The sequence below is a fragment of the Leguminivora glycinivorella genome, chromosome 2 (genome assembly GCF_023078275.1).
Source record: "Leguminivora glycinivorella isolate SPB_JAAS2020 chromosome 2, LegGlyc_1.1, whole genome shotgun sequence".
NCBI lineage: Eukaryota > Metazoa > Arthropoda > Insecta > Lepidoptera > Tortricidae > Leguminivora > Leguminivora glycinivorella.
In genome coordinates, this window is record NC_062972.1 from 7019606 (window position 1) to 7142170 (window position 122565).

Below are 122565 nucleotides of genomic sequence, written 5' to 3' on the forward strand. Positions count from 1 at the left end.
AATTTATGTCTGCTTGAATTTTATTGTGTTTTCATGGTTTCATTTTATACGTACAATTTTATTTCAGCACGGTAACGAAATGTATTCGTGATTCTAACGATATTTTATCACAACGTAGAGGGTTATACATTTTAATCTAGACGATCACAAATATATAGGCCAATATTGGATAAAGTATTTCTTAAAAGCCGTAGGTTTATTGCTTTTACAGTGGTGCCGTGACCAGGATTCAAGTCATTCAAAATTAAATTAATTCTGTTAATTTAATTACTTGAAAACGGATCAGAGTTATTGTTTACTTAAATTGCTACACATATCGTATGTTCTTTATTTAAATCCAAATATCAGGATTCTTCAAATCGTGAGGGCGTATGTTAGATTCATGTAAGTAGTAGAGTGTAACGTTTGTTTATTGTTATTAATGTATTTCGTTTAAACATCGGTCAAAGGATATTGAGGGCGTAAAAGTACGGTTTAAAGGGTTCTTATGACTCTTGCTTAAAATCAAAATTTAATTCATAATTTCTTAAATATGTTCCTATTTCCTATTTAGATATCCTCACAATTTTAAACTCTTCGATTCTAAAATTGTATCGTCTATCTGAGGGCGCTCTGTAACATCAGTGTTACAGGGTTAGGTATTAATTCCTTATAACTGGCCAGTATTTTAATGCGGATCCCTAAAAATATATTCACAAGTCGCAAGCTCTTGAAATCGACCTAATCTAAACACACGGTCATAATTTTTGCTTTTTATTACCTTTTTTCGGCGAGTCGCTCTTATGGTACTTGACACTATCGAATACTCGATAGCTAAACACAAGAGTTCTATTTCAGATGCGTGTAAAAAGGGCGTAGGTTAATTTAAATAAGGTGACACATACGTCATCTTGTTAAAAATTATAATAATTTAAATTATGAAATGACGTATGTTAATGCAAAACGTATGTACAAAAGTCTTTTTATTTTGAAGATCTATTCGTGTGAATGTTATGGTTTTAAAATATAAACCTACAGGAGTTAGTCAAGATTTGGAGCCCGAAACGACTGGCTGGATACGCGTCGTGACATTTAGCCAGAAATCAGTTAATTGTGTCTTTATCTCTTAGGTCAAATCTATATAGGTAGATTAGCCTTGAAAGTGAATTATAGCAATAGTGTGATTTAAAATGACAATAGACTGTGTAGAGATTTTAAGTGTTTAAAGTGTTTGTTTTCTAATAATGTGTAATTATGTTCAAGTAGAATCAGTGAAATCAGGAAGTGTTTAAACTTATTTATAATTTAGTTTTAAGTAATATAAAGTTAATCATTTTATCCCCTTAGGTCATCACGTCGGGTGTTTTATATTTTTTTTAGCTTAGTCCAGCGTGATTCGCGAAGGGTTAGGGAAATCGTCAGTGGACGATTCGTACGTAGGACAAAAATAGATCTCTTCTGCAAAGTTCCCGAGTCGAGCCAGCGAGCGAGAGTACGAGTGAACGAGAAGAAGATTATAGGGAGCCCTTCTGGCTACTTTCGTATGTCATGATTTAGCTCGTTATTATTAAATTAGCTATGAAAGTGGATAAAACACTCTTAAAATCACTTTTACTTTGATCTGTTTGCATGAATTGAATGTTGACATTGCAGTGAAGTTGTTTTGATGGAGGAGCCGAATACCATACATCATACACTCAATCAAATTTTGGCTCTTTCCGACAGAATGACAAAATTGTAGTGTCACGCATTTAATTGCTTCTTTGATCCTATTATTTGTGAGTAGATAGTGAACCACAATAAAAAACTATACACACACACACCCATGTATTTTGTCCCACAAACATAATACATGGACACACACACTCGATACACACCACACTACACTTACACACACAGCTGACACACCACACGTTTAGTCCATTTGCATACACACACTTAGGTACACTCGGAAGAAGGTCGGTGGCCGAGAGTAGCTCCTGCCGCACCGGGCGCCGAATCTGGCTTTGGCCTGAAGTATCTGACGTGTCAGTGCTTCAGAAGTCCGAAGCCTTTACACCACACGTTAGGTACACACCCAAGGCCTGAGTTGTTTGTATTTCTGCAACATTTCGCTCTGTAGTCCTGGGATTCAACCACTCGATATGTGCCGACCCCTGACGTCTGATGTCGTGTGTGAAGGTAGAGTGCTCTCTTTCCAATTTAAGGGGCTGCAGTACAGTGGATGTTGTAGAGTATAAATGATATTCAGAGCACCTTTGGACAAATTCACACACTCACTAACTTTGTCACAAATACGCGGCTGCATGTCGAGTTAGGGAAAAGCGTAAATATCGCAGCGCGTAGATAGCATGGCGTAGTTTATAAATGCATTGTGCGTAAATATATTTTTGAGAATGTCAGGAAAGTGCAGTATGCTGAAGAATGAATACCTAGGTGCGATGGTTTGAATGTTTTTCATGGTTAGATAGGTATTGCGCCACGAAGGATTGTCGGACGCGTAGACGGGCATGTTCCATTCTCAACGTCACGCGAGGCAGGGGTGTAGGCGTGCAGGGAGCCCCTTTTCATTCCAAAACAAAGTAATAACTTAGGTTCCCCTTTCTAGACCTATGGTCTTATATCACAAGGTCCCTTGTGGTCGGGTTTTATTTTAGGTTGTTGTTTGTTTCCTGTGCGACGGAGCCTATGAATATTTATTTAAGTTAGAAAAGTACTTAGTTGTTTAATTGTAATATAATTATATAATGTATTTGTAAAATCAGGTAATTAAGTCGATTCATTAATATTATTCTTAGTTTTAAGCCCCATGCTGTTTTCGGGTGAGTTGCATGTTCATTTATGTAGTTAGTTTTTTTTATTTTCCATAATTTATGTCTGCTTGAATTTTATTGTGTTTTCATGGTTTCATTTTATACGTACAATTTTATTTCAGCACGGTAACGAAATGTATTCGTGATTCTAACGATATTTTATCACAACGTAGAGGGTTATACATTTTAATCTAGACGATCACAAATATATAGGCCAATAGTTGAATAAAGTATTTCTTAAAAGCCGTAGGTTTATTGCTTTTACACTACTACGGTTCGCTTATTAACATAAGCCCATATCGTAATGTCGCCCACTTGCTTGAAACGCACCATCACGTCAAATTATAATTATTTATATGCAGTTTTATAACGGTTGCACTAAACATTGAATATTTTTTCAATTTAGGTTAATTTCTCCTTATGTGAAATACATTTCTATGTCTTACGATGAACTAATAAAGAAGTATTTATAACTACTATAATAGGTAGCAGGAAATTAATGCTTCGGAAGGTTCAACGGGGCTCCCACGCACAGCTAAGACCGGCAAAATCCGAAAGGATGCCGTAGAGCAATGAACAAAAAAAATAGGAAGCTATGTTAACCTGAGTAACAGAAGCCTGTCTAACCGCTCTAGTCTTTCAGCGCTTCAAGGTCGTTTGAGCTTCCAAACGTCACAATTCGGAAGCAACCAAGGGTTGGGGCGACGGGGTCGCACTTTCACGAGGCTTCCACGCGAGCCGAGCGCGCCACTCGCTCAGTGCTCTGACCGCCGCACCGCACGAAGCACGAAACGCGAACTATTGACCATTTGTTTTGTGAACGAGTGATCTATGCCAGATACGATAGTGTTGTGCTTGTAATGTGGCAAGTGTGGGATACGAGAATGATAAGGTATTATTATAGTTTGATTTATTGGAGTTTTATTGTATTTTTTTAATTGAACTTTTATATTTGTATGTTATTTATTTCTTTAACAGATTATTTCTGTCAATTACAATTTGTATTTTATTTAAAAATAATTTCAATAATTAAACTGAAAACTTTGTCTTTTTAGAAGTGGCAAAATACTATAAATAACATAAATATATTACTACCTATATATAACTGAAAGATAATGTTGTAAATGAAAAATCTCACTCTCTCGTTGAAGTCTATCGTACGTAGAATGGAGATGTTCGTGCGCACAGGGTCTACGCGCCGCTACGGAGCGTAGCGCGTAGCCTTACTTATTTACACGAAAATATTACACTTTTTAATTAATATTAAATAATAATGAAGACATTTATTTTAAACTTCATGTATAAATACACGTATACACTATGTACTTCTATTGCCTTGTTTTTTCTGCCTAAACATGGAGTGACTAATTACTGTGATATCGGTCAATAACTGTAGCAATTTCCCTTTTATATGTAAACCTAGCTTTTGCCCGCGGCTTCGCTCGCGTTAGAAAGAGACAAAAAGTAGCATATGTCACTCTCCATCCCTTCAACTATCTCCACTTAAAAAATCACGTCAATAAGTCGCTCCGTTTTGCCGTGAAAGACGGACAAACAGACACACACACTCTCCCATTTATAATTAGTATATGGATTAATGGTCCTTAAATTAATACAAATTAGTAATCCTTATAATTAATTTCTCTGCGCGGTGTATGATAATTATGTTTCGGACTATGAATACACTAATGCAGTGTTATGATCATTTTGTGTGGGTGAAAGTAATCTAGCAAAAGTTATTTTTAGAATCGGCAAGAGTCAACGCTCGAGTCTGTCTTGTCTAAATTTGGCAATATGCTAATTTTATTGTTTTTATGTGCATAGTCGAAATAATAAACATATTATGGTGATTTAGCTATATGTTACTAATGGTTTGGCGACTTTAATTGCCAAGATATATATATAAACTAAGAATGCACTCATTTTATTATATTTTTAAAATTTTAAAATTAAATATGTTATAAAAAGTACTGTAATGTTTGGGTTCAAAATTTTGAGCTAAACAATTAATATACCTTTTACAACAATGAACTCTTCCAAAGACGACTGAGGATATAACGTCTTAGGGCTACTTGTAATCGTTATCAGATGACGATAGATTTCTAACAATAACAATAATATATTGAACATGAAAATGTTATTGCTCAAGGTGTGTATTATTTTATTAATACAATGTTGAAATTGTTTAAGCAAGAGATCTTGTAATAATATATATACTTCACAAATGTAATTGCAATAGTTGCAAGTTTCTTGCAGCGTTCGAAGGATGCAATCCGCAATCGCTCTAGCGAGCATTAATTATTAGGACTAACTAATCCGAAGATTTACGACGTGAAAGGAAACCTCTAGACGAACTTATAAATCTGGCCGTGTATTACTTGACAACGAATGTTGAGCAAGAAATAGGTTCTATAAACGTTAAATAAATCAAGTAAACATTAAATAAATGCATGTCATATACAGAGTGGGGCCTGTAACAAAGGCGAAGAATTGAACTGTAGGCTATTCTCCTTATACTGATCAACATTTGTTCAGTGACTTTTAAAGTCTTTAAATTTTTAATTTTTCATACAAAATAAATATTAGCTTCAATGTACGCCATTATTGTTGTCATTGACGTTGTCTGTCACACTTTAGATTTAACAGAATTCGCAATACATTACCTCTTAGAAAAAACTTTCAAGGGTGATAAAAATCAAAATACAAGTTATTTTTAAAAGTCGCCGAACAAAAGTTGATCAGTATAAGGAGAATAGCCTAGAGTTCAATACTTCGCCTTTGTTACAGGCCCCACTCTGTATAAAGAAAAAGACGGATAAACGACGACAGACGTGGAAAAACGGAGCACTCGATTCCAGCTCGGAACACTTGGAGGCCTTGGTCACTTTTTCTTTGCATATGATATTTATTTAATGTTTATAACATAATAGTAGTGGGACTACTTAAAAAAAATACAAGTTAAAATATTTTTTTATGAAAATAATTTACATACATACATACAGTCACGCCTGTTTCCCAGAGGGGTAGGCAGAGATCACGGATTTCCATTTACTACGATCCTGACAAATCACTTGAAAATAATTTAATTTGTTCTTAGTGCGTTTTCACATTATCCGATCCGATATCGGATGTAGGATCGATATCCTATACATTATACGCGCCATATTCGATTTTTTCCTTTGAAATTCTTCCTACATCCGATATCGGATCGAAAACGGACTTAGGGTTGATCAAGTAGTCTATGACATGATAGATGCTTGTAATGAAGTTTCCCGTACAGAAAAAAATAAAATTGCGTAGCGTAGGGTCATTGCGCTGATTTTCGTCCCTGCTCTAGTTTTCGTTCACTTGACGAAATATTTTTGACGGAATAATATGCTACTTGCAAATCACCATTTTTTTATCCATAGTAGTGTGGTTAAAATAACCCATATTCAACTTTCTTCTAATAGACGTTTACCAAAGCTATGCAAAATCTTCATTCCATATCTATTCGGCACTAAATGACTTATTAAAATCCTAACTTGTATGACTTACTGTGCGCTAATTAAGTTGTTAGCGCATCTGATTATAGAGTTACTCAGAATATACATCAGGTCCAATCCTCAATGCAAGAGAATTCAAGAGTATCCAATTATAAAGCTACTAGCTTCTGCCGGCGGCTTCGCTCGCGTTAGAAAGAGACAAAAAGTAGCCTATGTCACTCTCCATTCCTTCAACTAATTATCTCCAATTTAAAAATCACGACAATTCGTCGCTCCGCTTTGCCGTGAAAGATGGACAAACAAACAGACACACACTTTCTCATTTATAATATTAGTATGGATTGCTCCAAAGTCCAAAGACGTTTTCAGAACAGTCTGTGCTATGAACTTAATGCTAGTGCATTACTTTTCTCTACATTTGATCTATACGCACATATAAATATAATTCTGAAACTGCACTGAAACGTTAACATTTAATGTAATTTAAACATAAAATTCTCATGTCATTATCCTTGCGAAAAATCAACATACCGTTGCTGCATCAACAAAACAATTAGGAAACTGTTTACACCCAAAAAAAATATTTTGTAGGAATTAATATTAAAGAAGGCGCCACGAGTTACCAAACTCAAGGTTACTAGTTTAAGGTTATAGTTACGAAATATTCTGTTTGTTAAAATAAGAAGCAACCAACCGTTCGGGTACATTCTACAGATTAATAATTAATACTTAAATAAATTAAAACCAATGATAAAACATTTCGCATTGACTGATTAAAATTATACAGTCACACATTGGGTGACACAAATATCGTATATTGTATATGTAAATTGTATGGAGATCTTGTACCAACCAATCAAAAAATAATTAAATCCTATAATAAGATTTACCTTGACTTTAAAAATATACTGTATAAAACATAGACCGGTATAATTGCCAAATTGCAAAATTTGGCTATTCTAAGTTTTGACGTTTCTATATCGTTACTCATTACCTTTATGTAATATTTTAATGCATGCTACCTCCACATTGTATTTAGTCTACATATAAACGTTCAACTTTCAAACAATTCATCCATTTCTCACAAAATACGACATGGCGCCAACCTTCTTAAAGCGATATTTGTATAAAATGAGCGCCTAAGTCCGTTTCACATTATCCGATCCGATATCGGATGTCGGAAGGATTTCAATGGAAAAAATCCAAGATGACGCCTTTAATGTATGGGATATCGGTCCTACATCCGATATCGGATCGGATAATGTGAAAACGGACTTAGTGTAACATTAAAATGATAACAAAATCAAAATTAAAATGACAACATAATCTCATTAAAATGATAGTACTATTTTTGATTAATTTCAAAAAGACATAATTTAAATAAATATATTTTTTTATTTTACCCTTTGCTGATTAAAAAAAAAGTTTTTATAGTGAGTGCCGAAGAACAAAAGAAACAAAAATATATGCGATATCTATCGAATCTTATTTCTTAGCAGACACGTAAGTTCCCGATAGGTATTTTTCTTTATTATTTTCCACGAGTGGTCAACTGTTTACAATGGACGACAGCCGTGACGCAACGCGGGCGCATCTCGACTGTTGACCGCTTGCGCAAGCGCCAGATTCATGCGCGGTTCAACCCGACCGTCACAGAACTGTGATCAACAGATCTCACAGAAAAAATATAGATTATCTGTACGAGAAAAGAGTAATCTTTGGTGCCATTCAATCTTATCCCTATCCTGGATGAAAAGCTTGTATATTAGGACCAAACGAATTCCGTCTAAAAAGCCAACCATCAAGGGTTTTTTGACGTAATAACGTCTAATAACTCGTTACTACGGGCAGCATGCACGAAAAAGATGACGTCATTGTCCCGTTTCCCAAGAGAGCGAAAGCGCCATCTATTGGCGCGCGTAGGAACTAAGCGGCTGATCGATGCGCTCGGTATGGTTGTAGCGTGTGGCCTGAGTAAAGGACCACAGCTGCGACAGATGGCGCGCCCGTGTTTATTATTTTTGAGTGTTTGTAATTTAAAAACATGAAAGATTGCATTAAAATAAGCATCTTTTATAGAATGAAGTTGTTTGAAAAACCTACTTATTTAGGAGTTAGAGCAGTACGAAGTTGCGAATTTTCCCATAGTATAAACTAAGGCGCCAGAGACTTAATAAATTTACGATGATTTTTTTTTACCAATATAACCTATGTTAATATTGATAAATCATATAGAACACGTTTAAATAAGGATGTTTTGTTATATAAACTTTTTCTTCTCCATTAATATTTACTGAGATATTAGGGTTCTAAGATTAGTAAATGGCACTAGCACTTTAATAAAATTAACGCGTGTCTCGCAAACGGTCTAGGATACAAAATGACGACTTTTATATAGGTATAGGTTAGGTTCGTTAGGTATCTTCAAACGGCCGAAGGCTCCTATTCTGTGCAGTTTCTATAATAAGCGGGGCTCCGTCGATATCGCTTTCTGTCTCTGGCGCCTTAGTAATGCTACGGGAAAATTTTGCAACTTTGCACCACTCTAAGTGCGTTTTCACAACGCACTAACTCCTAAATTAGTAGGTTTTAAAAAAAACTTTAATTTATAAAATATGCATATTTTAATGCATTCTTTCTAATAAGAACAAAACACTATGCTAGAAAGAGTGCAGAGGAAGTTCTGTAGGCACATTTACAAACGACTGTACGGATATTACCCATATATGTATCCATCTCTATTCGTAACAGGAATGGTTGGTCTTCAAACTCTAGAAACCAGACGGAAACTGCTGCATATTATGCATTACCGCCAACTGTTTCACCATAGAGTAGATGACCCATCCGTGCTTGAGAGAATGGGGCTGCAAGTGCCAAGAGCGAATGTGGTGGTTGGCATGCCGGGTCTATACTACTGTAATGTTTGACGTTATCACGTTAAACTACCGTCCGTAAACCGACTTTACAGACAACCAATTTTTTTTCTATATACTTGGCATACAAATGAAAACTTTTTTTTTTTCACTAGCTGTTTTAATGCCAATCAATTTGATTCCCATTCAATATCAATAGTTGCACTTACGATAATGAACTAAAAATCTACGTATTTTTTGTCGTTATACCTTACAACGAACCTTCTGCAGAAATATACTCTGTGTCGGTCAACGATGCCGAGATTGCCCGCTTTATGGTTCACAACAAGTCCATGTAAGGTGCGGTGCGGTGAATCTGCCATTCAACAATCCGACCATTGCGTAAGAAGAAAGTTGCAAAGGATCCTGCTAACTGAACTAGGTACTACTATAAAGTACACAACACGTATATCATATGGCAAAAAAACATAGTTACGGCATCTAAAGGCACGGCAGCCGTACTCCGTTCAATTTCTATGTTTATAGCATGTTTATAGTATACCATTAGAGTTGACGAAACTCTGTGCAAAATATATCATCACATGCATGAACTTTCTGCCTTGCGGCTATGCATTACTGATCTTCATTAACCTCTTAAGTGCCATACCATAACCTAGGCATAACGTGAACATTTTTATGCAATAATGATTCTTATACTGCAGCATTATTTCATTTCTAATTTTAATTTTCCCATACCCTCATAAGAAAAAAAATTCTAGCTTTAACTCATATAACAATACAAAGGGCCTGACGCCTGTTTATATACCACTTTTTAGGGTTCCGTAGTGAACTAGGAACCCTTATAGTTTCGCCATGTCTGTCTGTCCGTCCGTCCGTCCGTCCGTCCGTCCGTCCGTCCGTCCGTCCGTCCGTCCGCGGATAATCTCAGTAACCATTAGCACTAGAAAGCTGAAATTTGGTACCAATATGTATATGTATATTAATCACGCCAACAAAGTGCAAAAAAAAAAAAATAAAAAAAAATGTTTTATTAGGGTACTCCCCCCATACATGTAAAGTGGGGGGCTGATATATTGTTTTTTTAATAATTTTTCGAACCCCAACGAATGTTGATATATTGTTGGATACTGCTTTTAATGTATTTAGATGGCAACAAAATGAAATAAGGGTTTACTAAGATCTATTATTTTAGAAATCGGTTCCGTAACAAACATAACTAAATAAATGTACTGTTCTGAACTTAAATGCCTTATAGTCACTATGAGTTGCCGTTCAGGTTTGAGGAGTTTGGTTCTGTCAGCAGTCCGTCCTGTTCCGTCCTGTTCTTATAAAAATCCGTCCGTGCCGTTCAGATTTGAGGAGTTCGGATAATCATCAGTGCACCAAATGTCACTGTTCTTAGCACTGGCAAAGTCACTAAAGCGTTGAAATTTGCAGTGCACCAAAATACTGTTCTGATATATCAATCACGCCACCATCACAGAAAGTGCAAAAATCACTGTTCTGGAAAAATGCTGTTCGAAAAAACTATAAGCGTGCCGTTCAGATTTGAAGAGCCATCATCAGCAGTTCCCTGCACCTACTTGTAAAGCATGCTGAGGCTAACCATATGTATGCCTTTCAGATTTTTTCATTTCAGGACCATCCAGAACGTGTGATATCAAAAAAAAAAATTGTTGGATAGGACGACTTGATAACCGTCCTTCTTGAGATATGAGGAAAAAATTAATAAGGGTTTGCTAAGATCGTTTTTTGATAATATTAATATTTTCGGAAATAATCGCTCCTAAAGGAAAAAAAGTGCGTCCCCCCCCTCTAACTTTTGAACCATATGTTCAAAAAATATGAAAAAAATCACAAAAGTAGAACTTTATAAAGACTTTCTAGGAAAATTGTTTTGAACTTGATAGGTTCAGTAGTTTTTGAGAAAAATACGGAAAACTACGGAACCCTACACTGAGCGTGGCCCGACACGCTCTTGGCCGGTTTTTTATTATTCATTTTTAGGGTTCCGTAGTCAACTAGGAACCCTTATAGTTTCGCCATGTCTGTCTGTCCGTCCGTCCGTCCGTCCGTCCGTCCGCGGATAATCTCAGTAACCGTAAGCACTAGAAAGCTGAAATTTGGTACCAATATGTATATCAATCTCAAATTAAAAAAACTTGGAATATGTTTTGGAGTATGAAAGAAGTCCTAAAAAGTTGTCTTCCACTCAATCTGAAAAAGAAAGTAATAGACTCTTGCCTACTCCCAACTATGACGTATGGTAGTCAAACATGGAAATATACCGAAGATGTAAAAAACAAAATTAGGACGTGTCAGAGAGCTATAGAACGCAATATATTGAAAATAAAACTGAGGGATAGGATAAGACACAGCGATATCAGAGCAAAGACCAAAGTAATAGACGCTTTGGAATACTGTTTAAAATCCAAATGGAAATGGGCTGGCCATGTTGCTAGAATGCACCCCAAAAGATAGACAAAGGTGGCCACGCTGTGGAAAGGACCAGATGGCAAGAGACGACCAGGCAAACCCAATGCCAGATGGTCAGATGAACTACGGGAAACAGACCAAGATTGGCCCAATACTGCGCAAGACAGGAATAGATGGCAAGAGCTGGAGGAGGCCTTTACCCGAAAGGGGTCCTAACCAAATATTTAGGCTATAGAAAAAAAAAAACAATAGTACCTAACTTACAACTTTTTTTTCATTTTTTAAATATTTTTGTATCGCTTTGGTTATGGAATAAATGGGCTTTTTATTTTATTTTATTTATTTATTTATTATGTATATCAATCACGCCAACAAAGTGCAAAAATAAAAAATGGAAAAAAATGTTTTATTAGGGTACCCCCCCCCTACATGTAAAGTGGGGGCGGATATTTTTTTTCATTCCAACCCCAACGTGTGATATATTGTTGGATAGGTATTAAAAAATGAAGAAGGGTTTACTAAGATCGTTTTTTGATAATATTAATATTTTCGGAAATAATCGCTTATAAAGGAAAAAAAAGTGCGTCCCCCCCCCCTCTAACTTTTGAACCCTATGTTCAAAAAATATGAAAAAAATCACAATAGTAGATCTTTATAAAGACTTTCTAGGAAAATTGTTTTGAACTTGATAGGTTCAGTAGTTTTTGAGAAAAATACGGAAAACTACGGAACCCTACACTGAGCGTGGCCCGACACGCTCTTGGCCGGTTTTCCTGTACTGAGTTAGAGAGCTTTCAATAAACAAAAAATCGTATTTATAAATTTAATAATCGCAACGACAGCGTTACCGTTAGCGGTTGATGTTTCTAATTCTACAAATGGAATTGCAGATTTTCGATATAGCTCATGTCACATAGGTCAGGGCGTAGGTCGCAGGCCGCGGGTCATCAACATTCGGCGCTCGCGCAACAGATCGGTTACTGGGCCGATTATTGTTATGTAATGTAATTCGAAATTAATTGCGACTTCAAATTACCCTCAGGCGAGAAAAGTGATGACTCATTGTCAGGAGATGCGCGGATAACAGTTATTAAAATCGAATTTAGGTCTGATTACGAACTGACAGAGTTCGTAGACACTTTTACGCATTTAAAGGTTACTTAAAGTTTGGACAAGAAATGCGAAGCCGAAAGTGCAGTTTTTAAATACCTATGAACGGAGGCTCTAATTTTCGGTGATACGCGCCTTTGAGTTGTCATTATCTACGCGCAAATTCGTTTTGGGCAGCTTAGCTAGTGATGGGAAAGTGTTATCACTAAAATATTAATATTTGTAGTAAAAACATAAGACTTTTTCTCAACGCCTGTGGTTGTGAAAAAAAACGGATAGATGCACTTTGTGTGCATAACATACGTAGCTTCTTAGTGACAAGTTTTACTACCTATTCGAGACTTAAGTATTTATCGTAAAACTATCTTAATTTATCCATATTAAAGGAAAAAATGGAAAAATATTGGTGGCACCATTTTTTCTATCTAAATGAGTAATTATCTCCATATCCTTTTGTACACACGTCTTGGGGTGAATGTTTAGAATCGTTAGCAGACGTTTCTGCTTAATAAAAATTAATTTATCTTAATTTATCCAATTAATATTGGTGGTTTTCTATCTAAATGTAATTATCTCCATATCTCCCTTCTGAATAAAAAATAAAATTGTTTACTTGAATTAATTTACATATCAAAGCAATTAATTTACATACAAATAAGAAACCAAGAAATCTTAATGTAAAGTATCAATAAAGCCCTAAGTAGTCTATGTGTTTTTTTTTTTTTATACAACGTCGGTGGCAAACAAGTATACGGTCCGCCTGATGTAAAGCGGTCACCGTAACCTATGGACGCCTGCAACTCAAAAAGTGTCACATGCGCGTTGCCACCCCATTAGAAACTTGTACACTCCCTTTTGCTGTGTTAAGTACAATGTGTGTTGTGTTAAGTACACAGCAAAAAGGAGTGTACAAGTTCCAAGGAGGGTTCGGGTTGCCGACGACTCAAAGGACAATAGACGGAACAAGTTAGTTCCGTAAGTCCTCCCGTCATCAGCACACCGCACCCTCGTTGAGCTCTGGCAGCCTTACTCACCGGCAGGAACACAACACTATGAGTAGGGTCTAGTGCTATTTGGCTGCGGTCTTCTGTAAGGCGGAGGTACTTCCCCAGTTGGGCTCTGCTCTAGATTCGTGCTTCGTTAGACTAGACTCGGTGCGGACACTTTGATTAATATCTCTCATAGTTTACTTGACATTATATTATACATACAAACGTGTTGAACAAAATGTAAGTACTTACGACCAATTTATCATACACACATGCAATGGACATTGTTAATTTGTTTAAGTCATGCTAATAATCTCAAATTTGAATAATTTGTTTCAGTATATTATAATTATGATTACTCCTTAGCATAATAATGTATATTATTGCCCTATAATCATAGAGATATACCTATATAATACTGTGCTACTTAGTTTAGTTCCTTATGAATCAACTCGCGCATATTGGTACGCTACAAACTATCATACTCTACTAAACTATTTATTGTGTCGTAAATTCATTAACAACAAAAACTATCGATCATTTATTATTTTTATTGCGAAGGATTTTAATCGTAGGTATAGGTACTTGTCTTAACAACACTCCATTTCTCAACGTGTGGTTCGAGTAAAATACGACGTTTAAGGGGTTACACGATAATAAAACTTTACGATCGGACACTACGTGACGAGAATTTCATTAGTGCAATTCCAATTACATGCCTATAGATTAAGTAAGTTACTAGCTATTGCTGAAACCTTACTTGAATGAGAAATAAAGCACTGATCGTTTGAATATTTATATCCTATTAAAAGTATATAGTGTTTCATAACGGCACCAAGACGAATATTGAATTTATTTTTTCTATGAGACCAGTTCGCGGACAGTTCCCAGTCAGCTAAATTTCCATACACGTTACGCTTACCCTATCAATTTATCAGCTATTGCCAAGCTCGATAGTGTTCCTACACCGCTACACACCCAGTCGTTGAACAAAGATAAGTGGCTGCTTCACTAAACCTAATGGGTCTGTTAGCAGCATGATTGGTACCCCCGAGGTTAGGTAAAAGCTCCAGCTTACGAAACCTTCGCACAAGCACAAGCCCCGAGCACAGGTGCTCTACTTATACATACTTAAGAACACACACACGTTGTGGAGCGATTTGGAAACCTATACTCGTGTAGGTGCCTATATTGATCTAGATTCTAGACGCGTGCAGGATAAAAACTTGCTCGCATTTACTGACCTACCATATCTGGATCTAGCAATAATAGCCTCTATTTCAATGCAGTAAGAACTTGAGCTCATTACTGATTGTACGACAGCTTGATTTGAGCCATTAGCAATAAATGTCTTATTTTGACATTTCGGCCAGTGCCAGGTGTCAGTGTAACATTACAAAAATTGCATTTAATTGGGATAAAAAACGGCCGATGTCGTTGTGAACTGTCATTGCTGAATGGTCGAGTTTATTACGATTTCATTTATTTTAACAGCGAGCAATCAAGCGTCAAATCCAATCGTAATGCATTCTCTATTTTTAATAGTACTTACAAATAAGATCTTGCAATCATTTATTTTATAAACATAGAGTATTAACATATATAAGCTAACGTGACAGCCTTAAAATGTATGCATACATAATTCGACATAGTAGGCAGTAAAATGTACAAGAATGTCTCGTGCCCACACACATCACATTTGTAACAGCCTGTTAACTGTTATTCACCTCATGTGTTAATGTTTGTGAATGACTCCAGCTCCATACCCATTAAGTCAAATGCCAGACATTACTGATAGTGGGTACGATTATGTGCTGTTCACGAGTCTTGTATGATGTTAAGGTCGCTAGGTATAGGTAATTATTATTGGTTTTTTTATCCAACCAAATACTAAATACAGGCCGATGCAATAATTATCAGTTCATTAATGACATTCCTGTTTTTAGTCATTTCAATAGGTACCTACCGCTCCAGCTCCAAGAACCGCAACCAAATTTGTCTTTTCATCAGATTTATATTAAGACGATATCTTATAAAATATGTTTGATTTCTCTTCATTAAATATTTTATGATTCCTGTGACTCCTGCGCTGTGCGTGAAAGTCAAACTGAATCGTTTCTAACAAAATTCATAGGTACTAATATTATAAATGGGAAAATGTGTGTGTCTGTTTGTTTGTCCGTCTTTCACGGCAAAACAGAGCGACGGATTAACGTGATTTTTTTAAGTGGAGATAGTTGAAGGGATGGAGAGTGACATAGGCTACTTTTTGTCTCTTTCTATTTCTAACGCGAGCGAAGCCGCGGGCAAAAGCTAGTTTCTCATACATACAATAGGTACAACTATTGTAAATATATTTTGCACCTATTACTGCTTGGTCTTTGTTTGACCCAAAGTTTAACCGGTAGAAAGAGATTTACTTCGCGCGCATTTTGTAAAAGTTATGCTAATTAATAGCTATTTTAATAATCGAAAACTTGTCAAAGGCGTTTACCATAACAAAATTTGTTTGTATTTACCTATATTTATTTAATAACCTATAAAAGCGTCTTTCCGACAAGCAATAAAGTGTGACTTTTTGGAAATGTAGCAATATAATCATCATTTTGTTCCAGGGCGCTAGTGTTAGCGCTATGGTGCGCGCACGCAGCGGCGGTGACGCCGCTGTCAGCGGCCGCGGACGACAACGAGTGCGCGCTGTACCTGGCCGGCCCGGGCCGCACCTCCGCCTTCGACTACAGCCTCAACCTGCTGCGGGGCAACTTGTGAGTACTTGTGGCAACTTGGACATCAATTCAATGGTATTGTTCCGGGGCGCTAGTGTTAAACTTAGCGTTGTCAACAGGGTATCTAAGCCAACGTCACAAACGCTTACGGTCAGTACCAACGAAACGCAACGGTCACTGTAGATTTTTGTGTCTAGCAATATAGAGACGCAAGTAAGTGTCCCCTTTTCTAGGAAACGGTCTTCATATTCACCATCACCTTGTAAAGTACCGCACTGCCCTAGTTTGTAAACATCTTGCCTACAACATCATTAGGTACCATTAACGTCTGTCTACTTAATCTAAAAATCAATAATAATTTTTAAATGAGGTATTATAGCGAGAGAAATAATTACAACTACACTGCTGTGTATGATTCTAAATTAAAGCATTCATTTTGAAACATACATAGTTATTTAATTGCTACACCTGCCTTTTTTCTTACGTCACGTATTTGTTATATAATACGTACAAAAAATAGAGAAGATTTTAAATTACACTTCTTTTACTGTCGTTGCTTCAGAGTTGCGTCGCTGTATATTTCGGTCTAGATAATTGTAGTGTTATGTAAAACAAGGAGTGCTTATAAACTCAACATAGGTATCTAATTTCTGAGAAGGTACACTTACCTCGTGTTGAGATACAAACACAACATACGTAACAAGACCTTTAACAAATGCTACACTTTCGTGAGCAACTTCTTGATAATGTCGAAAATTGCATAAGCCTGCACCACAATCGCTAACACTGTTTATAAAAGAGCGCAGAGAAACAAAATAAAAAGGGCATTCCGAACTTGACGACCTTCCTTTGTTTATTTAAGTCTGGTTCGAATCAAACAGCAGATACGGTATACTGATTACTGTGAACCATCAAAACATTGTAAGAAACCAAATGAACTTGAAAGTATTCACACTTTTTAGATCGCTTATCGAACCACGATTGATCTAAATCTGAATTGACTAAGCAACCAGTTGTCAATATCACAATAGTGTCGTACATGCAAATTTGGTGTAACAATACTAGTGTCAATGTAAGTTGTTTAAGACTAGTACCAGTGTGTCAACAAGACAAGATTATTGTCAAACGACGACTTAACATCTTAATCTATTTTCGGTATAAACCAGCATCAGTCTACTGCCTAGACAGTAGGGACTGCCTATTTCACAACGCTGTGTGAAAACACTTTTATGACTAATATTTGAATGTACGGATACGTACGTTAAGTTAATATATCGCGGTTGGCAACACATTTCAGTCATACGGAGACCTTTCATCAGGCAGGAGTGCACTCTAGTGCATGGATCTATTCGCTGTAGTCTTACCGCGTAGTCTTATCAATTGAACCATTGGGAATTTTCTTCCCAATAAACTTACTGATTGTAAGACTTCACTTTTTTGTACGAAACCAGACGCGACAACTGATTCGACGGAGCTCCGCTTTTTATTTTTATACTGTTTGCCCTTCGGGTGGGAAGAAAATTCCCAGTTGTTCAACAAAGTTGAACATGTAACTCCAATAGATTAACAGGTGGGGACAAAAGTAGCTAGTAGTAGTAGTTTGTAGGAAACAGTTTAACTTTGCCCCTATTGTAAATGCATAGGTATTCATATAAAATGGTGTTACAATATTTAAAAACAGCAATCGTTAAATATACATTAAAAAAATATTCTAAAAATTAAAGCGTTCATTTTTAGAACCGCTACCTGAAACTTGAACGAATCAATTTAACTGGTTCATGTTTGGGACACAACATTAATGGATTGAACGAACTAATTTGATGCAAAATTCATTTATTTTAAACCAACCTAAAAGATGAACCAGTATATTTTCCTAATTCAAGTTTTGGGTACAGATTCTTTAGTTGAACAATCGCGTTTTCATACAAATATAAACTTAAATAAATCCTTATTAGATAAAAAAGCTCCGTTCATCTTTTGGTTAAACGAACAACAAACAACCAATTTGGGTTTACCCTTGAATCGCCGACAGACACTTGTTCGAATATTATTTCAAAGACAACGTTTCAAATAATTTAATTTCATCGACAGTTCATATCGTAGAACAATCGATACAAGTAAAATCAAACCGTAGACTTTTATTTCGTAGATAAGTTATTCCGAGTATACTTTATATCGTAGTATTTTGTTTCATATTTTTTCATTTCATTTTGTTTTACATTAAATACAATTCCTTACGCATAATATTATTTCAATTATGATTTTTTCTAAAATTTCACAATTTGTAAACTGTTTGTTTGGTCACAGTTCTAACCTAACCTAAACCTACTTAAAAAAAGGTTCGTTGTTGTGTAGGGTCGCAGTTGTAACCTAACCTAAACCTACTCTGCAATACGTTTGCTTCTGTGTAAATACAGGTCGAACCTAACCTAAACCTACTCTATAAACTATTTTTTTTTGTGTGTGGTCACAGTTCTAACCTAACCTAAACCTAATTTAAAAGCCATTCGTTGTTGTGTAAGTTGCAGTTCTAACCTAACCTAAACCTACTCGGTGAGCCGTTTGTTTCTGTGTGATCACAGTTCTAACCTAACCTAAACCTACTCTGAAAGCTGGTCGTTTTTGTGTGTGGTCACAGTTCTAACCTAACCTAAACCTAATTTAAAAGCCATTCGTTGTTGTGTAAGTTGCAGTTCTAACCTAACCTAAACCTACTCGGTGAGCCGTTTGTTTCTGTGTGATCACAGTTCTAACCTAACCTAAACCTACTCTGAAAGCTGGTCGTTTTTGTGTGTGGTCACGGTTCTAACCTAACCTAAACCTAATTCAAAAGCCATTCGTTGTGGTGTAGGTCGCAGTTTTAACCTAACCTAAACCTACTCGGTAAACCGTTTGTTTCTGTGTGATGTGTGCCAATGGTCACAGTTTAGAGGTAATTATGGACGTATGTGATATGTCACGATAAAATAAACAATTTGAAGATTCCTAGAACAGAAACATATTTAAATGTGTAGTACGATAAATTTATTTATTTATTTAAACTTTATTGCACAGTAAAAAAAATGTACAAAAGGCGAACTTAATGCCAGAAGGCATTCTCTACCAGCTAACCTTTGGGCCAAACAGAGATCTATAAGAGCTTAATAGGTGCAGGAAATGTCGCAATGACGAGAAATGGAATACCTACTAAATAACCATAAATGATTATATATATCATACAGCTTACTATTATATATATTAAAAAAAATATACATACTTAAAATAATATAGATACCTACTTACAAATACACATAAATATACATACGTAACATTATATATACATAAATAAATATATATATCTGCCTTATAATTATTACGACTCTTAGTTATGAGACTTTTCTAAAAGATGTCTGCGCAACTTGATCTTAAACAGATACTTGGTCTGACTTTGCCTTATGTCAAGAGGGAGATCATTCCAAAGACGAATCGCATGCATAGTGAAAGAGTTGGACATGGATCCGGAGCGATAGAGAGGCACTGACAAAATGAGTTTCCGGGAGGAACGAAGCTCACGGCCCGGCTGTGCGGTGACAAACTGAAATTTAGACCGCAGGTACTCCGGTATTGCTGGGTCATTTAGTATACTGTACAGCATACACAGCACTCTGAGGCTCCTGCGGTCCCGTATTCGGAGCCAATTAAGTTTCCGGCGATAGATGGAGATATGATCGTACTTGCGGAGGCCAAAGATAAACCTTATGCAACTATTTAGAAGTCTATCTAACCTGTCTAAGAGTCCTTGCGAAAGATTTGTAAGGCACACATCACTATAATCAACGATTGGAAGCACAAGAGCCTGTATGAGTAGAATTTTAGTGCTCGTCGGCAAGAAATGTTTAAATCTGTATAATGATCTTAATGTATTTGTAACTCTGCGACATACGTCAGAAACTTGTGGCTCCCAGGTCAAGCCCCGATCGATGATCAACCCCAGGTTCCTCACTTGCGATGATAGTGGTATTACGGTACTCTCAAAGAGAATGGGTCTTACATGTGAGAAGTCAGAGAGTAAAACAGAACGCGGAGTCCCGAGAACGATAGCTTGACACTTAGACGGGTTGACATCGATCCCAAAATCTTTCGACCAGGATGCAATGCTATAAATGAGAAAGTTTTGTAATAATACGTCGAATAAATAATTGCGATGTTTTGTAGTTCTGCTGTTTGAAGTACTTTGAAACGAATCAGCGATGAAGAAATAGTAGTTGAATAGTATTTACGGTAACTAAGAAAAATTCAAATAAGTAGTAGTTGAAACGAAATTACTCGAAACAATTTTACTCGAACTAAAGTTTCGATGATTTGTTGTCGATGAAATGATATTCGATGAAAAGTTTGTCGGCGAAACAAGGGTACACCACCAATTTGATGTAATAATAGTACGTCTATATATTTTATTCGAATTTATAATAATATTAGAAAAAAAAACCGGCCAAGAGCGTGTCGGGCCACGCTCAGTGTAGGGTTCCGTAAAATCACTCCCCACTTTACGTGTAGGGGGGATACCCTAATAAAACATTTTTTCCATTTTTTATTTTTGCACTTTGTCGGCGTGATTGATATACATATTGGTACCAAATTTCAGCTTTCGAGTGCTAACGGTCACTGAGATTATCCGCGGACGGACGGACGGACAGACGGACAGACGGACATGGCGAAACTATAAGGGTTCCTAGTTGACTACGAAACCCTAAAAACAAGCCTTTGGCCATAAGTTGACCGTCGTTCAACTTTTGGCTCGAACGTACAAAATTAGAACCATAACATGACCAGCACATATCTCATAAATTAAGTAAAAAACGAAATTCTTAATAATGTAAACAATAGAGATATTAGTCAAGAATATTTAGGGAGTTAAACCGGGTCAATAAATAAATAAATAAAAATAAATATTATAGGACATTCTTACACAGATTGACTGAGGCCCACGGTAAGCTCAAGAAGGCTTGTGTTGTGGGTACTCAGACAACGATATATTTAATATATAAATACTTATATACATAGAAAACATCCATGACTCAGGAACAAATATCTGTGCTCATCACACAAATAAATGCCCTTACCGGGATTCGAACCCAATGCATGTAATATTCGATTTTTTATGAATTAAAAAGCTTAAATTTTGAAGGGCTTCCCTTAATAAGAAATCCATACAAAATGCGATTTTGGCGTAAAGCGAAAACTCGACGACCGCTCATGGACTTGTGCATGGCTCAATTGTCTGACAATACAAATTTTAGCTTCGGCGATGAGTTGCTGCGTTTGAGAAAAATACTCCCGGGTGCGTAAAATAATTCGAGAATTAATTATTTTGATTTTTAGACCCATCAGTCATCTTCTGGGTGTCGGTCATGTAATGGTGCAACCACCCAATTTAATAGTAACAAAAGTTAGTTATCATTTATCAAAACCAATAAGGCTATAGCCGTGCTCAATATGGATTAGAACAAACTCTTTAACAGGTCGTAAAATTAACTCGTGCCCTTAAATAGATGCACGTAAACCGGACCTACAGATACAAAGCATTCGAATACATTGTATGTTCAAACATCGTACCTTGTTGCTTTGTACAACATTGCATGGCGACTTTCATTCAAAAACGTGTCCATGAAATAATTATATCAACTAGCACTTGTATGCTACAAGACGTTTAGGTACTCAACTTATGCACCGGTGGGCCTATCAAAACCGCTGTCAACTTTCGGTACGACTCCCACATTATCAAACGGAACAACGGCCAATTATTGAATTCCGTCTAAAAACGAACAATATTTAAAGTTCTCCGTTTCGAGAACAGGAGATTTGTGTGGGCCGTCTGACCACGCAGCTTACCGTTGGGTGCAATGTCACCTGCGCGGAGCGGGTTCTTTCTCCGCGTTGCGTCACGACGATGCGCGCACTTGACACACTTACCCGACACCGTTTGCTTGGAGCTTTACTTTGCACCAGATACGCTGTTTCTACTTTATTAATAAAATATATAGCCTCCTAAGTCCCCGTGTACAAATTAATGTACATAATCCAAAATCTATTTTGAATTTTTATAGATTCATTAGGGTCTCCAAATTCAAAAACAAAACAAATACCAAATTTTTATTTAAGTGTTATTAATAAAGGTTATTAAAACAAAAACAAAAAAAAAAACAAATACCTACCTATTGGGTCTCAGAAAGATATTTATGTAAAAATATGGCCTAATGATTGTCGACTTTCGGAAATGTACCTACCTACGTACATTCACATTTAAACTGTACATGGTGATAGGTTGCCACGTATATTGTTATTAATTAATTATCTTCAGTATATATTGTAATTTTATCATCATTCTTAAAGTCGGCAATGTCAATTATAGGTGTTTTTAATAACTCGAATAGGTATGAAATCTTACGATACAAGTGCGTAAAAAAGGAAGTTCGAAACTAGTGGCGATAAATTAAAACACGACCGAAGGGAGTTACGAATTTCCTTTTTGCACGTGTATCGTACGACGTTTTTCAGTACAGATGAGCATCCGAAGTTTCGACCTGGCATATAATGAACCACTTCTCGCACTAGTGCGTAAAAAAAACTCCATCTGCACTGAAAAAGTAATATAAGTGTGCGAACACGGGCTAAGCATGTTATAAATTATAACATTAACAGCCAAAACAAATCGTAACCCGTAATTGTGCGAAACTAAAGCAATAACACGCGTAACAAAGTGTAAAGAATGTCTTTTGTTTCAATCTCTCGTCTCAATTCGTTTCAAATTTAACTATCTCAAGCAACATCAAGCGCGGTCTGTGTTTAATGCCTTTGTTTCACTGGCGTAAGTTAGATAAAAATGCTCAGGCTTTGCGCCACCGCTTTATCTGATCGCTGGTAGTTTATTCTGGCATAGAAAAGTATGTTAAGTTTAGAGAGTGTTCAATCGATATTTATAATAAGTTTTTAACGAGCTTTGCGAATAGGTACTTATTGTCATAACATTTAATCAGTAATTCTTTATTGCTATCATAGGTACATAGAAGTTATAAAAATAAGTTTTACTTCCACTGAACTAACTATTATTAAGTATGTAAATGCCAAGGGCGCCTAGAATTGCTAATGGAAAACGCCAATAAAAAGCTAAAATAATATTTTTCCACGCAGGTTACCTGAATCAGGTCCTTCATAGGGATAAATTCGCCTTACTACCTCAAATCTTGTAAAATGTATGTGATCTTGTCTTGTGTACAATAAAGTGACGATCGATCCTCACGATCATCACGATCCTCAGTCGTGACATAATCGTGACATCATGAAGAGCATCATGATCAGGGTGGCTAGCTGAATGGCACAATCGCTCACGAAACGCTCACGAAACGAAGCGCTAGTAGATATCTATCTCTATCGCGCTTGCGTATTGGCGCGACAGAGCCAGCGGCGTATCGCTTTCGTTTGGCGTCGGAGAAATGCCATTCGGCTACGGGGCCAGGACATGTCCTTCTGTTGACGACGGGCTTCTTTTCCTCGCTAACGCCGTGTCTTGCGTGGGCGACGGTCGCGCGACCGTCGCCGTCGCGTCTCATCGCATCGTCTACTTCCATATCGATAAGGTTTGATTTCGTATGCGTCACATCGCCGTCGCCCACGCAAGCCACGGCGTAAGCTATGCAGTGAGCACTCTAAGCTTAGGTACTCATTTATCTGATTCCGTGCCCCGCCAGACAGACTGACCTGCGAATGTTGTAATGCAAGTAGTGTATCAACAATTGCTTTCATCTCGGTCTCACGCATCATATTAGGCAACGAACGCTCACTTTCAAAATCCTTTCGCTAGCGCTTGGGTTAACTGTTTAGAATATTATGGGGTTAGGTTAGTTAAGTAACAGTGCATTATGATTTGTGCATCATTTAAAGAGTAGGTACCTAATTAATGCCGGCCAAGGACGACATAATGGGACAGATACCATCAGGTGTGATCGCGGTCAAACGTCTACCTATCTATACTAAAAAAAAAAAAAAAAAAGATAAAGCCCATACAAAGAGGCGTACCCCTGAAATGTATCCCGGGTCTTTTAGGCTTAAAACTAAATGGCGCTGTTTCGCAGCCTGGAATTAGCCATAATCATATTTTCCCCAAATATATTTGCGTGTTTTTATTTTTTTTTTATTTTTTATAAGAACAAATGACATGCATTTTATTTTAATATCATGATATCACGTCAATACACATTTTGAAAAAAATAAATATGTAGGCATTATCAGTGTAGTTGTGATAGTATTTAATTAAGTGGTGCTAAAAACTTTAGGTACGATCTTAGTATGAAAATTGTAAATCCTATACATATAAATCATCCTTGATGCTGGCTTTCGCACGTGACTAGGTGCACAAGTTAAATATAAGTACAATACAATAAAAATAAAAAATAAATAATTTATTCAGCAAATAGGCCACAGGGGCACTTTTACACGTCACATGTACATATTTAGACAATATTTAAAATTGAATTGCAATTACAATTGATACTATACTAATGCTAAGTTCTAACTAAAGTATAACTCTACTACAATTAATAATAGGTAAGACGTGAGAAAAGCATTTTCTAACTTAAGATACCTAAATATACAAATCTAGATAGGTATTTGATCAATGATTATAACAAATAACAATTGAAAAACGGTATTTTTTTGGCAACAAGTAAGAAATAGTACATTACGATACAAGTGCGAAAAAAAAGAAGTTCGAAACGAGTGGCGATAAATTTAAACACGGCCGAAGGGAGTGTTTTAACAATCTAACGGAAATTCGTAACTCATGTCGTTGTCGTAACATGAGTTACGAATTTCCTTTTCGCACGTGTATCGTACGACGTTTTTCAGTACAGATGGCCCTCCAAAGTTTCGACCTGACAAATAATGAACCACTTCTCGCACAAGGGCGTAAAAAAACACCATCAGTACTGAAAATATATTTAAGTTTTTAAAATCATTCCAGTAAGTTTTAGAACGTCGTTAACACTTCGAAAGTACATCACACTTCATCAGTTGGATTGTGATAGTTACACCTAATCACGTAACACGTTCATATTTAGTGCTAGTTAAGTATTAGTCAAGTGTGCTTATCGTCAACTTTAACCTTCCTCAGACAAGTGACGAACGGGGTAAAGGTGAAAAAGTTCATTCACAGCTCACGATACCATTACAACTGTTTACACCTTACTGTGAAGTACCTATCGTTAATAACATAATCTGTGTTCATGATAGTTGTTGGCGACTGGCTGGTGCGCGACCTCCTTAATCGTTTGAAATCATGTCACTTTTTATACTTTTTTTAAACATGTCATATTAGTAGTCAGTCTGCCTATTGACACCGAAGTCACCGAACTATCTGTTTGTTGAGAACCTCCTCCTTTTTTGAAGTCGGTTAAAAATAAGTGTTTTCAATACGTGTTTTCATCATCCACATTAAGTTATACAGTCCACAACCCCGCTAGCTATCAATAGTTACACTCATATTTCGTCACTTAAGTAAATAACCCATTATAGGTGTCACTAATCCTACAAAATCTATCGTTTATTACTTTTTATTACATGTATTGTATATTACTTTCGCCGTTGATTTATGATGCTACTATTAAAAGCTAATATAATTAAGTATACCTACACGTGCTAAAATCTAGACCAACTGCTAAAATGGCATTCGATTAGAGGGTTCCAGGAAAACACAATAGAAAATAAGGGTCACATCACATTTAGATACGCAAGACCGCATGGTTTGTTTGCTGGACGGGCTTTTCAAAGATAGGTAATAGCTTCTTGCAAATCTCGTCACACGTCCACAATACAAGTTTTCCTTGCAGCTAAGAAACTCTGCACAGTAAATAATTACAAGGCAAATAAGGCTTGTACCTAGTTTAAAGTTATAACTGTTCCGACGATACGATTCGAAAGCGCTTATTGCTATTGGGGTACTATTTTGTTAATAATTATTGAATTCTGATTGAATTGGCTATTCAACGATACTTTGATACCTTCAATCAGAGTAAACATTTGATACACACGTCAATCAGTTTTACAAACAGTTTTTAAAAAGATATCATTCGTTATGCATGCCAAACTTAAGAGGCTATTACTGAAACATTTTTCTCGCACGAACAAACAGATTCTCGTATGTTTTTACTACAACAAAAACCCACAGATAATGACAATAATTACAAGTCTGTACATGCATGCATAATAATAGGCTGAAGTTGCTAAACTAACTTAAGTGTTAAGTCTGCCCTGTGGACCTGGCCGACAATCGTTGGCGATGCCCTGCTACCGAAAAGCAGCCTGACTTTGTCAGGCCACTACAGAAGAGCGGAGTGCTAGCTAAGCTACAAAACGGTTACGAAGCGTAAGCGATTGTGACGTTGGCTAGGTACCCTGTAGGCTGTCAATACAGTTCCGTCCAAGCATGTGTACTATCGGGTCACACCTTGTTCTTGAATGGCTCTAACGGTGTCCAGGCCATTAGCGTCTGACCTTCTTGCGGCGTTTGACCAGCAAACACTGGAAACAGCTGTCATTATTACTCTAGGGCTAATGGGAAATATCAACACCTGATTTGTAGTGCCGAGCAAACAGTAAAAGCAGGCTGTCTAAACTTCAAATGTACTGAGTCATTACCATGGTTTAGATAGATCAGGCGAATCACAGAAGAGTTGTATACCTATTTGTTTATTAGAATAAACCGAAATAACAGTTATTGTAACCCAGTTCATCCAGTAAGTCTGCAACACTTGTTTTCTTATCATAATTATCAATCCATTCGAATAAATAAGTAAGCGGCTAAGATGTTCCGAAATATTTGAACAAACTTCTACAATCAAGACGTTACAATTGGTCAGATATGTTTGAATACTTCGAGTATATGTAGTCTCTGAGTCCGAGTATAATATTGTTACATATATGTAGGCACTACATAAATATTAGGCACCCATGTACAATATTATTAAGTGAGCGCTCACGACTATTAATCACCTTAAATATCTAAATAAATACCGATTGACCGACTGAGTAGAAAATTAGACACAAATTAGACTTGTATGTCTAATCCGGATAAGACACGGATGTTACGGTTTTGTTGTAGATGTCGTAACTAGTGTCGTTAGTTTGTTACGGAGCCGTCTGGTCCCACGGTGCTGCCGGTCGCCGGAAGACCCGTAGTGCTATAAAAATATGAGAGTTCACGAATCACGCCTTATTTGTGTTGTGATTTTGGTTCATCAAGTCTGAATAATTGAATCAACTTTAGTGATTACTGATTACTATTTTTCGTATATTTATTTGTTTAATTTTAAGTCGAAGGTTAATGTTTTCTAACAGCTTTTTATATAGAAACTATAATTACATTCAGCGTGCAGTCAAAATGCAAACCCAGTTGTAGTTCAAGCTATATGGCACGTTTGTACGTATCTATTGTAAGACGTAAGAATAGTTATAATTCTGAGATTTTTAGGTCAATGTTCAAAACTTTGTAATTCTAATGAATTTTCATTTACAACATAGTACTGATAGATCTAAACAACTTAGGTCATGCAGTATAAATCTAATAATTTCAACATGTGGCCTTACCTATTAAGAAATCATAAGAAGATCGCTATCATACAGTAAGCCCAAAGCAGTTTATATTACGAGTACGCAAGTTACAAGACATGTAGCCAATTACCGTAAGTCTACACCCCGGGTAAGATTAAATTGCCCGTATGATTGACATTATACTGAAACCTCAGTGTTTTTGATACTTCCCTGTCAGCTCGTTTATATCGGTGACCTAGATACACCTATGACAGTATTTTACGCAACGGTTGTGAGCAGTTAAGATGTTTGGAGGATATTTTACTTGTCATCAATATCTAGACTATCAAATGAATATCAGTTTGGTACCTACTCATATTACACAAAAAAATTATGTGTTGCGAAATTGAAATCGTGGTGGAGATACCTACCTAATTTTGTGGAGATAACAACTATTTAAGTTGATCTACGGTACAGGAAGGTGTAACTTTAATAGCCTGGTAGGAAATTTATCGGTCTCTCGCAAGCTTAGGTTTAAACTTTACTTATATTTGGTCATATGGAAAATAACTTATTTAACTTGTCGGTATTTACCTACTTTTGTGATGTATGTTACGACGTGGAAACACATTGTTGTGGTCAGAAAGTTAAATCTCAATGAGATTTATCTTTCTGACTTAAATGTACCTATTACCTAGTACCTACATTTCAACACCTACCTACCTACATGATATTTTAAGACTGGCTTCGCATAAACCGTATGAGACTATGAAGGTCATTTGCTGATTAAAAATAATAACTCACAAAACAATACCACTTTACGCCTCATATGATGAATAACGCCTTAACATGAATAACTAGGATGATTTTTTTTTCGCTTCAATAATGCTATAGATGTGATGTCCGCGTAGTGGTAGAGAGATAGGTTTTTAAAAAACAAATCAACGCTTGAAAGTTAAATAGTTATTTGTTATACAAGGGGGCAAAGTTGTATTTTAACGTCGAGTGTGAAATTGAAAAACGAGCAAGTGAAAGGATTCTATAGTTGAACCACGAGCGAAGCGAGTGGTTCGAAAATAGAATCCTGAACTTGCGAGTTTTTTGACACACGAGAAGTAAAATACATTTGCACCCGAGTGTAACACAAAACTTTTCCCCTCACTACAGCGAGGAAACTACAACGCAAAAAATGCGTTTTTCACTGCTTCCAGTAGTTTCACAGGTGGTAAATCATCTTTATTACTAGATTCACCTACTTTTATCAATTTTAAAGCAGTTAATTTGACTTTATTCAAGGTCAAATTACTTTACCCACTAGTCGATAAAATGCGTTTTTACCCGCTGGTATTAAAGGACAAAACACGTGTTTCCGAGCTAGTGAGGGGAAAAATATATTTTTGTTACAGCGGCTACGAAGGTCAACACACGTGCATCACCTATGAAGCAGTCAACCAAGCCTACTTGGAAGCACGGAAACGAATTTGTAAGTAATACAGATTAAAAAAAAAAAGTCGTCGGTTTTTTTTTCTTTCTCGGTGAACAGTAGCTCTCCTTTGCTAGTAGGTATGCTACAGTGAAGAGTGAGGCGGGTACTTCAATATCGAGTTTCGTTTTGTGCGGTAGACCTTGAAGAAAATAGAGGTCGCTGAGAGAGTGTTGGCTGTCATAAAGCTGCTCGTCCTATAGGTACCTCATTATAGGACTTTTTTTTTATAATGTTAACTTCGAAATTACACACAACATTATAGAGATTTTTAAAAATTGCATTGTTTAACTTATTCTTGTTTCTGCAGTGGTCGCTCAACCTAAAGGAGACTGGAAGCCGGAGGACTACGCTAGTGTCGGCGAGCTTATTCTTGACATTTCCATCAACTTGGCGCGAACGTAAGTACCTAGAGCTTTTACTTTTCATCAAGTCAACATGATACATACGAGTATCATCATCATCCATCATTTCAGCCATTAATCGCCCACTGCTGAGCATAGGCCTCCCTTCGTGTACGCCACTTATCCCGGTCCTGGGCTAATCTCATCCAGAAGTGCCCCGCAGTTTTTCGAATGTCGTCCACCCAATACGAGTATAAGAGTTAACTATAGCTTCGACCACTTAGCCCGGAAGTTATTAAAATGTGGACAAGCTGAAGAATAACAAAACTTTTAAAAAGTATAGGTAACGTTAATTAGGCCAAATTTTCCCAAAATGTTCTCCCCGCTTATACCTAGCCTAGTCGCACATTTATACCAAAAAACCGGCCAAGTGCGAGTCGGACTCGCCTACCGAGGGTTCCGTACAAACTTTCTTTCAAACTACCTAGTAAAAATAATCTCATATTTTCATATAACTCTAATGACTTGACTAGAAGACAAAAGTATAGGCACTAATGAGTATTATAGTGTATAGCGCCATCTCCCGGTCAATTTGCTAACTAATTTGCGCGACCTGGTTTTTCAGGGATAATTCTTTATAATGTTAACCGATTTAAACAGTTTTTACTTTATTCGACAGAAGATGATTTACGTAACATCTCGTATTAATTTTAAGTACGATATACATCCGCAAGGGTGGGTAAATTGAAAGTAAAAATCTGAAAAGTTTTTTGTGAATTAAAAAAAAGTATTCAAAATACAAACACGATTATATTTTTCCTGTAATATATAGCATAAAACCAATGTTTACTAAAATTTTCATAATTTTTCGTTGGTAAACTTCGGAGATAAGGGGGGGGTATTTTTTTTTACATTTTCCTTCAAAATTCTTTTTTTTTTCCACAACAAAAAAATTATAAAAAATAGTTTATTTACGTTCAATTTGAGCTCTTTCCAGCGATACCCCACTTGACCTAGTAACTTGAAATTTACAGTTTGCCCCCCTTTCATTTTGGCCATTTTCTACAATTAAAATTAATATATTTAAAAAAATTATACTTTCTATTTGTAGAGGTTTACAATGTTCACAACTATTCCAAATTTCAAGTTGATAGCATTAGTAGTTCTCGAGATATTTAGGAATGTGACAGACGGACAGACAGACGGACAGAGTCGCACCATAAGGGTTCCTGTTGTACCTTTTTGGTACGGAACCCTAAAAATGAACATTAACTAGAATAACTGCTCCTTTTTGGACTGTTTTCTTCCAGAACAACAAAATAAAATTAATAGAGTGTTTCTGAAAATGTTAAAATTTTCCTATGAATGTCGTACGAGCTGTAACGAAATAGGTAAATTCATAAATTGTATAAAGATGACAACGACGCGTCGATAAAACTGCTATAAATTTCCACCGTAATTACAGTATTGCAAAAACCTGGCGATGGTTCATCCGTATTAGTTAATACGACGATTCAGGTCGTCGAGTGATGTAAGTTCGTGACTTACCTAATGTACGCCAGTCATGTGATTTGGGATGTTTTGATATGCTCGTTAAAAATGCTTAGAAAGCTTATTTTTGTTAGTTAACCAAACCAACTTTTAGTTACAAGTAAAGTTTTCTTACTCTATTTGTAATATTGGTTAAGATGGTTTTTCAATTAATATATACTTAATACAAAAGTTCTAAAATTAAAACAAAACGGAACTTTAACTCACGAATATGAAATAATAAGTACTACACTATTTAGACATATAATTAATTATACGTTTTATAGTTAATATGGTTCCACTTGTACTAGATTATACGAATCTACAATCAACAAACTCAAGCTGACTCAGCAACCAAAGTAAACATAAAAGATCAAGAAGACGGATAGCGCAACGGTTACGGAACTGCAAACGACCTTAAATAAACGATTGGTCTTTATTCATTACGAGTATGTGGATCAATTGAAAAAGATCAATAAAACCGGCTCCGAAGGCCAATTCCTTCCCAAGTCTATACCTGTGTTGTGTCTATACCAAGCTTCTTTTATCCTGGACATTGATCTGCCTATTAACTGTCAGTGACACGGATCACGAAGCTAGACAAGGTAGATGTACCAATTTGCGAAAATTTAATCGTAGCGAAAAAGTGGCCTTCAGAGGCCGCAATTGACTATCACAGAAATTTATAAAGGGATTTATGAGGCCAGTAATTCAACAATCATGCTGAATTGGTCATGGTTTGTTCAATTACTTCTATATCTATAATCGCCTTGTTTTTGTGTACAGCCAACAACTTGGATTGTAGAGCACTATAAAACCCTGTGCCTCCCGTGAATTGATAGTCGTCACTTTGATGTTTATTGTACAAAGATCCTACGGTGGCCTATGATTCAAATTGGTTGATACTCGTATCTAATAACGATCTTAGAAGTAGGTAAGGGAAGTAAATCATTCATCATTTTCATCAAGCTACCTTGAAATTGATTCACTCAACGATATTACAATGGCATGTGATGTGATTCACATGATAGATGACAGATCTATTCAGATTCAGACATAGACAGATCCATGAGATCATTGTATTGTCAGCGAAGAATTTACATATGTTTTGTTTTGATCGTTATCGCTATTGCTTACCTAAGCAATACCACTAGTTATTTAAGTTGTCAGTCACCCGGATCCAGATTACTATTACATCGTGATCTCTATATTTAAGAAGTTTCTGGGACAGAAAGAAAGCAAAAAGCTCCAACTGACTTGTCTGATTCTGATAATATAGTATCCCTACCTATATCATTCCTATGTATCCAAATCAAATTCATGAGCTGCAATACAGTCAGCATACGCTTTCAATACATAAGTATCTAATTGCCTTACTCTAATTCGCTCGAGGCACTGTTAGACCTCGGCAATGAAATGACAGCCCTGACCACATGCCAAACCATACGTAAAAGCGAACAGAGACGCACACTTTGAATGATAAAGCCACAAGACGTGCTTCGAAATTAGTTTGTTAATAGACTAGAGGTCCATTCAAACCGATCTGTTTCGAGTCATACAACATACAAAGTAATTACATTACAACTGAAATTAAATACTGGGAGGTCAGAATCTGTAATAAATGGTGTAGCAACGTTGGACGTAGCAATTTTCACTTAATTTTATTAGCTCTTCTTAAAATTTTCAGTACAGGCGCAGATCGTTACACGAAAGCTGGCTGCACAAATGGAAGGATATTTTTTAATAATTTGAATGACACCGGTATCAGTACTATCGGTACACACTTAATACACAGTCGTAATTGTCAAGAGCCACCATTTTATTAATTGGTTAATCGCAACTCATTGGTTCCATTTGTGCCAGCTCTTGTGAATGGACCTGTGTAGTGTTCAAGATCATCGTGAAAACTAAGATTATTATGATATACATGATCCTAATATAGGTACGCTCAATAGCCATGAGGGTTTTTTTTAAGTTTTTAATATATATCGAGTATGGTAACTCTCGTAAAATCCTTGTATAATATACCTAAATTATGATTTAAAAAATCGCAAATTACCCCATCTGTGAATAAATAATTCTTTACAATTGCTACACTCATATCATATCGTCTAAATTCGATATGAGTATCATAATTATAAAATAACCATCACACCGTTTACTCTGACTAATGCACTATTGTCCAGCACGTATTAAGACTTTAAATGTCGGGACTGTAGTGTAGGTGTACATTCTTGATCTAAGTGTCATTGTAACATGTTTGCAAATTGGCCTTAAGAGTGAGCGGGGATGTAAAATGTCATCGCGATCGCCACGGCGGAGACGGAAGCTAGGCTTCAGACGTGTAATGACGGTGCAATTAACCTTTTTATAATACCAAATGCATTAAAAATAGACCAATTAATCACCGCCAGCTGACTTTTATAACGTTATAATTGTTATAAAGCAAAATTGGTGGTGCACTATTTAGGACGGACCCACGGACAGACATGTTCCGTATATTTAATTTTAGTAATAAATCTATTAAGTAAGTATCCTGAACATTTACTGGTAATTATTAAGTGAATTTCTAATATGACAATGAAACCAGATTGGCTATTAAATATTAAGGCTTAAAGTACAAGAAAGCAATACGTCCCAAACCATGGAAACAAGACACTCGTCAATGGTCACTTCAACTTTGATGAGTTTGCACAATTTGTTTATTTAAAATATTTTGAAATCCTGATTGATTTTAAAAATACATCATTATTTCATCCATTTGCCCAGTAGCTTTAAGTGTTCGCTACCTAATATTTAATATTTATAAACTAGAGCGAAATTTCACTCACATACAATCAAGGTCATGCTGACATGTAGCACATGAAGCACATATCGTCATAACTTCATAAGCAATTTTCTAAATTATTGTTAAGGACGCGTTAAATTACACGACGTGTTGAGATTGATGGCCAAAGCTCTATAAGTCTTCACATAAAGAACCGTAATCTAGATTTCATGTGTACGGCGTGCGAACGTACTCTTCCGAAGGGCAAGCGTGTCACGACCTCAAGGTATAAAGTACTTTGCCTAGCCTCAAAAATTAGGAATGTGGCCTAAGTACCCTATTGATTTGAATTTGTTTGTTCCTTAATCAGTTTAATCTCCGGAAATGATGTTTGTATTTAGAAGTTCGATATATTGATTGGTTTTTGATTTAACATAATACGTAGGTATTCGTAATTATAAGCAGGCCTCGGATTATTTTTCGCATGGTAAGATGAAAGAAAACTATGGAGTCGATATTAAAACTAAACTTTAATTTATATTCATACTCATACTCACTAATTTTCTTAGTCCCGTAATACTTTTGTCCCTTGTGCAGGTTGACAGATCGAAAATGTTAATCGAAAATTAATCTTACTGAATGTAATTAAAATTATTTATGTGGTGTGATTTGGGAAGCCTTTTACTTGGTAAAGGGTTACATTTACCCTGTAACTATATCAAATTAGTTACTATTTTGTTTGGTTCAGACTACTTTGTTGCGGTAAACGTAATGCTAAGTACTAGCTGATTTATCAAAAATCATTTGCATGTCAATGTCATGTCAATCATTCACGACGCGATGTGTCACTTAATTATTTATTGCAATCGGTGCGTGCAATAATTACGTAAACAATTATGTCTGATCCGCAAGTTTCTGCAATTTTATAATGGATAGAACCTTACAAAGATCTAAAATACGATCATGAGAAATGTGTTACTAGTACTTAGCATTACGTTTACCGCAACAAAGTAGTCTGAACCAAACAAAATAATAACTAATTTGATATAGTTACAGGGTAAATGTAACCCTTTACCAAGCAAAAGGCTTCCCAAATCACACCACATAAATAATTTTAATTACATTCAGTAAGATTAGTTTTCGATTAACATTTTCGATCTGTCAACCTGCACAAGGGATAAAAGTATTACGGGAGTAAGAAAATTAGTGAGTATGAGTATGAATTAAACTTTAGTTTTAATATCGACTCCATAGTTTTCTTTCATCTTACCATGCGAAAAATAATCCGAGGCCTGATTATAAGTACTAATTATGCAACTACTTATTTGGGCCACTTTGGGTGTCAAGGCATCCAGGTGTTCTAAATTTAAAGATGATCTAAGTTGATGAATCTAAATCTAATAAGTATTATTTTATATATATATTAGATAAGTATATTATATAATATTTGTATAGACTTAAAAGTTACATTTACATTTAGCGTAGCGTAGCATCACGAAGGTTATTAATATTTTCGCACCCGTCTGATTGACATATGTAGGGCGCGTCAAACAAACTCACGAGTCCATTGTTGGTAAATCCTGTCACACAGCTTCTGTATGCTCGAATTGTTCTACTTTAATTTCCAAAGACGTAATGAGTCATTCCAATTAGTTCGAAGACAGCTGATACCACGGAGGCTTATTTGATGTGACATTGAATAACGGACAATAATCATATACAATGTCGTTTGCTTTAAATACACCCGCGTATTGACATAGACTAATAATGCACGATGCATTTCAGGCAGGACATACTTGTTTTTATTTTTTGTAAAATGCCATTAAAGGTAAAAGGTTATAATGACAGCTACACAATGGACAGGAATAAGTAATTTCCTAATAACGGCCTTCCTACTTAATAAGTGTGGGTTAAAGTACCTACATATCAAAATAAATATTCTGTTAGTTTAAAAAAAAACAATGAATAAGGTCAGTGCGGACAATACCGGCATACTTTATTTGAAATATAAATAAAGTTTGAGTGGATAAAACTAGACTATTAAAGTATTCTGGAGTGATCCGCATGGTCTTATGGCTAGCAAATTTTATATTCTACACAGCTTTTATAATACTTTGATGAATTAAAGTAAACTTATGTGATAAAAATCACTTTTTTTAAGGCTCGGCGGGTTGACCGTAAGGCTGAGTAAGGCAAGACCGTCTAGTGCTCGTTGTCGCGTAATTTCATATGGAAATAAGTATTAAAATCATGTTCATTGTTATATTCTATAATAACAGGGAGTAATGTGATAGATATTAAAACAAATAACGTTGATATTTTCAACATATCAGCATTTTTCTATTTATAAGGCAAGACCGTTATATGTCCCGTAAATGAGGTTGACAACTTTCTTTTTTCAGGTCCAGACAAAAGCAAAGCCGAAACTTATAATTAAAATTAACCTACAACATTCGTTTAAACTCGACTTATTTCCCATAAAGCCTAAAGAAGGTGCCTTACTCTTATATCTGTCTTTCCGACTATGCACAATTTCGAAGTTACATATTTCAGAACATAAAACAATAAATTGAACACGTTTTAAGAGCATTAATTGTACTAGACAGGAAGAACGACTATTAAATTACTACGTTACATACATAATGCACAAATATTCCAACTGCTACTATTTTAAATTTTTTGCGTAACCATGTTGAACTCGATGGTCGAGTTCGAAACACGAATCAAGTTTTTTGTTAACTAGTGTTCGTCCTAGGGATATCTATTGAAGACCAATGGATTAAGGATGAAAAACTGGTATACCTTCGGAGGTGTAAGAAGTAATAGATATACCGTGTGCCCGGTAATTAATGGACAACCTTTTAACCACCAAGAGGGCACCTTATACTGGCCAGAAAATCTACTTTTAGGTTTAGTAAAAGTCGCCTGGTTTTCGAGATTTTCAAACTTTTTAAAATTTTAGGTAATATTAAAATTTTAAAAAGTGTGAAAATCTCGAAAACCAGGCGACTTTTACTAAACCTTAAAGTCAATTTTCTGGACCAGTCTAAGGTGCCCTCTTGGTGGTTAAAAGGTTGTCCATTAATTACCGGGTACCTACCCTGTATAAATACAAAAGTTATATTCAGTAGACGGTATTTCTGGGTAGACGGTCTTCTCGACAATGGCCTTAAGTAAATGTAAAAAGTATTGTAGCATTTTTACAACACTTTTTACTTCTGTGATTTCTGCTTATGGATGCATACCAATCTGATACAATTATAATAAGAAACACATACTATCACCGCTCCCATCTTCATTTACATGCGCAACCTTCAACTGGGTACCAAATATTTGTCTTTGACCTCGATATAATATGCATTGATAAATTAATTATTATTAGAAGTCGTGTATTGAAACTCATTACCATAAATGTATATGGTTATAACTGTTATTAGGAACCGTAAATTTCAAAGCCAAATAAATTTTACGTTTAATGCAAATTCCATCCTGAATTGAGGAGTTTTAAGTGTACGTAGTTTCAGCCGGATAAGCATTTCAAAAATATTGAGAGAACTAATGAGCAGTAAAGAATCATAGACTACTTTTTAACCTTTTCGCTGACATTATCAAGACATCAAGGCTTTTGTTTGACAGTTTACACCACAACAGTTGTTTTACGGTTTGGTGATTCTTGACGTTGATGGCATACCTACAATTGTGATTGTATCTGACATGAGTTTGACGATGTGTTCGTTCGCTACGTGCAAGACCGGTGCTGCCTTCAGTTTGTGGGCTTTCCTAATACAGATGTATGTTAAAGGCAAATTAGTTCCAACGGCCATCGCTAGCATTAATGTTGGACATGCCCATAAGATGACGTGTATTTGTGACAGCTTCGAAGCCCACGTTGTAAAAACTTCTTCTGTTGTACAATCTAGGCACTAAATGGTAGTACTGACTGTATAAGTGGACATAATTAAAAATTCTATAAATTCTATTAAAATTTCTAATATTCTATTACATATACAATCGTAATTTTAGAACCCAATTAACAGCTCGTTAAAAGTCTCTAGCACCTTTTCAATGAGTATATATATAAAATAATTTTTAATTACAACACTTTAATACAAAGCAAATTTATTTTTAAATGTTATAATCAAAGGAAGCGGCAATCTTCAGGATCAGTTAAACATTCAAATTAAAGCATAATTACAATTGCATTCCTTTAAATACTTTTACGCGCAATTTCAATGTTACGTTTGTAATTAATTAAGAAGTTTCTTATAATTTATTACTGCGAATTGAAGTAAACGGCAAACCTTGGCACTTGGCATTTGAAATAGGTATCGAATACGAATGCCAATGATGCTACTTTGTAAATTAGATCTTTTAATGATGTTATTAAGTATCGACAATATCCACGAGTAATAGCTATGTCGTTATTTGTTTTAATTCTGTAAGGTGCAAGGTTTTCTGTCTTAAAATGACAAGATTTATTTAGAAAGTAAACATGGAAATGTTGTTATAGGTTCGAATTAGAGATGTAAGTATTCAATAGTTTAACTCATTTTGTATTCCCAATTCCTGGATACAGGCTTTATCAGTTACTACAACTGCCTGCCTGCTTTACAAATAATAATAATAATAATAAGCCCGCAGGGCAGCTTGTGGCGAGCTGTTGGGGAGTGACGACCCCACGGACCCGAGTGTTTCCGAGAGTCGGTCAGGGTCTCCGTCTCCGGCGTGTCTTCGCCGGCCGGAGTGGAACCCCAAGGGGACCCGTAGGACTCTCAGCTCTGGCTTGCCTTCATTGGCCGTCCAGAGAGGAACGTCTGAGCTATCGCTCCAGGGGTGGAAGTGTTAAAGGGCATAACGCCGCGAGTAACTTCGGAGAAAGCGCAGCACCACCTCTCGACACCCCTGAGCCACTCATGCCGGTGTTGCGCCTGGCCGTCTTTATGATGGCAAATCAGGTGCCCATCTACCGAGTGGCGAGTCACCGCCTGCCTCGATAACACTGTATTTACAATGTTATGGTAGGTGTCCCGAACTCTTAGCAATAGCCCAGTCTTATTTCCATCCAAATCTAAACCATAGAACAGGTATCTTTCCATTTTCTACAATAGTCCAATGCCTGCTGAAACCGGTTCACGGGTATCTATTCATGTGCCCGTGAATGGGTTCCAGCAGGCGTTCTACATGACATCAAAGCTCTCCAAATGGCCTCTACGTGTTGGATCTATATCCCCACGCACGCCTTATAAATGACCGGGCTCGAAAGACCCGAGAGTTTTAAACGGAGATAATAATAATAATAATCACCATCCCCCATGATGAGAATCTCGTGAAAGCCGAGAAGGACAAGTCCAGTAAGTACCTAGACTTGGCTCACGAGATAACCACCATGTGGGATGTTGATTCAACGATCATTGTCCCGATAGTCGTTTCAGCGAACGGTCTCATAGCGAAGAGTCTCGACCAACATCTTAAGAGACTCTCGCTCGGTGGTTGGATCAAGGGTCAGATGCAGAAGGCGGTGATTTTGGACACAGCGCGGATAGTCCGACAGTTCCTCTCTCTGCAGCCCTAACCACCGGCAGCTTGGGCCCTGCCCCGCTGCTGGCGGCACCCTAGGTTAGGTTTTTTATAATATGTTTATATTTTTTTATTGTTTTGTAAGTGGTTTTGTATTTTACTTTTATATTCGTATTATAAATAACCTAGCCTAAGATTTGAAAGAAATAAAGAGGAATAATAATAATAATTTTCGGTAAGTAGGTAATAAAAATTCAACAGATATAATTATGAAAGAAGTCCTAAACGTAACTCATCAATCTCATCATAAGGTATAGAACACATTGTTGTGAACAGTATCTCAAAATAAATAAATAAATAAATATTGGGGACACCTTACACAGATTAACTTAGCCTCAAACTAAGCAAAGCTTCTACTATGAATGCTAAGCGGCGATATACATACTTAAATAAATAAATATATACACAGAAAACATCCATGACTCAGGAACAAATATCTGTGCTCATCACACAAATAAATGCCCTTACCGGAATTTGAACCCAGGACCGCGGCTTAGCAGGCAGGGTCACTATAAACTGAGCCAGACACCGGTCATCGCAATTATTACTAAATTATTTTAAATATTCTATTTTAATAAGTCAAACACTTTTTTTAATATTATTATTATTTCTCTAACATAAGTTCTTACTTTCAGATACGGTCTAACCTACGAAGAGATCGAAAAAGGCCTGCCTCTCATCGACACGTCAAGAACGCTTATCCGAGAAGTGTGCCCACCGGTGTTCTCCCACGTAGAGTGCCGTGCCGGAAAATACAGACGACTTGACGGACTCTGCAACAACTTGGAACACCCCACGTGGGGCTCCACTAATGCGCCTTTCCAGAGGTGAGTGTAAGACATGAGGTTGCATGTAATTGCGGAAATATGTAGAAAAAGCTACCCCTCATCAATGTGTGTGGCCGAAATTACTCACACGATTTAACGGACTGTTACAATATGGTGCAAAACATAGATCGTAGAACTATATCAATTCCTAATTTGTTTATTTTCTCAGACTGATCGGTCCTCTATTCGCCGACGGCATCAACGCTCCTCGTATTTCGCACACGGGTCGCGACCTGCCTCTATCTCGAGTGGTCTCCCGCACCATGCACCCTGACGAAGGCTTCCACGACCATGCTGGTACCGTCATGGTCATCGCCTGGGGCCAGTTCATGGATCACGACTACACGCTCACTGGCACGCCTTTAGGTGAGTCGTATCTCTTTCGAATCACCCCTCTCTAAACGCCAAGAGGATTGAGTTCTATTGTGTCACTCACACGCGTCACGATTCTGGCTGAGACCTTGAAAAACTTCCCCGTGGGCTTTTTTAATATCCAGTTTTGGACACTCAGGGCCATCGATTGCCTTAGGCTAGGTCATGCAACAAAACTACGTTTTTACATGCCTCTATCTACTGGAATTTAACGTGCTTAATCATAATCAATCAGAGCACTCACTTTTATTTAAAAATAATATTATGCATATCATACCACATTTTAATAATAAAATAATTAATCATATCTCATACTTCGATCTTTGCGAGTATGTATTTATTTATATTTATGTGTCTTTTTATCGTTAATGAGATAATTTAGAAATATAAAGAAGGCACTTACTTACAGCAGTTATTTGCCCAACCTCACAGACCCCCGCAACCGCAACGACCCCGAGGAGTGCTGCAAGCGACCCCCGCACCAGAAGCACCCGTACTGCAACGAGATCCTCATCCCTGATGACGACTACTTCTACCGGCTCTTCGGAGTGAAGTGCATCGACTTTGTGAGGGCCTTCCCATCGCCGAGACCTGGCTGCCGTCTGGGTAAGAACAAAACATCGCAAACCTCAGCAAACTCCGCGCCTGAACCTTCTCACTTTTTGAAATACCGCAAGAAGTAGCGGCTAGCGACCCACGAGAAATAGTTAGAAGCACCCGTTGACTTTGTAAGGGGTCTGGGTAAGAACCTAAGAACTAAATAAAACTCGTGTAGACGGTATAGGTATCATCACCTTTTCTAGCGACACTGATAAATATATTGCTGTAAGCGGCCATAGGATCTGAAGCAATTACCGCATTTCCACTTCCACAGCAGGATAAGATAAGACTGACCGATTGCTATGTGCTTCTATCTTAGGACCTTCCGGACCTTCCCCGATGATTAATACCTTTGACCTATAAAAATAAAGACTCATAACATGAGTCTAAATAAAAAGGTCCGTAAATATACTTATATGTATCTACTACTTACGACTTCACTTCAGTTATTTCATATGTAGGCCTACGGCCTAAAGTTAAACTTTATCTCCAATAAATTTATTATAAATATGACAATCAATAAAATGATAACATATGTAGTACCGGTTGATTTTATCAATTAAATTGAAATTTGGTCCATAATAATTACGCTGATTGCTCCGGATGTTTTAAAATCTTACCAAAAATCTTGAACCATAAACGATATTGAACTAATTTGAATGGTTAAGGCCAATTACCGCCATCAATTACAAAGTGTCGCAACATTGCAATAGTTTATTTCATCAGACTACTTAGGATACTCAACCGACCGGTCGACAAAGGTCAGTTATGTTTTCCACTTCATGATCGCGGTGTCAACATTCATCATCCCACGTTGAATATCTTAATATCTCCGGGATTGAGCTGTGTAATTACTAGCTATTTTACGAGCATAGGATGAGGGATGCTTTTGTTAGGCGTAACTTAACTATTTTTCTGCTACTTAAGTACTGACATTGATTTCTCTATGTACAGTCAAGTGTATAAATATGGATGTACACATCTTAATCAAAAATATGTCCCATAGCATCTTAGTCGGACGGTGTATCTAATAAGATCGTAGTTATGTACCATATTTATGAGACGATTTTTTCGATACATATTTTTGCACTTGACTGTACATGCCTGCATTGAATTCGTTTCGGTTAAGGAAACAAATTTTAATCCCCGGCGTCTAAGAGGGATGTTTGATGCCGATGTCTATCTTTCTCAGACGGATAGACCAATTTTGCCATTGATAAAAAATAGACCGAGTATCAGCATTTTTCCGAAATTACGAGTATGTACTTTTGTTATTTTCGGTATGATTTTTTTTGACATATCTAATGGGTTGGATTTTTAAAATGTTTATCATGTCAAGTCGAATAGGAGTATCATTATTGGTAAATAATGTTTATACAATTAAAGATAATGAATGACCACAAGAACTAAAGCAAACTCAATTTGTGTCGTGGATTAAGTTAAGCAATTCAACTCGGTCAGTTCGCGGTTATCTATTTGCGACATTTCATACCGAAGCAACTATTGATACGTGAAACTTACTTCTTAAATAACAACCAAATTCCCATATTTTGTTTCGATCGTTAAATAGCGCGAAAGTAAGATAATTATAGCAAAAAGTAAATGCAAATTTGAACTACATTAACGTCCGTAATCCATCATTATTCTTTACATACCGTACCTAACATGCCAAAACATTCTACGTCATCGTCAGGGTTAACATAGGTTACGCTTCTCGAATTATGCCTCTCTCTTTAAAAGATTTTATACTTTCTAGTGGGGTGCCTGACTGCTCTCTACTAGCCCGGGTGATCTTACCTACGCTTACTTATTTACATTGTTTGTTTAGAGTATCTTGTAATAATTAATCAACTTAGAAAATATCGCACTAGGTGTATTTAATGATGTGCCGACGTAAAGTTTCCAAAATTCTGAAATTTTCACATAGGAAAACTTCGGAAACTTTCCATACTTTGTATGGACAATTGTATGGATGGAACCTTTCCATTTCATAAATTTAAATTCCCTTTATTGTTAGTGAAAGTTTTGTGATTTTTTTCAAGAAATTTAAGATTTTTTTGGAAACTTTCCGCAACTTGCACATCACTAGGTGTATTAGTGCAAGTTACAAAAAGTGAAACTGGTAGGAGCCAACTCTCGGTTTTAATCTACGCTAAATCTATGTAATTCTATATAAGTAACTGACAAATGACGATGTTTGTTCAAGATAAAACATACAAGATAAGTTACGGCAATTCGTTTCTATGTCACTTAAATACACAGAGCATTATGATATAAGACACAAGTAATTTATTTTGCATAGGTACCTACTACTTAAATGTATCAGCGCAGCAATCTTGATATAAGTATAGACTAACTCAAATAATTTACTAGAAATGTGCAATGCCATTAAACAAATAACTGCTCGTAATGTATAGAACATATTGCTTTAAATATTTATTTACTAATTCACATGCCTGAATGGCCTAATCGAATATGAATTAAAGTAATTAACATAGAGCATTATAAAATATAGATAGGTATCTTAATATATCCAAAATATTGCATTTTAACGGAACGAAGCTAATATTGAATTGAATATGCGTTATGAATTTCATGTGTAGGTGCATTGATTGGGTTTGTTCCTGGTTCGTCGTATTCCAGTTTCGTCGGATTCCTGATTCGTCGTAGGTACTGGTGTTTCGTGGGAATAATCTATTAAATATATAAATAAACTATATATATACTTAGGGACGGGATTTTAACCATGTATAAAGTTTAATTATAGTAATTATATGGATAATTCCGACGAAACAGCAATACGACGAATCAGGAATCCGACGAAACTAGAATACGACAAAACAGTAATACGATGAGTGGACTGAGTGGTCCTACTATAATGGGACATTCTACAAAATCGTCCGTTTCAATAATCGCGACTTAATAATATTTTTTGGGAAGGTAGCCCACAAACAATTCCTAAACTTAAGTATGTTTTTATATTTTTTGTGACACAAGAGATCTGTCCGGAGTTCAACAGTAAATATATTTAGTGTTTTTGATTCGTACTTACTTATACCTTACCACTATGCAATTGTATAATCTGTCTGTTTGTTCATTAGGTTCCCGAGTGCCTTTCAACACTTTAACTGGCGCCATTGACGGTAACACTGTCTATGGAGTCACTGAAAAATTTTCCAGGTATGTATCATTGTTATTATTCTTTTACAATGGTTTTAAAAGTGTACTTGAAGTGGGTGGAACTGGAATTAGTGAATTTGATTCGACTTAATAACAACAAGACTTATTTTTACAGGAAACTGCGTACTGGCTACGGTGGACTGCTGCGCATGAACCCTGTCTTTACGGAATACGGTCTGAAGGACCTCCTGCCGCTGAAGCTTGACATCCCCGATGAAGGTTGCACGAGACCCAACAAGAACATGTACTGTTTTGAGGCTGGTGAGTCACTCGATGCACATAGATTTTTACTCTGCCTGAAATAGTACCTAGTCTAAGTCTAAACGAGGCACGATGGCAGTTGTGAATCCTAAAGTAACCTTTTTTAACAGGCGAAGTTCGAGTTAACGAGCAACTGGTTCTGACTGTGATGCACACCTTGATGGCTCGTGAGCACAACCGCGTGGCGAAGGGCCTGGCCGAAGTGAACCCCCACTGGGACGACGAGACCCTCTTCCAGGAAACCAGACGAATCAACATCGCCGAAATTCAGCACATCACCTACAACGAATTCTTGCCCATCCTGCTCGGAAAGGATGTTATGGAAAAATTCGGATTGGTTCTGGAGAAAGAAGTAAAAAAAAAGTTCTATATGCGTGGCGACTACATCACATTCATCTTTTTCAGGCTTATATTTAATCTATGACGCTGTCTTTATATCTTTTTTTATCTTTCTGCTTCATGAGTACCTTCATTACATTTATAAGTACCTTTAATGAATTGAATGAATTTATAAAATACATATAACTGTACCGTTCAATATCCCTCTAATAACGATTTGATTTTAGGGCTACTGGGATGGGTATGATAAAACGGTCAACCCTGACGTCATAGATTCCTTCGCCTCAGCCGCGTATCGTTTCGGACATTCACTATTGCCCACGGCTGTCGAGAGATGGTCCAAGGCTCACAAGTTTATCGGTAAGTTAAAACGTCAATGTCTATGACTTCTGAGTCATAATCTCTGGATTATCATCTTATTTGCATGCGTAAATTACCGAACTAATGTAATCTTTCGTCCTTTATAGCTTCCAAGAGACTGTCGGATCTGATCCGAAGGCCTTACGATCTGTACAGAGCTGGTGTTCTTGATGAATACGTGATGGGACTAATGAACCAAGTAGCGCAAGCTATGGACGACTCTATCACGCAAGAAGTCACGAACCATCTCTTCAAGAAGGTCGGCGCTCGTTTCGGAATGGACTTGGTATCATTCAACATGCAAAGAGGCCGAGAATTTGGTATTCCTGGATACATGGAATTCAGAAAGTTCTGTGGTCTCGGTGGAGCCGAAAGTTTCGAGGAGCTTCACGGGTCTATGCCTAACCAAACTGTAAACAAATATGGACAAATCTTTGAGCATCCTGTGGATATTGATCTCTGGTCTGGAGGAGTGTCAGAGAGACCGTTGCCAGGTTCCATGTTAGGGCCTACTTTTGCTTGTATTATCGCGACACAGTTCTCATACTCAAGAAGAGGAGACAGATTTTGGTAAGTTTCATTTCGAGAAGATATTTTGTTTTTTAAAGTGTCTTTATGTATTTTAGTACATATTATTAACAGTAATTTATTTTCTTAGGTTCGAATTACCAAACCAGCCGTCGTCGTTCACGCCGGAACAGCTAGCAGAAATCAGAAAGTCGCGACTAGCGCGCGTCATTTGCGATAATACGGATATTATTGACACCGTTCAGCTATACCCCATGGTTCTGCCGGACCATGAATTGTAAGTTCCCTTTTTTAACCGTAATATTTTTTCTAACCTTCTGTCTGAGAGAGAGATTGATGAGAGAGATATTTGAGGCGAATTACCGTAGGTATTTCTATGAAGGCTGTGTTTTTATTTGATTTCAATGGGTAAATTAAATTCCTCTAGGTACTAATATAAGCAATGAGCTGATCATACAGTATTGCAAGTTCGTCTCACTCAAGACATATACAAGTACCTATGTTTTTCTTGTATGCTTTAATATTATACCTTCTTCCAGAAATCCACGAGTACCGTGCCGAAGTGGCATCATGCCCTCAATGGACTTCTCGAAGTGGGCGGAGCCCGCGCCCGCGCCCTTCCTCGGGGCCGCCAAGCAGTTCGTGAGTAGCTTCTCGCACAATCCCTTCTTTGGCAAGAAGTAGTCTCACGCACCAAGTATTAGTTAGAGTATTTATGGCCCTATCGTTCATTATTGCAACTTTAAATTACGACTTATCATCGATTCAATTTCAATGCAACTTGAATTAGTCACATTGTAGCCAACTGCCTAAACACACTGCATTTAAGTAAGTAGGTATTTACTCTAAACTTTAATAAACGACGAAGACTAAATAGCGATTCTAGCTAGTGCTGACTATAAAAACTGAGATTTCAAGAATGATTAAAACGGTTTTGAAGTTGCAGCAATGAATTGAAGGACATGGTTGTAATAGTCATCACGTAACCAGTCTGTTGTTACACGTAGTTGTTACAGTCTGTATAGACACGGTATACAAACAAATCAGATATCACATATTCACAGTAAGTGTAGGACTTTTCCAAAAGGACATAGTGGTTTGGTTGTCTCTTTTGTTGTGTTTAAGTATAGAAAACAATTGTATTACAATAGATTTTTCCACAGCAAATTGATTAAAACTGAATTTTAATTACTTGTAACGAAATTTGCCCTCTGGATATTTCAAACAATTCCATATACATTATTTACTTAAGAGGGGGTCGTACGAAATCCTCGAAAAGTGCATTCGGCGTTTAACAAATGCTGCTGACATTTCTAAATTAAATGAAATAAAATAAATGTAGTTATTATCTTAAAGAGTGTGTCTACAACTTTTGACTATTCACAATCTCCAATTATTAACGGTGTAATAACTAAACCCACACAAAGTTGACCTAAAATGAGAAAAACGTATGTCGCCGTTTAGTAAACTTTGTTAAAAAAATTCAATACTTTAGTTATAACATTAAGTGATTATAAAAGCCAGATAAATGGACTACAGGTTTTGAGGTTTTTTATATTTTTCCTCTCAAAGGCAACAAAGAAATTTTACCTTAAATTTAAACTATCGTAAAATTTCCATACATTCGCCATTTCTGTCAGAATTCTCCTTTCGATTAGACGCCCTGAGCGGCTCATCGGAGGCAGACGTGTCGCCGGTCGCTCCGCGTTGACGTTTAAATTTGACAAATATTTTGACAGAAAATAGTGTACGTACACGAAAAACCATACCAGTGTAAAACTGTGCTCAAAATAAATAGGGTAAATCAATAATGTCAGGTGGAGATCCAATCTCATTTAAAGTTTAAAGGTGCATGGCTTGTGCATAAAAAATAAATAAAAATATATCACATTATTAAAGAAAATAACGAACACAACCGAATGAGTATAAATGATTTCATTCTAGTTCGGTTAAATTGAAAAAAGTTTCATGTTTTCTTTTACTCATCGGAATACATTTTCATTACGCTGGTATTAACAGTACGTCATTTTAAAAATATATATGACAGCACCTACGTCAAATTTTGTCAACCAAACTTCACAGGTTGTATTGTATGTAAACAATTACAATTTAATTTATTCATACATATATTCAGATACTTATTAATTGATTCTTACTTAGAAAAGAAAAAAGGGGAATGCGAGCGGGTATAGGTTTAGTGCTTCTAGTTCAAATTTAATTGTATATATAAAAAAATGTCTCAATTTCATTAAAGATTTACTCTGTGCATACCACGAACACATAACCGTAAGTTGAAAACAATAATAATTATAAAGTACCAGCGGACCGCAAGGCGGTATGGGAGAGCAAGCAGCTACACGGGCGGTTCTACAAGGCTCTCACGGGACCCGATGTAGACCTGCTCGCATCGGTGAACTGGTTACGATTCGGGGACCTCTTCGGAGAAACCGAGGGTTTTGCCTGTGCAATTGCCGACGAAGTTATGATGACGAACAACTAAGTACCGGAAATATATCCTGAAGGACGGTACGGTCGACATTTGTCGGGCATGCCGCCGTCCCGGAGAGTCACTCAGGCATATCATCTTCGGTTGTTCTCATCTAGCTAACGGTGAGTACTTGCACAGGCATAATCTCGTAGCCAGGATCATTCACCAGCAGCTTGCTCTTCAATACGGCCTTGTGGACCGCGAAGTACCGTACTACAAGTACATACCTGCGCCAGTTCTCGAAAATGGTCGTGCCACGCTCTATTGGGATCGATCTATTATCACTGACAGGACTATTGTAGCCAATAAGCCTGACATTGTCATAATAGATCGATCGCAACGCCGGGCCGTGCTCGTCGACATCACCATCCCCCATGATGAGAATCTCGTGAAAGCCGAGAAGGACAAGTCCAGTAAGTACCTAGACTTGGCTTACGAGATAACCGCCATGTGGGATGTTGATTCGACGATCATTGTCCCGATAGTCGTTTCAGCGAACGGTCTCATAGCGAAGAGTCTCGACCAACATCTAGAGAGACTCTCGCTAGGTGGTTGGATCAAGGGTCAGATGCAGAAGGCGGTGATCTTGGACACGGCGCGGATAGTCCGACGGTTCCTCTCTCTGCAGCCCTAACCACCGGCAGCTTGGGCCCTGCCCCGCTGCTGGCGGCACCCTAGGTTAGGTTTTTTATAATGTGTTTATATATTTTGTATTGTTTTGTAAGTGGTTTTGTATTTTACTTTTATAATCATATTATAAAATAGCCTAGCCTGAGATTTAAAATGAATAAAGAGAATTATAAAGTACCTAAATATATATTTAGAAAGTTAACGCTCGTTTTGAATGGCACTTCTCCACTCAACTAGACTAGACCAAATATTCATGGAACAGTCACCAGCATATATGACTATGAACGGCCGTGCAAAAATATCTAATTTTCTATAGGGGACCATAAGTATAATGACGACATATTCCCGGCGTAAATTTGTGATGCTCCGTGACCGGCAAAAACATCGTCTCTCTTTCTAGCGTCTCGCGAGCGTAGCGTCGGGCCAACTGTATGGAAAAAGACGCCGCGTAGGCGCGGCTTAGCCATACAGTTGGCCCGACGCTACGATTGCTAGACGGCAGATGTGGGGAGTGTCCTTATCCGCAGAAATATCTGATCGGGTAGCTTAAAAATATTTGATTCCTTATAAATAAAAATCTAAATTACACTCTCACTCGCATAAATATCTATCCATTGTTAAAGCAAATATATATCTTACGGGCTAGAAATCATTAATATGTAATTAAAGTGCAATAACAAACCCTACCTTAGTTGCCTTAGAGCGGTAAATTGTATGAGGTGATTTGACATCAGACTCACGAAACACGTGCAGTATTGTCAGTGCATATGTCTGTCTCATCTGTTGTTAAACTATGACAAGTAAACTTATTACAAATCTGATATCAGAAGCCTTTTTACAAGGTTTTATTCAACTTGCCTTGTTAGTTTGGGCCAAAACGTAGAAGCTAAATTTGACCCGCTTTCCGATTTGCGATTGAGCTGAAATTTTGCACACTTATGTAAATCACGTGACAATGCAATATTCTGGTATCATGGAGGTGATCTGATGATGGAGCAGAAAGGTGGTCAGAGGAACTCTGTTATGAAACGTCGTATTCCCATTGAGTAAGGGGTATTTAGAAACATCTCGGAGAGCAATAGATGATTTTTGAAAGAAAGGTACAGTCGGCTAAGGTAAAGCCTGTGCCAAAAATGATTTTTTTGCAAAAAAACTTATTATAAATTGGGAGGTGAATTTTTATATTATCTCTACATATCATTAAGAAGAAAAACCGGCCAAGAGCGCATCGGACCACGGTCAGTGTAGGGTTCCGTTCCGTAGTTTCCGACATTTTACATATTGACAATTTAATAAATACCGTAATTTGGGGTGAATAGGGTTCCCGGGGTATATAATGCTATTATATTTAAATAATATATTTTATGATTTATGTAAATAATATATTTACAGACATGAAAATGTCTGTCAAAGTAGGCATTCAAATTTATTGGATTTTTTACTCATTTTAACTTCATTTTTGTGTGAAATTTTGCTAAGAATTTGTTCATTATCCTTTTGAATGTAGTGTATACCTACACTTCTAAAGTTTATGTTTAACAGAAAATCATAAGACATATTTTCATTTTTATAATGGTTTTCATGAAGAAAGCGATGCAACTGTGTTGGGGAACTTTTACGGGATGAACAAAATATCCGCGGCCTGAGGGGTGAATAGGATCAATAATGGGGGGAAACGGGTCGCAAAGGGGGTGAATAGGTTTACGAAGGGGGTGATTAGGGTCGGAAGAGGGGTGAATTGGGATGTGTAGTCAATGGTTGTCAAATTGTATAAAAGATATATAACTTACCTAAAGTGATGTTTTTATGAATGACCTCTCTGTATATGGACGCAATTTATACGTCAATGTATTGCTTCGTAGTTAGACTAGATACAATAAATTAACATTTAGAAATGTTAATCACACTTCTGTCAACCACAAGTCAACGTTTCTACTTAAGTCCACAAAAATCACCCATGGTTGCTATAATATAAACGGATTACTTTAAAATAAAAATCATAAGTATGAAACTATACATCTAGGGAAGAAATAAAATTATTTTATTGAATAATTTTTGATTTGTTATTTTCAAGTTTATATAAATTCTCAATTCGCTCAAAGGTTGGAAGAGATCCCTTATAAATATAAGTCCTTTGTACACCATAACTACATATACTGTATTTTTATGTCCTAACTTGTCTTATGTACAATAAAGTGTTCACATACATACATACATAAATTGAAATAGATATCATACACGAAAGAAAAAACGACAAGGCCCACTGGTGGCCGAGCCGGGAATCGAACCCGGGTCTTCAGCTTACGCAGCTAACGTCATTACCACTAGGCCACCCGCCCGCCGTGTGGTACCCGACGAAATTTCTCTAGTGTATGTTATCTCTGATAGGCACATTTTGACCACCTCGTATATGAATCTTTAAGGCCCTTTTGCACCAACCACTTAACTCAGGGTTAGTGGGCTGTCAACTGTCAAATTCCATGTAAAATGGTGGGTTAACCCTTAGGTTAACCCTCCATATTCGTTGGTGCAAGTGGCACTTAGAGGATTAGGGTATAGCGAGAGAGATGGCGGGTTCGATTCACGGCTCAGCCACCAGGAGGCCTTGTCGTTCTTACTTTCGTGCGTGATATCTATTTCAATGCATAAGTATGAAAACGGTTATGACTTTATTTTCAAGTAAGTAATTTTTGCTGATAAACTTTTTTTCGGCATTCAATTTTGTAAGGTATGCTCCCAGCCGAAGATCAGCGCTGATGAAGAGGCACCAAAGAAAACACGTCCGTTCCATACAAGATTTATTAGCAGAGAGCGAAAATATAACCTACCCACAATCAATCGGCGCCTAAACTACCCACATTTGTCACAAAATTATTTCAAAAATACTTAAGTCATTATCAGTTTGCCGTTAATATTTGTGGGATATTAAATTGGACCAGGAGTGATATTTAAAAAAAACTATACATTTATAACCTTTTGAATTTTGGAATTCGGTTAAAAAATCCGGCCAAATGAGAATCTATTTTCGCACAATTGTAAAACTAAATTATCTTTACTAGTTACCTCCAAAATACTAAATAAAATGACATCTATTGCAACTTAAGTAGTTTGCATAAATTAGTAACCCAATTCACCTAGAGATGGCGCTGTACTTTGGGCTACTTAGTACATCGTTTTCTGAAGATTTTGGGGTCATGGGGTCGGAACGGGTATGAACTAACTTAATTTGTGGTGAATAGGGCCAAAACCGACTTTTGAACGTCGATAGCAGTTTTTTTATATGTACAAAAAATCTCCAAAGAGTGGCACTGAAGCTTTAGTAGTTTCATGTGTTCTGCCTACCCCTTTATGGGATACAGGCGTGATTGTATGTATTGTATGTATGTACAAAAAATCTTCCAGCGGTGTGAACTTCGGGTTGTCTTTGAAAGTATTTCGTTTTATTTAGTAATTTTCGCTCACCCTAACGTTGGGGTGAATAGGGTCGGGAAGGGGGTGAATAGAGAAAAGTGCTAGGGTTGATTTTTTTGGATTACGAACAAAACCTGACCTGTCACGAGCATATTATATTTATTTTATCAAAAAATAAGGAACTAATATGTTATGAGTAGTCGGTAATGTATTAATAAAATAAATTTATCGAAATCTAGACATATGATAACCCTAAACCAACCTTTATAGTTATATGGTGCTCTGACGCAGTGAACAAGTATGGTCGTGGGCAGTGCTGATAACGTGTCAAAATATAAGCATAGTTTGTTGCTATTTTTCATGTTTAAATAACTTCTTAACTAACGTAGTGGGTATTAAAGTAAAATGTTCTCAGTGAATATTAGCTTGCCAGACATGTGTTTAGCTATACCATTGTATTGAGTGTTGTATCATAAAGTCAAACTAGGCATTTATTACTAATTATTTACTATGTGGGGTGTCTTTGATCACTTGCATGGGGTAACATTGACCATAATGACACATAGTTGATTATTGTCTGATTATGTCACGGTACTTGTTGAGACTGATAATTTTATCTCTTCTTGTGATAAATATTGAAACAATTGCAAATAAAGGTGGTTTTTCGAAGATGGTAATTTTTATTTTTAATCAAAGTAACCCCAAAATAACGTTAAAGAGTTGTAATATTTGACTCTGCGAACCGTTTTTTATCTTTTCTTGAGATAAAATACTTTTGTAAGGGATTACATTCGATTACCATTAAAAAAATACATAGGGTATCAAAGTAGGCAATGTCAGTTTAAGTTTGATAACATCGTTTTTTTTTGCGTACATTATTTTGTTACCTTTCTAGATTTTTAGCAGGAAAAGACTAAAAAAGTTGATGGTCCCATTTTTTTCTTTCTTTGTTACGTTACATTGACCAATTATGGAATTTATACTTCTCTAACTTCTACATTTAATGGGTAAAAATACCCATTAAATGTAGAAGCTAGAGAAGTTTAAATTCCCAAATTGGTCAATGTAACCCCAGTTTACGGCAGACACCGTGAACCTTTTCTAATAATTCTCTTTTTATTTGAAAGAAAAATCGTTACGATACTAAAATATGCAATCTGAGATAAAAAGATGCTTTTAGTTACAAACTTAGTTCAGAATTTTTTTCTGTAAAACTTTTATAAATTGTTCTACCTATCAAGTTCAAAATAATTTTCCTAGAAAGTCTTAATAAAGTTCTGCTTTTGAGATTTTTTCATATTTGAGAAAACAGCCCTTATTGCCTGAAATACGGCGACATTGATATTTGCTTTTTCGTATTTTGATGGTATTTTGACTACACTGTTGTATTTTTTGCCATGCTAATTTGAACCTTATCTCTGAGCGATGTTTTTTATTTTCAGTCACGTCACAGATGTTTATGACATAACATCTAGGTATTTAGCCATTTAAAAGAAACTACAAGTGGCTTTACAGACGTGGCGACTGCAACTGGTACAGGGCCTAAGCCATAATTTAAAATTATATTGTGATTTTTATATGTATTTGTGTTTTATTTAATGCTAAGTATGAGTTTCAACATTTTCAACTCAAGAAACTGAAATTAAGAGAAGAGACTAGGAAATTGGATAAGATCAAGAGTCTGATGCAGATAGCGATGGCGGTATTGGATATGATAAGATATTCCCTGTCTTCCTTTGGGTCTCTGACTTGACTGATGCTAGCTGTACTCTATTCATTAGGTTTTTATTTTATACACATGCTTTATTTTTGTATAAACTAAATGATAAAAAAACCTAACGACCAAAAAGAATAAAGAAAATATCTGATAGTCTTTAATACAACCCGCATATACGTAATGCACAGCTCAGGCCTCTGAAGACCTGCAGGGCAATCATGGTCGCGCGATAAATGATAAAACATCGGGCCGTCCCTATCGCACTTACAAATAAAGCGATAGGGCTGATGTTTTATCATTTAGCACGCGACCATAATTGTTTGCCTGGAGGTATCGACCTTCACACACGTCTTTGAAAAATGTTTACGGGGATAGGCGGGTTGACGATTTTTAATCTAAGTATAGAAAAGTAACGCAAAATGAAGTGCAAAGTAATTTGAAATACACCTAGGTAAACAATCAACTGAGTAAGGAACGTTATCTACATATTTAGGTAAATTAAAGTCACATGAGACATGGACAGAGAAGGAAAGCTAGATGACGCGTATTTTTTCTCTGTCTTCTTGTATGCTACCTTTTTTACAGTTTTAATTTCTCAAAGGAGGTCAGTAGTTGACTACAAACTCAAAATAACACTCTTGAAAAAAGTACCTACATACATGTTATTTATATTTCTGATCTAGAAGTTTATCGCATTGTATTTTTACACAATCTATTGAAGTCATAGCTATATCACCACATTTCCTTAGTTTTAGTGCCTATAGCTTACGCATGTTCACATTGAGGCGACTTATTTATACGTAGTATAGTTAAAGTGTACAAAATTAATTAGGGGGCGCAAAGCCAAACGCTTGAATGCCATATTTTTATAGATGAAAAATATTTAGAATAGAATAGAATAGAATATTTTTATTCGAAAGCACACAGATAATAAACAATTTTACACTGACATTTCATAATAGAACATACCAATTGTTATACTTGTTAGGTACCTACAATTAAATAATAGGTGGTGAGATAATATAGGTACACATACCTATAAATCATTATTAAAATTATTACAAATATGCAAAAACTATTGTGTTGACTAATTAAAAAACAAATATATTGTAATAAATATTCACTTAAACCTACATGTTTTGCAAAATAGGCAATGATCTACTTATATTAACGACGGTACCTACATCACTATGTATTTATTCATTTAATCTATAGGTGGTTGTTTTTACCTAAGTCAAATATTTTACTGTGATTCACCTATTATGTATTATTATAAATTTTAAAAATATGTATCATTTCTTTCATACCTGTATTTAGTTTTAAGACAATAGTTAGCATTTGTCACTACTTTTAAAAAAACTTGTATCTACGTCAATGAAAAGAAAATTGTAGTAAGTATGTATGAAATGCATATAGACTTACTGCGTTTTAACTTTGAGGAACAGCGTGAGATACGAGATTTTTTAAAAGTAGTGACGATATGTAGATCTGGTAGGCAAGCATGGTCGCGTGATAAACGATATAACGTCAGGCCGTCCCTATCGCACTTACAAATAGTGCGGAAAGGACGGCCTGACGTTATATCGTTTATCACGCGACCGTATCGGTGCTGGTCGGTGCATTAGTCACATGAAACGTATAGCCTGTCCGCTTTTCTAATATAGTCCCTAAGTATATCATTCATACTATTAATAGCATACCTAACTGGACCTTAATTTTAAAAAATCGGACGGGCTTTAAATACTTGGTATTTTTACTAGTCAGGAGCATTATTCGACCATGATATCTGGGGCCCATTTCTCGAAGCTACAAGTTACAATTTACAAGTGGTAGTCGCTGTCTAATATGACAAGTTGAAAAGAGACTTCCGCTGGGCCACTGGTGACATTTCTAAAACAGGATAATATTGTTGTTAAAAGGTCGAATATTAGCTCCAGGCTACTTTAGTTTTCATGAACTCCACCCATACCATACGCACAGTAGAATTATACATTTCACCCAGTTTGTTATTTTTTTAGCTGTTTATTAGTCATAGTAGTAGAGTAATTTGTGTTAACAGAGCATGCAATAAAAGTTGTGTACATAAAATTACAATATAAAGATATGTGAAAGTTTTTTTATTGTTTTACTATCCTTTTTTAAATACTAAACATTAACAGGTAAGTTGAATGAAAATATTTTATTTCACTCTTTGCCTTCAAATATTTTTCTAATAGAAAATGTTATATTTGCAGAATATAACAGAGGCCATAGTGGTCCCGGATAACGACCAAGCTTCAAATGGAAATAGGACGACGGAAGACAAATCTCAAGAGAATGTTACAGAATCGGCAACATTGGCCCAAAAACAGGACCAACTCAAATCCATAATTCTTAATGCAACCTTGTGCAATGATAATAACACAACTGGTCAATGCATGAATAATACAATCCAAGTAACGCCCAACTCGACAGACAGTGTAAAAGACTCAAATGATACCACACATAAAGATTCTGTAATGCAATATGTAAGTGGTAAAAATGATGATGTACCTGAAAAAATAAGTGGACACATCAGGAATAGTCTTAAAAGAAAGAAGCGCTCTTTAAATGTTGCATTAGATAACATAAGAAGTAATAGTGCCCCAGAAATACTTCACTACGAAACCAGACATGGCCCTAGAGAGAGAGAACCGATTTTACCCGTGCATAAACTGACGCATAATAAAATACAAAGTGCAGATTTGGCAGATTTTAATATTGAAACTTTACATGGACCTTCCGGAAATCTAGACGTAAATAAACAAGAAGCCTGGAATAATAATAACCAACTATTGCAAAAAAATCCACCACAAAGAGATGAGAGTGATAATAGCAGAGAAAAGGGTGACAGTTCAGAAGAAAGCAAGCCTTACATTAGTGAAAGAGATAATGACAATTCAGGAGAAAGGAAACCTTACATCCAAGAAAGAAATATTAATTCGGGTGAAACAAAATCTGATGTCAATGATGCCAGTGACGAGTCTGTTGAAACAAACAATGATGAAGGAAGGCAGAGAACACATGATGCACCTGATAATAGTAATGAAAGCTTAGAAAGTGAAGATCTGAAATTGCTTTCAAAAGATGTCGACAGTAAAGAAAATGTAGAAAGCAATGAAAGTGTTGAGGATAGTAACCGCAACTCAAATCATCTTGCGGCGCATGCTAGAAATATTGACAGTGATGAAGTAAATGACACTTCGAATGAACAAGATTCTCCTCTCGAAAAGAACTCTAAAATTAATAGAAACGACGAGGACGAATCGGATGAAGAAAATGAAAAACCTAAAGAGGAACTCAAGCAACTCACATTCGACGCCTCTGATAAGTCTGTTCCTAAAGACATTCAGGATGTGGATTTAGGTGATTTTAGTTACGAGCGAATACAGGTCGGTAAAGACGGTAAAGTTGAATTAGCAAAAGATATATATGGTAAGGACGACAATGACTCAGAAGAAGAAAAGCCAGTGAATGATAAAATTATAATAAAAGACACGGAAAATCCTCGATCTGAATATATTGAGAAAGTTAACAATGATGAGATCAAACCTGTTGTAGAGTTGAATACTGAAAGTCACAGTAACGAATATAGTGACGAAAATGTAGATAGTGATGGCCAACAACGACAAAACGCAGAAATAAATTCAGAAAATTCGAGCGTTGAGGATGCATCTGATGAAAAACAAAATAACAATGAAGAACGAAGTGAGAAAAAAGTTGCACAAAACGATGAACAGCAAAATGGTAACGTAAAGCAACAATTCGAGCGCATACCTTTGAATTACAAGCATGACAAGAAGACTGAAAACAAAAATAAAGAAAATGAAGAACCAATAGATGTTTCTGAAAATGAGAAAGATGGAACATTAGATACTTTATTGCCAAAAGATAAACGTTATGATGAAAAACTTAATTTTAAATTCGACGATGTGAGCATAAAGTTACCGGAAATAAAACTCCCTGATGATATATTGTCATACGATTATAAAAGTTCACCTTATAAGAAAAAAGTCGAAAAATAAAAACAGATTTTATCACTACAGTGATGAACATAGTGACGAATATCCCAAAGAAATACCTTACCCTAAGTTTGATGACGATAGAGGTTATTACAAATATGACGAACCATATGAGAAAAAGCAAGACTACAAGAAGAAATCTGCAGACGACGACGACGATGATGATGAAGGCGTGGATCTGTACGAAAAATTTGTGCGTGAAAGATTTGGGAAACGTGGTTCATTTGAAAAGAGATCAGAGGCACTCAGAAATGAAGTGTTCAGGCCATCAGACCCAAAGTTAAGTGAGACAATTCAACACATTCTCAAAAAGTCAGCAGCTAATCTAAAACAAGCCGAAAAGAGTGGAGACCCAAAGGCTGGTTACATGTGGACCTTAGAGTACGGTCAGAATTTATAAATGTAATGAAGTAAACATAGGCCAACAAATTTTTAAGGTACATATTTATAAATTAAGATTTAATTGTAGTCATTAGCATTAAGGTTATAATAGGTGACGAATAAATAGAAAATTTATCATGTCTCTATTTTATTTGACATATTTACCCTTAACCTGTTTATGAGAGGGGTTCCTGCATGACACCTCCTACTCCCCCTAAACGGTAGGACATATTTATAATAGTATCGAAATTATTTTGATGTACTTACACTTGCACCTTGGGGAAGTTCTTTGTCTAGCAAGGCCAGTGTCCAATAACTGGTCACTCTATACCATAGATTTAGAATTATTAAACTAGATTGTGTAGTTAGGTCAAAAGTGTGTCCACATGAGAGGTCATTGTTTGGGCTGGTGTCCCTCTCGCACTTACTGACAATGTCAACATTATTCAGTGACGTCATCACTGTCATACATTGGGGATACCAGTTAATTTTCAAAGTCACTACTAAATCTACTAATACCCAATTAAAGGTATTTTTTAATTATACAAATCCTTGATTTATGGGCATTAAAATAATTACATTATAATTATTATCTAATTCTTTAAAATATATCGAAACCCTACTTTGAATATAACACTAAAATAAAATAAGAAGTTTTAAAGTCAGGTAATTAATATACAGATAAAAATACTACTACTATGGTAACCTCATTAAAACTGGTCACACGTGCGAGAGGGACACCAGCCCAAACAATGCCCTCTCATGTGGACCGTTTTCGCTAGTCTGATACGATCAACTTTGTCTCTCGGTGATAAGGTTCAATTTAGTATGGCAAAAAATGTGATTGAGCTGTCCCCTCCCCTGTAAAAGTCTTTGATCTGTACCTCACACAATTGATTTTGAATATCGCGCCTTTTTAATTTTGACATTGACAAAATTGGTTGCCAGACCTAAATACTTCTGTGTCCTGCGTTTTTAAACATGTGCTGAACAGTTTTAGTAGCATTGCCCAAATGTCACTGTCATTTTATTACTAATTTGAGTTTTGTGTAGCGATCTAAAATAACCTCAAAAGCTCCAGTCGAATATATGAAATTAACTATTTAATTTCATTTGAAAGCTTGATAGTTAACTTTAGTCAACTTTGAATCAATTTTTGCATCATAATGACTGAGGAAATACAAAAGAAACTTCAAAAGGAGGTGGAGATGATAACTAACGTCCAAAAAGAATATCATAAGGCTGTTGCCCAGAAACAACAATTAGACAGCCAGTTAAATGAAAATAAAGCAGTTAAAGAAGAACTGATTTTGCTTAAGAAGGATGCTGAAGTCTACAAGTTAATCGGACCAGTTTTAGTAAAGCAGGATTTGGAAGAAGCGAAGCAGAACGTCGCAAAACGAATGGAGTTTATTACAAAGGAGATCAAGAGAACTGACGGGCACATTTCAGCTCTGGAGAACAAGCAGGAAGCACTCCAGGAGAATGTAAATAAATTGAGAAACGACATGGAGAAACTCAAAGTCAAAGCTTGATGAAATTAATTAATAAGTTATGTTATTTCTGTATTCTGCTCTAACATTACTCAACATCTGTGCAAATGTATTTTATATCGAAATATATGCTTAGTATTAACAATTATGTTGTGGAGTTTTTCCTTGTTACCCTTACAATATTTATTTTAAAGCAGACCTATCAAGTAGTAAATCTAGTGCAGTTAGTCTTTTACTTCAATGGGTCATTATGAACCTAGCTCAAAGCCAGTATGACCATAGTCTATAATTCCATATTTAGCTGCAGGCATACACATCATTTTATCTTTAAGTATAATAGTTGATAATAGCTTATAATTAAAACTGATGTTGGCATTTCATTATTCAAGTTACATGTCTAATTTAAGTTATTGCCACAGTTACATTTAGCTTAATTGTGTCGCTTAACTTCAAACTCGGGTAAATCCATTCTGCTTTAAGGTTGATTATGTATAAATATATATATAAAATATATCTGAAAAAGAAGCAAAGTTAAGTGACACAATTGGACAGCAAAAATGTGTAAACAGAATTCTTCAATCATAGAAAGACTTCAGTGATTTATCCCAAGCTATTTTACCAGCATGATAAAGCGGTATTAGCAGTTTAAAATGAAATATAATTGTCAGATAGCAAACTTGGTATATGTTTGCCTTCAAGTACAGAAAGGGAGTATCTAAATAAAAAGATGGTCAAGATGATTAATTAGATGTACAGTCGACTACAAAGAGATGTATACTCTTGTTCACCTTATTGCATTGTAATAAGGTGAAAAAATGGATACATCTCTTTGTAATCGACTGTACAGGGCAGTATAAATTGGAACTAGATCAATTTTTGTAATTTTCTGTCAAAAATGTGACAATGATGAAAGTGGCTCTATCATTTCTACTATTTTGTGTAATACAGTATGTACTACCTATATAGGTAATTAGGTAGGTGCTACTTGTCTTGGAATTTCAGGATGACAGTAAAATGCAGAGTGAGTATATATATTTTATTGTACTTCCCAAAACATTCATAAATAGCTCACAATGGCACATTTGAAGGAATGATATGAAGTTTCTCTTAAAATTACTATCTATCACATTAATTGCCATGGCTTTAGAATATTTTTGTCTAAATATAATAACTTCTTCAGCTAGGTACCCAATAGATATATATGGAGTTAGCTCCTGATCCTGTACATCCATACATAGCTTATCCATGTGCTAATGCCTTTAGTAGTGTTGGCTAACAAATATTGACAATTTGGCTAGTGTCTGGATTTATTTCAATTCAATTTACATGAATGTAATTATATCTTTCTAGATGAATACCCACCTTAGTTGACTTTTCATTAGGCAGTTACCTAAAAATGTAGTACAAAAATATATTACTCTAAATTATGCAACTTGTTTTATATAAAAAAACATTTTTCATACATGTCTTACATTACACTGATTCAAACTTTCACGATTTTTACACATATTTAAAATTGCAAACAGGACTTAATCGCGTATTTACGGTGTTAGAGGAAACGCGCATGTGATACGCTCAGAGCTTACATATAACCGAAATGGTGTACCACAAGGAAGTATACTTGGCCCACTACTCTTTTTATTATATGTAAATGATTTACCTGATCATGTCGGACATAGATGCATAATGTTTGCTGATGACACTACTTTGATAATTAGAGCAAATGGCATTTTAAAATTTAATGATGACATAAATGATGCTCTTGTTAATGTGATTAATTGGTTAAATAATAATAAATTGAAAATTAATGTAAATAAGACCCAGGTAATGCAATTTAAGACCCCAAAAAGTAGCAGTATAAATTTAAATATACAACACGGCATTGAACATGTGGATGAAGTAGATAGGACTAAGTTCCTTGGTGTCACTATTGACCAATCCTGTAACTGGAAAATTCACGTTTCGGATATTTGTGCGAAACTCCAAAAATATGTATATGCTCTGCGAAGACTCAGTACTAGTTGTTCAAAAGAAATAGCTTTGACAGCTTATCATGGGTACCTACGTGTCTTCCATTTTGAGTTACGGATTGATAATCTGGGGCAACTCCGTAGATATGAAGCAAGCTTTTTTAGTTCAAAAGAAGTGTCTAAGAGCAATATGCAATACCCACTACTTGGAGCCGTGCAGACCTTTGTTCCAATCAACAAGAGTCCTGCCATTACCATGCATGTACATCAGGGAGTTGGCACTATTTGTTCATCAACATCCAAATATGTTTCCGACTCACGCTCAGGTTTTCCCAAGGTCAACACGGTATAGATCTCGGTTACACTTACCCCTTGCTACGACTCAAATATATAGGCAGAACGCGTACTGTATGGGGATACAAGTCTATAATAAGTTACCAAGTGGCTTCAAAACATGTTCACCTAAACATTTTAAGAAATTATTGACAGATTGGCTATTAAATAAATGTTTTTACTCCATAAACGAGTTCCTCAATACTGACGAAAATGATAATGAGGAATAATTTAAAAAATTGTATGCTAGCTTTAGTCAAGATATGTTTTAAACACTAACCTCCTACGTTTCAAAGACGGCATTGTCCCCATGGTCTCGGAGCAGACTAGCTGAAGTTGACATAAACATCTTCTAGCTGTACGAGTTTTTCGAACTACCCGCACTTGGTCCTGACTACCCACTTGAACAGTTTGTGCACTAGGGATGTCACCTTGTCGACACACAACACTCACGATATTCGGTTTTTTAACCTGCGATATTTGTACTTTTTGTATAATGGGAAGCATTATCTCCAGATCGATGGTGTTGCCATAGCACCGGTTTTGGCAAATATCTGGATGGAGCATATCAAGGCCAGTATAGACCTGCATCCTTGGCCAGTGAAGTTGTGGAAGAGATATGTGGATGATGTTTTCTGTGTTATGAAGGGTGGAAAGCAGGAAGTGGAGCAACTACTCCAATATCTTAATTCGATTCATCCTAAGATAAACTTCACATATGAATTGGAATTAAAGCGCAGTTTACCCTTTCTAGATGTCAAAGTGATTGGTCAAGTCGATGGAACCCTGAGACATACTGTGTACAGGAAGCCAACACACACTGATAGATATTTGAATGCATCCTCTCATCATCATCCCCGACACCTGCAATCAGTAGTCAGCTCACTGATGAACAGAGCACGCGACTTGTGTGACCCTGAATATTTACAGAGCGAGATGTCGTATATTCAGGAGGTACTTAGGTGGAACGGGTATGGGGTGAGAAAGTGGCAACCCAGACGAAAAGCGAGAGTGAAGCGCCCTGATGTCGCCAGGCAGCCAGCATTTTTACCTTATGTCAAAGGAGATAAGGTTAACGGATAAGGTTGGCACGGTACTAGACAGATACTCTATAAAAACGGTCTACACCCCTTTATCCAAAATTGCAGGAAGCCTGAGGTCCCCGAAGGACGTTATTCCGTACCAGTCACCGGGCGTTTATAAGATTGATTGCAGTTGTGGTAGTTCCTACATTGGTGAGACGAAACGTACCATAGCGGAAAGGGTCAAGGAGCATATCGCAGCTGTCAAAAATCGCCAGGTAAACAAGTCTGCCGTTGCTGAGCACTTGCTACAGTCAGGGCCTAACCATTGGATTGAGCTTCACAACCCTAAAATTCTCTCTACAGATCGTGGGTATTATAGTAGAAAAATACGTGAAGCCATTGAAATTAAGAAGTATAAAAATTTCAATCGAGACGAAGGTTTTAATATCTCATCCACATGGAACCCGGTCATTAGTAAATGCAAGAAACAAATATCGCAGGTTGAAAAACCGAATATCGTGAGTGTTGTGTGTCGACAAGGTGACATCCCTAGTGCACAAACTGTTCAAGTGGGTAGTCAGGACCAAGTGCGGGTAGTTCGAAAAACTCGTACAGCTAGAAGATGTTGATGTCAACTTCAGCCAGTCCGCTCCGAGACTACGGGGACAATGCCGTCCTTGAAACGTCGGAGGTTAGTGTTTAAAACATAGTAAATACGCGATTAAGTCCCGTTTGCAATTTTAAGTATGTCTTACAATTCTACATCCCCATTATCAATTCTTACTTAATATTATGTATAATAATACTTCTATAGAAAAAACCCTTCATAAAAAGATATAATTGTACAATCAATTGTATATCATAAAATTGGCCCCAGTAATATTGCATCACATATAAATAATATATTCTGAGTAATTTCAAATGTCATGTAAAAATACCTATGTATTGACATTGGCTTATAAATCTCCAATGTAATATTATAAGTTTACTTAACCCTACTCTGAACACAAGGGACACTGCAGAAAGGCATCTCCTGCTTGACGACAAAACGACCGCTCAAAAGGCTCTTTCCGCACATTCTCCCGGAACATATGAAGCAGTCGGCGTGCCAGTGCATGTTGCTCCACGACACTCCCTGCTGCTCGGGCCCGATGACGCCGCCGCACGCGCGGCAGCGCTCCGCGTAGAACTGATCATAGCAAGACAGGCATATCGGCAACCCCGTCTTGTCATCGGGCACATACTTCTTCCCGCCGAGAGGCGCGTCGCAATGATAGCAACAGAAGTGTTGCACGTGGAACGCGCGGCCCTCCGCCGCGGTGTACGGCCGCGTGAATATCAGCTCGTCGCAACCGGCGCAGCGAGGGATCTCCAGCACGTTAGCCAAGTCCCTGGCGCAGTAAATTTCGTCTTTGTAGAAGAAGTACACGAGATCCGCCAGCAGCTCACCACATTTGCTACAAGTGAAGCATTGGGGATGCCAGATGGCCTCCTGTCCCGCCCTCTCCGCCTTCACGGCTACTTCACCGGCGAACATAGACTTTTTGCAACGCTGGCACGGCACGCCCTCGTTGTAAAGTTTCCTGTTGAACTCCAACTCTGCAGGGCTAAGGGTCATTTCGGAGAGCTGGTCTACGATTGGATCAATTTGCTCGCCATATAAGCTGTCTTGTGGCGAGACTTGATATGACATGTCGTCGGGGGCGGCGGACGGGTTGTTCCAGTCGGCGGCGCCCGGGTAGGTGCTGTAGTTGGGCAGCGGCGGCGGCGGCAAGTCTTCCTCCGACTGGCTCCTGAGGTAATCACGCAAAGGAGCCGTCTGCTGAGGCTCCACCTGATTAGGCGGCTTGGTAGTTGTAGAATACTGGGGATTGATTTTTGTCGAACAAATTGTACCACTGTGCTCGGGAGTGGTCGGCTCGTGCTTCCAGCTCCAGATCTCTCCGTTGGGAGCGAAAATAGTTCCCTTCTGGAGTCTGCTGTCCAGCATCTTGGCGGTGCCCATAACGTTGTTGTTGCCGGTCGGCCAGAGGTCCGGCATGGCGTGAGCTCCGAGAGCTTTGGCGAACTCGTTGGTCTCCTCCTTAAACTGAGGATTTTTGTTGTACTCTTCGCGAAATAGTTTGATAGGCTGTAAATATACATCATTTGTGACGGGAATGTTTAAGTCGTTCAGACTTTTAAGTAATTTATCGTAGATGGGCCCGTGCTCTATAGCACTCTTGATTCTGTCAGACTCTATGTGCATCACGTTGAGCTTGTCTTTAACGATGTGGCTGAGAATTGGGCTATTTTTGTAGTCCGGCAAGTTGGCGGCGCTGCTGACAACGTTTCCTTGTGAGTCGAGAACCAGTTTCTTGTCGGAAGCGTTCTTGGGAACAATGTTGTATTTCACGCCCCTGGAAATGTTGGATATCTTCAAGGGCAGAGCGTAAGACTTGGTCCCCGAGTGAGACTTGCTGTTCTCGACCGAGTAAATTTCGCCGCTCTGAAGAGGACCCACTCTGACCACATTACCCATACCGACCACATTCTCTTTGATACGCGTAATGTATTCCTGAAAATATATAACAAGTTTAGTTTAAATATCAAAAGCAGAAATTACATAGGTGAGGTATAATTGTATAGCCATGGGTTCCTAAATGAAACAAAAGAGTGGATAGGCACAACCCGCACAACCAGTGGGTGGATGATACTGACCGTGTGCTCAGATTTCTCCTGGTCGGTGGCATGGTTGCGGATGGCGGGCGCCACGTCGTGCGGCGGCAACTGCGTGCGGAGCTGCGCGCGGCGGCGCCGAGCCGCGTCGGAGCCCGACACCGGCGCCAGCGAGCCCAGACAGGACATGTACTCGGACACCTGAAGGCACATGGTCAAGGTTCAATGCGATTACAAAACAAAAAACTAGCAACGCCGTATCGTCACAATTCTAAAGTCATAAATGTATCGTATGTCCACATTTTCGTTAGTCATAATTCGATTTTTCTCAGAAAAGCGTAACTTTTCAGGATTGCCATAAAACAAACCTAACCTAACTAATCTATAGATGACCTTAATGAAAACCCTGAAAAGTTTACCGTTTCAGAATTATGACTACTTAATGACAATCTGGCAATCATTACATTATGATTATGACTTTTGATCATTATGTCAAAAGAAAGGGATCGCTGCAATATTAGTACCTAAGATTATTTTCTTAACTAGAGAAATAACAGATAGTGGTTCTTTCGCGAGTGGTTTTTTGTTTCTTTTGTAGGTGGACCTTTAGGGGACTGACGGGCCGTCTTCGTCCCCCATTGCCTGCAAAGCATGGGAATGTAACTTTTGAATTTGTCAAGCTATAATTGGCATTCTGAACAGCAAAATTGATAACGTAAAGTATCTATCTATCTGCATGACGTATTAGTTTGACCGTTAACATCCCAGGCATCCAATAGGCGCAAACTCAGAAGAAAATGGGATAAAATGCCTTTAAAAGGCATCTGGGCGTTTATTAACACATTCACTAGTCACTACCAGACAAAAAAAAAGCGGCCAAGTGCGAGTCGGACTCGCCCACTGAGGGTTCCGTACAATCTTTCTTTCAAACTACCTACTTAAAATAATCTCCTATTTCTCATATAACTAATGACTTGACTAGAAGACAAAAGTATTAGGTACTAATGAGCATTATTGTGTATAGCGCTATCTCTCGGTGAATTCGCTAACTAATGTGCGCGACCTATATAGTATGTTGGTTTTTCAGGGATAATTCTTTATAATGTTAACCGATTTTAACAGTTTTTACTTCATTTGAATAAGATGGTTTACGTAACATCTCGTATTAATTTGAAACTTTCAGTAAAATATTTGAAAAATTAATTCTTTCTCAATTAGTACGACATTTTAACGTTAATAATTTAATGCATAATAAGCAATTTGGCTTCACACGGGGTCGCTCGACAACCGATGCTGGTGTTGAGCTAATTAAGCATATTTTCGATGCCTGGGAGGAGTCACAAGATGCTTTAGGTATCTTTTGTGATTTATCTAAGGCCTTCGACTGTGTTTGTCATGAAACATTGATCAGGAAACTACATTATTATGGAGTCAGAGGATCAGCACTAAATTTACTCAAGTCCTACTTAAATGGTAGAATACAAAGGGTAGATGTCAATGGACGGAGATCAACTGGGTCATTGGTCTCTATGGGTGTACTACAGGGATCAATATTGGGGCCTTTCCTGTTCCTTATCTACATAAATGACTTGCCATTCCTTGTAAAGACCCACCATGATATAGTATTGTTTGCAGACGACACCTCACTTATTTTCAAACTCAAACGACAGCAACAAGCTCACAGTGATGTAAACAATGCTATCTCTAAAGTAGTGAACTGGTTCAATGCTAATAATTTATTATTAAATGAAAAAAAGACTAAATGTATTAAGTTTGTCACTAATAGTAACGTAAGGAATGAGCAAACAAGTGTCGTTGTGAAGGATGAGGAATTGGAACTGGTAGATAGTACAGTTTTTCTTGGTATAACTTTAGATTCTAAACTTCAGTGGGGTCCCCATATTGTTAACCTCTCGAATAGACTTAGTTCTGCAGCTTTTGCAGTGAGCAAGATCCGTCAGTTAACAGACGTGAAAACAGCTCGATTAGTTTATTTTAGTTACTTTCACAGCATTATGTCATATGGTATTTTACTTTGGGGCAGTGCTTCAGAGATAAATACCATATTTATTCTGCAGAAGAGGGCTATTCGAGCAATATATAAAATGAACCATAGAGACTCACTTAGAGATAAGTTTAAGGACATTAATATAATGACAGTGCATTGTCAATATATTTATGAGAATATTATGTATGTACATAAAAACATTTGTAATTTTAAGAAAAACTGTGATGTACATAGTATAAATACTAGAAATAAACATAAACTCGCGGTGCCCTTCACACGGCTCTGTAAAATTAAAAAATCATTCATGGGTAATTGTGTTCGATTTTATAATAAACTTCCGAATCATATTACTGACTTGTCAATTAATAAATTTAAGAATCATGTAAAGCGTGTACTCATTTCCAAATCTTATTATACAACACAAGACTACATGAATGATAAAACAACGTGGGATTAATTGTTATTCGAAATGGTTTCTTATTTTTACGTTTTTTATTATTATTATTGTTGATGAAATTAATATTGTATTTTTTTGGACATTGGATTTTTCCTAGAAATATTCTAGACATGTATTTTTATATATACATATACCTAATTATATATTTTTTGTTTAACGATTATTTTTATATGAAATTGCATATTATAGACTAAATATTATTATGAACAATATAATGAATAAAGATATTTTGAACTAAAAATCTGAAAGTTTTTTGTGAATTAAAAAAAATTCAAGATACAAACACGATTATATTTTTCCTGTAATATTTAGCATAAAACCAATATTTCCTAAAATGTTCATAATTTTTCGTTGGTAAACTTCGGAGATAAGGGGGGAGGGGGGGAATTTTTTTTTCCACAACAAAAAATTATAAGTACAAAATAGTTTATCTGCGTTCAATTTGCGCTCTTTCTAACGATACCCCACTTGACCTTTACTGGGTACTTGAAATTTACAGTTTGCCGCCCTTTCATTTTGGCCATTTTCTACAATTAAAATTAATAAATAAAATAAAATTATACATTCTGTTTGTAGAGGTTTACAATCTTCACAATTATTCCATATTTCAAGTTGATAGCATTAGTAGTTCTCGAGATATTTAGTAATGTGACAGACAGACAAACAAACAGACGGACAGAGTTGCACCATAAGGGTTCCTGTTGTACCTTTTTGGTATGGAACTCTAAAAATGGCGCACTACGTCAGAAACCGGTCGTAATTTATAACCGCCCGCTCAGCGGGTTCTCCACCATCTGAGATCTGAGCAAAGTTTACGAGTGCCGAGCAGGCGGGCTCTTGGTTGCGAAAGTTAAATATTTTTATACAAATGTTATCAATCAATCATAATAAATTCTAAGATATGCCGGCATGATAAGACAATTTCCATTCCAGTGATAAGGACGACAAAATTATCAATAAAATCAATTTCAAAGTTACTGATACAATATTTCATTATTAGCAATTGATTGCTAAAGATGATGATTTGTTATGAGATGTATGTATGAATTTGGTATTACAGACAGATTAACATAGATTATGCCGCTGAAAATATATGTTTTAGTTATACTAAACATGGGATAGATATGGGAGTTTCCATTGCAGATAAACATGAATTCAGCAGAAGAAAACAATGTAACTCTTCCTAATGAAAACAAAATTTGATATGACATACCAACTCAGTTGAAGCATTGGGAGGCACCCAGTCAAGTTTAACAGGCTTGTCTGTCACTCCACGAATCTTTATAAGGGGCACTGGAAATAATGAAAGTAAATAACATGAATTAACATTTATTAATATTCTTGATTAATGGAAAGAAGTATAGCCAACTACAAACTCGACTACAAAGTTGACTGTACATCTAGCTAGAGCCATTTACACCATCTGTACTCTGACTGATTAAGTGGCTCCACTCCTTGTATTTTGTAGAATATTTATTTTACATTAGTCTTATACTCATTATCAGGCCTCGGATTATTTTTCGCATGGTAACATGAAAGAAAACTATGGAGTCGATATTAAAATTAAATTGTTATTTATATCCATACTCATACTCATTCACGTAATTATTGCACGCACCGATTGCAATAAATAATTTAGTGACACATCGCGTCGTGAATGATTGACATGACATTGACATGCAAATGATTTTTGATAAATCAGCTAGTACTTAGCATTACGTTACATTACCGCAAAACAAAGTAGTCTGAACCAAACAAAATAGTAACTAATTTGATATAGTTACAGGGTAAATGTAACCCTTTACCAAGCAAAAGGCTTCCCAAATCACACCACATAAATAATTTTAATTACATTCAGTAAGATTAATTTTCGATCTGTCAACCTGCACAAGGGACAAAAGTATTACGGGACTAAGAAAATTAGTGAGTATGAGTATGAATATGAATTAAAGTTTAGTTTTAATATCGACTCCATAGTTTTCTTTCATCTTACCATGCGAAAAATAATCCGAGGCCTGCTCATTATATTATCCTGGCTGTATGGTCAATCAATTTGAATCTGTCTTATTGAAACCGGATTATATTTGTCATAGAAATCACATTGATTTTTATGCTGCAAAGGTTCTACAGTGGCCTATTTAGGGTTGACAGTACTTTAGTAACATTTTTGTGAATAAAGTTAGGAACCCAGGATTGAAAAAGGAAGTGTACAAAAAGTACAACTTAAATAAATTCAAGGTGTAATTGAATTTGAGCCTGGTTAATGATGGATAACATATAACATAGATTTGTTAGGTAAGGAAAAAATATCAACAATTAAAACTAGAAATAAGGAAAACATAGAGACTATAATACAATAAAAGTATTATTAGAAGTATGGGGAAATACATAACTAGGAATTTTGGATGTGGTTTTGTTAACCATGGACTGTTCTTTCTAAGATCCATGAAATTCATATTTCGTGGAAAAAATCCCACTGTTGGACACATACATCTCTTTCTTTCTTCCAAGCATCTCCTACTTGACAGTCTTCTTCTTCCTAGAAACTGACATTCCAACCTAGAGACCCTATTGGGATTAATTCGGTTTCCACACAATGTTTTCCTTCCCCGAAAAGCAACTCAGAAATCTCCAATGACATTCAGTATATAAGTTTCGAAAAACTCACTGGTACATTGGTTTGAACCTGGAACCTCTGGATTGATAATTTGAGCAATGCCATAAAAAATTAAAAAATGTATAAATTATTGTACCTATGCATTAATCTCTCGTATGCCGAGATTATTTTTTTCATATGGTTTCCTCGTATGCGGATCCACATTCCGGCATACAAGAGGTTAAAGGGTATCTTCTTGGGGTACATACTAATGTAGCATTTAGAAAACCTACTGGTTAAACAGTTTCAACAAATGATTAACAAAAAACCTAATAAACTAACTGAAACTAGCAGAACTAGGTGAAGCAATGAAATTGAATATAAATTTAAATACTAACTTGAAGCTTTCTTAGGCTTTGCTGTCCCCAGGAGCTCAAACTGCGCCCAGCCGGAGAGGTCATCATCCTGGACGTCGTGCACGTCTTTGCTGCAGTGACAAGAGCGACACACCTTACGCCAGAAGTGCAGGTCCAGTCCAGGGCATGATGGACCTGTCAAAACAATACTTTTATTATAAAAATAAACACACTTAAACAAGTTAAACATAAAGAGTTTCATAATGACACGGGTAACAGTAATTTAATTAATTATCAACACGTAGTTATACCAGCTTGTAAATGTAAATAGAAAGCAACATTGTAAATGACCAAGCTTACCACAAGAATTACAAGGAGCACCGGCGCCGCTGTCGTGCCCGAGACGGGCTTTGCTCAGCTTCTCACGTTGGCTCTCTAGTTTCGATAACCAAGCCGGCGCTTCAGGAGTTTCTACACATGACTCACTCATCTGAAAACAAAAGCTTCTTTATCCAATATCGAAATAACTAACACATTACCAGAGGAACACTTGAATTCCCATAAATACTTACGTTTCCAGAATTAAGTTACATTTGATTTCATACGCGTAACTGTTGGAGGAACAGTTTGTAATTAATTATTCCGCAAAATTATGTATAATCTACACTACACTACAAAGAAGATTGACGGCATGCAGTAACTCATATCATGAGATGAGATTGACAGATAACAATCACAGATAAAGAGTAGTTTGACGTTCATGTGGTGCACTGACAGTAATAATTAAAGTAATCAAGAATGAAACCAAATGCCATGCTGGCCAACTTATACACTTTTACTTCAATTTTTGTTTATGTATTTAATGATTAAAAAGCCATACCCAAAAAAGTTGTTGCCTCAGTATCCCTTGGGATATTTACGCTGATATTTTAATCAAGATGACGGCATACAGCACAGTACTTTAATATTTTGACTGGAGTTTATGTTTTTACGGTTGGCGGCACATATTTTATACCAATATTTTTGATAATACCATAGACAAATACTATCATTATTCAAATGTTGCTTAATCTGTAGTCATGTCATTAATCCACAGATTACAGAAATCATGATGTCCAGCCATAATCCATCTTTGCTGTGAATGCGTTTCCTTTCCTTCCTAAAAAGTGTGGTTTATCCCTATTTATAGATTTTGTATAAATTTTGGTGTGTTACTTATAGTTTTCCATTTGTGATAATTCGTAAGGAACTTAAAGAGAAGGTAAGTAGTATTACATTGAATGTTTCTTGTTGAAATGACTCATAGTTCGGATCTGTTACGATTTATGTATTTTCTTCGTAGATGTCTTCAGGAAGACCAATCAAGTGCGTGGTGGTCGGTGACGGCACTGTCGGAAAGACGTGCATGCTTATATCGTACACCACAGACAGTTTTCCTGGAGAATATGTACCCACAGTGTAAGTATCAATGTAAATCATATTGGAATTTTACGAAAAGTAAATAATGGACATCTGTTGTTACTTTTCGTTCTATTAAAGTATTCTAGTGGTCAGTTAATATCAGTTTATTCAGAACATGAGAAATGTAAATAAAACAATGAGTGTCATTTAAATGTATTACTAGGCTCAGGAATTTTGCTCAATAATATCAAACATAGTCACACCTAGTCATACAATGTTTACAAACTACACTTTCATAGTTAGTTATGCTACCTCTCTGTCACTATACTACTAATGCTTAGTCCCTGGCAATAAAATAATCCTATGTGACATTAAACTACTACACTATAATTATATTAAAAAAAACTTGTAAATATATGGTGGCACTGTCTTTCTCAAAATTATTGTCTATTTATTTTCAACATTAATAATTAATTCTGTGGATAAAATCTCAACTTACTATCAGTTTCATTATATGTCCAGTACATTCAGAACTAGATATAATTATCATTAGCCTCAATTTGTGTAGGACACTGTTACTGTATGTATATCCTTTAAAGGCCCCATGTGCCGATTTACGTACATTCCATTTTTGTCATAATTTATTTGGAGTTTTAAACAAATTAGTCTCTTTTGGTGTATTATTTTGGTGAAAGATATGAAAGTGCCACTGTCATAGCTTGTTATTCATGCAACAGAAACATTGGTGTTTTTATACCTGGCAGATATAATAAGGTTGGACTTTCTGTAGCAGTAACAAACATTTTATACTGTATTTTCACATGCTTACTAAATTTTCTACTGACCCATTCAAGTATTACATAAGTAAACTTATTCCCTTTGTCAGTAAAAGCAAAGATATATGTAACTCCATATAGACGGATAAAGTCTAAGAAAAAAACATACCTCAAAGCCCTAGAGAAAAGCCCTAGAGTTACAACTTTAGGTCGGCCAGGTGGCCTCAAGATGGGCCAAATTGTCAAGACTGAGGTTCAACTTTGTGAGAGATGGCAGTCTGTCTATGATTACACAGCTTGCATAACTAAGTAATATCAGTTTGCATGAATAAATTTGATAAATTCTACTATACTCTATTCACAGATTTGACAACTATTCAGCGCCAATGGTGGTGGACGGAGTAGCAGTCTCATTAGGCCTGTGGGACACAGCAGGGCAGGAGGATTATGACAGACTTAGGCCTTTAAGCTACCCACAGACTGATGTCTTCCTCATATGCTTTAGTGTCACAAGGTAACTTTTGTTCTAGTTTCTTTAGTTGGCCACATATGCTGTGAGGTGTATATTTATCAGCAGCGGCTGGTTCATACAAGCCGATTCCCACCGGCTTGCCTAAAATTGATTGCTAGTGAAGTACTTAATGTTAAGGTAGGTTTCTTTTTGCTCAGTGTTGCCTAGCAGAAATTTTCACCAGCTGCCACTGATATTTATAGTAAGGTATGTTGGTGCAGCATATTATTATGTGGCACGACAGTTCAGTTTTTGAGCCAGCTATGAATGGTACACCCTAGAGCAGTGGTGGGCAAAGTACAGAGAGGATTTTATCCGGCTGCCACCGGTCCTTCATAATAGTGTCTGATGTGGCCAGCACTGTAGTAAAAATGCATTTTTGCTGTAAATCTAGCCTGAGTCTAAAATTCCTTCAAATTTTAGTCCCCAATAAAAAAAAGTTTGTCCACCGCTGCCCTAGTGTGTATAGACATGGACACACAGCTCTTAAGAATATTTCTTGCTCTCTTGTGACAACTATTGTTGAATTGTTGACTGATATGTTCTGAATGCTGAATGTTATAATTTCAGATACTCTTCAAAACTATTTCCATTATTCAATCAAATATGAATCTTGTTCAAATGACACAGTTGTATATGTTTCATTCTTGTGTATCAGATCTCGGTATCATTCTGACTGTTTAAAGATGAAGTAGATTCACAATTATCATTATTACCAAAATATTTTTCGAAAAATTTAAAGCACATGACTATTTTCAAAACATATTATTTCGTATAATCCTTCATCTTCATCATTACAACAATTATTGAATTAAATTGTTTACTTCCTCAATTTAGTTGTTAAGAATCGGCCCAGTCATTTCTGCAATAGCAGTTGTTTACTAATTAGACTTGTGTCATCCGAAATACGATGAGTCATGGTTAGGCATGTTTGGTATGTGGTGTGAGGTCAACTAATGGTCTATTTTATTTCAGCCCATCATCATACGAAAATGTTACTTCCAAATGGTATCCAGAAATTAAACACCATTGCCCTGATGCACCTATTATTTTAGTTGGTAAGTAAAAATAAATCATTGAGTTTCGTAATTTATACTTACATTTTTAACTTCATATAAGTAATTTGTAACATAAACTCTTACAGTAATTCGAAAACCACTAATAACACAATCACTACTAGGCAAAAAATAGCACACTACGTCAGAAACCGGATGCTATATGTAACCGCTTGTTTGTATGGCGACCATCCGCCCAGCGGGCAAAATCTGAGCAAAGTTGCGAAATTCACAATAAGCAGACAACTAGAGAAACTTTAAAATATCTTTATTTCCTAGGTTCAAAAAAGATCCTGACGAATTGAGAACCTCCTTTTTTTGAAGTTGGTTAATAATATGGGTAAAGTCATCATAGCTAAATCAGAGACAAATTGACGACATTCAATTCCCATCCGGTATATGGGTTTGCCCAAACCTGTCGACGCGGTACTAACGTATGAAGATGCTTACGCGTCGTCGTCGCTGAACGTATGCGTACGCATGTTCATTCTAACGAGCGATTTTTAGTCGGCGAAAGCCGATTTGGCGTCGATCGGTTTGGGGAAATAAGGCCACAGCAATCTTTGAAAATTCTTGGTTGTTTTATTTTATATTTTTAGCAATAATCATCGCTTATGTTCCAGGGACAAAGATCGACTTGCGAGATGACCGCGAGACCCTCAGCCTGCTGTCCGAGCAGGGCATGTCACCGCTGAAGCGGGAACAGGGACAAAAACTGGCAAACAAAATTAGAGCCGTCAAGTACATGGAGTGCTCGGCGCTAACGCAACGCGGGCTCAAACAGGTCAGTAATTGTAGTCTCATATAGATCTTACTGTAACAAATGTGAACAATGTATGTGGCATGTAACAACAGAGACAGAAGCCGTATGAGTGTATGGAGTGTGAGACAGGAGACAAACAGATTAGTTACTAGTGTTACTTTACTACACTTGTGATTTAATATGAATCATACCAACAAGCTCATACAATGACTACGGCATTACACTCCTGAAACGCGAGTTGTCCTATTACGCGTACAGAGGCCCATTTCTCGAAGCTACAAGTTACAATTTACAAGTGTTGTCAATGTCTAATATGACAAGTTGGAAAGAGACTTCCGCTTGTAACTTGTAACAGTTGTAACTTTCAGTTTTGAGAAATAGGACCCTGGTCGTAAATGCGAGCATAATTAAATAAGTAATAAGTTCCTATATTAGATATGAATGGACTAGCTTGATTGATTTTCTGAACTTCGCCTAGGACCAGTTGATGGGCTTATGTCTTGGAAACTGAATTTTAATTCCAAACAAAACCACTTAGTTTAAACTTTCCTATGAAAACTGTATCAAACACCTTCCGCCCGGTGTCTGTCCCCGCCGCGCCGAGGTTCACCAGCAGCGGCATGAGGTGCTCCGCCTCGCCCTGCGGGTGCGCTTCCTTCGCCCCTCTCGCCTCCTCCCACCTCAAAATCCTCTTCAAATCATCACATGTACACACCTCCATCAAATACTTATCGAACTCCTCATTCACTACGATCCCATCGTTATCAACGAGGGCCTTACGAAACTCCGCCATGTTGTGATAAGACATCCCGGAGCCGATTACGGCGACGCCTTCGTCACGAAACTGACGAAGAACTCTTCCTAGCTCGACACCTGAAGAATTGGGATTCGCGCGTCGGGGTCCGCGAGCATCATAGGGATGAACGTTCCGTGGTCCCATCCGCGCACCGGGTCCAACGCTGCTGGAATACCGGTGCGCGCAAACGCCGTGTGCACGCTGCGTGCTAACTTTGGTGCGCCGGGCGCCTGGTGTTTCCATTCGTAACTCTCCGCCGGAAAGTTGCTATAATCGTACACCATGCCGTGCCGCTCCCCTGAAGATATCGTCACCACATCCTCTTCTCTATGCGCCGTCACCACTATCACTGCTGGTGTGCGATCAAAATCAATAACGGTTGATACATTCCTTAAAAAGTCTCCTATTTCTTTATTGTACTTCTCTCCTAGTACTGGCAGTGGGCCACCTCCATGATTCAAAAACAAAGAAGGCGCTTTATAAGATTTTAAAGTATCACAAAACGCCATTCCAATCGTTAATAATAATATCGACAGATTCATTGCCTACGTTTATCCTTCATTAACGCGAGACTAGTCTTGTGACTTTGTGAGCCATAAGTAAGTGTAGCGTTTACTTATATAGGGTAATCGACATCTTACAAACATATTTGCAAAAGTATTATATCATCTCATGATGTCGAGGTACAAATAGAGCTCTACTTCGGTCAAGTAAAATCTATTTTGAAATGTGGTTTAGAAGAAGCACAGCAATTGCATATGTGACCTCAAAAGTTATCTTACTTGATTTATAGTGCGTTTATTGTGAGATTGTAATTTAACTTTAACCCTCTATATGGCGATATATAGCTGTCTGTTTACTCTGTTTGTATCGAATAAAATAAGTACGACATCTTACATATGATTCTTAGGACTATGAAATAGCAACAAGTCTTGTCTTGAATGATATGCTTACCTACTTGACTGGTCCGATTACCCAAAATAAGTCTTCGCCTTCAATGCAAGAACACGCCACTTTGATCGCTCTTGAGCTGTAATCCGGTCTGGAATCTTACGGCCCGGCCACGACATTACATTGGTCTAAGCGCGACAGCGTTGAGCGGCAGCCATACGTGCGAATGAAAAGTCCCATCGCTGTGTCTCGCTCCAAAATGTATGGCCGCCGCTCACCGCTGTCGCGCTTAGACCAATGTCGTGGCCGGGCCGTTAATGTGTCCAGACACATTCAATGCTTTAGCGAAAAGCATAAACGTCAGAGAATTCGCCTAGCGGGCAGTCAATGTGTTAAAGGGTGTATATTATTATTATCAATTCCTGAAATAGTTTGTTATCTGTATGTAATATGACTTAACCTACTCGCACTTCACACTAGCTTCTCTCGTCGAACGTAGACATCTGGTTATTCCGCTTGTAGATAGTCGTTTCAGCGAACGGTCTCATAGCGAAGAGTCTCGACCAACATCTTGAGAGACTCTCGCTAGGTGGCTGGATCAAGGGCCAGATGCAGAAGGCGGTGATCTTGGACACAGCGCGGATAGTCTGGCGGTTCCTCTCTCTGCGGCCCTAACCACCGGCAGCTTGGGCCCTGCCCCGCTGCTGGGTTACCCTAGGTTAGGTTTTTTATAATATGTTTATATGTTTTTTCCCCTCACTAGCTCGGAAACACGTGTTTTGTCCTTTAATACCAGCGGGTAAAAACGCATTTTATCCACTAGTGGGTAAAGTAATTTAACCTTGAATAAAGTCAAATTAATTGCTTTAAAATTGATAAAAGTAGGTTAATCTAGTAATAAAGATGATTTACAACCTGTGGAACTACTGGAAGCAGTGATAAACGCATTTTTTGCGTTGTAGTTTCCTCGCTATAGTGAGGGGAAAAGTTTTGTGTTACACTCGGGTGCAAATGTATTTTACTTCTCGTGTGTTAAAAAACTCGCAAGTTCAGGATTCTATTCTCGAACCACTCGCTTCGCTCGTGGTTCAACTATAGAATTCTTTTACTTGCTCGTTTTTCAATTCCACACTCGGCGTTAAAATACAACTTTGCCCCCTTGTATAACAAATAACTATTTATATTGTTTTGTATGTGTTTTTGTATTTTACTTTTATATTCATACTAGCTTTTGCCCGCGGCTTCGCTCGCATTAGAAAGAGACAAAAATTATCCTATGTCACTTTCCATCCCTTCATAGTTGAAGATAGTTCTCCACTTAAAAAATCACGTCAATTCATCGCTCCGTTTTGCCGTGAAAGATGGACAAACAAACAGACACACACACATCCAGCTTTGGACACTTGGAGGCCTTGGTCATTTTTTTTTGGATATGACATTTATTTCAGTTTATAGACACACACACTTTCCCATTTATAATATTAGTATGGATTATAAACAGCCTAACTTAAGACGAAAGATGAATAAAGGAGAAAATATTGGGGACACCTTACTCAGATCAACTTAGCCCCAAACTAAGCAAAGCTTGTATTATGGGTGCTATCACACAAATAAATGCCCTTACCGGGAATCGAACCCAGGATCGCGGCTTAGCAGGCAGGGTCACTACCGACTGAGCCAGACCGGTCGTCATTGTTTTCACCTTCTTTTCGTCGGAGTGGAAATAAGGCGACCATGCACTTACTTTAAAAAAATCTAAACTATTTAATTTCTAGATTATTATTCTAGATTACACACTGTTACCGTGACACATTTCAGCGGCCCACAGGCCTGTGTTATACCACACTGCGACAGAAATGAGGGCCAGAAAACCTTACCTTCTCCAAAGCATGCAGTGTCGTGAAATGCGGGCCCCCACGGCCCGCTGACCCTGCTAGGGATTTATTAGGGCGGCTAACCGCACTCGTACCAACTTTTGTATGCGGCGTGTCTAGGGTTGCAAATAGAAAAAAAAACCAAATGTTTTTTTTCAGAATTTTGAAAAAAAAAACGTAAAAAAACCGAGCACCCTTGTTTTTTTTTTCTAAATATGGTTTTTTTTTCAGATGAACAAATAATTCGACAATAACGGTTTTTCGTGAGTTCTAACGTGCTTCAATAATAATAACGTACATTTTAATTCGATTAACATTCAGTATACTAACGTTTATTGGGAAATCCCCGATGCGGCGTGCAACGCGGAGAGGTGGTGGTGTTACCAACAGTAAATAGTGATAACTACCAACTACAGATTTCGTAAATGTTACTTTTATAAGACCAGAAATTAAAATTATTTGATTAAATGTGTTTAATAGTTAACATTAAGTCTAAAAAACCGTATAAAAGTATTAATTGCTTTGCACATTTTGAGATTTCGTACTTTAGAAAAAAAACATGATCCAGAAAAAAAACTGTTTTTTTTCACGGTTTTTTTTTCATGTTTTTTTTTCAAGCCAGAAAAAAAACCGTTTTTTTGCAACCCTAGGCGTGTCGTGTACAAGCCGCGAACTATAGCTGCGTGCGTAGCCGAATGCACAAACGCTCACGAAACGAAACGCTCGTAGATATCTATCTCTATCGCTCTTGCGCGGCGCGGCAGAGCCAGACTACCTTTCGCGGCGTTTCGTTTTCGTTTCGCGTCGTAGAAATGCCATTCGGCTACGGGGCCTGGTGCTGGGAGTAACGTTGGCACAACTGCACAGCAACACCATTTACCATAGACTACACGTGGACGCTGAAAGTCTCTTAACATTCACTGCCAAGAACTTGCCTGGTAGGCGCTCGGGAACTTTGCTCAAATACCGAACATCCCGCTAGACGGTGGACGGTAATGTCGGTATATAAATAAAATAACTGTTTAGATAACAATCGGTTTCTGGAGTAGTTAGTACCTACGCCATTATTGGTCTGGCAGTGAACAAGTTAATGCAAATCTAAGTTTTCGTATATTCATTTGCCGTTATGTTGGTTACAGGTATTCGACGAGGCCGTGCGCGCGGTGCTGCGGCCGGAGCCGCAAAAGAGGCATCAGCGGAAGTGTCTCATCATGTAAATATGCCATGATATCACTCAACGTGACAGCAGTTGAATCTCCAACAGTAATAATATGTTTCTACACCGGTCTTGCTCACAATCCGTTGTATATTCGTGAATACTCTCTTAGTTGGTAACAGCAAATCTCAATATGCTCTCTGTAATAGGCGCTGTTTTTTTGTCAGAGAAATGGTAACAAACTTTTATAAGTATAACAATCGCGATCGAATTATATCTCAACATCCAGATGGTTTCTGGATATGAATGGATCAGTATTCAACATTTGAAATAGGGACCCCTGTTCATTTCACTGTTTTTGTTATATAAATGTTTTAAATTTAACATAAAATGCTAAATGAGAGCATTTTAAAATCCTCGAATAATTACCAAATAAGACAAATAATGGGCTTCAATAATTGTATATTTCAATGTATGATATAATACTTCCTTTGACAATTTCTTAGAAATTTAAATGTGCCATAGACAACATTCAACTTTTTTTATACATGTGATATTTGGATCATCACAATTTATATATTGCTCCAGAAGCAAGCAAATCATTATGCCAAAGATTTATGAATAGATTATAAGTGTCAGTAAATATGTAGATATTATTGTAAAGAATCTCCAACGGTTAGAAACAAATTGTTACTGTTAAGAATAAAATGAATACTATTATTTTTGTACATGCAACCTCGATAGGAAGCTTTGAGATATTATATTCTTATGCGACTTCCGAACAAGGACTGACCTTAGACGCTAGTTATATTGACATACTCAATTATATGTTCAATAATTTAGTTGCGAAAAGATTTCTAAAGGACGCTCAGTACGAACAATTTCATACATTGAACCACCTGTTTTTATCTCTTTTGCATGTGAATATTTATATTCCTGTCCCGCTCTCATAACGGGGTTGATTGCCGGTATCATAGGTGGGGCAGAGATGGGAACACGCGGGTCAACGTACGAACTTCTTCGTTTTTGGCGTCATTACTTTATGATTAAACATTTATATTTGTATGAGTTTGAAGAAATATATTTGTTGTGGTTATTTAGGAACGTATCATATGCTTTATAAAATAATCTATAGCTTTAGTAGCTAACAGTTTGTACGAGCGTGCTCGAAATAACCTGTAGGTATGTCTTTTGATACGTATTTTCATTTTGACTTAGTATTTTTACTATTGACAGTATACATTGCAGCTACTTGAGTTTTTAACTGTTTGGTTGGTTATAAGAAAGCGAGATATATATTTGTGTCGTAAACTTGCACTTAAAAGGAGGCTAGCCAAAATGACAAAACAAAAAATGTATTTGTATGAGCGAAGCTACTTAGGTCACGTGACTATTTCCAAATACTATTTAAGTTTCGACTGGCGAGTTCTTCGACTCGGTTAGGCCTCCTTATCTAGTGATCGAAGTGTATGTAGGTGGGTGGATCTAATTTTTTGTTGTTGTATTCCGCTATGTAGAGGACCTTGTGGTCTAGGACTAGACCCATCGTATTTTACTAACATATTAGTAATTGCCTATAAAATAAACATGGATGTAACACGTTGACAACGAGTGACTGCAACCCAGAAAAAGTCATTCACCTATGTACATATGGTAGAAAAGGGACCTTACAGTAACATTGCTGAATGGTATGATCCCTTTTTCAGTTTAAAGCCAGATATGGTATGCTCCTACCTGGTAAGGGCATGACACATTGTAAGAGAAACCATTTGCAAACTTATTAAGGGGGTAATATTAGGTATATGAAAAATTCTATTGTATGAAACCGTATAACAATTATTTAGAAATAAATTTAACACTGCAAGTAAAAACCCACTGAAGAAGTTTTTGATTTCAGAAATGTCAAAAATAATGTTATTGTAAACTGTTAGGTATATCCTACTTACTTATTTTTAGAATTTTAATAATAGAACCAAAAAAAATATTGATCGATCCAGATTCGCTGGAAGTAGAATATACAATTGTAATAACACTAATAACTGAAAGTGTCCAAATTTTTATCCTTCTAAGGCCTAAACCTTCTAAACCTGTTCAGAAAAATCTTGAACACGAATGTCGCTCGAGTAATTTTGACACTGTCATTTGTGTTATTTTCCATTCTGGCGAGATAAATTAAGTATTCGTGATCCGCAAGCTAACAGACGCCCTTACTCCACGGTAGCGGTTACAATTAACTGAATTAACCTAACTACAGGTTGGCAAAAAAAGAGTAGAAATTAAATAGAGTCAACATTGTTGTGTCAACCCCTTCAAATCAAAACATGTAAGGAAAGTGGACTTACTAGGAGGTTGACACTTTTTAAGTTTGACCCTTTTTGCCATGCTGTGCATGGGCATACCTAACTATTACTTATTCATTAGTTTAAATATTTAACACAAAAAACAGTATGGAACCTGTATCATACTTCAAGTTGAATGGTTTCTCATAATAAATAGTGCACTCTGCACGATTATGTTTATTAAAGGCGTTTTATTTTAGTCATTCGTTAGGACAAAATATTTTTGTATGCATGAGAAACTAGATTAAGGATAACAAAGCATTTACAATGTATCATGACGAATACGGCATTTGTTTTATATAGTTTCTTAAACAGTTTTATACTAGGCCGCTTTTGTTTACAGTACGCTTTGAAAGTAACGATTATGTATATAAATAGGTATCTATTCAATTATTTATATAAGAACAAAATGCGCAATTTAATACTAAATCATGTGTAAAACTGCACTTAATAAATTATTGAATTTATTGTTGTGTTTTCCTTGTTAACAACTTAACCAAACGTATAATATAAGGATGTTATTGTTAAATTATCTTCTACCTATAGCACAGTATAATAAAGAGTACTATCGTACAGTATGGCCACTCCCGCTCCCCGCTGAAAGTGCCGCCCACCCCCTCTCGGTTACCTCACAGTTACCGCCTGTCAAAAACGCGAACAGTCGGCCTGTCATATTTCACCCATACAAGCATAGCACGCGTTCACCTACACGAGCTTAGAATGTGTGCTAGGAACGCGCTTCTTTCATATATTTGATCGCCAGTGTCCGAGCTGTGCCTATAGGTAGGTATTAAAGGTACCTATCATCTACAGGCTCCTGTCAGCCTATCCAACAGGATACAAAATCAGTGTCCCGAAATAGTACAACTGCAACTTAACCCTGTCATTCTGTCGCCAAATGGCTACAACTGAAATAGCATAATTTAGTAATCGATTGGCGTCCTGTTTCTACAGTCAAGTTCATAAATATGTGTACATTTCTTCACCTAAACTCTATGCATTAAGGTGAAAAAATTTACATATTTATGAACTCGACTGTACTGTGTCTAATGGCCCCTGTACACATATGGCCAACGGTTTCACCAGCCCCCTTGGCCAAGCGTGTAGAGGGCTACTTGGCCGTAAGTTGGCAGTTGGCGCTTGCGCTTGCCGGCCAACCGATTGGTGTCGGTTTTTTGTCCACACATCAAAGGATCTTGGCGCCAATGGCCAACTGCGTTTACACGTTGGCGCTTCATTCAGTCAGTTGGTCGTCAGCCGTCAGAGAGGACAGTAGTGAAATATTTACGAAAATAATAAGTTTATCTATGCCAATAATAGTGTAGATTTTAGGAAATAAAATAACCTTGCAAATGTTAAATTTTCCTAAAAAAGATAAATGTTCTTATCAGAATATTCAAAAAATTGTTAATATATCAAATAATTTAATTTTACTACGGGGTTATTATTTTTTAATCAAATTTTGCTGACAACGTAAAAGACCTAGAATTTCCTAGCCTTTTCCATTCCACGTCCATCTTTCATGAAGAGCCAATGCCAAGTGATTGGTTCGCCAATGTGTAAACAGCGGCTCTTATCTTGGCCAAGGGGTTTCACAAAGGGTTTGTGGAACCGTTGGCCATATGTGTACAGCGGCCATATGTCATAGTTGTTGGATCTCCAAATATAAATAAGTAAAAAAAATATAACTAAATTCAATAGACCGTGACGTATCAAGTCAGTTTCATAAGCTATGTTTACTTTTTTTTTTTTTTTTTTGCACATTTTTACAGATCCAAAATGATAGCTACCATAATAGGATTAAACGATTGGCGTGTGACCTGTTATTTCTTTATAGAAATCTTCATTAGTATGAAAAAAAAAAAACTAACGCGCAATTGTAAACCTTATCGTAACATACGAAGGTTGATATTAAATTACACCGTTAGTTAACGCTTTTGGCGGTCAAAGGGTTCAAGGGGGTACTTTAAAGAAACAAATATAATCATATTTTATTTCATATAATATAATCATGTTTACATAAATTCAAAACATTTTTACCTACACACGGATCAACATTATTAGAACAAGTTTTATTTCAAGACTCTTCAATATCTTTGTAACAGGGCTCTTCTCTAATACAATTTTGGAACCAAGCAAAATTTATGTCATGACATCTTAATTGTCTTATTATTAAATGTAAACATTTAATGTCTTAACATCCAGAGAATATACGTTCTAATAACATTTTACTACCGGAAGTCAGTATTTCTGTCTCAAATGAAGTATATCGATTTCCTCTAATTATAATTGCATTGGATTATACTGGTTATACATTTAAAACATGAGAAAACAAATAGCCTCACAACAATGTCATGCTTGTAATGTAATAAATTACTACATCCAATAGGAATAAGAACAACGCAATAGTAGCTATAAATGCAAGTAGAGACAATTTTAGAGCAAAATGATCCAGTAACTACATTCTAGTTTGTCGTTTTGTAAAAAAAAGACACGTAACGATTAGGGTGAAACCACTAGCCTCATTTGCCCAAGTTCCAAACAAGTACTCATGTTGCAAATCTATCTTTAGTAATAAAGAAACCCGAAAGATTTGGAGACCTTTTGGCGCAAATGAGACGAATTTATGATTTGGTATTACTTATATAGGCGTGATAGGCGTATTTAATTTAAGATGATAGGACATGCCCATTAACGGTTTGACAACCGAGAGGATCGTCTAGTGCCAAACCTAACAGAACGCCACCGAGCCCAGGCAAGGCTCTTTTAGTGCTAGAGTAAATATTATATATGCCCCTGATGTTCCCCCAAAGTGACCGGCCACACCAGAGCGTCGCGTGTCTCAGGGCGCGCAACGGACGTCCGCGCCACGCCACCTGAGTGTAATTCAAAAAACGTCTCCTCAGTACATTTTGTATAGGAAGGACGTAAGGCGCGCCGCCACGCTACACTCAGGTGGCGTGGCGCGGACGTCCGTTGCGCGCCCCGAGACACGCGACGCTCTGATGTGGCCGGTACCTAAGGTTGTCTATCGCCTAATTAAAGTAAAAACACCCCGTTAGCGTCTACAACATGTATTTAGTACCGTCAACGACATAACAATTTCAATCTTATTGCCAGGGAATAAGGTACTTGAACTATGCAGAACTGCAGCTAGAGCCAATAAGTCAGATTGTACTCTATTCTGCAGCTGACTGTACAGTACACATAAATGCTTTTCATATTGTTATATACGAACATTACCTATAGTTTCAATAATCAATAAATTTTGTATTCTTTGTAGACCAAAAACTCAATGACTAGTATAAAAATTATATCATATCATATCTAACACAGTAAATTATTTAAAATTAAAGCAAGGTGTGATCAATCAAATGCACAACTATAAGTAATTGATATTACAAGTCTTACTATAAAATGTGCGTATTTATGCTCTAGACAAGAGAGCCAGTAAAGCAAATAAAACGGTGTAATAAAACTTGTGATGTGAGAATAGATCATATCCCATCTAACAATTAGGTTTATTCTTAACAAAATATCAATGTCATATACACATCTATATCAAAGTAGTATTTACTTTTACTATAATGAATACGAAAATAAATGCAATAAAATAGGACAGTACACCTATCAACATTTATGATAGTACACAACTTCACAGCAAATAAATTGTGACAAAAATTAATAAATACCTCAACTAACTTACTGTATATATGTATTTAAATAAACATTTAAGCTCATTTCCTGCCATCTACCATCATCATACAAGGGATCTTAAACTAATTCAAATGCTGTAGAATATAGATAGTACTATCCAAATAACATCAAAGATGAGCAAGTTCTACTATGACACTTAATATGTACTTATCATCATATCAGTAAACAAAATGATTTTCACAAACTTATGCTACACATGACAAAGAGTTGAGATCCAACTGGTTACAACATATTACTAAGGGAAGATCAATAAGAACTTCACAATTATGCATGACTCATCACATTATTAGCATACTTTCATGAGCTTAAAAAGCTTCAAAACTTCACATAGGTACTCAAAAAGTTTATAGCACTGTAGAAAAAGATAAAAATATTTTTGCACATGTTGAAATAAATTGTATGAAAATAATAATTGTGCTTAAATATATTCAATTACAATTATGTAATTGTAAATTAAATATCTTATGTAAAAGATATACTATATAAATATTTTATTGTTTGCCGTGATAACATTTAATTTATCATTATAAATAATAAGTTGATAAATATATACATTAACTTCATTTAAAATGATTTAACACATCTGTATCTTCAATACACATATTAAAATAATAAACAGTAACTTGGGAAGAACTAATGCTTAACATAACTATTTGTTATTAATGTTATTATCAAGGAAGCTCGAAACAATTTAGTCATATTATATAGTTCATACAGGAAATATTTAAATCAAGGAAATGTAACTTAATTTATATAAAATTTGATTTCCGTCTACCTATTGTTATTAGAAAATTCCTAACAGTTAATACTACATAATAATTTTGCTGTTTCCAATAAAACATGTTCTTGAAACCATAAAAGGGATTTTGATTTTTGAGTATACATTTTAACTTGGAACTTGCTTTGAAGTTTACCCCTTGAATACAAGTGAAGCTTAAGTGCCTTCACTGGATGGTAAACAATCATCTTGATATCACATCGCCCTATATGGGCCCTGGGACTTCAAATACTGGATGACAAGGGACGGGCCAGAGGACACCACCTCAGGGGGCAAGGCAGTTAATGGACAATTCTCAATACTCATGATTTGCAGACTGACACATAGAGCCAGTTCAAATGGCAGATTGCATAAATTAGGATTGTCATTTAAATATAGTGACTCTAGGTTCTCAAGAGTGCCAATTTCTTCTGGTAAATACTGCAAATTATTCTCACCCACACTCAGTGAGGTCAGGTTAGTCAAATGCCCAAGTGAACGAGGCAGGGTTGTCAATTGATTAGACTGTACTATTAATTTTTGCAAATCCTGGAGAAATCCTATTTCATTTGGCAACACTTCAAGCTTATTCTCCTCCAAATCTAAAACCCGCAACTTTCTAAGACTCCCAATGCTAGGGGGAATTCTTTTTAACAAATTATTAGAGAGTATGAGCACTTCCAAGTTCTGAAGACATTGTATGTCATCAGGTAACTTTGTTAACTGATTAGTGCCCAGGTTGAGCTCCACCATATTGGCCCATGTGCCAACATCCAGTGGCAGCGAAGTCAATAAATTTTCTTTCATATTCAACTTTGTTAAATTCTTAGCCCTTGTGAATATACCATATGGGATTTTATCAATTTGGTTGTGTTCCAAGTTAATAGAGAAAGCATTAGTGAACTGTGCAGGTCCTCCTGCAGGGTAACTAGCAAAACAGTTACGGGATAATGTGATACTGGTGAGTTCATTGAGGCAGGAAAGCAGACCTTCAGGGAGTTGAGATATGGAATTACCTTCTACATTAAATTCATCCATATGTTTACAATTGCTCAGAGTGGAAGGTATGGCTGTTAACCTGTTGTATCGCAAGCCCAAGCGTGTCAGGGCCTGGAGGTTCCCAATAGTTTCTGGTATATCTAGGAGATCATTGTGCTGTAGGTCTAGAGTAGACAAGTTTACACAATTCCCAATTTCCTGGGGCAGGTGCTCCAGATGATTGTGGGAAACATCAAATGTGACCAGATTAACAAGCTTTCCAACACCAGAACTCAGCTCCTTAATTTTATTTTCTCTTAAACTCAACATGGTAAGATTTGTTAGGTTGGCTATGCCATCACAAACCACTCTGATTCTATTAAAACGTAAGAACAATGTAGTAAGTGAAGTAAGTTTATACACAACTTCAGGTATGTCACTGAGTTTGTTGTGACGTAAGTCTAAAACCTTTAAACATCGTAAATTTGCGAGGGAATCTGGCAGGCTAGTCAGTGAGTTTTCATTTAATGCTAGTGTTTGAAGGTTTGTTAAACATCCAAACTCCGATGGTAGTGCTACCAGCTTATTTCCATATAAGTAGAACTCAACCAGGTGAGTCAGGTCGCGGACATTTGGGGGCAGAGATGTGATAGACGACTTACTGAGATCGAGTCTGCGCACCCCCTCTTCACGGCAACGCATGAACTCTTTGATAACATCGAGATCGGCTTGGATGGGCTTGTTCTTCTTGGCGGTGGGTTTGGGTTTGTTGGACTCTGGATGCTTCACAGTCACCACCTTCGGCCGCGCCCCCTCGGTGTTCGTGAGTGACGCCGTCGATAACTTTTTCTCCCTCATGCCGTGACACTTCTCCCGAGGGCTCACTGTACCGATGGAATCGAGTGCTTCGGAATTTTCTCTTGAAGAGTTATCCAAATTCATTCCGTTTGTTTTTATGACTGTTTAGTTTTAAGAGCAAGCTTTTATTGATAAATTAAAACACACTTGACATCATATTAATTTGTCATCTCATTGGATAGGCAACAATCAATATTTTGTGATTCCGTTAACGTCTGTTACGTAGATTATATCCTCTTGATCACAAAACTGAGTAAAATACTGTGCTATATTTATTATTAACCGATTGAATAACATAACATCATTAGCTTCTTCAGTGGATAATTAATTGAAAATAGACATCACAGACATTGAAGCAGGCAGTCGCAAATCGGTGAAAAATCTACTTTTTTTTACTCTTAAAATTTCGGATTCCTGTAGTTTAGCCAAGAACGCCACGATATGGTTCAAACAGCTTTTAAAGTTTTGGCGTTTTCCACAATGACTCAGAGCTCACAAGAGAAAGTGACATTGACAGCGTTGACAGCGAAGTTAGTGTTGCCAGTGTTGGTTTAGGTCAGGGAGAATATAGGTAAGGAGAAACATCAGTCGAAGTAGAACAGTCTCAAAAATGACCGGCTGAGACCTTGTAATTGCAGTTACAAATCTCTCCGCTTGGAGCGCATGTCTCGCTCAATGATCAGCGACGTAACATGACATTAGACGTTCTTTTTCTCTAGACTAATTTCGTCAATCTGAGCAGTGAGCAGGTTAAGACGTAGTCCCGTGGTAGTGCGCTGGCTTCGTATGCAGATGATCTCAGGTTCGATCCTGACAGCGGTGTTTTTGTTTTTTGATTTTTTTTATATTTTAATTTTTGTTTTGTGTATTTTAATTGTGTTTAGTTATTGTTTTATTTATACAAAAGTCAACTTAAACCCTTTTACATATACTCTGTCAAACAAGTCTGTCAGTAAATAAGAACAAAGAAAACTATAGGTATCCTTTTCTATAGCACCCTAAAGAAAAGGATGCATATAGTTTTATTTGTTCTTATTTACTGACAGACTTGTTTGACAAAGTATAGTTTGCCCCATTTTAGGATTCTTAGGTAATGTTATAACTCTTGCGAATGAAATTTCGAAAAGTTGTAACAAAACAAAATATTTTTGAATATTAAAAAAAATGTTAGTAAAAAAAAAAAGCTCTCATCAGGATTTGAACCCGGGACCTCTTGCTCCGTAGGCGGGGTCACTACCGAGAAGGCTAAGAGATTGTCAAACCCTAATGTACCTGCTATTGCAGCGCTACCTATCTTTTCTTTTATATGTGCCACAGACCAACCCCTATAGACATCTATTACAAGACGACTCGCGGTGGCCAGCCTTCCTAGTATTTGCACTGATATAAGCGCGGGCGCTCGCCGTGCCCGATCAGTATCGACCAAGTAACAGACCCGAAAGCAGCGCGTGTTTTTCGCACAAAAAAATTGGAAAAGGGTATTTTGATGCCTTATAGATGTCCACCTGTAGTGTGAAATGGTGTGGAAAGGTAACAAGAAGCTCAAATTTAAAAACAGACGGCATTACATTCCACAAATAAGTCATATTTATAATTTATTCAGAGCCGGCATAGGTCAACTTACATTGGCCACTTACGCGTCAGTAGAGGGACAGTCATACTTCTGTCCCGCCGTCATTGAAACGGCCAATCACAGCGCGCTTAACACATTCCCCGCCCGCTCCTCGCACCCCAAACACTGGTGACTCGTATCGCGAACCAAATATACAAGACTGCCACTCTATAGGAGGTTCTCTGTGATATGTGCACTTCTGATACTTAAAGCTATCGCTCCTTACCTCTAATCTCCATAGTTTAGGTCTTTGAGTTGGTGTCACTGTCATGTTCTTGGTGTAAGATTGTAAAAGCCGGAGCGGAGACTTCGTTTTTTGCAATTATCGTGAATTCAGAGTTAGTTTTGTTTTTCAGAGTATTTTAAATGTATTCTTCAATATTGTCATCTTATTCAATGCATGCGTTTTTCCTACCATCATCAGTGCAAAATCTTTATACTGCATTTCAGGTTATCAAGGGAAAAGGACGCCGTCAATTTAAGTTCAATACAAACTTAAAGCAGCAAAAATGGACAAAAGCAAGGAAAAGGAGGAACAGAGTATCATGGATAAATCCATGAGATCTGTTTTTGGTACGTAACTGTTAGGATAATGTCATTTGAACAACTAGAATTGAACAATAATGATTAACTGATGTGTTTAATTTTTAGTCGGTAACATACCGTATGAAGCAACGGAGGAGAAGTTAAAAGATATATTCAGTGAGGTTGGGCCAGTGCTATCGTTCAAACTAGTATTTGATAGAGAGACTGGCAAGCCAAAGGGCTATGGGTTCTGTGAGTATAAAGACCAGGAAACAGCACTCAGTGCCATGAGGAATCTTAATGGCTATGAAATTGGTGGCCGTTCCTTGAGGGTAGATAATGCTTGTACTGAGAAGTCCAGGATGGAAATGCAAGCCCTAATGCAAGGTCCCCAAGTAAGTGATTTACATGTATCATATTATTTGAACCTAGTGTAGGCATGTTTTGTTTATGGACAGAGACAGATGCAGCTTACAAAATCAATTGAGTAAGGATCTATCCTTATATATAACACACATAAGGTCTCATGAAATAAAACTATGGAAACGGATTAAATCGCGTATAATAAATTTAAAATACATCCCGACGTTTCGAACTCTTTACAGCGTTCGTGGTCAACGGGTGACTGAGGAAAAATTAAAAAGTGCAAAAGCTATGCACATACAAGAAATATTAACGAACCATGACCACAAATAATATAGATTTCTAAGGCAGGTTCACACACTATTAATAAAGCTAGTTATACAATATTCAAAAAAATTTGTTATCATTACTATGTTAAAAAAATAAATAATAATTAACCAATTAATCTACACAAAATTGACAAAGAACAAACTGCAAATGACTGAGTTCAAAACGTCGGGATGTATTTTAAATTCATTATACGCGATTTAATCGATTTAATCCGTTTCCATAGTTTTATTTTATGAGTAACTATCGCGGTAACTGAAGACAATATTACACATAAGGTCTATTTATAAATTTACTTTTAAAGGTGTATTTGAATTTGGAATGCTAAAAATACTAACCATTTTTTCTTAGGTAGAAAATCCCTATGGAGAGGCAGTGGAGCCAGAGAAAGCTCCAGAAGCCATCAGCAAAGCCGTGGCCACCCTGCCACCCGAGCAGATGTTCGAGCTGATGAAGCAGATGAAACTTTGTGTTCAGGTGAGCTTTGCTTATTTATAAGTAATTTTTGCCGCCCTAAATCGACTTGGCGTCGCTCGGCTCAGCAAGAGCTCAGGGTGTTAGGGATAGGGTGGGAGGAGGTTACCCAAACTGCCCAAGACCGGAGTAAATGGAGAAATATTATGATGATTATGAAATATGATTTGAGCCCTACACCCTAACAGAGGGTAACAGGATGTAAAGAATAAGAAGATAAGTAATTTTGATGGGTCCTACAGTAAAACAAAACAAATTCTTGGTAACTGCAAATTTGGTGCCCATGTGGTGACGGGTTAAGAATTTCACCACCCCCTTTCTTCCCGTGGGTGTCGTAGAAGTCGACTGTGGGATACGGGTTAAATTGTGGCGTAGGCGAGAGGCTGGCAACCTGTCACTGCAATGTCACAATTTTCGTTTTCTTTCAACCCCTTTTTGCCAAGAGTGGCACTGAAACTTGAGTAGTTCATGTGCTCTGCCTACCCCTTTATGGGATACAGGCGTGATTGTATGTATGTGTATGTATGTACAAATTTGGTTTGACGAGATTAGAAAAATTGCCGTTATTGGAAGGGTTCAGATGCAACTTCACTTTAAATATACTTATCAGGTAAATGTATAGTGGAGTAAAAGTAAGGTACCCTGGACATAATTCAATAACTCGTCCTTTTTGATATTTTATTGGGTATTATTATTAAGCATCAAATAGTAATTATGTACATAGATAAAAAAAAAGACGATCGTATTCATATCTTATAAAAATCATGAGATAAAGTACATTATCCCACTTTTCGCTAACAGCAAAATAGTTAACCGAAAACTTTGTTAGATTAACTTTGTGGTGCACTCAGATGCGATCAGTTATTAGCGATATTACACAGAAAATAAATCTGATTGTGTACTTTTTTTTACCGTTTTCATTTAATGTGAATATCTAGGTAGGTAAAAATGGTGACCATGATATATATATCAATTTGCATTGTATTAAGTATATATAGACATTTAACACCGATCTTAAACATATATTTTTAACGCTTAAATAAACATGAATTTCTCAGTAGGTATAAATTGTAACTGAGATTTTTTTGCTTAAGACCAGGTTTTTGTGTACTATAATCATGATTTTATCAAAATTAATACTGTGAAGGTCGCGCTTAAGAAACTGTAAATGTCAGTAATTTAAAAGGGTGCAAAGTTGTCGTAGAGCGGCTGTCGCGGGGCGGGGGAGCGCGCGGGGCGCGGGCCTGGGAGAGCGCGCCGCGCACCGGCCGCGTCACCGCGGCGGATCGGTTAATAGGTTAGGGACGTAAGGTACCGGCCACACCAGAGCGTCGCGTGTCTCGGGGCGCGGACGGACGTCCGCGCCACGCCACCTGAGTGTAATTCAAAAATCGTCTCCTCAGTACATTTTGTATAGGAAGGACGTAAGACGCGCCCCAGGCGGCGTGGCGGCGGCGTGGCGCGCGCCGCGCCGCCTGGGACTTGGTGCCAATAGGACCATCTCGGGGTTATACCCGTTCGATTAAAAAAATAATTTGAAAATCGGTCCACGATTCTCGGAGATATCGAGTAACAAAAAAACCGACCAAGAGCGTGTCGGTCCACGCTCAGTGTAGGGTTCCGTAGTTTATCGTATTTTTCTCAAAACAATTTTCCTAGAAAGTCTTTATAAAGTTCTACTTTTTTGATCTTTTTTCATATTTTTTTAAACATAAGGTTCAAAATATAGAGGGGGGGGACGCACTTTTTTTCCTTTAGGAGCGATTATTTCCGAAAATATTAATATGATCAAAAACCGGCCAAGAGCGTGTCGGGCCACGCTCAGTGTAGGGTTCCGTAGTTTTCAGTATTTTTCTCAAAAACTACTGAACCTATCAAGTTCAAAACAATTTTCCTAGAAAGTCTTTATAAAGTTCTACTTTTGTGATTTTTTTCATATTTTTTAAACATATGGTTCAAAAGTTAGAGGGGTGGGGACGCACTTTTTTTTTCTTTAGGAGCGATTATTTCCGAAAATATTAATATTATCAAAAAACGATCTTAGTAAACCCTTATTCATTTTTAAATACCTATCCAACAATATATCATACGTTGGGGTTGGAATGAAAAAAAAAATCAGCCCCCACTTTACATGTAGGGGGGTACCCTAATAAAACATTTTTTTCCATTTTTTATTTTTGCACTTTGTTGGCGTGATTGATACATTGGTACCAAATTTCAGCTTTCTAGTGCTTACGGTTACTGAGATTATCCGCGGACGGACGGACAGACAGACAGACAGGGGGAAACTATAAGGATTCCTAGTTGACTACGGAACCCTAAAAAACATTCAGTCGAATTGAGAACCTCCTACTTTTTTTGAAGTCGGTTAAAAAAACAACCTTTATTGCCGGCCGGCATACGGCTAACCGATTGAAACAGAAACATAAATGAAAAGAGAGGGCGAACGGCGACACCTGTGTGTCGGCGATTTCAAAGGTAAGCGCACGTGCACCCGATCTCGCTACCTACGCCCAGGTGCGGGCGCGGCTTTCGACCTTCGCGCCGTGCAATAGAATTTAATGTCGGCTGCTCGTGTGCGGTCTGTTTGTTTTATAGAGTGGCGGCATTTTCAACATCAAAGGGCAAAATTCTGCAAAATTTTGTGCAAAATTCTGTTATATCAATAACTTCTCACGTCACTAGATTATCGACTTTGAATGTCGAGTATATTTATAGTATCATCACTTTATTTCAGTGTACGAATTTCGTATGTGTTAAAAATCATTGTTCTAGCTTCATAAACCAGGGAGGAAATAATGGAGAGCGTTTATATGTCTTGTTTTGCCTTAATTCAATATCATCACATATTTTTGTTGCTGATAAAATAATACATCCTATATATCAAGGCCTTGTAGCTCGGCGAAAGAATCGTGATCGCGGAGTGCGCCGGCACTGATTATAATTATTTTGTCCAGTTATTATAATAACCTATACAAAAAGTACCGATAGAATAGGTATTCTAATCTATATCTGCATAGAACTATTTAAAACAAACCACAAAAGTTCATAGTTGATCGTTATTGGTACAGTCAGCAACTCAGCTGTGAATAAAGATAAAGTGCCAAATATATGTATACACATACCTTAATGTACCAAGTACCAACACTTGTACAGGAAATAAAATACTCTATACATATTTTTGGCACTTTGTCTTGCCAGCTGTGTTGTTGACTGTACACGATCTAAAAAGGAGCCGAACGGTTATTATAATTACGCGGCGACTTGCGTAGTCGGCGGCCGCGCGATACATAGTGCTGTCTCTGTTCAGGCCCCGTAGCCGAATGCCATTTCTCCGACGCGAAACGAAAACGAAACGCAGTCTGGCTCTGTCGCGCCAATACGCAAGAGCGATAGAGATAGATATCTACTAGCGTTTCGTTTCGTGAGCGTTTGTGCCATTCGGCTACGCACCCTGTTCTCACTACCACGAATTTGAAGAACAATATTGCTGTCTCTCTCAATCTTTAGGCGTCATTCATATATTACGTCATATTAAAGGTGACAATCCATGTTAAAGGATTAAAAAAGCGTGACATTGGGGGGTCCAAATAGTAGTCCATAAACCACGTCTTTGACCAACGTGAGTGATATCTCTGTCACTCTTTACGTCTTTACTAACAGAAATTTAAATAACAATAGTGCTATCTCTGTCACTCTTTACTAACAGAAATTTAAATAACAAAAATGCTATCTCTGTCACTCTTTACTACCAGGAACTTAAATTATTATAGTGCTATCTCTATTCTCTGTCACTCTTTACTATCAGGAACTTAAATTGTTATAGTGCTATCTCTGTCACTCTTTACTACCAGGACCTTAAATTATTATAGTGCTATCTCTGTCACTCTTTACTGTGTGCGGGAAGTGCACATACCACGAGTTTGACTAACATGAGTGCTATCTCTATCACTCTTTACTACCAGGAACTTTAATTATGATAGTGCTATCTCTGTCACTCTTTACTACCAGGAACATAAATTTTATTATTACAGTGCTATCTCTGTCACTCTTTACTACCAGGAACTTAAATGATTATAGTGCTATCTCTGTCACTCTTTACTGTGTACGGGAAGTGCACATACCACGAGTTTGACTAACATGAGTGCTATCTCTGTCACTCTTTACTACCAGGAACTTAAATGATTATAGTGCTATCTCTGTCACTCTTTACTTCTAGGAACTTAAATATTTTTTTCGGTTTCGGTTTTGGTCTTGGTTTCGGTTTCGATTTCGGTTTTCGTTTCCATTCCCGTTTCGGTTTCCGTTTTCGTTTTCAGTTTTGTTTTTGTTTAAACTAACAGAACTAAAACTAAAACCAAAACCAAACCAGAAACGGGAAACCGAACACGGGAAACCGGATATCGGATACCGTATATCGGATGCTGGTTACCGGTTACTGTCTACCGTTTACCGGATACCGGTTACCGTCTACCGGTTACCGGTCACCGTTTACCGGATACCGGTTAACGGTCATTGGTTACTGGTTACCGGTTACCGGTCACCGAATACCGGAGACCCGTCACCGGTTACCGGTTACCGGATACCGGTTACCGGATACCGGTTACCGGATACCGGTTACCGGATACCGGTTACCGGATACCGGATACCGGTTACCGGATACCGGTTACCGGATACCGGTTACCGGTTACCGGATACCGGTTACCGGATACCGGTTACCGGATACCGGTTACCGGATACCGGATACAGGATACAGGATACCGGTTACCGGTTATCGGTTACCGGTTACCGGTTACCGGGTACTAGATACCAGAAACCAGGTTTTGATTTCTGGTTTCTCATGTTACAACGTGTATAGATTAGTCGATACCAAGTCGGACACTTCCGATTAGGCGATTTCGGCTCGCATTGTTACGCAGCATTCGAGTGTTGAGTTTCTCACACATGAGGCCCCCTAATAAAATTTGTACCACTCATATTATTGATTTGACTCTCGCAACACAAACACCTCATGCCCACACAAATACACACAAAATAAAATCATTCACAAACTTCAAATCATTCAAAAACTCAACAGTCACACGCGCTCCTCGCGGTCCTCTAAGAACTCCCTCGCGAGAGTCGACACTTCAAAATGAAGCGACATCGCATCGGCTCATCATCCACAAATCCGAAAAGATCCACCGATAAATTTGTACCGGAAAGACCTCACCGCGACAATGTCATATTACCCAAATTACTTCAAAAATCCTCTGAAAGTGAAACAGTTCATTAGGTTTACCGTAAGAGTGAGTGAGACAGACACGCACTGTGCTTCAAATTTGCCTCGCCAAAATACGTTACACACGACTCGAAAGAATACAGTCTTAAGCGCCGCAAGCTTTCATACATATTACGTTGTTGTGATCCAAGCATCTCGTCAAGCTCGATAGGTACTATTATTGAGCTAACGACTTGACCAGTTTAACGTGACCTATCGGACTAATTGATTTGTATGACTTTTGTCACTTGTAATAAGGGAGCTCTCTTATACTGGACGGTGAAATATTTGTTATCGAAGCGTTTTGAAAACGCGGCGCCCTTGATATGAAACACGTGTTGACGACTCGCCGCCCGTTCCCGCTACTACTATACTAGCTATACCTACTCTGTGCACGACCTTATTCTGCAGGTAATAACGTTCATATTAAAGCGCAAGTAAGAAAAATATCAATTAAGTAATGAATCTTACATATTTGTTGTTTAATTGATTTCGTATAGTACTAAGAATATATTAACGGCAAAATTTACCATCTTTCAATTTAGTTAGGTATTTTTCCTTTCCTAAAATTATCAATATTTAAGATTTTGAACAAGCGCCAAAAGTATTGGTATAAGTTTTAATAATTTATCAACACACGTAATATTATATTCATAATAAATTGCAGGATTACGGTTAACAATATTTTCTAGTGAAATACGCCTGAAAATGTGTAACTTACTAAACCTTCTTTATAAATGATAGTTCTGTATGAATTATTTATAAAAATTAGATGTTTTTATATGAAATGCAGGTGTCACAACATAATACAAGCACTTTTTCCGGATTACATTTAATACTTTAGTTATAAAATCAAAAAATATTCAAAGTTCGTTTTTATTTTTTTTTAAATTGAATCAGAACCCTAATTTGATTAATAATTTGTATTTTAACTATCACTAATGATACTTTATACGACAGAAAAAGAAAATTACGGTTATCGAATTATGTCCAGGTCAAGCTATTTTTCCTGGTCTAGTAAGATATTAACTACCGTCTGTAGAAACCATAAATATAAGGCTTATTTTTTTATTTTACAATAAATAAAATAAGTAATCAGACTAATAATTCAATATTTAAGTAATTATCATCAATATTTTTTCAGAATAATCCAACAGAAGCAAGGAATATGTTACTACAGAACCCGCAGTTAGCGTATGCATTGCTGCAAGCCCAGGTCATCATGAGGATTGTAGATCCAGCCACGGCTGTTGTAAGTATGACTTCTTTCACAACACCCTACTCATTTATTTATTCAAACTTTATTCCACAGTAAAAATTGTACAAAAGGCGAACTTAATGCCAGAAGCTTCTTATGATTGGCAGTAGTATTTAACTGCTCCATATCTCTGTTTCTCTAAAAATTTCCCGCCTTGCAGAACTAACCTGAAACAAACCCACATGTGGTTCTTCCAGACCAATGCAACCATGAAAATTGTTCCCTCCTAAAAGACAAGTTGAGGATTGTGTGACTCAATGCAATATATAGTTAAACCTCATATCACAGAGCAGTGGCATGCTAAAGGTATTATTATAATATACTGTTTCAGAGCATGCTTCATCCAAGCAACCCCGTGCCTCCCGTCATCCACCCCGGCGACAAGGTGCCGCTGCCCAACCCTTACATGCCCAACATGGGTCCTCCAAGTAAAGGCTTTACTTTTATTCAATAACCTGATTGAATATTGATAGTTAAATGTTGGTGCTAGGCTACCGAATAGTTTATATTGAAAGACATACTAAGATATTAGAGATCACAGTAGGCAAATCTAGTTATGCTGGTAAAAACTTGATAATAATTTTCTCATTGATGATTAATATAATGTACTTTTTTTACAGATTCTCAACCGCAGCCCTTGCTGGCTAATCCAGTACCGCCGCCTTCTAACCAATACAACCGTAAGTATAGTTTATATTTTATAACTTTAAATAACTAACAGTAACTTGGTAACTTTACAGGTTCAGGTATTCACCGCGAAATATAAAAATAATAACCAGAGCGAGCCAACAGAGCGCAACAATGTCCTTGTACGGCAAACGGCTGAAAGACGTCCCACAGTTGACCGAGCTGTCCAGGCCGAGGCGTTTCCATTTCCACGTTGGACGGGGACGGACCCGCCTATTCGTTGTCATCTCAACTTAATTTGCGTCTTAAGACGCTACAGGAAAATGGAATAGAGCCCCGGCCCTTTCAATTTGAGAATTTTAGTTAAATACACTAGTGTTATTAACTAGATTTATCGGAAAAAAAATTGTCCATTCAGCACAAGTCACTTAAAAGATATTGCGAAAAAATCTTTAAAATCGAGGTTCCGCTCGACTGTTTCCTCCTTCAAAACTTAATCAATCGTTACGAAATTTAAGAATCTGAATAACAATGAAATAATCTGTGTCGGACCGTTTAGTTTTTTTGGCTAGTTGTTACCAATTTTGAATACCACACCTTTTTTTTGCGCCATAATCAATAAGGCTGTTTTTGGAAATTTTTGATGAGCTCTAGCGTCTTTAAAAATAAGAATATCAAAAAAGTCAAAATATTCCTACATATATAAAAATAATAGTAATCTGTGTTGAAAAAACCGTTGCTCTATCTTCAAAAACCAGCTAAGAAATAGTGGAGAGCGTTTGTATGGAGAATTGACCCCTCCTGATCGTCTTAAAATGCATGAATACAACCGTTTCACGGCTAATAAGTCACAATAAGCCATAGTGTAGGCAAATATCATGATAGCTAATATTATTTGGTGTGTGGCACAGCGCGGCCGCCGCCAGCAGCGATGGCGGACATCGACCTGCGCGGCGCGCGCGCGGCGGCGCCCGTGCTCGACCAGGACATGCGCAGCCTGCCGCCCATGCCGCACCCCGTGCCGCCGCCCATGCAGGACAAGTACGTACCTGTACCTACAAGTACTAGTAGGACCACTTGACACACTGTTAGAGCCGGTTCATACTTGTCGTTTGTCGGGTCCGGATTTTAATCCAAAATTCTGGTGGCAGAACATTTTATATGAAGCTATTCACACTTGCTCTACACTGATTTTATGTCAGAGCCGACAAGTGATGTTGGCCGTTTTGCCAGCCGACATGTCCGGATAAAAATCGCTCCCCTAGGAATAAGTATGGCGCTATTCTCACTAGTCGGGTGTCGGATCTGACACCGGGCCGCCCGCACCCTTCTTACCGCTGACCGAACCGTTTGAAATACGGGCCCGACATGTGGGAATAGAGGCGCCGACACCCGATTAAAATTAGGATCCTACATCCGGCATAGTGGAAACAAGCTCTAAGGGCCCATTTAGCTGGTGCGACAACTCTCATGCGGTTTTAATTACTTTGCTTCAAATAGATTGATGCGCTGAATCGTATGTCAACTCGACGGTCCGCAATGTAACTAAAATCGCAATCGCGATTCGCACATTAAGACATATTTTGTCGATTGTTTATTCAACAATACGTAAAATTAATATTTATACAATATCTTTCAATAAATGTTTCTGTCCCAAGTTGTGCTCCCCTTGTGGAAACACAAGAAATGTAAGTGGTTTGTAAAGTTACACTTTTCTTGGAGTTTCAGTAGAACACCACCCTGTTTGATTTAAATACCTTTAATATTATCTTACTATTGTTTCCTTTTCACATTTAGTGGCGTCATTTAGTTTACGCTTATGTCTACTTTATTTTTATCATTACTTACACCTAAATAGTAAGAATTGTGGAGTTCCTTTAATTATAATTTTAATGATTTGCATTATAATATTAATGATGATTATCGATGTAAACTGTAAAATGAAGATAACATTTTTACATTTAAATTTTGGCCTACATTTATTGCTCTATGGGTCTTTTTCTAACCTTCCTTGCACTCATAGGCGTCCGGATTTTTATTATATTGACACGTGTCACAAATGAAAAGCTCGTCAATCTGGAACGTTTTAAAGTTAAGGTTGGAAGCTTCGGGATGTATTAAAAATTCTATATCACGAATAATAATCGCGCTAACCTAAGAAAATATAATGGATATGATTGTGTTTCTCAGCTCGTACCCGCGCGACCCGCGCCTGGCCGGCAACTTCAACCCGGACCCGCGCGTGAGGAACGACCCCCGCACGCAGCCCAAGATGCCGCAGCGTGAGTATAAACAATAGATAGATAGATAGATAGATTTCTTTATTTCATGATAAAAATTACACTATAAATTTGCTACATGTCAAAATTATGTTTACCTTCTCATCATGATCGTCAAAAATTACATAATAAATTCCAAATAAAAATAATTGTGTCTCCCAAATGAGGATCGTCATTTACAAAGAAAGAAAATACACATGCCATCATGAAATTATCACGAAGCAAGAAAATATTATATAACAGAGAAATATAGGTATAATTATATCATCGGTCATTAAAAATTCAAATCCATGTACTCATTTACAGAGTACATGGGGTTATCTAACAAAAGGTTTCTCAATTTGCGCTTAAATGCTTCGTCACATGGCTCATTTCTCAGATCGGCAGGTAAGTGCTCATAGTAAGTAGGGCCGATGACTCGAGGGTTCTTTCTTGAAAGTGCCATGCGACGGGGGACTGTTCTCAGACGGCCTGTAGATCGAAGCTGTTTGCCCGGAAAGTCAATGCGTGCAAATTGGGATATATTATGTCTAACATACAGCAGTACGTCGAACAGATATTGTGAGTAGTGCGTCATTATACGTTGAGAACCGAAGAGCTCTCTACAAGGGTACCTGTCTTTTACACCGGCAAGTGTACGTATTGCGCGTTTCTGCATTACAAGGACTCTTTTTGCATCAGTGAATTGCCCCAGAGCAGTGAGCCGTATGCCATGATAGAATGGAAATGCGCAAAGTACACCTGCTTTAAGGCTTCTGCCGAAATAAGAGGCTTCAGTTTTCTCAACGCAAACGACGCACCACCCAACCGATCACAAAGATTGTCTACATGGCACTTCCAATTTAGAGTATTGTCAATCAGGAACCCTAGAAACTTACTCTCTTCGCACATGGTCATTGGAAAGTTAGCCATGCAAGGTGGTGGTTGAACCTTTCGACCAGAGAATAACATAACATTCGATTTGGAGTTAAGTAACAGTCCATTTGCTGAGAACCATGACTGCAATTGGTGGCAAGCGTCATTAATGTTTATTGCCAGCTGGTCATAAGAACTTGCACTAACCAATACAGTCGTGTCATCCGCAAACAATACAGGCAAGCCAGCTTCAATATTCGACGGTAGGTCATTTACAAATAACAAAAACAAGGTATTTCCAAGGGACGAACCCTGTGGAATACCTATATTTATGCTAGGGAACATACCCAAACTACGTGACCATATTTGTGCCGTTTTTTGCCCCCCTCCCCCCCTGCGTGACCAAGCGTAGTATATGCCAAGACCCCCCCCTCCCCCTGTAGTTTTCACGTAGTATTTGTAAATGAAGTTTTAAATCAAATATATGTCTATATCAAATTTAATACACTCAGCAGCAAAAAAATCGCACCTCAATCGGTTTCGTTCAAGCGGTTATAGCCCTTATATTATACAAGGAAAAGTATGATTATGTGGCCTTATTTGAAAGGTAATCTAACGCTCTATTGGAAAATGCCATAAAATTCATGACATTTTTCACAAAAAATTAAAATCTTCAGGAAAAATGAATCAACATGCATTCAGGTTAAAATTTAAAAAAAATCGAAGACAATAAAATCAAAAAATATCGAAAAAAAATACTTAAAACCTAGTGTTTCTCCCTCTGGCCCTTAGTGTAGCTTCCAGGCAATCAGTTATGGACCTTATCAGTGTTACGATCCGTTTTTAAGGAATGTTATCCCACTCCTTAATATCTGCGTCTTCCTGTTCGTCGAGGGTAGCTGGAGCAAGATCCCGCGACCAAACAAGCCTTTTTAACTCATCCCAGATATGCTCGATAGGGTCCAGGTCGGGACTCGTTGCTGGCCACTCCATTATGGTGCATTCCGACCTCATGCAGGGATTCCCGCACTGTCAAGGCAGTATGGCAACGGGCGTTGACTGTACTGTACTGTACTGTACTGTACTGTACTGTACTGTGACTACACCAGCCAGCAGTTACTGCTGCAAGGACGCAGAGGCGCTGGTCCTAACAGAGAAGGAGGGACGGGAGGCTCCTCGAGCTTGCTCAAATGCACGTACCGGCACGATACAGGCCGCCGGTCAGAGGCGTATGCTGGGTGTGCTAACAACCTCCGTCCTGGCAAGCCTGTACCGATTCAGGACGCGCCTTCGGGCCTACTCGTGTATTCCGCCCGTCGTCTGCCGCCCTGGCATGTCCGGCTGACCCTCACTGCCCGAGACACCGGTGAGCCAATAATACGGGTGGGGAGTGTGGGGCGTTTGCAGTCAGGATGGGGATCGACGGGAGTAGAAGAACCAGACCGAATACTAGCATCGTGCCCAGTGTAGGGAAGATGGATAGATATGTGTGTAAATATATACGAAGGGATGGCGACTGCGGTTAAACTGTTTCCCGGTTTTTTTTAATGTTGAGATTGATTGTTTGTATCCGAAGCCGTTGTCGTTGAGTTTTCTGTAACTCCGACGAACCCATATTATCCCTCTTTCTCGTAATTCTTCCAAGCAGTCTCCCTGAGTGTAGTAAATACTTGTCGATTGCTACAACACTTAACTATATGGTAACTAAATAAATTACACTGAAAATTCAGTAAATATTTTCACTCTAATAACTGCTTTCGCTGTAAGATAAAACTGAGGCAATATAACACGATTTTAGTCTAGTATTTTTTATTTTTTATTAACCGTACTACTTTCTTCGACCGGCTATGCTGCCTCACGTCATTCTTGGTGATATGAAGAGACAGGGTATATAATATCTGCGAAGAGGGTTCCCCTTTTTCTGTTGATAGTTTCGTTTCATGTCATTCTTTCAGGACCCGGTGTATTTCTTCTTGTTCTTGGCAGACGACGAACACGGGAGGTAGCAGAAAGAACAATTTGAGTGTCCTTCATCTATGAGTAGACTTGGCGACGTAAGAGTTCCAGTAACTTGTATCTACTGTTGGCTAAGTGCAGCGTAATGTTGGTGGTTGTAGTTGTAGACCGCTAACAGAATGAATGACGTTTTAAAGCGCAGTTCCTCTTGAAAAAAACAGTTTCTTCTAGTTCGTGGTCGACAACCAAATTTTAAGTCCTTACTTTCATAATTCATTCAACCACTACACATTAGACACTCGTGCACAAGTTCGCTTAAAGAAATCACAATAATAAAACAACGATAGATTACGTGGTATTAGTCACTCAAAATAACTTAATAATCACCTTACAGCTACTGTTTAACTGTCACATTCACATGTACCACACCCCAAGACACTCGATCTCGGTCATGTGTCGTTTTAGATACCTAGAACTTAGAGAGTAAATATAAATACATTTTTGGGGCTGGTTTAGCCTGCTCTGGCAAAAAAAAAGCTATTTATACAATAAAGCTATGTTGTTTTTCTAGTAAGTAGCGTGGGTTCGACTGCCATATGATCCGATGGGCCTTTTGTCTTAGTCATAAATTTGCGTCTGCAGAGATTTGAAAAGACATTTGGAGGACCCTATTCTCAATAGAGTGTTGCGTTTATCTTTTATGACACTTGACCGTGTTTGGCCGAATAGCGGTGACTGGAGGCCAGATGTGTGCAGTGTGCACGCCTTTACGAGGAAACTGTCTTGTTTTTTTTTTAAAGTAATTTATCCTTTTCTTTACTGGGTAGTTATTGGCTTTTTATGAGTTGGGATTGCAATATTGTCAAGTGTTGTATTATGTTGTCAAAGTTACCCTGATAATTCCGAAGAAAAATCCTCTTTTTTGGGTCTCAAATAATTTTGTCTTATATTTCCGGCTAGCAATGTATAAAGGGGTGTTATGTACATATGACTTTATAATGTGAACTTAGTATGTACATTATTATATGTTTTTCGAATTATGATATTTCGTTGCAGTCCTTGGTTATAACGGTACCAATGATATGATAATATATATTATTTAGCGCAAAGAAATAGTAAACTAAATGTTTTGCAACTGGCCAACTAAACATCGCTATCGGAATTGAGACCAACGTGCCTTCTTAAGTCTACTTTCCTGTCTAGTGAATACCGTAACTTTCATTCTAGGGACACAATTAACTAATATAAACTACTACGTAGCTTGCTTTTGATACCCAGGCTATCGAGATTGCGTTATGGAGATTATAGCTAATACTGTTGAGTTGAGGCTAGGTCCCTACCTATAAAGAATGTTATAGAAACGTCGTGGCTATCCCTCAATGGCTCTGCGAGTCAACCCCTTAATTCAAATTGATCAAATGAGGCGTTATTTAATATAACTTAAGATTAGATTAATTAGGACTATAAGATTAATTTAAATATAACTGAAATGGGCCGCGTAGGGTTGTAAATAGAAAAAAAACCAAATGTTTTTTTTCAGAATTGTGAAAAAAAACATGAAAAAAAACCGAGCACCATGGTTTTTTTTCTAAATATGGTTTTTTTTCAGATGAACAAATAATATGACAATAACGGTTTTTCGTGAGTTGTAACATGTTTCAATAACAAAAACGTACATTTTAACTCAATGAACATTCAGTATAAAAAGGTTTATTGGGGAATCCCCTATGCTGCGTGTAGCGTGGAGAGGCCGTGGTGTTGCCAACAGTAAATAGTGATAACTACCAACTACAAATTTCGTAAAACTTACTTTTATAAGACCAGAAATTAAAGTTATTTGATTAAATTCGTTTAATAGTTAACATTAAGTCTAAAAAACCTTATAAAAGTATTAACTACTTTGCAAATTTTCAGATTTCGTACTTTAGAAAAAAAACATACTCCAGAAAAAAAACTGTTTTTTTTCACGGTTTTTTTTCATGTTTTTTTTCAAGCCAGAAAAAAAACCGTTTTTTTGCAACCCTAGGGCCGCGTGACCGGCTCTTTCAAGTAAATGTCATATATAACCGCGTCTTGAGCCGATGCGGGGCTCTAGTGATAGATTTGAAATCTAAGTTAAACTAACGGGCGTGTGATTAGATTGACGTGACATGTATGCTTTGTGGTGTGCTTATTAAATAGTAAAATATGGTCATGGTATATAATTTAGGCACAGTGTGTAGTATAGGATTAAAATAGGCATATATAATTGCAATCCCCTGATGATAAAAGAGTATTAACGTGACCGCAGCTTTGAGTCCCCGTGCTGACTCATGGGGGATATGAGTACCTAGGTGCGTTGGAGGCTTAACCAACTCTTAAGTTTGGTCCCAAAACCAAACCTAGTCCAAACGATATACTTTGGAGCACCGGTATTAGGCTTTACAGAGATGGAACGAGCTCACCAATTTGGTCGCGGTGAAGGTGTGGGTGACAGCTGAGCTGAGCTGCCGCTGCTCCTCGACGTTGGGTCGTAGACACCGGGCCCGGGTTAGGCGAGGGCGAGAGCCACCGGCACTGGCACCCGCTCTATTCTATTCTATTCTATTCTATACTGGCACCCGCTTGGCTTGAGTCGCTATTTAGTACACCTTTAGGGTTATAGATGCTGCGTAGCGATAGGTATATTCCCTAAGAAGATATCTTGTAGAGTTGTAAATCGTTTATTCACAGTAGCGCGGCTAGGAGCAACACGGTTTGGCTCAACTAGCGTAACAGTACTATACAGAGATATTGACTGAGCAAACGCGTGTGTCGGAACAACGAATGACGACGAGTCAGTGAGTGAGCGAGTGCAGACTGGGGCTCGGCAGTATGGCAACGGGCGTTGACGTGCATAAATTGGAAGTCAGGTTGACTTGGGATGGGTTGAGATAGATTGGGATGGGACCTCATGTTCTTCAAAAATCTCCATATTGTAACTGCCAGAAACGACCACAGCCAGTGCGGGAAACGCAGACGAGATCCGTTATGCCGTCGATGGAAGTGCCGCCCCAGAACACGCACGAGCCGCTCCCGTTTCTGACTGTTTCTTCGGTGCAGACTGGTGTAAACTGCTCTCCTTGACTCCTGTACACCCTCTTGTGTCCGTCATTTGTGTAAATAAACCCCTTCGTCTCATCGGGGAACAGAAATTTCCTCCATTGCTGCAACGTCCAAACCTTGGGAAAATTCCTTCTGGCAATTCGATGGCTTCAATTGGGGGCCCTTGCCAGCTCTTCGGGGTAACATTTTCTTCTCCAGCAATCGTCTTCTGATCGTGGAGACACTCACTGCAGTTCTTCGAGTTGTACAAATGTACCGGTCCTCTCTAGCGGTGACGCAGCGTCTTCTCCCAGATTCAGGCCGATCTCCAGGAACCGCAGCAAGCCTCGTCACACCCGGAAACGGCTTATGCTTAGGCGTTCAGCAACTTGCTACTGCCGTAGTCCGTTTAGGAGCAGTGCCACCACTTGAGATGCTTTTTCTGGAGTTGTACCCGTATTGTGAAGGCTCAGTAGTGTACTCGGTGACTTTTGGAGTGCAAATGATCCACATGTGAGTGAGTTGTCGTTCGACACCCTTGCTGGGGTGTGAGTGGCCCCTTCCGCGCTGGGCGCTGTGGGGGCTGTGTCGGATGATCCACATGACACCTTTACACCTCCTTTTAAATCCATCTAGGGTAGCATACCTAGAGACCCATTAAAATCGCATCATTACCCTTTTTTAGGGTTCCGTAGTCAACTAGGAACCCTTATAGTTTCGCCATGTCTGTCTGTCCGTCCGTCCGTCCGTCCGTCCGCGGATAATCTCAGTAACCGTTAGCACTAGAAAGCTGAAATTTGGTACCAATATGTATATCAATCACGCCAACAAAGTGCAAAAATAAAAAATGGAAAAAAATGTTTTATTAGGGTACCCCCCCTACATGTAAAGTGGGGGCTGATATTTTTTTTCATTCTAACCCCAACATGTGATATATTGTTGGATAGGTATTTAAAAATGAATAAGGGTTTACTAAGATCGTTTTTTGATAATATTAATATTTTCGGAAATAATCGCTCCTAAAGAAAAAAAAAGTGCGTCCCCCCCCCTCTAACTTTTGAACCATATGTTTAAAAAATATGAAAAAAATCACAAAAGTAGAACTTTATAAAGACTTTCTAGGAAAATTGTTCTGAACTTGATAGGTTCAGTAGTTTTTGAGAAAAATACTGAAAACTACGGAACCCTACACTGAGCGTGGCCCGACACGCTCTTGGCCGGTTTTTTTATTTTAAAACCACCGTAGATTGACGATTATTGTTTTTAAGAAAGTTGTACACCTTTCTTCTTAAAGGGCTTTTATTGTACTTTAAAATGATACCAATATTGATAGGTTACAGTCAATAAAGATTAGAGCTGTATTTTCTTGAAACGAATTTTGCTCGAGGTGCGATTTTTCTGACGCTGAGTGTATTTGTTTAATGACGCGTGTTTATCATCTTTTTTTCCGGCCTTTAAACAATGATTTTCATCCCATCCCTTCATCATCATCACCAGCCTATATAAACGTTCCTCTGCTGACCACGGCTGGGCCAATATTCCACAGGTTACGTGACAAGTAGCTAGACCCCCCCTCCCCCTCTGTGACCAAGCGTAGTATTTTGACGACCCCCCTCCCCCCCCTAAACGTGTCACGTAGTTTGGGTATGTTCCCCTACCTATGTCAGACTGAATTGACTTGCCGTCAGTGAGTATTTTCACGACTTGTTTGCGGTCTGACAAAAAAGAGGTAAACAGCTCATGAGCCGTACTATCCATTCCGTACATCTTCAATTTCTTCAGCAGTAATTCATGACTAATGACGTCGAATGCTTTTGACAAGTCACACAGTATTGCGGCAATCTTATCCTTATCGTCTAACCCTGTCATGATAGAATCGAATATCCTATACGTCGCGGTGGTTGTCGACATTTTTTGTCGGTATGCGAACTGGTTTTCCGTAAGTAGGTTATTCGATTCTAAATGAGTCATAAGGTGAGACGACAGGATTGATTCTACCATTTTAGAAATGGTGGGTACTATTGTAATAGGCCTATAGTTGTTGACGTCACACCTGTCGCCCTTACCCTTGAAGACTGGACAGACTCTCGTGTTTTTCAGCACATCTGGATACGTACCAGTTTCAAAGATAATGTTTATGAGGACGACAAGTATGTCGGCAACAACCGGCCACAAACATAGAATAATTTTTGGTGAAATGTCAAAAGCATCAACAGTATTCTCCTTTTTCAACATGAAATGCAAGGTTCTGGTCAATAAATCACTTACACTGGCAGAGTGTAAGAGGGTATATCAACAGTTTCTAAATGCCTCTTAAGATAGTGTGTTGATTGCTGCGTGTCATTCTGTATGGCGTGATTGCTCCCTATACCTAGAAAGTGTGTGTTAAACGTGTTTGGCAACTTACTTTTGTGCCTATTTCCTCATTAACAAATATATAAATATAACATTGTATTACCAGGCACATGATTGCTCAGCAAGCTACAATACATACAATACAAATACTCTTCATTGCACACCTGAATAGAATGTATCTGCTCCTTCTACTCTTTTCAAAAGACTGGTGTATCAATGGAAGCCCTCTTTCGAATTCCACGACAACATTAATAAATTCAGTCAAGTGATCATACATTTTGGCGGCTGCACCTATTTAAAGTAAGCTGACTGTTAACTCACAAGGAAACCTAGGAATAATATAGAAATAGATCCATTTCTCATTTCTTTTATTCTTCCCTAATAACACAAGACCTATAAATTATGTTACAGAAATGCCGCCAGGAATGCCGAGCGTCGCACAGGCTAGAACCATACAGGGTATTCCTTCCGGAGCTTCTGATCAAGAAAAGGTATATCATTCTCTTCATATCATCTTTATTTCTTTGCAGATAAGGTAGAGATTTTAATTGTTTGAAAGGTTTACAAATATATTGATTTAAACTAACACGATCTTCACTCATATTATTAAATTAAAACGGGACTTAATCGCGTAAAACTTACGTTTTATATTTAACCCGACGTTTCGGACATGACATTACGTCCGTGGTCACGGGTAGACTGACTGGGAGTTGTATCAACATCTTCTAGCTGTACGAGTTTTTCGAACTACCCGCACTTGATTGTCATCAGTCACTTTTACGCTAGGGTTGCCATTCTGCCTACATACAACACTCACGACATCCGATGGTATGGGACGGGAAGTTTTCTCACGTTTACACTTGAGGTTTACAAATGTCCGAAGATGAAGCTACCATTGCAAAATAAGTTTTTGTTCCCAAGCCAAGCAAGGAAAGAAATGGTACAAGTCTCGAAAGCTCAAGTTGAACCCCTTGAATGCCTAGTCCCGTATCCGTCACAGACAATTTGGACTTTATTTGAAAATTCTAACGTTATTAATTCCCTAGAAGATATTGGACATCGCCATTCCAGGGGTTAAAAGAGTGCAATTTCCACATAACATTTATGCCCAAGTAATAGGTACAGCTTTTTGTTTTCATTCACAGGCGGCCCTCATTATGCAAGTGTTGCAGCTATCGGACGAGCAAATCGCGCTGCTGCCGCCCGAGCAACGCGCGAGCATTCTCATGCTCAAGGAGCAAATCGCGAAGAGCACGCAACAACGCTAATATGTGCCATTTTCAATGAAAAGGATGCTTTTTGTCGTTTGTCAATGAGCATAATACCTTCAATATAAAATCTTTTTGACAGCCGACTATGTGGTACAGTCGTGTTCATCAATATGTGTTCATTTTTTCACCTTATTGCAACGAGATAATGATGAAATGTACACATATTTATGAACTCGACTGTACCTTTTGATGGAAAACGTCGCATATGCTTTCATTCTTATTTCTCATTACATGAGTTTATGATTCGTATTAAACTAGTTATAAGGGAACCATTGTATAATTCTGCTTAGCTCATGCGAGTGACCGCAGTTATACTTATAAATAATGACATCAACATTAATTTGTTTTTATTTTCACTGTCACCTTAGACCCCTTACACATTCACTGCGGCAATTAGTAGGTAGACTAGGTATTACTCTTAATAAACCATATTTCGATAAGGTCTTTCGAACCGGTACCGCAGCGAACGTGTTTGTTAGGTTTCAATAATTTATTAATATCACGTGCAGTTTCACCACGGTCTAATAACAATTATAGTATGAATTTTCTGAGGTGAATTTTTGGGTTTTGTCATAATCTGTTAAGAGCGCTATGACAAAAATTGGCGATATATAGTAAAATTCGCAATATTCAACGATAAAATTGTACACTTTACCCATACTAAAAGACAGTAAAAGTACTTGTTTCAGTTAGAACATGTTATTAACCGTAGGTTAAACAAAAAACGTATGAAAGAAAAAGCTTATTCAATTGGTAATGATTTTTTTTCTGATGCTCGTTTAGGAAAAACCGCGTGAAGCACTGATTTCGGAGCTCTTATTATGTACAATTTAATAAGCTCACTCTCATAAATGCGGTAAATTTAAGTTCCTAATATCTTGTACTTTAGGCCCATTAAACAATATTTATCATTTAATCCTTTGAAATTGAGAAATTGAGAGTAAAACGAACTCAATTTTGTCTTGAAAATACATCGAAACAAGTGATCATTTCTCCGAAAATCTACATGTTATCGAAGTTATTTTAGTATATAAATAATCTGCACAATCTGCTTAAATTTCTGTTATCCAGTTGTCGTTATAATATTTTATAATGATTTTTTGCCAATTTTTTGAAAACTAGCCTTCCTGTCGCTATTTTACCGGCGACGGACGCCTGCAATTTCAGTGCCGCGTCGGAGCTCGTGGAGGTCAGACGTATGTCGCTTCGCTCTCCGAGTTTTTTTTTTTTTTTATTTCGTTATAAACAAAGAAAAAAATTACAAGTTTTGTACTTATCTGCCAAACTGCACAGCAGTTTGTTGGCAGAAAAATTATTCTACCCTCCACCATTTATGTTGAACCACTTTTCATCGCGAACGTCGAGAATATTTATCGTTGTGTGGGTCGGACACCTTGTTTATACACGGGCTATCCTCGCATTGTGTGTGTGTAAACAGCGACCAACGAATTTGATCCTAGATCCGTAAATATTTGCTTTTGTAATATTTTGTTATGTTTGAATGTTAAAGTATATAAAGTATATTACAACGTTATGATGATAAATATGTGAAAATTACAATACGGTCAAGATGATAAGACACATCAAGATGGTACTCGGGATCTGATGATGGAGCCAGAAGGTGGTCACCAGTACCAGTGAACCATGTAAGTAAACACCCTCGTGTTTAGGCTCGTTGGGTTCGTCTCAACAAGACCTTTGACAAGAGGTGGTACTCAGGGTCTGATGATGGAGCCAGATGGTGGTCACCAGTACCAATGAACCATATGACTATACCACTTCGTGTTTGGGGTCATTGGGTTCGTCTCAACAATACCTTTGACAGGAGGTGGTACTCGGGGTCTGATGATGGAGCCAGATGATGGTCACCAGTACCAATGAACCATATGACTAAACCACTTCATGTATAGGCTCAATGGGATCGTCTCAATAAGATCTTTGACAAGAGGTGGTCAGTGTTGCCAGACGAAATCTGAAGTATACAGTAGAAAAATGAATAAAAAACCAGTAGATCGGGAGAAAAAGCAGTAGACTACAAATATTGATACCAAGTGAAGAAGAATGAAAGAAAAATTATGCTGTTACACGAAAACGGTCCTGCAACACTTTTAGACTTCTCGCGATTTCAAATTCATGAAGATTTGCGTTTATAGGTTTTGGAAAAAACATACAAAGGTCATTTTTGACAAGCTTTTTTCTTTCTTATCCATGATCAAATGTTTGTATGAAAAAAAAACCAAATCGAAAAGCCACACATCAAGAAAAAACTTATCCCATACAATTTTTACGAAGCTACGCATGGGGTTTAAAAATGGTTATACATAGTTAGTTATCCGTAAAAGATAGGCATATGCTTTCGCGGACTTTTATGTAAACCTATGAGAGATACACTATTTCGTTATACAGCTCATTGATATAGCTGAAACGGTTTGGGCAGCGTTTTCGATTAAGGCTCTCAGCCAGTGGGATTTTGTCCGACTTGTTTAGCAAATATCGTCATATATCAAACAAAGTCGCAACAAATTATTTGCTTAAACCTTCCCCAAGAATCACTTATTCATAGGTGAAAACTGCATGAAAATCCGTTCAGTAGTTTTTGAATTTATCGCGAACACACATAGACAGACAGACGCGAAGGGGGACTTTGTTTTATAAGGTGTAGGATGCATTCAATTGATTCCATTCCTGTTCAGTATCGATGGGGCAGTTGCACAAATAAGAACTTTTTCTCAAACTTGCAATGAAATGTTGTCGGGACGGGAGCTGAGTGAAGATGATATTTATAGTACACACCAAAGCCTGTAAAGCACCCTCCATTTGTTAAACGTCAAATTCTGACACTACACCATGACATTTAGTAATCATAAAAAAAAAACATTAATAGTACAAATGCACCTGAATGTCACCGTTTGATAAGTTACCTCAGAGTAAAAAAAGATTTTGGCGCGGAATTAGAAAAGTTTAATTTTTGCCCAGTTTTATCAAAACTATCAAGAGATATTTTGTTTTCATTTCATTGCAAGTTTGAGAAAAGCACTATACATGCCTCGCCGTGAAAAGGGCGTACAGGCTTCGTATCACTATCCTACTCAGATGGATATACCTACACAGATGTAAGCCCTTCTTTCCCAGCACTTGACGTAATGTACTATTATTTTATATGAACACATATAAAACCAGTTAGAATACAAACATCAAACTTCTTGCACCCGCCTAAATCGCTATTGCTAATACCAATAAGCTACCACTACATTACGAACAATCACAGATATAAAGTCTGTCAAGCGATTTCTGTCACTAGAAAAAAGCAGCAACTTTAAAAAATGAAGGGATTAAAGTTGACCCACAGAAAGTTTTAATTTCGCGCCTTGACTAAGTTGTTGAACCGTCTATAGTAAAAATTTGAAGCCAATCCAATTGTTTATACTAAAAAACCGGCCAAGAGCGTGTCGGGCCACGCTCAGTGTAGGGTTCCGTAGTTTTCCGTATTTTTCTCAAAAATTACTGAACCTATCAAGTTCAAAACAATTTTCCTAGAAAGTCTTTATAAAGTTCTACTTTTGTGATTTTTTTCATATTATTTAAACTTATGGTTCAAAAGTTAGAGGGGGGGGACGCACTTTTTTTTCTTTTAGGAGCGATTATTTCCGAAAATATAAATATTATCAAAAAATGATCTTAGTAAACCCCTATTCATTTTTAAATACCTATCCAACAATATATCACACGTTGGGGTTGAAATGAAAAAATATATCAGCCCCAACTTTACATGTAGGGGGGGTACCCTAATAAAACATTTTTTTCCATTTTTTATTTTTGCACTTTGTTGGCGTGATTAATATACATATTGGTACTAAATTTCAGCTTTCTAGTGCTAACGGTTACTGAGATTATCCGCGGACGGACGGACGGACGGACGGACAGACAGACATGGCGAAACTATAAGGGTTCCTAGTTGACTACGGAACCCTAAAAATATCGATTTGGAAAAAAGCAGGTAGATTTCTTGAAAAATTACAAAAAAAGCAGTAGATCAGTAGATTTTTTCAAAATCAGGTAGATCTACTGCTAAATCAGTAGATCTGGCAACACTGGAGGTGGTACTCAGGGTCTGATAATGGAGCCAGATGGTGGTCACCAAAAAATCAACTCGCATATGTGAATAACATAAAAAACACGAAGTGGTTAGTCATATGAATCATTGGTATTGGTGACCACCATCTGGCTCCATCATCAGACCCTAAGTACCACCTTTTATCAAAGGTCTTGTTGAGACGAACCCAACGAGCATAAACACGAAGTCGTTTAGTCACATGGTTCATTAGTACCTGGTGACCACCATCTGGCTCCATCATCAGACCCTGAGTACCACCTTGAAGTAATTAGAATAGTATTTGACATATTTTATCATCATATTAATATATACTTTTTCAGTACAGATGGTGTTTTTTTTACGCACTAGTACGAGAAGTGGTTCATTTATATAACAGGTCGAAACTTCGGAGGCTCATCTGTACTGAAAAACGTCGTACGATGCACGTGCAAAAAGGAAATTCGTAACTCGTGTCGATTTAAAACACTCCCTTCGGTCGTGTTTTAATTTATCGCCACTCGTTTCGAACTTCCTTTTTTACGCACTTGTATCGTAATGTACTATACTCTAATACTTATCATATAACAAAAGCAAATATTTGGGATGGGATCTACTTAAATATAATCATAGTTTATAATTATGACTTTAAATTTTTAAATAAATTTTAACATAATTAATATTATTTTGCGCTATATTCTAGTATTTTCGTACAAAATAATGTTGAATGAGCTGTGAGGCAGGTTGGGGACCTGCCTCACAGCTCATCGATATGTGACTCCCACGTTAATGCGCTGTCGAGCTGGAACCCTAAAAGGCGTGCGCAGGACACTTGCTGTATAGTGGCATTCCCTGCGTGCACTTTTAAGGTTGGGCTCGGGTGGCTATTTAATTTAAAGGTCATGAAGCATGTTTTTTCTTTGTTCATGGCCAGACCGTTCGAATGGAACCATATGTGAAGTTGGGCCATGATGTCGTTTACCGCACCCTCCAGCTCACGCTCTGTGGTTGCTGTAACGAAATCCGTGACGTCGTCGGCGTACATAAATATCTCAGCGCCTTTTATCGCCTTTGGCAAGTCGTTCAACAGAACACTAAACAGAGTGTTGGAGAGGCACGAGCCCTGGGGAACACCCATGAGGTTCCGTAGTTCCGCGGACACGACATCACCCCCCGCTCCGTCATAGGTGTTATGGTGTTATAGGTCATTTGATTATTTATTATCGTTTCTACGTGATGTTTTTATCACTGTTATATCAGTTTATTATAACAATCTAATATTTGGGATGAAGTTTTGTCATTTGATTGGCAGTCCTTGGACGGTTCGCAGCTGTAGTGAAGAAAGGTAACTTTTTTCGGATATGATTTCAAAAACCTACCTATTTGGCCATTTACATTTAGGATTCCGAATTAAACCGTTATTGTCCTGCTATGGAACTAAAAATTTCCTCCGTGTATTTAGTGTATTACTAGAAAGAGTGGCTAAGCTAACTGTGCACAGTGTGCTGCACCTTGTGTGAAAATGTTATTAGGTATAAGCGTTCGGTGAGTTCTGAAGAGAATTTGAATAAGTATTAATTCAAATTTTCTAAATTTGATATCCAGTTGACAATAAAATTATAGTTGCGTGACTTGCGTGGTTACGTAAGTACCCACTGAAATTCAAAGTAACACTATTGTTAATAAAAGTTGAAAAATCTAGTCTGCAACACACAGAAAGCTGCCTATGAAATGAACAAGATCATACAAAATGATGCATTGAGCGTCAAGCGATCAAGAAAACTCAGGGGAATCCCCTCTCAAAGAAACAGATTTTGGAATTGCATCACCTAAAAATTGTAGGAGTGTATTTTTTGATTGAAGAAAAAAAAACATAATTGACGTCTGTCACTGTCAAGTGACGCGCGGGCATCGTATTTTCGTACGCAGTTAAAAATATAGCGGGTTGAGGAGTAGCGCGTTGTGTGAGTGGTTCGATTTTTAGGTTATATTCCCGTAAATAAAACAACTTTCCTTATTTTCTAATCAGGTGGTGGTTTATTAATACATAAAACCAAAGGTTAGTTTAGATGGACGGCAACGAGAAGGAGAAGCCTCCAGACGAGGATGGTGATAACGGTATGGACTGGGAGAAATACACGCGCAAGCGTAACTTGGATTTATCACCAACCAAGCTGGAGCCTTCCCCCAAAAAAATTGTAATTGACCCGGCAGAGTCCGAAAAGCAGTCGGGTAATACAAATAGTGCAGTTGAGGAGCCCGGTACTAGTAGGATGGTCGAGTCTCATGCGAACAGTCAAAAAGAGTCAGTTGAAATAAACAAAAGTAACTCAACTGAATTTAACCCGCATCTATACAAACACCCCAGTCTAGACAGCAAATCACGAGAGTATGGTGCCAACGATGATGGACCTTTCATAGTGCATGTCTCTAGAGAGGCCGCCCCTTCCTCCAGTGCCACTCTAAAACCCATAAATGTAGGCCTTTTACTAACTCAGGCAAACGTCAATAACATCCAGAAGGACGGTGGCATTAAATCGGTGGGTCGCAACAGAGTAGCGGTCACTTTCTCCACAGCTGCGGATGCAAATAACTTCCTTAAGCACCCGCTTCTAGGCAAAAATAAGTTTATAGCTGATATCCCTTCATATCATGTATCTCGAATGGGAGTGGTGCGAGGAGTTCCTTCAGACTGGACTATGGAGGAATTGGTCAATGGAACGTCCCTTAGAGAAGGTAAAGGGAAGATCCTTAAAGCTCGTCGACTTCAACGGAAGATACTTAAAGATGATGGCTCCCCGTCTTGGGTTCCGACTCAATCGGTAGTAGTAACTTTTGAGGGTCAAAGCTTGCCTGCCAAAATTTTTGCATACTACACCTCATTAGTTGTGGACGTGTATCAGCTGCCAATAATCCAATGTAGGAAGTGCCTCAGGTTTGGTCACATCCAAGCACAGTGCCGGTCTGATGCTAGGTGCTACAAATGTTCACAAAAACACCCTGGGGATGGATGTAACATTGCTCCTGAACATGTTAGATGTATATTCTGTTCCGGCAGACACTATGCGACTGACAAGACATGTAACGAATTTGGTCGGCAGAAAGCCATCAAACTGGCTATGTCTGAACAGAGTATTTCGTATGCAGAGGCAGCTGCTCAGTTCTCATCAGTACGCCGCCCATACTCTGACGTAGCGAGAGTCATGTTTGAGCAGATTCCAGACTCTTCTAGATCGTCCGAGTCACCCTGCCATACGTTTATGCCAACATCCCCGCCTACGACATCTTATCGTAAGACCATTTATCGGGCGCCCCGGGCGAGGGTCCCCCTCTCCCCAGGTTATGACAGAGAGGCCCACAATAATATTGTTCGTACTCCCCCACCACAGCTCCCCAATGGCCAGGCCCTGAATGGTGCTTACAATAGAGTCACCCCTCAGGAGGACCTAATGGAGCTGTGTTTGAAGTTACTAACAAATATCATCGCCAAATGGAGCGACATTCTACCGAACGACGTTGCGCCTTTAATGGTCACACTTGCAGAGCGACTCACCTTTCATAATAGGTCACCAGGTCAACTTTTTACAATGGAATAGTCGGAGTATCATCCCAAAGAAACCAGAACTTACCCAGTTGATCAATGATCATGCTGTGTCCGTTGCGGCCATCTCGGAGACATGGTTACGTCCCGGGGCTCTTTTTAGAGTACCGGGGTTCTCGTGCCTCCGGGAGGACCGTAGTGACGGACGTGCTGGATGTGCGTTATTGATTAAACATTGTTACCCATTTTCTCAAATTTCTATCCCTCCCCACTCGGATGGGATTAATGCCGTAGCTGCAAAGGTTATGGGCATTAATTTCATCTCTGTATATATACCCCATACTGAGGTAGTTGATATAGACGAATTGCATTCTATTCTCTCATCTGTACCACACCCTCTGGTAATTCTAGGAGACTTCAATTGCCACAATATCTCTTGGGGATCATACCATTCCGATGCTTTTTCAACAGCTCTGCTGGATTTATTTGATGACATTAACGTGGGAGTCATTAACGACGGTACCCCCACGCATCGGGTTTACCCAGGTCAGAACCCCCAATCTGTTCTGGATCTGACTGTATGTTCGCCGAACCTATCGTCCTTGTTATCGTGGAGGGTTTTGCGCCAATCATATGGTAGTGATCATTTTCCGATAATTATCACTAAACCAACGTCGATCCTCCCTTCACCACCGCCAGAGCCGCTGCTGAAATACAAAATACAGTCAGCAGACTGGCCCAATTATGCTTTTTTTGTCGAAGAGAGTATCAAAGAGAGGAACCCCACTGAGATGGACCAAGAGGGAAAGTATACGTACTTCAAAAATATCATTTTGGAAGCTGCCGACAAATTTATCCCGAAAAAGAAGCCTGCCAGGGTTAAAATTCCTTCCCCCCATGGTGGAATGCAGATTGCACGACTGCCATCAAAAAAGAAACGATGCGGAGCGCCTCTTCAATGAATCCGGTAATTTGGACGATTACATTACTTTTAAAAAAGTTTCGGCTCATACAAAACGTTTCTTAGCAAAGGCTAAAAAGAGGGGCTGGAAGGGGTTCTGCGAGAGCCTATCTCCTAGAACCCCTCCATCTCTTGTATGGCGAAATATTAAGAGATTTAGGGGTTCATTTAATCCAGAATCTAAACCAACAATAGATTCCCCCTGGATGGCAGAATTCGCAGATAGGCTTGCCCCGCCAACTGTCCCTGAGGCGTCCTGTTTGATATCCCCCCGCTGCCACGTTCCTCCTGTTCTCTCGACCAGCCCTTCTCATTTTCAGAGCTTAACCTGGTAATTAATGGTTTAAGGAATACTTCACCTGGAGAGGATGGGATTCCATATTGTTTCCTGTCTAAGCTAAATACTCCCGGACAGGAATATCTGCTTGGCATCATAAACCATGCCTTTAACACAGGAGAGGTTCCAGCAGATTGGAAGTCCCAGGTAGTCATACCTATCCTAAAGCCGTCTAAAAACCCAGACGAGGCTAATTCCTATCGACCAATCGCTCTTTCTGCAACAATGGGAAAGATATTAGAACACTTGGTTAAAAATAGGCTTGAATGGTTTGTGGAAAACAATGGAATTTTAGCAGACACACAGTTCGGTTTCCGAAAGGGGCGTAGCACTATGGATAGCCTAAACATTTTAACGAGTGATATTAGACTTACTTTATCAAAAAACGAATATCTGCTGGGATGTTTCCTCGACATCTCTGCTGCATATGACAATGTGCTTCTTCCGGTGCTCAGGGCTAAAATGCTACAACTGAGCATTCCCGCGAAGATTGTACACATTGTCACCTCGCTATTCATGGGCAGGTCTATCAAAATTAGACAAGGCAACTCCTATTGTCCTCCTCGGACTTTGTGGAGAGGTCTCCCTCAAGGATCGGTACTCAGCCCCCTTCTTTACAACATATACACATATGACTTAGAACAATCTGTCTTATCCTTCTGTAACATCTTGCAGTACGCTGATGATCTTGTCTTATATACGATGGCAAAGTCAATGGATAAAGCAACTGCTAGTCTGAACACGGCTCTGGGTTACCTTGGGGATTGGCTCGGTGACCATGGGCTTACTCTATCTCCGACAAAGAGTTGTACTGTTACATTTAGCCGCAGAAGGAACATGCCAACAACTGAAGTATACTATGATGGTGTCAGAATTCCGAGTAAGGAGTCTGTAAAGTTTCTAGGTGTTATTTTGGACCATAAAATGTCTGGCACTCTGCACCACAAATACATAATAGGTAAATGTGAAAAAAATATCAACATACTACGAGCACTGTCCGGGGTGTGGTGGGGTTCTCATCCTTATTGCCAGAAGTTACTATATAATGCCATCATACGCAGTCATATAGATTATGGGTCACTTTTAATGGAACCTTGCAATAAGGATGGCCTTGACAAACTAGACCTCATCCAGGCAAAATGCTTGAGGATTATACTTGGCGCTATGAGGTGTTCTCCGAAGAATGGCATGCAGGTAGAAAGTGTTGACCCTCCACTGGCTCTCCGCAGACAGTATCTTGCGGACAGATTCTTAATCAAGAGCAGCTCATACTATAGCCACTTGATGCTTCCACGCTTGTGGCCGCTGGCGCTGGAGGTCACTGAAAACAGATATTGGACTTTTAAAGTTTTCCCAAGAACAGTAATATCTTTTTCCAAATTAATTAATATCTACCCCAATTTATATAAATCCGGTACTAATCCCATATTTGAAGTAGCATTTGAAACCCTTATATATACTCCTAAAGTAATATTAGATATAGGCATTTTCAAAAATGATCCAGGAGCAAACAATAAATTCAATAAATTTTTAGAAAAATGGTCAAATTACTTACCGATGTTTACTGACGCTTCCAAGATGGATGCGACCAGTTGCGTGGGAGCAGCAGTGTGGATTCCTCGATACAATATAGCTCTCCCATTTAAATGTCCTCCACAATCTTCAATTTTTACAGGCGAAGCAGTTGCTATCCTTGAGGCTGTCAAATATGCAGAGACACACAACATTAGTAAAGCTATTATTTTTACTGATAGTAAAAGTTGCCTGCAGGCTATAATTGGCAACCAATTTAAAATGAAAATAAAGTTCCCTTTGATTTTAGAAATCAAAACCGT

At 37.6% G+C, this 122565-nt stretch overlaps 8 protein-coding genes across 9 annotated transcripts; 6 read left to right on the forward strand and 2 right to left on the reverse strand.

The window, feature by feature from the left end:
• The first annotated feature begins 3539 nt into the window (after positions 1–3539).
• Positions 3540–47386, forward strand: LOC125242208 (peroxidase). The gene is made up of 14 exons (XM_048150930.1): positions 3540–3684; positions 16301–16450; positions 29380–29456; positions 29767–29857; positions 40310–40501; positions 40671–40867; positions 41306–41479; positions 44575–44653; positions 44769–44914; positions 45025–45266; positions 45481–45613; positions 45721–46183; positions 46272–46418; positions 46681–47386. Exons 1-14 carry the CDS (start codon positions 3653–3655, stop codon positions 46823–46825), a joined length of 2268 nt encoding a protein of 755 aa, XP_048006887.1. The 5' UTR covers positions 3540–3652; the 3' UTR covers positions 46826–47386.
• A 9220-nt stretch (positions 47387–56606) lies between these two features.
• LOC125235391 (uncharacterized protein DDB_G0290685-like) lies at positions 56607–58827 on the forward strand. The gene is made up of 2 exons (XM_048141944.1): positions 56607–58348; positions 58452–58827. The coding sequence occupies exons 1-2, from the start codon at positions 56607–56609 to the stop codon at positions 58825–58827; spliced, it is 2118 nt and encodes a 705-aa protein (XP_047997901.1).
• Positions 58828–59851: 1024 nt separating this feature from the next.
• On the forward strand, positions 59852–60449 carry LOC125242016 (prefoldin subunit 6). Its single transcript, XM_048150723.1, has one exon. It carries the CDS (start codon positions 59975–59977, stop codon positions 60341–60343), a length of 369 nt encoding a protein of 122 aa, XP_048006680.1. The 5' UTR covers positions 59852–59974; the 3' UTR covers positions 60344–60449.
• A 3814-nt stretch (positions 60450–64263) lies between these two features.
• LOC125237878 (testin) lies at positions 64264–72409 on the reverse strand. Its single transcript, XM_048145111.1, has 6 exons — positions 72277–72409; positions 72065–72194; positions 71747–71899; positions 69966–70045; positions 66330–66488; positions 64264–66186 (listed from the first exon to the last, which is right to left on the reverse strand). The coding sequence occupies exons 2-6, from the start codon at positions 72192–72194 to the stop codon at positions 64615–64617; spliced, it is 2094 nt and encodes a 697-aa protein (XP_048001068.1). The 5' UTR covers positions 72277–72409; the 3' UTR covers positions 64264–64614.
• Positions 72410–72810: 401 nt separating this feature from the next.
• LOC125240148 (ras-related C3 botulinum toxin substrate 1) lies at positions 72811–83733 on the forward strand. Its single transcript, XM_048147996.1, has 6 exons — positions 72811–72965; positions 73047–73162; positions 74246–74395; positions 75368–75450; positions 76071–76231; positions 80911–83733. Exons 2-6 carry the CDS (start codon positions 73047–73049, stop codon positions 80986–80988), a joined length of 588 nt encoding a protein of 195 aa, XP_048003953.1. The 5' UTR covers positions 72811–72965; the 3' UTR covers positions 80989–83733.
• Positions 83734–86217: 2484 nt separating this feature from the next.
• On the reverse strand, positions 86218–90009 carry LOC125242136 (leucine-rich repeat protein soc-2 homolog). The gene has a single exon (XM_048150848.1). It carries the CDS (start codon positions 89658–89660, stop codon positions 87957–87959), a length of 1704 nt encoding a protein of 567 aa, XP_048006805.1. The 5' UTR covers positions 89661–90009; the 3' UTR covers positions 86218–87956.
• Positions 90010–91449: 1440 nt separating this feature from the next.
• LOC125242241 (cleavage stimulation factor subunit 2 tau variant) lies at positions 91450–112137 on the forward strand. Of its 2 annotated transcripts, none has more exons than XM_048150978.1 (11): positions 91450–91526; positions 91639–91761; positions 91840–92108; positions 92755–92880; positions 99282–99389; positions 99727–99823; positions 100016–100075; positions 100934–101063; positions 102213–102304; positions 110942–111021; positions 111676–112137. In XM_048150978.1, the coding sequence occupies exons 2-11, from the start codon at positions 91698–91700 to the stop codon at positions 111796–111798; spliced, it is 1149 nt and encodes a 382-aa protein (XP_048006935.1). In that variant the 5' UTR covers positions 91450–91526; positions 91639–91697; the 3' UTR covers positions 111799–112137. The 2 variants fall into 2 exon arrangements, with proteins under 2 accessions (XP_048006935.1, XP_048006936.1); XM_048150979.1 differs by having other exon boundaries at positions 91491–91515.
• A 5823-nt stretch (positions 112138–117960) lies between these two features.
• Positions 117961–119487, forward strand: LOC125237369. Its single transcript, XM_048144377.1, has 2 exons — positions 117961–118821; positions 119377–119487. Exons 1-2 carry the CDS (start codon positions 117961–117963, stop codon positions 119485–119487), a joined length of 972 nt encoding a protein of 323 aa, XP_048000334.1.
• The last annotated feature ends 3078 nt before the right edge of the window (positions 119488–122565 follow it).

Bases quoted from the DNA above. Each gene is read 5' to 3' on its own strand.
- LOC125242208 (XM_048150930.1), top strand. From the start codon at position 3,653: ATGTGGCAAGTGTGGGATACGAGAATGATAAG. The intron at 44,654-44,768 runs GTATGTATCATT...TTATTTTTACAG, and splicing joins GTCACTGAAAAATTTTCCAG to GAAACTGCGTACTGGCTACG. The intron at 46,419-46,680 runs GTAAGTTCCCTT...ACCTTCTTCCAG, and splicing joins GTTCTGCCGGACCATGAATT to AAATCCACGAGTACCGTGCC.
- LOC125237369 (XM_048144377.1), top strand. From the start codon at position 117,961: ATGGACGGCAACGAGAAGGAGAAGCCTCCAGACGAGGATGGTGATAAC. The intron at 118,822-119,376 runs CTCAGGTTTGGT...ACAAATATCATC, and splicing joins TAATCCAATGTAGGAAGTGC to GCCAAATGGAGCGACATTCT.
- LOC125242016 (XM_048150723.1), top strand. From the start codon at position 59,975: ATGACTGAGGAAATACAAAAGAAACTTCAAAAGGAGGTGGAGATGATA.
- LOC125237878 (XM_048145111.1), bottom strand. From the start codon at position 72,194: ATGAGTGAGTCATGTGTAGAAACTCCTGAAGCGCCGGCTTGGTTATCG. The intron at 70,046-71,746 runs GTTAGTATTTAA...CATTATTTCCAG, and splicing joins AAAGCCTAAGAAAGCTTCAA to TGCCCCTTATAAAGATTCGT. The intron at 66,489-69,965 runs GTATGTCATATC...ATGTGCCTTCAG, and splicing joins CCAATGCTTCAACTGAGTTG to GTGTCCGAGTACATGTCCTG.
- LOC125240148 (XM_048147996.1), top strand. From the start codon at position 73,047: ATGTCTTCAGGAAGACCAATCAAGTGCGTGGTGGTCGGTGACGGCACT. The intron at 75,451-76,070 runs GTAAGTAAAAAT...CTTATGTTCCAG, and splicing joins TGCACCTATTATTTTAGTTG to GGACAAAGATCGACTTGCGA. The intron at 76,232-80,910 runs GTCAGTAATTGT...TGTTGGTTACAG, and splicing joins CGCAACGCGGGCTCAAACAG to GTATTCGACGAGGCCGTGCG.
- LOC125242241 (XM_048150978.1), top strand. From the start codon at position 91,698: ATGGACAAAAGCAAGGAAAAGGAGGAACAGAGTATCATGGATAAATCC. The intron at 92,881-99,281 runs GTGAGCTTTGCT...ATATTTTTTCAG, and splicing joins AGATGAAACTTTGTGTTCAG to AATAATCCAACAGAAGCAAG. The intron at 101,064-102,212 runs GTACGTACCTGT...TGTGTTTCTCAG, and splicing joins CCGCCGCCCATGCAGGACAA to CTCGTACCCGCGCGACCCGC.
- LOC125235391 (XM_048141944.1), top strand. From the start codon at position 56,607: ATGTTATATTTGCAGAATATAACAGAGGCCATAGTGGTCCCGGATAAC. The intron at 58,349-58,451 runs GTTACCGGAAAT...TTATCACTACAG, and splicing joins TTCGACGATGTGAGCATAAA to TGATGAACATAGTGACGAAT.
- LOC125242136 (XM_048150848.1), bottom strand. From the start codon at position 89,660: ATGAATTTGGATAACTCTTCAAGAGAAAATTCCGAAGCACTCGATTCC.